Source organism: Erinaceus europaeus, chromosome 13, assembly GCF_950295315.1.
Source record: "Erinaceus europaeus chromosome 13, mEriEur2.1, whole genome shotgun sequence".
In the NCBI taxonomy this organism is placed as follows: domain Eukaryota; kingdom Metazoa; phylum Chordata; class Mammalia; order Eulipotyphla; family Erinaceidae; genus Erinaceus; species Erinaceus europaeus.
The window spans coordinates 69,240,903-69,377,628 of NC_080174.1; the positions used below are offsets into that span (position 1 = coordinate 69,240,903).

Consider the following 136,726-nt stretch of genomic DNA (forward strand, 5'->3'; position numbering starts at 1 on the left):
ATGATTGACCAAGTAGAGTATAGGATTTGCATGATTAAAATTGAAGGTTCAATCCCTAGCACTCCATATGCCAAAGTATTTCTCTGGCTTCTCTTTCATAAAACAAACAAACAAACAAACAAACAGCCTCTGGGAAAATAGCTCAACTGGTAGAACATCAGACTTATGTACCTGAGGTTCCTGGTTTGATCCTTGGCACTAATATACCAGAGCATTCTTGAACTTTTCTTTTTTCAACCTCTTCTCTCTGTTTCATGTGAAACACTCTCTCATATGTAATAAATCACATAAGTATTTTTTCCATTTATGGCAGTGTTGGGGATTGAACCTGGAACATTTGAAGCCTCAGGCATGAAAGTCTTTTTGCATAACCATGATGCTATCTTCTCAGCCCAATAAGATGAGTATTTCAGAAATAAATAAAAGTTTTCTTTGCTTAATATTCAAAGTAAATAAATGCTTTACAATTTATTATTTTATTTTATTTATTTATTTTTTTATGAGAGCACTGCTCAGCTCTGGCTTATGGTGGTATGGGGGATTGAACCTAGGACTTTGGAGCCTCAGGCACAAAAGTCTCTTTGTATAACCAATATGCTATCTACCCCTGTCCTCAATTTCTTTATTTTAGAAAATATAAATTTCTTTTAAATTGTATTTATTTATTATTTTAACTTGATAAGAGAGAAATTGAAAGGGAAGGGGAGGCAGAGTAGGAAAGAGAGAGAGAGACATGCAGCACTGCCTCACCACTTGTGAAGCTTTCCCTACTGCAGGTGGGCACCCTAGAGGCTTGAACCTGGGTTGTTGTGCATGGCAACCTGTGTGCTCAGCTACTTGCATCACTGCCTGCTGACCAGAGAAAATATAGTATTCTGAAACTATATGTCTTAGTTTTAACTGAAGTATTTAGTGTTTTTTTTAACATTTATTTATTTATTTATTCCCTTTTTGTTGCCCTTGTTGTTTTATTGTTGTAGTTATTATTGATGTCATTGTTGTTGGATAGGACAGAGAGAAATGAAGAGAGGAGGGGGAAGACAAAAAGGGGAGAGAAAGACAGACACCTACAGACCTGCTTCACCACCTGTGAAGCTACTCCCCTGCAGGTAGAGAGCCGGGGGCTCAAACTGGGATCCTTAGTCTGGTCCTTGTACTTTGTGTCACATGCACTTAACCCGCTGTGCTACCACCAACTCCCGTATTTAGTGTTTTTAAGACAGACACAGAGAGGAAGAGAGGGAGAGACTGAGAAAGACCATAGCACTGAAGCTTCCTTCATGTGATGGGAACCAGGCTTGAACATGGGTCACACAGGCAAAGCAGCACGCTACACAAGTGAACCATTTTGCTAGTCCTAAAATGCTTATCTTAATTTTTTAAACAATTTTATTTCTTTGTTATTGGATAGGGACATCCAGGAATCAAGAGGGGAGATGGAGTGGGAAAGAGACAGAGAGACACCTATAGCCCTGCTTCACCACTCATGAAACTTTCTCTCTGTAGGTGAGGACCAGGAGCTTGAATCTGCATCCTTGCATACTGCAATGTGAGTGCTTAACCAGGAGTGCCACCACCTGGCCCTGCTTATTTTAATTTAAACATTTGTTGGAATGAAAAAGAGCACATTTTCTTTTTTAAAATTTAATTTTTATTTATTTTCCCTTTTGTTGCCCTTGTTTTTTTATTGTTGTTGTAGTTATTGTTGTCATCGTTGTTAGATAGGACACAAAGAAATGGAGAGAGGAGGGGAAGACAGAAAGGGGGAGAGAAAGATAGACACTTGCAGACCTGTTTCACTTCTTGTGAAGGGACTCCCCTGCAGGTGGGGAGCTGGGGGCTTGAACCGCTATCCTTACGCCGGTCCTTGCGCTTCGCGCCACATGTGCTTAACCCACTGCGCTACCGCCCAACCCCCCCCCTTTTTTTTTTAACCAGAGCACTGCTTAGCTCTAGCTTATGTTGGTGTGAGGGATTGAACCTGGGACTTCAGAGCCTCAGTCATGAGAGTTTCTTTGCATGACCATTATGCTATCTCCCTCCTAGCACAGCTGTTTACACAATATTTGTTTTGTTTTGTTTTTTTCCCCCTCCAGGGTTATTGCTGGGCTCGGTGCCTGCACCATGAATCCACCGCTCCTGGAGGCCATTTTTTTTCCCCCTTTTGTTGCCCTTGTTGTAGCTTCGTTGTGGTTATTATTATTGCCCTTGTTGACGCAATTCGTTGTTGGATAGGACAGAGAGAAATGGAGAGAGGAGGGGAAGACAGAGAAGGGGAGAGAAAGATAGACACCTGCAGACCTGCTTCACCACCTGTGAAGCGACTCCCCTGCAGGTGGGGAGCCGGGGGCTCGAACCGGGATCCTTACGCCGGTCCCTGCGCTTTGCGCCACATGCGCTTAACCCACTGCGCCACCGCCCGACCCCCTACACAATATTTTTATCACCCTGGAGATAGTGACTTAGAAGTAAAGGAAATCATCCCTTCCATCCTACTTAAGGTGGGGGCCTCGGAGAGTAAAAAGAAATAGGAGTTTTCATTTGGGTTTCAGGATCCTCCACTATTACAGCAGGACATAAGGATGCTTGTCTTGGGGAGTCGGAAGGTAGCAAAGGTGGTGCAAAGCGCAAGGACCATCGTAAGGATCTTGGTTCGAGACCCAGCTCCCCACCTGCAAGGGAGTCGCTTCACTGGCGGTGAAGCAGGTCTGCAGGTGTCTATCTCTCTCTCTCCCTCTCTCTATCTTCCCCTCCTCTCTTCATTTCTCTCTGTCATGTCCTAACAACAACGACATCAATAACAACAACAATAATAACTACTATATAATAATAAGAATAATAACTACTATATAAAACAACAAGGGCAACAAACGGGAGTATTTATTTATTTTTTTAAAAAGATGCTTGTCTCCTGGAGGTTCCAACTGCTTGATTTTGGTTATTGGTTGGAGGGGTAGGCAGCTTGCCCTAGCTCAAAGATAAGAGTGAAGTAGCAGAATAGTCCAGAATCCAGTTGAAAATGAAAGGTGCAACTACTGTTAGATTCAGCACCACGGACAGAAATAAGGCAGACGCCCGACTGTGAGCTGACGGTTCAGCACCCTGGTCAGGGCCCCTTCCCCTTTCAGCAACCCTTTTCTCTTGATCACCCTCTTCACTAATCCAGGGCAGGATTTGACTCTACCCTTGGTTGACTGGCCCCCAGCATTTAAATCATGATTTAGTTTCTTTCTAAATTCTTTTTTTAAACGAGTTTTAAAAACATCTATTTATTTATTTTCCCCTTTATTGCCCTTGTTGTTTTTCATTGTTGTTGTAATTATTGTTGTTGTCGTTGTTAGATAAGACAGAGAGAAATGGAGAGAGGAGGGGAAGACAGAAAGGGGGAGAGAAAGATAGACACCTGCCTGTGAGGCGACTCCCCTGCAGGTGGGAAGCTGGGGGCTCGAACCAGGATCTTTATGCCGGTGGTCCTTGTGCTTTGCGCCACATGCGCTTAACCCGCTGCGCTCCCTCTAAATTCTTCTATCACTTCACTGAAGTGTCCTATTCAGCAGTCTCTTGGAAGAGTGGAGTCTGCCTTCAAGGAACTCTTATTAAGATCTGACTCATTTACAAATATCTGCATACACTGAGCCTTTTTTTTTTCATTCTAGTTTTATTGTAAATGAATTGTTCAGAGGATAGAAGAACTCAATCACACGGGAGTCGGGTGGTAGCGCAGCAGGTTAAGCGCACGTGGCGCAAGGACCTGCTTAAGGATTCTGGTTCAAGCCCCAGGCTCCCCATCTGCAGAGGAGTCCCTTCACAGGTGGTGACGCAGGTCTGCAGGTGTCTGTCTTTCCCCCCCTCTGTTTTCCTCTCCTCTCTCCATTTCTCTCTGTCCTACCTAACAACGACGACATCAATAACAACAATAATAACAATAAAAATTAAAAACAACAAGGGCAACAAAATGGAAACTAAATAAAAATAAAAAAAATAAAAAATAGAAGAAGAAGAAGAAGAAGAAGAAGAAGTAGAAGAACTCACTCCTTTTCCTCTTCCTTTCCCTCTCCTTGGATTTCAGTCTGGCAATTTCCCCAAGGTGCTGGAAGTATTGTTTGGTGTGAGTGGGAGAGAACCAGACTCCCTACTATTAGGGTTTTGTTGGGGAATCCTATGTGGTTTTCCTCAAATAATTCCTCCCACATTTTTTACTCCTAAAACATCCTTGCAAAGCTAATAGGGAGTATTCATTATGTTTTAGCACAGAGGGTCAAAACCTCTGCACTCAAGACCACAAGGGGATGTGGACTTGGTTTTGAAAAGAAAAATGAAGGGTGGTGGGGTGAGGGCTCATTTTGAAATGAAAGGCGTCCTGGGTCTCTAAGCAGCTTCTAAAAATACCATCTCCTTGCACTGGGGGAGAAGGAGGGGGGAAATCGGAACGTGAGGAGAATGAAGATGGGAAGGAGGTGGGGTGTGTGTGTATGAGAGAGTCTCAGGTAGATCTGGTTTCAGGGGTTCTGCCTGCAACCAATGACTGTCCAGACACCACACCTTCAGCTTCCTCAGCAGGCTTCAGTTTCCTGGTGTGTCTGAGCCCCAGCCTCTCCAGATGACCTTTATATCTGCTGGCAAAGGAACCCAGTTCCTCCCAGCCACATCTCTCTCTCTCTTTTTTAAATTTCTTTATTGGGGGATTAATGTTTTACAATAGAAAGTAAATACAATAGTCTGTACATACACAACACTAGCCACATCTCTTACTGTCCAGCAAATATGTCTGTGCATTGGCAATGTGCATGTACACATCACACACACACATACACCGAGAGAGAGGGAGAGAAAACACATGAAAGCAGTTTATAGATGGCTAGTGCTCCACGATGCCAGGTATTTTGATTACACTTGGTACTTAAGGAGAAATGTGGCGGAGACAGGGCAGTTAACCCAGTGGCACTCAGCTCAGAGCATGGCCCTCAGCAAGTGCTGGTGTAGCGGTGAGAAACATATGAATACAAAACGTGCAGACTTTCAGGCCACACAGATCATGAGAACCAAGACATTTATTCTCAGGCCTTCTTCAGCATCTATCCCCTCCAAAGGAAGAGGGACTGAATCCCCCAAGAAAAAGAGCTTTGAAAAGCCACAGGGAGGGTGGATAGTTCACCACTCAAGTTCCATCCAGACGATGGCGCTCAAGAGCCGCCTCCTTCGTCCTGGAGGACCCCAGCCCTTCCCACCAACAACGCCTTAAACCCTCGGCTCGCACATAAATGACCTTCACTAGACAGAGGTCATGTTCCTCGTCCCCTTGCAGCGTCTTCTGCGGTGTGTGCTCTGTCTCGCTCACAGATACCTAGGTGTCCCCATCACGGCTCGCTTCACGGATCCCCAGGGGAGGGCAGAGCGGGATGATCAAAGTGGGGAACTCCGGGCTCTGAACTAAGGAAGGAAGGGGTAGTTGTGGAGAGTGCCGACTGTGTCCCGGAAGCTGGAGCAAGAATCCGAGGAGCCGACGGTTCTTGCGAAATCTACCACTGCTCCATCATGCCGCCCACACGGTTCTCCAGCCTCCAAAGAGCTGCTGGGGTGGGTGTAGAGTTAGGGGTGGGCGTAGGGAGCGGGTAGGGAGGCACAACTCTGTCTCTTACTTTGCTCTTTTCCCGAGATGCAGCCGGGGTCGGGCTAGGCCCCTTCCTCCTGAAGGTGTGTGTGTGTGTGTGTGTGTGTGTGTGTGTGTGTGTGTGTGTGTAGGGGGCGGGGAGAGAAGGGAGCGGGACGGAGCCATGAGACACCAGGCGCTGCAGCAAGCAGAAGAAAAAGACAACGGGGCAAGAAGAAGGAGCCAAGCCAGACGCCGGGGTACAGAGGAGCATCCCCACCCCCAGATCTGGGTCTGGATATCAGATTTCAAGAACCTCTGCAAGCTGGGAGCAGGGAGCTTTCTGGAAGGCTCAGAGGCTGCAAGTGTAGCTGCCTCTCTGCTCTGTAGGCCACGCCCACATTGTCCACTTATCAGCACTAACAGCGGGAGGTGCAGCGCTGGGGGTTGGCCACTCTCGCTCCTGCAGCTCCCCAGGAGTTCCGCCAGCATTCAGCTCTGCCCCACCCCCACAATTTGGAGCTTGGCGGGACCCCTTTCCTTCCCCCCTCCAGTTAGCGGATCCACCCCTGGCTTATGAAGCTCCACCCCCTGCTGGCGGGGATTGGTGGACCTTCCTTAGAGGTGCCTAGTGATTGGTCCCCATGGATGATGGTAACCGGCGAGGTCCCGCCCCCAGCCGGTGCTGGGGTCTGGGGGCACTGCTCAGCGGTGCTGGGGCTGGCGCGGCTTAAGCCGCCGCTGTACTGACAGCTCGGTCTGCGGACCATGGAGACCGGCGCTGGCCCGCATCCTCTGCGCCTGTTGGTCTGCTTGACGCCGCTCTGTCTCGCATTGCTTTTGGGACCCGGGAGGCCCGGGACCGCTGAGGAAGGTAAGGAGACTGGTGGTTGTTCTTGGAGCCTGGGATGCCAAAAGATTCCAAGCTTGCTGGGAGGAGGTGAGATAGGGGACTGGGGGGTCAGGGATGCAGTCGAGAGACAGGGGTCTTTATTGGGGTTTAAAGCAAGCGGGAAACACAGACAGAAAAGACAGAGCAAAAGGTGGCGAAGCAATGCAGAAGAGAGGCATTGGGGAGCTAGAGGGCTGGAGACCTGGGAGGCTGGGAAAGAAAAAGACCAGGAGCGTTGGAAGCAAGAGGAGGAGGAGGAGGATTAGGGGCCGGTGAGATGGACAGGCTGAGCGATTGGAGCTGGGAGGTGTGGGGGTGGGGAAATGAAGAGAGCAAAGGAGACCTGGAGATGCGGAGGTGAGCTCGAAGGCGTGGGGGTGGACGGAATGGAAACCGCACAGGAGCGCTAGGGGGTAAGGGACCCCTGTGCGCGGAGGGGATGGAGCGCTGGATGCGGGTGGGCTGGATCTGGGAACTGTCCGACGTGTTGGTGAGCTGTCCGCAGTGCTGAATCCGGAGCATAGACTAAACAGGCGCGGTTGGCGTAGCCTAGCTGGGCTAAGTCTGCTTGTGTTACCAGAGTCTGCATCTTGTCTCTGATTCTGGATTTGGGGGGAGCTGTACGCTCAGTTGAATCCAGACGCGTCATATGCAGGTGCAGAATCCTGAGGAGCTGGAATCTGAGGGGTTGATTGCTAGGTTGGTCTGCATGCTGGATCTCTTAGGCTTTCCAATATGTAATTCTCATGTGCTGTCACTTATAAGGAAATCAGGATGCTGTCGGAGGTCCTTTCCCACTGTTGCTGATGCCTCTACAGCCAACGCTCTTAGAGGCCCTCATCATAGAACCCCACCCCCTTGCTTATGCTCCAGATGGGTAATCATCCAAGATTTCAGGACAGCCAGGGGTCCTGTCTCTGCTAGTGCTGTGCTGTCCAAGCCAGTGATTTTCTTGGGACAGATACTGGGAGCTAAATTCAGAATGCTGGTCTGATGCCTCTTAAGGGAAGAAAATGACTACATCGTTTTGATGTAGGTGGGGTCATGGGCATATGCCGTGTGTGTGTGTGTGTGTGTGTGTGTGTGTGTGTGTGTGTGTGTGTGTAGCTCTGATATACTTCAAAGGAAGTGGAGGTGACAGCTCCCCAAATGGGAGATGGCTGAGGAGATGAGAGATTTTTAATTTTCCTGCTGGTAAGGTCTCCCTACTTTGTTTTCCCATGAATAATCAGATGGTTTCCTCCATCCTTGGTGATCCAATACTAAGAATAATTGCTGAGTCTGAATGTATTTGGGGTTGTATATAGGAATTTTCTGATATACTCACTTTCTCTTTCATCTTGACACCTAGTTATAATTTAGGAAGCTTGAGAAATCTAGAGTTTCACTGACACTCTCTTATTTTTGAGTCAGTCTTAAGACTTCCTATGGACACTGTGGCAGGTTAAATAAAAACTCCTCAAATATGTCCATGCCCAAAATTTCAGAGCCTGTGTTATCTTAAATAACAAAACGCTTTGCCTGCATTATATATTTAATTTAATTCATTAATTTTACCAGAGCACTGCTCAGCTCTGACTTATGATGGTGCAGGGTATTGAACATGGGAATTTGAAGCCTCAGGCATTGAAGTCTTTTTACATAACTATTATGCTACCCTTTGCCTGTATGATTAAGGATCTTGAAATGGAGATTTTTATCCTGGATTGTTTTGATGTAATCAGTGTAATTGTAATGATTCATATAAGAGGAATGAGAGGAGTCAAAACTAGAGGAAAAGGTAATGCAGTGACAGAAGCAGAGATTATGATGCAATATGAAGATGGAGGAGGAGGCCACAAGCCAAGGAATCTAGGTGGTCATTACAGATTAAAGAAGGTAAGGAGATGGACCTTGAAAAAATCATGTTGAGTGAAATAAGTCAGAAACAGAAGGATGAATATGGGATGATCTCACTCTCAGGCAGAAGTTGAAAAACAAGATCAGAAAAGAAAACACAAGTAGAACCTGAAATGAAATGGAATTGGAATATTGCACCAAAGTAAAAGACGCTGGGGTGGGTGGGTGGGGAGAATACAGGTCCATGAAGGATGATAAATGACATAGTGGGGGTTGTATTGTTAAATGGGAAACTGGGGAATGTTATGCATGTACAAACTATTGTATTTACTGTTGAATGTAAAACATTAATTCCCCAATAAAGAAATAAATAAAAAAGAAGGTAAGGAGATTAATTCTGTCAGATTCTCCAGAAGAAACCAGCTCTGCCAACACCTTGCTTTTAGGCCAATGAAATGGACTTCCAACTTATTATTATTCTTTTTTGTTTTCTAAAAGATATTTATTTGTTTATGAGGGAGATAGGAAGAGGAGGAGAAGGAAGGGAAAGATAAAGAACCAGATCATTACTCTGGTACATGTGCTGTCAGGGATTGAATTTGAGACCTCATGCTCAAGATGTTTAATTAGCCAGTGCTTAATCCACTGTACCACCTCGGGGGCCACTTATTATCCTTCTTAAAAATAGAGACAGAAAAGGCAGAAAGACTGTGAAAGAGGCCACAGCATCAAAACTTACTTCAATATAGTGGGGACCAGGCTCAAATCTGGGTAGAGCACATGGCAAAGCAGCAAGTGAGCTAGTTTGTCAGCCCAGATTCTCAAATTCTGACCTCCATAACTTTGAGAAAATGAATGTCTGTAGTTTTAAGCCATAAACTGTGGTAACTTTCAACAGCAGTCATATAAAACTAGCACCAACTACTTCCCTAATTGTAAGGGCTACCTCTGTCTGGAAGTACCTGAGTTACTCACACCCCTCCAGGGGATGTAGGGAGTGGGGGAAACTTGTCTGTGTACTTTGTCTCACTCAAATTCACAATGAATCCACCAGTGAGTTTCCACCCTCCTGAACTTCTGGTTCAGGGTCTCTCCATTGACATATGTGTCTTCCCCTCCCCTAGTCATCCTCCTGGATTCCAAAGCCTCCCAGGCTGAGCTGGGCTGGACTTCTCTACCAAGCAATGGGGTAAGTGTAAAAAATTTCCCCTTCCCTTTCCTCAGGGATTCTCTAGTGGCCCAAGACTCATCTCTTTTTAGCTCCTCATGGTTACATCAGATCAGAATGCTTCTGAGAGCATGTGGTCCCCAGCAGCCTTGGATTCAAGCCAGAGTGCCCTGTTAGAAAATACTGAGTCTTAGCAGAAGCTGTGGTCCTGGAGGGGGTGCAGTGGCTAAGGCACTAGACTCTCAAGCATGAGGTCCTGAGTTCGATCCCTGGCAGCACATGTACCAGAGTGATGTCTGGTTCTTTCTCTCTCTCCTATCTTTCTCATTAATAAATAAATAAAATCTTTTAAAAAAAAGAAAAGAAAATACTGAGTCTTAAGTAAGACAGTTAAAAATGATAAAATGAGAGAATTGGCTGTGTCTAACAACAGTAATGTGTCATCTGGATGGTGCCAATGCTGGACAGTGCCTTCCAAAGGGTAGATTCTCTAAACAGTGCTGCTGATTGAAAAATTGACAGAACAAGCAAGACTTGAGATCCTAAAAGAGGCCTGGAAACTTGTGATGGGGGTAGAAAGTGCAGAATGCAGTGGTGTGAGAAACAAAAGGGCACTGAAGGGACATCCAGGGGTCTCCAGGCAGCATGCTTACCTCGCCACCACTCTCTCTCTGGAGCCTCAGTTTCCCATTTATAAAATTAAGACCTAGATTCAATTGACTTCAATATTTTTCTTTTTTAAAATATCTATTTATTTTCCCTTTTGTTGCCCTTTTTTTTGTTTTTGTAGTTATTATTGTTGTTGTTGTTGATGTTGTCGTTGTTAGATAGGACAGAGAGAAATGGAGAGAGGAGGGGAAAACAGAGAGGGAGAGAGAAAGATAAACACCTGCAGACCTGTTTCACTGCTTGCAAAGCGACCCCCCCTGCAGGTGAGGAGCTGGGGGCTCGAATTGGGATCCTTACACCAGTCCTTGCGCTTAGCGCCATGAGCGCTTAACCCACTGTGCTACTGCCTGACTCCCTGACTTCAATGTTTTTCCAAGTCTTCCTCTTAAAAATCTCAGGGGTATGCATGGTGTGAGAGAGGGTGAGAAGAGAAGTTGAAATGATGAAGAAGGAGGTATTCGTTAATTTATTTAGTTAGTCATTTATTTTAATTGTCACCAGTTATTGTTGGTTTTTGGAACCTGTACAATGAATCCACAGCTCCTGGTAGCCCTCCCCCTTCCTTTCTTTCTCTTTCTCTCCATTTTCTCTCTCTCTTTCTTCCTTTCTCCCTTCCTTCCTTCCTTCTTTCTTTTCTCCCTTCCTCCCTCCCTCCCTCCCTTCCTTCCTTACCTTCATATAAGATAGGGAAAAATTGAGAAGGGTGGGGGAGATAGAAAGGGAAAGAGAAAAAGAGACACCTGCAGCACTGCTTTATCGCTTGTGAAGCTTCCCCTGCAGGTGGGGAGCCAGAGTTTGAACCTGGGCCCTTTCACATGGTAACATGCACTCTCCTGGATGCACCAATGCCCAGTCCTCGGAAGAAGGCTTTTACAGTGAATTACTGTGGTGACTCAACTTCCTGGGGGTGACTTGACTCTGAGATGCCAGTATCTTTGTCCTCTCCCTCTCCTCTCCACAGTGGGAGGAGATTAGTGGCGTGGACGAACATGACCGACCCATCCGCACATACCAGGTATGCAATGTGCTGGAGCCCAACCAGGACAACTGGCTGCAGACTGGCTGGATCAGCCGTGGCCGCGGGCAACGCATCTTCGTGGAGCTGCAGTTCACGCTTCGAGACTGCAGCAGCATCCCCGGTGCCTCGGGAACCTGCAAGGAAACGTTCAACGTCTACTACCTGGAAACCGAGGTCGACCTGGGTCATGGACGTCTCGGTCCCGGCAGTCGGCCACGCAAGATCGACACAATCGCAGCAGACGAGAGCTTCACCCAGGGCGACCTGGGCGAGCGCAAGATGAAACTGAACACAGAGGTGCGGGAGATCGGCCCACTGAGCCGCAGGGGTTTCCACCTGGCCTTCCAGGACGTGGGCGCCTGCGTGGCACTGGTCTCCGTGCGAGTCTACTACAAGCAGTGCCGAGCCACAGTGCGGGGCCTGGCGGTGTTCCCAGCCACGGCTGCCGAGAGCGCCTTCTCCACGCTGGTGGAGGTGACTGGCACGTGCGTGGAACACTCAGAAGGGGAGCCAGGCAGTCCCCCACGCATGCACTGTGGGGCCGACGGCGAGTGGCTGGTGCCCTTGGGCCGCTGCAGCTGCAGCGCAGGATTCCAAGAACGTGGTGACACGTGTGAAGGTACAAAGTGAACGGGGAGGTGGGGAGTGGGAGGCAGCTCATTGGGTGAAGAGAGAGAAAGAAAAACCCAGAGAAGAGAGGCAGGAAGAAGAGTGAAGAAGTCGAGGGTTGTGAAGCCTGGATTCTTGACCATTTGTGGAGCACTTCCAATTGATTGACATCTTTAGGAGTCAAATTTGACTCCATATAAAGGGCTTATAATTAAGGAACTATGTTTTTTTTTTTTTTTTTTTTTACCACCAGGGTTATTGCTGGGGCTCTGTGCCTGCACTACGAACTACGAATCCACTGCTCCTGGAGGCCATTTTTCCATTTTGTTGCTCTTGTTGTTGTTATTGTTGCCATTGCTGGTGGTGTTGTTGGATAGGACAGAGAGAAATCGAGAGAGGAGGGGAAGACAGAGAAGGAGAGAGAAAGACACCTGCAGATCTGCTTCACTGCCTGTGAAGTAACCCCCCTGCAGATGGGCACAAGGGGATCTAACTGAGATCATTATGCTGGTCCTTGTGCTTTGCACCATGTGTGCTTAACCTGTTGGGCTAGTGCCCGCCCCTTTTGTTTGTTTTTCAAATGCTGGTGCTGGGGAATGAACCCAGGGCCTTGAACATGGGTGATACTACTGAGCTGTGTTCAGGTCCAATCTTTTTTTTTCATTTTTCATTTGTGATTAATAGTGGGTTACAATATTTTAACAGGCCCAATCCTTATTCTGTGTTTTTAGAGAGAGAGAAAGTGATGAAAGCCCTGCTCCACAATCTATGAGGAAATGTTAGTGCTACCCTTGGTGCAGTACTGAGGACCAAATCCACAGCCTCACCCACAGGATGGTCCGTGCTTTACCCATTAAGTCACTTCCCAGGCCCCTCAGAAAGCACTATGATAGGCACCTCAGTCAGGGCTTCTTATTTACTTTTAATTTTTTTATATTTATTTATTTTCCCTTTTGTTGCCCTTGTTTTATTGTTGTTATAGTTATTGTTGTTGTTATTGATGTTGTTGTTGGATAGGACAGAGAGAAATGGAGAGAGGAGGGGAAGACAGAGAGGGGGAGAGAAAGACAGACACCTACAGACCTGCTTCACCGCTTGTGAAGCGACTCCTCTGCAGGTGAGGAGCCGGGGGCTCAAACCGGGATCTTTCAGCTGGTCCTTGAGCTTCGCACCACGTGCACTTAACCCACTGCGATACCGCCCAACTCCCGGCTTCTTATTTTTTAATATTTATTTATTTATTGGGTAGAGACAGCCAGAAATTGAGAGGGAAGGGGAGGTAGAGAGTGAGAGAGACAGAGAGACACCTGCAGCTCTACTCCACCACTCGTGAAGATTCCCATCTGCAAGTAGGGACCAGGGGCTTGAACCTGGGACCTTGCGCACTGTACTATGTGCACTTAACCAGGTGTGCCACTGCTTGGCCCAGGGCTTCTTATTTATTCACTGCAATAAAGTAAGTCATCATTATCCCTGTTTTTGCTGATGAGGAGACAGGCCCAGAAAGGTTAATTCTTTGTTTGGAAAGTTAAGAAATGGGGAGGTAGGTTTGTTCAAATCTCCCCAGTTCTTTTTACTGCTTTGTGCTGGTTTCTTTATGCATGAAAAGAAACGCTACATAGCAGCCCCACTCTGTCAGCTATGGACAAGTGGGATTGGCTACATTATAGGGAGTGAGCTCCCTATCAATGATAATTTGCAAGTCAGAGGCTGGCAGGGGCATTCTTGAGCTTATGAAGAATCTTTGGAAGTTGCAATAGAGGAATGCTATGATCCCTGAATTTTCTGATCTTAATTTACAGTGTTCCCTGAGAAAGACCATGTTGGGGGTCCTGAGGTTTGTGGGAGTACCACATACAGACCTCTCTGTCTATTACATATCTGTGGCTCTGAGAATAAGAAGATATAGATATGGATTAGGAGGTGGCCCACCCACTAGAGCACACACTTTACATGCACAACAATCCAGTTTCGAACCCCCAGTACCCCATGGTGCATTGTGCACAGGGAAGTTTCAGAAATGGCAGAACCCTACTGTGACGTCTCTTCTTTGTCTGTCTCTGTTCTCGCTCTTTTAAAATGTTTATTTTATTTATTTATTTATCTTTTTATTTATTTATTTATTTATTTATTTATTTTTTACCAGAGGATAGCTCAGATCTGACTTATGGTGGTTTGAGGGATTGAACCTGGGACCTCAGAGCCTCAGGTATTAATTTGTTTGCATAACTATTATGCTATCTTCCCCAACCCTCTGGTCTTCTTTATTTGAGATTATAAAGCAGGGGTGGGGGTGGGAGGGAAGACTCACCAGGGGCAGTAGAATCATGCCGGTCTGAAGCCCCAGCTGGAAAAAAAAAAAAAAAAGACTGGTTGGATGTGTGCTTTTAGTGTAGAAAGACAAAGCAGTGTCCTTTTCTGAGCGCTAGGGAAATAGAAGCAGATCAAAAGGGGACTCGAAAGGTTCACAGTCTAGGAGATAATTAAAAAGAAAAATAGACGGAAGATTTAAAAAATATTAGAAAATGAAAACCAACCAGTGTAGCATTCAGCTGTGGCTTGTGATGCTGCTAAGAACTGAATCTGGAACCTCAGGCAGGCAAATCCTGCGCTCTAACGTGCTGAGCTAACTGTGTCTGGAGATGCTAAACTGTAAACATAACTACAGGGCGATACACAGTATAATGGAAGAATTCCTGTAGCAATAGGAAGATAGAGGGGGAATTGATTAAACTTATTTTCATTTCTTTGTTCAGTCATCCATTCATTATGAACTGAGTATTCATCTGTTCATCACATGCATAAAGATGAATGTCACTATCTCCTCATTGGAGAGCTTGTCGTTTAGGAAAGGACTTGGAAGCATGAGCCTTTTTGAACCCTCTGGGTAAGCTTTCCATTTTCTAATATTTTTTCATCTTTAATTTATTAAAAAAAAAAAAAAAGAGCAGGGGCCAGGCTATAGTGCAGTGGGTTAAGCGCATATGGCATGAAGCACAAAGACCGGTGTAAGGGTCCTAGCCTAGTTCAAGCCCCCGGCCCCCCACTTGCAGGGAGGTTGCTTCACAAGCAGTGAATCAGGTCTGCAGGTGTCTATCTGTCTCTCTCCCTCTCTTTCTTCCCCTCCTCTCTCGATTTCTCTCTGTCCTATCCAACAACAACAAGGACAACAAAAATGGGAAAAATGGCCTCTAGGAGCAGTGGATTCGTAGTGCAGACACCAAGAACTAGTGATAACCCTGGAGGCAAGAAAAAAAAAGAACAAGAACAGAGAGACAGAAGGAGGAGAGATGTCACAGCAGGGCTCCATTTTTAAAATTTTATTTGATTGTTTTGCCACTAGGGTCATTGCTGGGGTTCAGTCATAGCACTACAATTCCACCATTCCTGGAAGTCATTTTTCCTCTTTTTAGTTTTTCTTTCTATTGGGTTTTCAGGTAAGTCATGGCTCATTTTTGCATAGAAAAATACATCTTTTTTGACAAGCTAATATTTTATTTTTTTAAAGAAACAGTTGTATTTAAAATGTTTTATTATATTTATTTATTAGATACAGACAGCCAGAAATCAAGAGGGTAGGGAGAGAAAGAGAAGACAACTGCAGCCCAGCTTCATCACTGCAAAGATTTCCCCCTGCAGGTGGGGACCGGGGGCTCGAATCCAGGTCCTTGTGCATTGTAACATGTGCATTCAATTAGGTGTACCTGGCCCCACTTAATACTTTATTTGATAGAACAGAGAGAAATTGATAGGAGAGGAGGAGATAGAGAGGGAGAAAGATACCTACAGACCTGCTTCACTACTTGTGAAGCCTTGTCCTCCCACCCCACAGGTGGAAAGTGAGGGCTTGACCCCATCATTGCACATTTTAATGTGTGCACTCAACTGGCTGTGCCACAGCTCACCCCTCAATGGGTTGTTTTAATCTCAGCAGCTCCAGTGTCTGTGTTATATAGCGAGCATATCATGGGTGTCCAATGATAATATGTTGCATGGTTACCACAGGGTAACTTCAGCAGAGCTAAGGAAGCCTGGAAAAGGGAGCACCCAAGACTAAGAGTGAAGAGAGATGGCAAGAAGTTCTTTCTAGGGCCAGGTGATAACGCACTGGGCTAAGCATATATAGTACAAAGCACACGGACCTGTGCAAGGATCCCGGTTCGAACCTCCCATCCCCACCTGCAGGAGGTGAAGTGGTGAAGCAGGTTTGCAGGTGTCTTATCTTTCTCTCTACACTCCCCTCTCAATTTCTCTCTGTCCTATAAAAAATTTTTAAAAAATGGCCACAGGAGTAGTGGATTCATAGTGCAGGCACTGAGCCTCAGCAATAACCTTGGAGGCAAAAAAAAAAAAAAAAGATGTTCTTTCTTCCAGGCATCCAAGAGCATTCTGAGTTAGGAGACTGTGTGCAGAAGAATAGGGCCAAGAGAAGACATAGCAGGGCTGAGGCAAGGCAGGTCAGCCTGACTACAGCAGAAGCATTATTAGGGTGTGTGTGGGGGGCAATAGGGCTGAAGAGAGGCAGAGGCAAACATCTACACACTGGGGTGAAGAGCCTAGACTTGGGGACACACCTGGTTGAATGCATGTTACAGTGCACAAGGACCAGGGTTTGAGCTTACAGTCCCACCTGCTGCGGGAAAGCTTTGCAAGTGGTGAAGCAGGGCTGCAGGTGTCTCTCCCCTCTCCATCTCCCTCTCAGCTGTCTCTATCCAATAAATAAAGACAAACAAAAAACAAATAAACAATAATGAAATAAAAAAAGAGCCTAGACTTGTGCATTAGGCCAAAGGGGAGGCTTTGAAGTAGGAAACTGACATGATCAGATTCATATTTTCAAGAGATTATTTGAGCTACAATTACAAGGAATCATCTGGAGAAGTGTTAGAGGCTAGAAAAAGAGGGGGGGATAAAAGTATAGCATCCTTGGGAGTGTGGATCAACCTGTCAATGCCCATGTTCAGTGGGGAAGCAATTATAGAAGCCAGACCTTCCACCTTCTGCATCCCACAATGCCCTTGGGTCCATACTCCCAGAGGGATAGAGAATAGGAAAGCTATCAGGGGAGGGGCTGGGATACGGAGATCTGGTGGTGGGAACTATGTGGAGTTGTATCCCTCTTATCCTATGGTTTTGTTAATGTCTCCTTTTTTTAAAAATAAATAAATAAATAAAAAGTATAGCAGTCTTTTTTTTTTTTTTTTTTTTACCAGAGCACTGTTCAGCTCTGGCTTATGGTGGTGCGGGGGGATTGAAACTGGGACTTTGGAGTCTCAGGCATGAGAGTCTCTTTGCATAACCATTATGCTATCTACCCCTTGCCTAAAAGTGTAGCATTCTAGGAGGAAGAGCACAAGGTTTGAACTAAGGCAATAGCAGAGGTCACTGAAAGATGAGAATGGATTTGTGATAGTGAGGCTGTGTCTGCGGCATTCAGTGGCCATGTGACAGAAGAGAAAGGAGTGCTTTTTGACTTGTATGATTCTGTGGGAATGAATGGACACAGGGTCATACTATGGGTATAGAGAACATAGGACAGGGGCCAGATGGTGGCACACCTGGTTAAGTCCACACACTACAGCGTGCAAGGACCCAGGTTCAAGCCCCACTTTCAGGGGGAAAGCTTCACAAGTGGTGAAGCAGGGCTGCAGTTATCTCTCTGTCTCTTTCTATCTCTCTAGCTCCCCCTCCCCTCTCAATTTCTCTCTGTCTCTATCCAATAATAAATAAGTACAAAGATTTAAAAATATCTAAAGAGGGAGAGAGAACACAGGACATGGTTCTGTGGTGTGTTCTAGTGGCAGTAGCTAGAAAGTGGATCTGAAATTCAACAACAGAAAGCTAGATGCCAGTTTGGGATAGACCAGGGAGACTGTGTGGGGTGAGAAACAAGAGGGCCAATGATGAAATTTCACAGATCAGAAATGGCTATGCGGGTGGTGGGCAGAAGAAATGGATTCCACAAACAGACTGAGAAAGAATGACTTGGGAATTGGTACAGTCACTAGAACAATAGACATCATAGCATGAATCCCAAGTTCAATCCCTATCTTCTCATGTGCCAGAGTGATTCTCTGGTCTCTCATTAATAACTAAATATTAAAAAAAATTAAAAGATTTGGGGCCAGGCAATGGTGCACCTAGTTGAGCACACGTTACCATGCACAAGGACCTGAGTTTGAGCCCCCACCTGCTGGGGGGGGGCACTTAATAAGCAGTGAAGCATATCTGCAAGTCTCTCTTTCCCTTCCTGTCTTTCTTTTATTGTTTTAAAGATATGAGGAGAGAGAGAAAGAACCAGACATCACTCTGGTACATGTGTTGCCAAGGATTAAATTTGGGACCTCATGCTTGAGAGTCCAGTGCTTTATCTACTGTGCCACCTCCCAGACCACTCTCTCTCTTTGAAAAAAAAAAATTGGGAGTCGGGCGGTAGCGCAGCGGGCTAAGTGCAGGTGGCGCAAAGCACAAGGACCGGCATGAGGATCCCTGTTCGAACCCCGGCTCCCCACCTGCAGGGGAGTCGCTTCACAGGCGGTGAAGCAGGTCTGCAGGTGTCTATCTTTCTCTCCTCCTCTCTGTCTTCCCCTCCTCTCTCCATTTCTCTCTGTCCTATCCAACAACAATGACATCAATAACAACAACAAGGGCAACAAAAGGGAATAAATAAATAAAATAAATATTAAAAAATTATTTTCTCTTTTGTTGCCCTTGTTTTAGTTGTTGTTGATGTTGTTGCCATTGGGTAGGACAGAAAGAAATAGAGAGAGAAGGGGAAGACAGAGAGGGGGAGAGAATGATAGACACCTGCAGACCTACTTCACTACCTGTGAATTGACTTTCCTGCAGGTGGGGAGCCAGGGGCTTGAACCAGGATTCTTACACAGGTCCTTGCACTTTGCTTAACCCAATGCGCTACCGCCTGACTCCCCCACTTCCATCTCTCCTTCTCTTAATTTCTCTCTGTCCTAGCCAATAAAAAAAATAGGAAAAAAAAAAGAGAAGAAATGACCACTAGGAGTGGCAGATTCATAGAGTGCCAGCACTGAGCCCCAGTGACAACCCTAGTGGCAATAAAAAATAAAAGATCAACTTAAAAGATTTATTAAGGAAGTCGTGCGGTAGTGCAGTGGGTTAAACTCAGGTGGCTCAAAGTGCAAGGACCAGCATAAGGATCCCGGTTTGAGACCCCGGCTCCCCACCTGTAGAGGAGTCATTTCACAAGGGGTGAAGCAGGTCTGCAGGTGTCTCTCTTTCTCTCCCCCTCTCTGTCTTCCCCTCCTCTCTCTATTTCTCTCTGTCCTACCCAATGACAATGTCTTCCCCTCCTCTCTCCATTTCTCTCTATCCTATCCAATAACAATGACATTAATAACAACAATAATAACTACAATAATAAAACAATAAGGGCAACAAAAGAGAATAAATAAATAAAACAAAAGATTTATTAAAAGGCAGACAGACTGGGAGTTAAGTGCAGGTGGCGCAAAGCACAAGGACTGGCTTAAGGATCCCGGTTCGAGCCCCCAGCTCCCCACCTGCAGGGGTGTCGCTTCACAAACAGTGAAACAGGTCTGTAGGTGTCTGTCTTTCTCTCCCCCTCTCTGTCTTCCCCTCCTCTCTCCATTTCTCTCTGTCCTATCCAACAACTATGATATCAATAACAACAACAATAATAATTACAACAATAAAACAAGGGCAACAAAAGGGAATAAATAAATAAAAATTTTTTTAAAAAGGCAGACATACTGAGAGGGTATGGTCAGAAGTTGGAGATCCATGGCCTAGGAAGGGGCCCAGAAGCTAGAGCAATGGACTTGGCAAACACAAGGTCCTTAGTTTGATCCCCAGCATCATATATTCCAGAGTGATGCTCATGTGCTCAGATAAATAAATAAATAGATAAATAAATATTTTAAAAGGAAGCTGGAGGAGGGCCAGGTGGGGGTACACCTGGTTGAGTGAATAAGCGGTGAAGCAAGCTGAAGTGCTCTGTCTCTTTCCCCTCTATTTCTAGTTCCCTCTCAGTTTCTGTCTTATCAAATTAAAAAAAATTTTTTTTTCAAAGAAGCTGGAGATCCAGCAGAGTGCAATCACATGGCAGTTAGGGAGAGATGGATGTGTTTGGGAGGAAACAGTGAGTAGTCAAGTAAGGGGGTGATTGGGAAATGTCTGAGTGGTTGCGCTAGTGATAATTGTCTCAGTTGAATGATAGAAAGAGACCAGGTTTTGGGAGGCTGTGGGGTGAGGATAAAGAGTTAGAATCAGGGGACAGACACCTCTCTATATAGCTGGATTTTAAAAGGTGTGTGTGTGTGTGTGTGTGTGTGTGTGTGTGTGTGATGGTTTCTTGAGGAGAATGCTGGATTGAGGGAGGATTTTTTAAACATAATTTATTTATTTATTCATGAGAAAGATAGGAGGAGAGAAAGAACCAGTTATCACTCTGGTACATGTGCTGCCAGGGATTGAACTCAGGATTTCATGGTTGAGAATCCAATGCTTTATTCATTGTGCCACCTCCTACACCAAGATTCTTGTTTTATTTTTTTTTCTATTTAAAAATTTTTTATTGAGGGGATTAATGGTTTACAGTCAACAGTAAATATAATTGTTGGCATATGTGAAAAATACCTTAATTTTCTGCATACTTATCTAACCCCCCACATAGGTCCTCTTCTACCATCGTGCTCCAGAGCCTGAATCCCCACTCCATCCCCAGTCCTTTACTTTGGTGTGATACACTACAAAGGAGGATTTTATTATTATTATTCCCTTTTGTTGCCCTTGTTTTATTGTTGTAGTTATTGATGTCATCATTGTTGGACAGGACAGAGAGAAATGGAGAGAGGAGGGGAAGACAGAGAGGAGGAAATTTAGACACCTGCAGACCTGCTTCACCCCTTGTGAAGCGACTCCCTGCAGTTGGGGAGCCGGGGCTCGAACTGGGACCCTTAAGCCAGTCCTAGCGCTTTGCGCCATGTGCGCTTAACCCGCTGTGCCACCGGCCGACTCACGAGGTTTTTTTTATTACTTGCTGGGCTAGCTTCGTGGGTGGGAGACAGACGACCAGGAACTCATGGCTGAGTGGAATCGCAATGCAATGTGTTTATCCATCAGAAAAGAATCTGCCTTTATATCTTCCCAGGCGGAAGCAGCCGGCTGGAAAAGGAAGTGGGTAGGAGAGTGGGTGGAGAGGAGGAAAAGAGTATGAATTCCATCTAACCAATGGGGATTAAACCAATGCCCTGCAGGCAGGGCGTGTCTCAGGCATAACAGTGATTATGTAAATAGACCACAACATCAAGCAATGCAGCAGACATGGCATAATGACCAACAATAACTGGTGTGGGTTAGAGCTGCTGATGCTTCTGATAAAAAGCAGGTCACGCTTGAGGTTTTTTTTTTTTTTTTTCTTTTTGCCTCCTTATTTTTTCCTTATCACTGGGTCTGGGTGCCTGCCCTATGAATCCACTGCTCCTGGAGGCCATTTTTTCCTTTTTATTGCCCTTCCTTGTTTATTGGTGTTGTTGTTACCATTATTGTTGTCATTGTTTTGGATAGGACAGAGAGAAATGGAGAGAGGAGGGGAAGACAGAGGGGGAGAGAAAGAGACACCTGCAGACCTGCTTCACTGCCTGTGAAGCGACTTCCCTGCAGGTGGGGATCCAGGGGCCTGAACTGGGATCCTTGTGGTCCTTGTGCATTGCGCCACGTGCACTTAACCCACTGTGCTACCGCCCTGCCCCCCATGCATGAGTGTTATTGTTTAATACTCTACAGACAGTGTGTGCCTGAATGTCTGTACCCTAAATGGACTCATTGTACTGCTCCCCTCTCTTGTTCTGTCACGGAAAGAGCTAGTTGAGAAAGCTGTGTGGAATCAGGAAATGAGGAACAGTCTGGGAGGGGGTGAAGAGGTGGCATCCAGTGTGGAGGACGAGGAGGTAGTCTTCAGGAGAAGGTGGCTGGTTCCCTCCACTAGGCCTGTAAAGAGGGAGAGGGGAGATAAGCATGGAAAAGAGGTGCTTGAGGTTCACTGGCTGGGTGTTAAGGGCACTGTGTCAATTATGATTGATAACCTGTGAGGAAAGACAGAAGGCAACTATGCCTGTGGCCATATGCTAGGACCACTTTATACCTACATATTCAGAGGCTAGAATGGCACCTGGCTCATAATTATGCTTAAAAGTACTGGGTGACTGAGGTTAGAGGGAGGAGGAGGGATACACAATCTGGGGCTGAGATAGGAAAAGACTCAGGGACCCAGTCTCACTTTTAATTAAGGTTGACAACAGACAATACTGACATCAGCTTTGCCTTGGGGAGTAGGGAGCTAGGCAGGACGATGAGGGAAGCTTCATATAGGAAGTATTGCTTTGAACTAGGCTTCAGCAAAGCACAGGTGTTTGCTGGTACTGAAAGGGTGCATGGCAGCACAGGACAAGCTCAGAGGTGCAATGAGGTGGGGCAGAGACAGTGAGGGAACTGATTTTTTATTTTATTCATTCATTACTTTGTTTGCCTTTCTTTTTTTAAATATTTATTTATTTATTCCCTTTTGTCACCCTTGTTGTTTTATTGTAATTATTATTGTTGTTATTGATGTCGTCGTTGCTGGATAGGATAGTGAGAAATGGAGAGAGAAGGGGAAGACAGAGAGAAAGACAGACACCTGCAGACCTACTTCACCACCTGTGAAGCGACTCCCCTGCAGGTGGGGAGCTGGGGGCTCGAACCAGGATCCTTAAAGCTTTGCGCTTTAACCCGCTGTGCAAACGCCCAATTTCCTTTTTTTTTTTTTTTTTTTTGACCAAAGCACTGTTCAGCTCTGGCTTATGGTGGTGCAGGGGGTTGAACCTGGAGATTTAGAGCCTCAGTCAAGAGAGTTTTTTTGCATAACCATTATGCTATCTACCCTTGCCCTTTGTTTGTTTATTTGATAGAGACAGAAATTGAGAGACAAAGGGAAGATAGGGAAGGATAGAGAGAGAGAGAGATCTGCAACACTGCTTCACTGCTTGCAAAGCTTTCCCTGATGCAAGTGGGGGTTGGGGGTTGAACCCAGGTCCTTGTGCATTGTACCATGTGCACTCAACCAGGTGTGCCACCATTCGGCCTCTATCTATTTACTTGTTTATTTATTTATATATGTGTTACTGGATAGAGACAGACAGAAACTGAGAGGGGAGGAGGAAATAGGAGAGGGAAAGAGAAAGAGACACCTGCAGATGTTTCACCACTTGTAAAACTTTCTCCCTGCAGCTGGGGAACCAAGGACTTGAACCTGTGTCTTCTTGCACTGTAATGGGTGTGCTCACCCAGGTGTGCCACTGCCCGCCCCTATTTACTTATTTAATTTATTGTTTTGCCTCCAGGGTTATCGCTGGAGCTTGGTGCCTGCTCTGTGAACTCACTGCTTCTGGATGCTGTTTCCCCATTTTATTGCCTTTGTTGTTATTATTGTTGTTATTGCTCTTGTTGTTGTTGGATAGGACAGAGAGAAATTGAGAGAGGAGGGAAAGACAGAGAAAGGAAGAGACCTGCAGACCTGCTTCACTGCCTGTGAACTGCCCCCCCCCCAGGTGGGGAGCCAAGGGCTCGAACCTGGATCCTTGAGCCAGTCCTTGCACTTCACACCTGTGCACTCAACATGCTATGCTCCTCCCCCGCCATTTGTTTTTAAACCAGAGAACTACTCAACTTTGGCCCATGGTGGTACTTGGAATTGAACCTGGAACCTCTCTGGACTCAGGGATGAAAGTCTGGCTGTGCTACCATTGTGCCATCAACCAGGCCCAGGAGCTGATGTTGTTACTGTTGTTGATTTAGACAGAGACAGAGAGGCAGAGACGGCGAAAGAGCACAGCATGAAGTTGCCTTCAATGAGTTGGGCTCAGGGCTTGAAGCTGGGTGGTACATATCAAAAAGTAGTGAGTTATTTCACCAGCCTAATTTGTTTGTTTTTACTTTTGGGAAGGGAAGCCAAGTGGTCAGATTTGTATTTGAAAAGATTTGTATTTGTATTTGATTTGTATTTTGTATTTGAAAGTTAAGGTCTCGGAACAGGTGGTGGTACACCTAGTTGACTACAAGTTACCATACAGAAAGGCTCAGGTTCAAGCCCCTGGTCCCACCTGCAGGAGGAAGCTTCACGAGCAGTGATTAAGCAGTGCTACAGGTGTCTCTCTCTCTCTCCATCTCTATCTTCCCCTTTGTTCTTGATTTCTGTCTCTATCCAAAATAAATAAATGAATAAATAAATAAATAAATTTTTTAAACAATTAAGGCCTTGCAAGTGAGCCCTGAGGCTAACTACAGAGCCATTTTCAAAAGATGGAAGTGGAGGGGCTCTCCCTTCTTGTCTCTTTGTTTAGTGATCCTGATTCTGGTGCCTTCATGCTCCCTGCCAGGCACTACTGAAAGACTTGGAGTTTCTCTTGGTGGTCTGTAATAGACTTGTCCTGGAGACCTCTGTAGACATTCTCTCTAAGGCTCCACAAGGCACAGTGAAGCCTTGTGATGGGGTGATGTGGGGGGATTACAGACATGGAATGAAAGAAAGTACCTCCTGACTACCAGTGTTGTGCATTAGACAACCTTGGTCATCTCCTTATTATGTGCTCCTCATAGTGAAATACATGAGCAAAGTGGCTGGGCACTGGGACACCTGAGTGAGTGCACCTTTCACAGGTTATCATGTGAAAGGACTCAGGTTCTAGCCCCCCCCACCCCCGTTCCCACCTACAGTGGGGAAGCTTCAGAAGAGGTGAAGCAGGGCTACAGGAGTCTCTCTTTACCGCAAAGTCCCCCTCCTATCTCAATTTCTCTCTGTCCTATCAAAAAAAAAAAAAAAAAAGGCTGCAGGAAGGGGTGTTTTCATAGTGCTGACATCCAGCTCCAGCAATAAGCCTAGTGGCAAATAAAAAAATAAATAAATAAATAAGCAAGGCTGTGGTGACTATTAAGCAAACTGCTGGGGGGCTTGAGTGGGAGTTGAACTAGAAGATTTCTGAAAATCTGCTGGTGACCTTGAGGGAGAAGGGGTGGGGTCAGTAGCTAGGAGCCACTTCCTGAGTCAGTTCCTCAACACAAACCTCTCTTAAACAGAATCTCCAAATGGAGATATCAAGGCTGTGTAATAAGACCACCTATCTCTGGGGCAGGAGGCCCCCTTCCCCCAACACACACCAATAATCTGCAGCATTACTTCTCTCCTTTAAACAGGGCACTCCTACTATTATTTCACAATGGTGGGCAGGCTGTGGTGGTTATTCTCACTTGATGGTGGTTTCCTGAAACCAGAGTTACCACCAATGACAGAGCTCACACTGGAAGGCAGGTTTCTAAGTTCAGCCTATTGCTGTTGCTCACCAGAGGCCAACACTGTGAATCTTTTGCTCTGTTCTTTTTAAAAAATATTTTACTTTTTAAAACTGCCACTGGAGTTTTGGAGCTCTGCCTGTATAATGAATTCACTGTTCCTGGCAGTCTTCTTTACTATTTTTAATTTTTTTTTTTTGTCTCCAGGGTTATTGCTGGGGCTCGGTGCCTGCACTATGAATCCACTGCTCCTGGAGGCCATTTTTTTCCTCTTGTTATTTTATCGTTGTTGTGGTTATTATTGTTGTTGTTGTTGCTGAATAGAAAAGAGAAAAACTGAGAGAGGAGGGGAAGACAGAGAGGGGGAGAGAAAGATAGACACCTGCAGACCTGCTTCACCGCCTGTAAAGTGATTCCTCTGCAGGAGTGAGAGGTGTGGGGGGGCACGCAGGGGGCTGCAGCACAGAACAAGGTGAGAACCTGCTAGGCTCTGGGATGAGGACTGGCAGCCACTGTTTCCCTCATTTGCCCAGCTGGTGTGAACATTTTTTCAAAGTGGGTGTTTAGGGGTTTCACTTCAGGCCTGTGATGGAGGAGCTGTAATTACTACCATTATCTTGTAAATGGTGTTTGTACTGGAGTTTACATGTTTTATTTCAGTTTCTTCTCTCTCTTTTTTTTCAGGAATTTTAAACCTTATTCAGGAAATTTGAGAACACCCACATGTTGGAGTATACATGGGCCGTAAGAAACAGAGAAATAGAGGGAGAGAGAGAGAGAGTGAGCCATTTATTCACATGTTGGCAGGCCCACTGCCTCAGCAGAGGGAGAGAGAGAATTTTCTTCTCCAACATCCTTTTTTTTTTTTTTTTTGGTATTGATACTGTGAAAGGCTCTGAGAAGCCACCACCATACTTAAAGCCACACACTTGTGGACTTAGTTGCTGCAAACCCAAGGTCTTTTTTTTTCCAGGGTTATCCTTGGGGCTTAGGCTCAGTGCCTGCACTATGAATCCACTGTTCCTGGAGGCCATTTTCCCCATTTTTTCTTTCTCTTGTTATTGTTGGATAGAACAGGGGGAAATCGAGAGAGCTGGAGAAGAGACAGGGAGAGAAAGATAGACACTTGCAGACTTGCTTCACTGCTTGTGAGGTGAACCACCTGCAGGTGGGGAGCTGGGGGCTTGAACTGGGATCCTTATGCAGGCCCTTGAGCTTTGCGCCACCTGCGCTTAACCCACTGCGCTACTGCCCCCCCCCCCAAGTTGTTTAGATATTATAACTTTGTGCTCTCAACAACTCCGGTATTATTAGAGAGGCAAAAGCATGAAGTGTCAAGAGGACACTTTCCATACCCCTGTTCTCTCTCTCTTCTCTCTGACTCCACTTGCAAACTGGAACAAGCATCCCAGTGGAAGATATATGTATATATATATATATATATATATATATATATATATATTTGGATAGAGACAGAGAGAAATTGAGAGGAGAGGAAGAGGTAGAGAAGGATAGAGACAGAGAGATGCTTGCAGTCCTGCTTCACCACTTCTGAAGCTTTCCCCCTGCAGATGGGGACCAAGGAGCTTGAACCTGGGTCCTTGTGCCCTGTAGTGTGTATGCCTAACCAGGTGCACCACCACCTGGCCCCCAGGACAGTGGAGGATTTTGGTGGTGGTGGTGAAAGAATGAACCTTGACAATGTGCATGAATGTTCCCTTAGTGTAACTGGAAGTCTGTGTCTGTCCCTTGTGTCCCTGAGACAACACTGGGAGGAACTTCTTCTGTCCTCACTTCCAAGATTGGAAAGTTTGTCTAATTGTCTTTCTTTCATTTCCTCCCTCCCCTCTCCTTCCTTCCTCACCATTACTGAACTTTCACTACTCAGGGATGACTTTTCCAGAGATAGAGTGACAGAGAGAGATAGTTAGATTATAGCATTTAAACTTCCTTCAATGCAGTGAGTGCAGGGCTAAGCCTGAGTCAGGCACGTGGCAAAGCAGTGCCTTATCCAAGTGAAGTTTGATTTCCAGAGGGGAGAAGGTAGTATGATAGGCTCTGAAACTAGGCTACTTGGGTTGGAATCCTACAATTTACTAGCTTTGAAGTCTCAGTAAATTATGTAGCCTCTCTGAACTTTAGTTTATTTGTTTGTTTGTTTTTTTACCAGAGCACTACTCAGCTCTGGCTTATGGTGGTACAGGGAATTGAACCTGGGACCTTGGAGCCACAGGCATGAAAATCTTTTCGCATAACCATGAAGAGATCTACCCAGCACAGTTTCCTCATTTTTGAAAGGATGACCAAGTACATACTTTATTGGTTGTTGCAAGGATTAAATGAATTCCCAAAAGTAAATTACTCCACTGAGCACTTACAGTAAAGGGGCAGGGAGCTGCCAGCCACCCCACAGGGTTGTGTTGGAGTCGCTGAGACCCTGGGCCCATTCCTGCTGGGGAGGATCAGCCATCCTCACCGGAGCAGGGTGGCGTGTGGGGAGACGGTTTCCAGCCTCCTCACAGGGCTCTTCCTTGCAGCCTGCCCCCCAGGGTTTTACAAGGTGTCTTCCCGGAGGCCCCTCTGCTCGCCCTGCCCCGAGCACAGCCGTGCCCTGGAGAACGCCTCCACCTTCTGCGTGTGCCAGGACAGCTACGCACGCTCGCCCAGCGACCCGCCCTCGGCCTCCTGCACCCGTGAGTCCCCCGCTGGGGCTGGTGGGTGGGCGCGGTGGAGGGGTGGTGAGAGGTGCCCTTCCTCATACCCGGGAATGCGAGTGCATTCATGGGGGGAAGAGGTTGCGTGTGCTGAAACCAGGTGTGGGGGGGGGGGGCAGGGGAGGACGGCGGGCTGGGAACTGGGGTGGAGGGCGGAGGCCTTGGGTTGGAAGAACCTGGGTCATACAGTCCAGACGGAGGGAGGGAATGAGGCGGGGCTCCTGGACGGCCGGACGGTTGGGGGGCGCCCTGGCCCTCACCCGCAGCCAGGAGGGGGACACCAGCCCCCTGAGGCAAGTCTTCTGGGGGTGCACCCCACGCCTGACTCACCGCGCCCCGCCACCGCGGCCACGGTGAGCTCCTCGCTCCCCACCCAGCCACCCTGGGGCGCGTCCCGTCCCTCCCCGGCCCCGCGCCCCTGATCGCCGCCCTGTGCCGCCCCAGGTCCGCCGTCGGCGCCGCGGGACCTGCAGTACAGCCTGAGCCGCTCGCCGCTGGCCCTGCGGCTGCGCTGGCTGCCCCCGGCCGACTCGGGCGGCCGCTCGGACGTCACCTACTCGCTGCTGTGCCTGCGCTGCGGCCGCGAGGGTCCGGCGGGCGCCTGCGAGCCTTGCGGGCCGCGAGTGGCCTTCGTGCCGCGCCAGGCGGGGCTGCGGGAACGCGCGGCCACGCTGCTGCACCTGCGGCCCGGGGCGCGCTACACCGTGCGCGTTGCGGCGCTTAACGGGGTCTCGGGCCCGGCGGCCGCCGCGGGAGCCACCTACGCGCAGGTCACCGTCTCCACCGGGCCCGGGGGTAAGGCCGCCCAGCGCGCCGGGGACCACGCACCCACCCCAGACACGCGACAGCTCGGGCAGGCGCGGTCTCCTAACACGCAGCGTCTCTCCCGATGCGGGGACCGCGAGCGCCCCGGACCCCACTGACTCCCCCCTTCCCCGGGGTGGGGTGGGGTGGGGTCCGCCGGGAGGGATTTGCGGGAGCCGGTGGGCGCTCCAACTTTTCCTAACCTCGCAGGAAGTCTACAGGCGCCTTGCCTCGAGCAAGGGAAGGGGAAAGTCCCTTAGTAGAATCAAAAGGGGTGGGAAGTCCCTTAGTAGAATCAAACTCCCTCCCCTCCTTTCTCTATGTCAGAAAGAGCATCCTGATGTGTGTTCCTCCTATCCTTTAGGCCCCCCACACACACTTTATACTCTTTAATTTTTAAATTTTTATTATCTTCATTTATTTATTAGATAGAGACAGCCAGAAATTGAGAGGAGGAGGGGAGATAGAGAGGGAGACAGAGAGACACCTGCAGATCTGCTTCACCACTCGCAAAGCTTTCCCCCTGCAGGTGGGGACCGGGGGCTTGAACCGGGTCATTGTGCACTGTAACATGTACACTCAACCAGGTGCGCCACCATCCAACTTAAAAAAATTTTTTAAAAAAGATTTTACTTATTTATTAATGAGAAAGATATGAGGAGTGAGAGAAAGAACCAGGCATCACTCTGGTACATGTGCTGCCGGGATTGAACTAGAGGCCTCATGCTTGAAAGTCCAGTGCTTTATCCACTGCGCCACTTCCCGGACCACTATTTTTTTCTTTTTAATATTTTTATTTGTTATTAATAGTTTGTTACAAGATTGCAAGATTACAGTGTAGAGTTCCACACCACAACCTTCACCAAAGTTCTGTATCCCCAACTTCCAGCCTCACAAGATAACCACCATAGTTCTCACAAGTTTTATACTTTCTTTTAGCTTTTTAAAACTATATATTCTGTTTGTTTTATTTTTATATTTATTTATTTTCCCTTTTGTTACCCTTGTTTTTTATTGTTATAGTTATTATTGTTGTTGCTATTGATGTCGTCGTGGTTATATAGGACAGAGAGAAATGGAGAGAGGAGGGGAAGACAGAGGGGGAGAGAAAAATAGACACCTGCAGACCTGCTTCACAGCCTGTGAAGCGACGCCCCTGCAAATGGGGAGCCGGGGGCTTGAACCGGGATCCTTACACCTGTCTTTGCTTTGCGCCACGTGTGCTTAACCCACTGTGCTACTGCCCGACTCCCCACACACTATAATTTTTAAAAATCTATTGATGAAGTTAATTTCACCAATATCTTCTCTGTTCATTGAGTGTAGCTGGATCAGAGTAGTTTTGATCTGCACACCTACCCCTTTTTGGATTTTTTTTTTTTTTTTTTGAGTGTCTGGACTAGAAATTCTGATAGCTCCAGTATCTCTCTTAAGAATCTGCCTAAGCCTTAGGTTATTATACATCTGTTTTCTGATTCTCAAATCTTGTCACTTTCTTATCATTTTAAGCTCTTAATCCATTTCCTCTACCTTTTGGAGAAATTTCGCAATTTGTCTACTTTTTCTGGAACAACAGTTCTGTTTTTTGTTGTCTGTTATGACTCAGGATTTCTATTACATTTCCACATTCTTTAAGTTCAGTATAGAGAAAGGAAAAAGCACACATAATCCTATTACCTAGAGATTAAAAATCACCTGTTAATATCTTGGAGTATATCCTTTCACTTTTCTACACTATAGACATATCTGGAATGAGCTACTTTAAAGTTCCTTTTATATAATACATGTAATACAAATTTTATCTGAAATTTCATATTACTAATCCTGTTTTGGGCAGAGGGGAGATAGCATGATTGATAAAGATGGATTTAAAAACCAAAAATACTAAACTTACACTGACTGAGTGCTGCTTGGTGTTTGGCCCTGTGCAATGTGATTTGCTATGCTAATATATTTAAATAGAATGATAATCATCTTTCAAAGGATAAGTCTGAGGTCTGAGAGGTCAATTGAATTGTCCAAAGTCACCCAGGGAGTAAAATGAGGCCTGTGTTTGAACTCAGGTCTGTCTGCCACCAAAGACAGTCATGTGCTTTTAACCTCTTGACTTTATAATGCTTTCACTTTTTACTGAACTTGAAAAAAAAATCAGGGATATATGTTAATGTTGTAAAATCCTTCTTAAGCACCTTTCAGGATGACTGTATATTTCTTTCTCTTTTAATCTATTGGCATGATGCATTCTTTTAGTGGATTTTTCTTTTTTTTATATTTATTTTATTTATTTTTTCCCTTTTGTTGCCCTTGTTGTATTTATTATTGTTGTTGTCGTTGTTGGATAGGACAGAGAGAAATGGAGAGAGGGAGGGGAAGACAGAGAGGAGGAGAAAAACATAGACACCTGTAGACCTGCTTCACCGCCTGTGAAGCGACTCCCCTGCAGGTGGGGAGCCGGGGTTCGAACCGGGATCCTTATGCCGGTCTTTGTGCTTTGCGCCACCTGCACTTAGCCCGCTGTGCTACAGCCCGACTCCCTTTTAGTGGATTTTTCTATGTGAACTTTGTTTGCATTCCTAGATTATACCTTAATGGATATGCGTTTATTACTACTATAGTAGATTTATGAATTAAATTGCTTATATATATTTTTATCTACATTTTAATTAATTAATTTTTTATTTTAGTGCCAGAGTTATGCTGGGATTTGGTGCTGGCACTATGAATTTGCCACTCCAGGCAGCCATTTTTTTCTTTCTATTTTATTTGATAAGATAGAGAGAAATTGGAGGGCAGGAGAGAGAAAGACACATGCAGACTTGCTTCACTTCTTTTTTTTTTGCTTAACCTCTTATGAAGCATCACACTCACCTGCAGGTGGGGAGTGGGGGCTTGAACCAGGGTCCTTGCACATGTGATGTGTGTACTCAACTGGGTGTGCCACTGCTCATCCCACCTACATTTTAATTAATTAATTAATTATTTAAAATTTGCTTTTCCCTCCTTTTGTTGACCTTGTTGTTTTATTGTTATTGTAGTTATCATTGTTGTTATTGATATCATCGTTGTTGGATAGGACAGAGAAATGGAGAGAGGAGGGGAAGACAGAGGGGGAGAGAAAGACACCTGCAGACCTGCTTCACCACTTGTGAAGTGACTCCCCTGCAGGTGGGGAGCTAGGGGCTCAAACCAGGATTCTTTTTTTTTTTTTTTTTTTATTTAAGAAAGGATTAATTAACAAAACCATAGGGTAGGAGGGGTACAACTCCACACAATTCCCACCGCCCAATCTCCATATCCCACCCCCTCCCCTGATAGCTTTCCTATTCTCTATCCCTCTGGGAGCATGGACCCAGGGTCATTGAGGGTTGCAGAAGGTGGAAGGTCTGGCTTCTGTAATTGCTTCCCCGCTGAACATGGGCGTTGACTTCAAACCAGGATTCTTAAGTAGGTCCTTGCGCTTCGCACCACATGTGCTTAACCCGCTGCGCTACCACCCGACCCCCCAATTAATTAATTTTTAAATATTTATTTATTAATGAGAAAGCTAGGAGAGAGAGAAAAAGAACCAGACATCACTCTGGTGTATGTGCTGCTGGGGATTGAACTCAGGACCTCATGTTTGAGAGACCAGTGCTTTCTTTTAATATAAGTATTTGCCTTTATTAATGTTTTGTATTTTATCATATGGCTTCAAGTTATTGTCTTCTGTTCTTTTTATAATTTTTAAAAATGGTTTTATTTGTTACTGATAGAGATGAGAGTAATTGAGAGAAGAGGGGGAGATAGACACCTGTAGCCCTGCTTCATCACTCATGAAGCTTCCCCCTACAGGTAGGGACCAGGGGCTTGAACCCAGGTCCTTGCGCACTGTAATGTGAGCACTTAACCAGCTGCGCCACCACCTGGCCCCCTTGTTTTATAATTTTTAATTATTTTTATTTATTTATTTATTGGATAGAGACAGCCAGAAATTGAGACGGTAGAGGAAATAGAGAGGAAGAGAGACACCTGCAGCTCTTCTTCACTGCTTACAAAACTTTCCCCCTGCAGGTGGGGACTGGGGGCTCGAACCCGGGTCTTTGTGCATTGTAACATGTGCATTCAACCAGGTGTGCCATCACCTGACCCCGAGACCAATGCTGTATCCACTACACCACTTTCTGGACTGCCCATTTACTTTTTTTTTTTTTGCCCATCTATATTTTTAAAAGAGATTAATTTAGCAGCTTTGGAAGTAGTTCAGTGGGTAAAGCATTGGACTATCAAGCATGAGATTCTGCTTTTGATCCCCAGCATCACATATGCCAAAGCAGTCCTCTGGTTCTTTCATAAATCCTTAAAAGGGGAGGTGTACACCAGCACTGCTTGTGAAGCTGTCCTCTGCAGATGGGGGGTTGGGACCTTGAACCTGGGTTCTCACAGATGAAAAAATGTGCACTCTCCAGGGTGAGTAATTCACATGCCATAAAATCAACTCTTTCCTGCATCAGAGTTTCCTCATGGGTGCCAGGGCTCAAACCTGGGCCACATGGCAAAGTGTGCCCTCTATATAATGAACTATCTTCTAGTCCATTGCCATTGTTTTTTTTGGTTTTTTTTTTTGCCTCCAGGGTTATTGCTGGGGCTGGTGCCTGCACTAGGAATCCACTGCTCCTGGAAATCATTTCCCCCCATTATTGTTGCCATTGTTGTTATTGTTATTATTGCTATTGTTCGTGTTGTTGGATAGAGAGAAATCAAGAGAGGAGGTGAAAACAGAGGGAGATAGCAGCACAATTTGTAATAGCCAAAACATGGAAGCAACCCAGGTGTCCAACAACAGATGAGTGGCTGAGCAAGTTGTGGTATATATACACAATGGAATACTACTCAGCTGTAAAAAATGGTGACTTCACCGTTTTCAGCCGATCTTGGATGAACCTTGAAAAAATCATGTTGAGTGAAATAAGTCAGAAACAGAAGGATGAATATGGGATGATCTCACTGTCAGCCAGAAGTTGAAAAACAAGATCAGAAAAAAAAAACAAAAAAAACAAGTAGAACCTGAAATGGAATTGGCGTATCGCACCAAAGTAAAAGACTCTGGGGTGGGTGGGTGGAGAGAATACAGGTCCATGAAGGATGACAGAGGACCTAGTGGGGGTTGTATTGTTATATGGGAAACTGGGGAATGTTATGCATGTACAAACTATTGTATTTACTGTTGAATGTAAAACATTAATTCCCCAATAAAGAAATTAAAATAAATAAATAAATAAACCCCCCAAAAAGAAAACAGAGGGCAGAGAAAGATGGACACCTGCTTCACCGCTTGTGAAGTGACACTCCCCCCCTGCAAGGTGGGGAGCCCATCCTTGTTCTTCGTGCCATGTGTGTTTAATCCACTATGCTACTGGCCAGCAGCTCACCATTCCTTTTTGAAATTTTTTAAAAAATTTATTTTCCCTTTTGTTGCCCCTTTTTCCCCTATTGTTGTTGTAGTTATTGTTGTTGTTATTAATGTCATCGCTGTTGGATAGGACAGAGAGAAATGGAGAGAGGAGGGGAAGACAGAGAGGGGGAGAGAAAGATAGACACCTGCAGACCTGCCTTACCGCCTGTGAAGTGACTCCCCTGCAGGTGGGGAGCCAGGGGCTCCAATAGGGATCCTTATGCCGGTCCTTGCGCTTCACACCACACCTTATGCTTAACTGGCTGCACTACCACCCAACTCCCGCCATCCCTTTTTCTGGCTGGCTAATCATGTTTCATTGTATAAATAGACCACAGTTTTACTTACCCAGTTGTCAGTTTATGGACACTGGGCTGTTTCTACTTTTTGGCTGTTATGACTATATTACTGTGAACTTTTGTGTGAACATGTATTTTTTTAAGTTTACTTGGATACATATCTAGAAGCAGAATTGCTGTCACATGGAGTTCTGGGTAGATGTGCCCACTCTAGATTCATATGTCAATGACCTGTGAACCTTCCATTAATGTGACTGCATTTGGAGATAGGGACTTTAAGGTTAATAAAATTAGTATCTTTTTTTTTTTTTTTTTTTTTTACCAGAGCACTCATCAGCTCTGGCTTATGGTAATGCAGGGGATTGAACCTGGGACTGTGAAGCCTCAGACATGACAATCTGTTTGCATAACCCAGTAAAATTAGTATCTATGAAGCCATATAAGTAGAGTCCTAACACCATAGGACTGATGTCCATATAAGAAGAGAAAGAGATACTGGAAAAGCTTGCTTCCTTCTTTTGCATATACACAGAAGAAAGGCCAGATGAAGGTATAGCAAGAAGAAAGTTGTCTCTGTATGTGAGGAAGAAAGCCCTCACCAAAGTGTGCAGTGAATCCGTAAGCATTTTAATCTGGGATTTCTGGTTTCTAGAATTTTGAGAAAATATTTTGTTGTTGTTGTTGAACTCTCTCCCCAACCCTCAGGTCTATTCTAGGCATATCTTGGAGCTGTCGCAGGTTCTGCTCCATGCCACCACAAATGAGGAATAGTGCCATAAAGCAAGTGACATGAATTTTTGGGTTTCTCAGTGCATCAGAAACTTGCTTATACGTACTATACACTATCAAGTGTGTAGTAGCATGAGGTCTCCACAAATAATGTACAGACTTTAAGTGTGACACCAAGACTTGAAGTGAACACATGCGGCTGGAAAAATGGCACGAGTAGTGTGTTAACAGAGTTGCCATCAACCTCCACTTTGTCAAAAGGGCAATCACTGCAAAGCACAAGAAAGCATAGCACAAGGTGTGCCTGCAGTATCTCACTATTGCAGTCTGAGCTGACTGATCCATATGGTAACTACTTATCTTTGAGGAACTGCTTATCTTATTGAGGCATTGCCAAATGTTTTTCCAAACAGCTGCTCCATTTTACATTCCTGCACACTGCTGTACAACAATGTACAGCCGGTCCTCAAATAATATCATTTTGCTTCAGTGAAGGTTTGATTTATTGAGAGAGAGTGCGAGCAGGCACAGGAGACACTCCCACACAGGTATATGCAATGCTGAGGATTGAGTCAGGCTCTGTTAATGCTATTTTACCTGCTGAGTCACTACCCCATCTCATGGCTCTTTTATTTTTTTCATTATGAGAAAAAAATGTGTGCTGATGTTGAACAAAATGTTTCAAGGACCTTCTTTGGTTACTACTTGTTTCATTTAAAGATGCAATTTCTGGGGGTCAGGCGGTAGCGCATTGTGTTAAGCACACATAGTGCGAAGCTCAAGGATCCAGGTATGAGCCCTCGGCTCCCCACCTCTGGGATGAAGGTGGCCCTTCACAAGCAGTGAAGCAGGTCTGTAGATATTTATCTTTCTCTCCCTCCCCCTCTCTGTCTTTCCCTTCGCTCTCAATTTCTCTGTCTTATCCAACAAAAGCAATGGGAAAAAATGGCCTCCAGGAGCAGTGGATTGGTAGTGAAGACACCAAGCCCCAGTGATAACCCTGGAGGAAAAAAAAAAAGTAATTTCCAAGATCCTATCCCCAACCCCCAATATTGAGGACTTACTGCACAAATGGTCCAGTTTCTCCACATATTCACCAACACTTGTTATTGTTTATCTTGTTGATGATAGCCAGACTACTAGTGGATAAGGGAGGATTGTTACCTCAATGTGAATGTTTTTTTTTTTTTAGAAAGTCTCCCTCACAGAGGGAGACACATTTCTTTTTTTTTCTTTTTTTATTTTTTTTAAATTTATTTTCCCATTGTTGCCCTTGTTTTTTTTTTTTTTGTTTTGTTTTTGTTTTTTGTTTTTGCTATCTTCTCTCTCCATCTCTCTCCCTCTCCCCACCTCCTAGTACTGCTGAGCTATGGTTTAGTTTGAATCTAGGATATCAGAGACTCAAGTCTCTGCATAGCCATTATGCTGTCTTCCCACCCTACTGTCTTCTCATTTTCTCTGTTTAATCCTCACCTGGTTTTTTTTTTTAATAATTTATTTCTTTATTGGGGAATTAATGCTTTACATTCAACAGTAAATACAATAGTTTGTACATGCATAACATTCCCCAGATTCCCACTTAACAACACAACCCCCACTATGTCATTTATCATGCTTCATGGACCTGTATTCTCCCCACCCACCCACCCACCCCAGAGTCTTTTACTTTGGTGTAATACTCCAATTCCATTTCAGGTTCGACTTGTGTTTTCTTTCCTAATCTTGTTTTTCAACTTCAGCCTGAGAGTGAGATCATCCCATATTCAACCTTCTGTTTCTGACTTATTTCACTCAACATGATTTTTTCAAGGTCCATCCAAGATCGGCTGAAAACGGTGAAGTCACCATTTTTTACAGCTGAGTAGTATTCCATTGTGTATATAGACCACAACTTGCTCAGCCACTCATCTGTTGTTGGACACCTGGGTTGCTTCCAGATTTTGGCTATTACAAGTTGTGCTGCCAAGGACATATGTGTACACAGATCTTTTTGGATGGATGTGTTGGGTTCCTTAGGATATATCCCCAGGAGGGGAATTGCAGGGTCATAGGGTAGGTCCATTTCTAGCCTTCTGAGAGTTCTCCAGACTGTTCTCCACAGAGGTTGGACCCATTTACATTCCCACCAGCAGTGCAGGAGGGTTCCTTTGACCCCACATCCTCTCCAGCATTTGCTGCTGTTACTTTTTCTGATGTATGACATTCTCACAGGAGTGAAGTGATATCTCATTGTTGTCTTGATTTGCATTTCTCTGACAATCAGAGACTTGGAGAATTTTTTCATGTGTTTCTCGGCCTTTTGGATCTCTTCTGTGGTGAATATTCTGTCCAAGTCCTCCCCCCATTTTTGGATGGGGTTATTTGTTGTCTTGTTGTTGAGTCTGGCAAGCTCTTTATATATGTTGGTTATTAAACTCTTATCTGATGTATGGCATGTAAAGATGTTCTCCCATTCTGTGAGGGGTCTCTTGGTTTGGGTAGTGGTTTCTTTTGCTGTGAAGAAGCTTTTTAATTTGATGTAGTCCCATAGGTTTATACTTGCCTTAGTCTTCCTTGTAATTTGATTCATTTCATTGAAAATGTCTTTAAAATTTATGCGGAAAAGAGTTCTGCCAATATTTTCCTCTAAGTATTTGATAGTTTGTGGTCTAACATCCAAGTCCTTGATCCACTTGGAATTTACTTTTGTATTTGGTGAAATACAGTGATTCAGTTTCATTCTTCTGCATGTTTCAACCCATTGTTTCCAACACCATTTGTTGAAGAGACTCTGCTTTCCCCATGTAATAGTCTGGGCCCCTTTGTCAAAGATTAGATGTCCATAGTTGTGGGGCCTCATTTCTGGGCTCTCAATTCTATTCCACTGGTCAGTGTGTCTTTTCATGTTCCAGTACCAAGCAGTTTTGATGACAATGGCCCTATAATACAGTTTGAGATCTGGGAGTGTGATGCCTCCGGTTCTGTTCTTTTTTCTCAAGATTGTTTTGGCAATTCTAGGTCTTTTCTGGTTCCAGATAAACATTTGTATCATTTTTTCTATTCTCCTAAAAAATGTGCTTGGGATCTTGATGGGGATAGCATTAAATTTGTAGATGGCTCTGGGTAATATATTCATTTTGATTATGTTAATTCTTCCAACCCATGAACATGGAATATCTTTCCACTTCTTTGTGTCTTTTTCAATTTCTTTGAGTAGTGACTCATAATTTTCAGTATACAAGTCTTTCACTTCTTTGGTTAGGTTTACTCCTAGATATTTTATTGTTTTTGTTGCTATAGAAAAAAGAACTGATTTCTGGATTTCAATTTCTTCTAACTTAGTGTTTGCATAGAGGAATGCCACTGACTTTTGAATGTTAATTTTGTAGCCTGACATCTTACTGAATTGCCTGATGATTTCCAAAAGTTTCTTGCTGGATTCCTTAGGTTTTTCCATGTATACTATCATGTCATCTGCAAATAAGGAGAGTTTGACTTCTTCTCTTCCAATCTGTATGCCTTTAATTCCTTGCTCCTGCCTGATTGCTATGGCAAGAACTTCCAACACTATGTTGAATAGTAATGGTGATAGTGGGCAGCCCTGTCTAGTACCTGATCTGAGGGGAAATGCTTCCAGTTTTTCACCATTGAGTATGATGTTGGCTGTAGGTTTGCTATATATAGACTCCACTATCTTCAGGAATTTTCCATCTATTCCCATTTTTTGTAGTGTTTTGATCATAAAGGGATGTTGTATTTTGTCAAAGGCTTTCTCTGCATCTATTGATATGACCATGTGGTCTTTGGTCTTGCTTTTGTTGATGTGGTGAATCACATTGATTGATTTACGTATATTAAACCAACCTTGCATGCCTGGGATAAACCCCACTTGGTCATGATGGACAATCTTTTTGATATACTGCTGTATCCGGTTGGCTAGAATTTTGTTCAATATTTTCGCATCTATGTTCATCAGAGATATTGGTCTGTAGTTTTCTGTTTTGGTTGTGTCCCTGTCTGCTTTTGGTATCAGGGTGATGTTGGCTTCATAGAAGCTGGCAGGGAGTATTCCAGTGTCTTCAATCTTCTGGAAGACTTTTAAAAGTAGAGGTATTAGTTCTTCTTTGAAAGTTTTGTAGAATTCATTTGTAAAACCATCTGGTCCAGGACTTTTATTTTTGGGAAGATTTTTGATAACTGTTTCAATTTCATTAGCTGTGATGGGCCTGTTCATGTTATCCACTTCCTCTTTACTTAGTTTTGGAAGTTGGTAGGTATCTAGGAAATCATTCATTTCTTCCAGGTTCTCTAGCTTGGTGGCATATAGTTGTTCATAGAAGCCTCGCATGATATGTTGAATTTCTGCAGTGTCTGTTGTGATATCTCCTCTTTCATTTACTATCCGATTTATTTGGGTCTTCTCCCTTTTTTGTTTTGTGAGTCTGGCTAAAGGTTTGTCGATTTTGTTTACTCTTCCGAAGAACCAACATTTACTTTCATTGATCTTTTGTATGGTTTTCCTATTCTCAATGTTATTTATTTCTGCCCTAACTTTAGTGATTTCTGTCCTTCTGGTTGCTTTAGCATTCCTTTGTTGTTCTTCTTCTAGGTCTTTAAGATGTGCAATCAGGCTGTTTATTTGTGCCTTTTCTTGTTTCCTAATGTGTGCTTATATAGCTATGAACTTCCCTCTTAGGACTGCTTTAGCTGTGTCCCAAATATTTTGATAGCTTGTGTCTTCATTTTCATTGAACTCTTGAAACATTTTGATTTCTTCCTTGATTTCCTCTTTGACCCAGAGATTGTTAAGAAGTGTACTGTTGAGCTTCCACATTTTGGGACTGTTACTAATCTTTTGTTGATTGTTAAGTGTTAGTTTAATTCCACTGTGGTCTGAGAAGATGCTTGGGATGATTTCAGTGCTCTTGAATTGGCTGATGCTGTCTTTGTGGCCTAACATATGGTCTATCCTTGAGAATGATCCATGTGGATTTGAGTAAAATGTGTATTCTAGTTTCTTGGGATGAATGACTCTGAAAATGTCCAATAGTTCTAGTTTATCTATCTCTTCATTTAGCTCCCTTATGTCTTTACTGATTTTCTTCCTGGATGATCTGTCAAGTTGAGATAGTGGGGTGTTGAAGTCCCCTACTATGATTGTGTTACTGTTAATATATTGCTGTAGCTCTTTCAGTAGAAGTTTGTTGTATTTAGATGGCTTCTCATTGGGTGCATAGATATTAATAATTGTTAAGTCCTCTTGATTGACTGATCCTCTGAGCATTAAGTAGTGTCCATTCCTATCTTTTTTAATCTTATCTATTTTAAAGTCTATCATGTCAGATATGAGAATAGCTGTTCCTTCCCTTTTTTGTGGGCCATTGGCTTGTATGATAGTTTTCCATCCTTTCAGTTTAAGTCTGTGTTTGTCTTGTTGAGTTAGGTGAGTTTCCTGTAGACAATATATTGTTGGGTTGTGTTTTCTGATCCATCTTCCTACTCTGTGTCTTTTAATAGGTGAATTCAGGCCATTGACATTTATTGATATCAAAGATTGAAGATATTTTAACGCCATTCTTGAAGAGTTTTAGAGTGTTTTGATATATGTCCTATTTGTGGTGGTCTCGTTGTTTATAGGAGACCTTTCAGAACTTCTTTCAGGGCAGGCTTGGTGATGGTTGCTTCCTTCAACTGTTGCTTGTCTGAGAAGGTTTTGATGCTTCCATCTAGTCTGAATGACAGTCTAGCAGGATATAGTATTCTTGGCTGAAAGCCTTTCTCATTGAGTACTCGATAGATATCTTGCCATTCTCTTCTGGCCTGTAGTGTTTGTATGGAGAAGTCTGTTGCTAATCTTATGGGTTTTCCTTTGTAGGTGACTCTTTGTTTTTCTCTTGCAGCCTTGAGGATCCTTTCTTTATCCTTATTCCTTTCCAATCTAAGTATGACATGTCTTGGTGTCTTTAGGTCTGGGTTAATTCTGTTTGGGACCCTCTGGGCTTCTTGAATCTTTATGTCTTTGGTGTTGTCTAGACTAGAGAAATTTTCAGCTATTATGGCCTGGAGAATGCTTTCTTCCTCTCCTTCTCTTTCTTCCTCTGGTAAGCCAATAATGCGTATATTGTTTCTTTTGAAGTCATCCCATAGGACTCTGTTGTTGTTTTCAGCATCTCTTAATCTCTTTTTGAGATCTCTTACTTCTTTTTTAGTTGTCTCTAATTCATCCTCAATCTTGCCAATTCTGTCTTCAGCCTCATAGATTCTATTCTCTCTGCCTTCTACTGCTTTCTGGAGTTCATCTATTTTGTTGCCCTGCTCTGATACTGTTTTAGCTTGTTCAGCTAGTTGCCTTCTTAGCTCAGCGATTTCAGCTTTCAGCTCTCTAATAACCATGAGATAATTAGAATTTTCTTCCATATTCTCATTTGTTGTTCCTGCAGTTCTGATTACAATTTTTCAAATTCTTTACTCACTCCTGTTATTATTTCCTTAGCTAATGTTTGGATGTTGAACTCGTTGTTTTGTGCTTCACCCTCTGTAGGACTTTTAGCTATACTCTTGTCCTGGTTCGAGTCTCCAATATTTTTTCTTGTTGTTTTAACCATTTTATATATTATTTTATGAGTTCCCTTTATCAGTACTTTTCAAATTATTGATCACTATTGCCTGGATTGACTTGTGTCTAAGTAAGTCTGCCCTTGTTTTTTTATTGTTGTTGTAGTTACTATTGTTGCTATTGATGTCATCGTTGTTGGATAGGACAGAGAGAAATGGAAGACAGAGATGGGGTGAGAAAGATAGACACCTGCAGACCTGCTTCACCACCTGTGAAGTGACTCTCCTGCAGGTGGGGAGCCAGGGGCTCGGACCGGGACCCTTCCGCCCATCCTTGTGCTACGTGCCACATGTGCTTAACCCACTGTGCTACCGCCTGATTCCTGACACATTTCTTCTAAAGATTTTATTTATTTATTTATTTATTTATTTATTTATTTATTTATTAGAGAGGGATAGGAAAGAGAGAGGCAGAGAGACACCTGCAGCACTGTTTCATGACTTGTGAAGCTTTCCCCCTGCAGGTGGAGAACAGTGGCTTGAACCCTGGCCCTTGCACACTGTAATGTGTGCGCTCAACCAGATGTGTCAACACCCATCCCCTAAGATTTGTTTATTTAACACAAGAAGGAGAAAGGGAAGGAGAGAGAGAGAAGAGAGAGAGAGAGCACCAGACTATCATTCTAGTAGATGCAATGCTGAGTATCAACCTTGTGAGGTCATGCTTGAAAGTCCACTTTATCAATGGCACTACCTCCCAGGCCACAGTATTATTTTTTAAAAAAATATTTTTTTTATTTATTAGTGAGAAAGGTAGGAGGAGAGAAAGAACCAGACATCACTCTGGTACATGTGCTGCTGGGGATCAAACTCAGGACCTCATGCTTGCGAGTCCAATCCTTTATCCACTGCACCGTTGTTGTCCGCGGGCCACGGAGAAGAGAGAGAGGAGGGGTCCGGAGCGAAGAGGAAACACAAATCTTTATTTGCACGGGCACCTCAGAGTTGGGTGCTAGAGAAGCAGGTTGGGCCACGTGGAGGTAGCAAAAATGGCTGCCTCACGCAGTAACCTTTCCTGCGTCTGAACACTGGAATGAAGCACTGGCAAGAGAGCGAGGTGCGGAAGAAGAAGGGCTTTTATAGGAGTAGCTTTCACGAGAATGGGAAGGGGGAGGAGTAACCATAGCACTCCAGGATAGGATAATAACTCTTGCGAGAATGGGAGGGGGGAGGAGTAACCATAGCACTCCAGGATAGGATAATAACTCGAGAATGGGAGGGGGGAGGAGTAACCAAAGCACTCCAGATATCGCAGGGATATAGACAATGCCCTGAGGGCACAACATGGCTGAACAGGCACTCCGAGAATGTCCCAACTCTCGAGGCAACTAGCAGTAGCCTGAGGGGACAACATGGCAGATGTGACTGCATCAGCACAATTTCCCAGCACTGCACCACCTCCCAGACTACACAATGTTATTTTTATAGTGTAGTTCTCTCTCTTTCCCTCTCAGTGGTGCTCACATGTGCATGTGTACACTCACTTTCCTTTTGTTAACATCTCATATTGGTTTGCTGGGCAAGTCATGACTCACTTTTGCATAGAAAAACATAAACAAGTACAACATGATGTTTCTAACAACCCAATATTTAAGGGGGCCAGGAGATGGCTCACCTGGCAAAGTGCACACTTTACCATTTACGAGGACTTGATTTCAAGCCCCAAGTCACCAACCACATGGGAGTAGCCTGCAGTGGAGGAAGTGGCACTGTGATGTCTCCCCTTTCTCTCTTGTTAAATTAAAAAAAAATTACTTATTTTATTTTTGAGAGGAATGCAGAAAGAGACACAGAGAGAGAAACACCAGAGCACTGCTCAGCTCTGGCTGATGGTGGTGCAAGGGATTGAACCTGGGACTTTGGAGCCTCAGGCATGAGAGTCTGTTTGCATAACCATTATGTATCTTCCCTTCCCTTTTAAAATTATTATTACTTATTGGATAGAGACAGCCAGACATTGAAAGTGAAGGGGGTGATAGAGAAGGAGACAGACAGAGAGACAACTGCAGCACCTTTCATCACTCAGAGTTTCCCCCTACAGGTGGGGACCGGGGGCTTGAACCTGGGTCCTTGCACATGTGCACTCAACCAGGTGTGCTACCACCCAGCCCCCCTTTTTCCTCTCTGTTGCTCTGTCTCTCATGTTTTTCACACTTTACCTAAAAGAAACACACAAAACAAACAAACATAAAAACAAACAAAGAGGTCAGGTGGTAGTGCAGCAGGTTAAGTGCACGTGGCACGAAGCACAAGGACCTGAGTAAGGATCCTGGTTCGAGCCCCCGGCTCCCCACCTGCAGGGGAGTCACTTCACAAGCGGTGAAGCAGGTCTGCAGGTGACTATCTTTCTCTCCCCCTCTCTGTCTTTTCCTCCTCTCTCCATTTCTCTCTGTCCTATCCAACAATGATGACACCATCATCAACAACAACAACAATAATAACTACAACAACAATAAAACAAGGGCAACAAAAGGGAAAATAAATAATAAAAAATTTAAAACAAACAAACAAAAAACCAGCCTTCTGGGAGGCAGAATCAGGTAGGCACAGTCTACTAGTTGTTGATAAGGAAACAGTTTTCTATTTTTTTTGTAAATTAAAAAAAAATTAATTTATTTCCAAAGTTGCCATTGTTGTAGTTATTATTGTTGTTATTGATGTCGTTGTTGTTGGATAGGACAGAGAGAAATGGAGAGAGGAGGGGAAGACAGAGAGGGGGAGAGAAAGATAGACACCTGCAGACCTGCTTCACCGCCTGTGAAGCGAGTCCCCTGCAGGTGGGGAGCCAGGGGGCTGTCCTATAGCCGGTCCTTGTGCTTCACACCACATGTACTTAACCTGCTGTGCTACCGCCCAACTCCCTTTTTTGTATATTTTATTTTATTTATTTATTTTTAAAAGATTTTATATATTTATGAAAAAGGTAAGAGGAGAAAGAACCAGACATCACTCTGGCACATGTGCTGCCGGGAATTGAACTCGAGACCTCATGCTTGAGAGTCCAAAGCTTTACCACTGCGCCACCTCCTGGACCACAAGTTTTATTTTTTTAAAGTTTTTTAAATCATTATTTGTAACATTTCTCAGTTTTTTTTTTTTTTTTTTTATTTTACTTATTGTATAGAGACAGCCAGAAATTGAGAGGGAAGGGGTTAACAAGGAGAGATACAGAGAGACATCTGTCACCCTGCTTCACCACTCATGAAGCTTTCCCCTTACAGGTGGGGACCAGGGGCTCGAACCCAAATCCCTGTGCTTTGTAACATTTGTGCTCAACCAGGTGTGTTACCACCCGACCTATTTTTCTTCTATTTGTTATAATGAATTTTCTTTGAATTGTTTTAATTTTGCTAGTGTACTTTTATCTGATTTCATTTTTCTTCTCTACTTCCTTTCTCTTTTAAAATTTATTTACATTTTAATTTTTTTTTTTCCTCCAGGGTTATTGCTGGGCTTGGTGCCTGCACCATGAATCCACCGCTCCTGGAGGCCATTTTTTCCCCCTTTTTGTTGCCCTTGTTGTAGCTTTGTTGTGGTTATTATCATTGCCCTTGTTGAGGCAGTTCGTTGTTGGATAGGACAGAGAGAAATGGAGAGAGGAGGGGAAGACAGAGAAGGGGAGAGAAAGACAGACACCTGCAGACCTGCTTCACCGCCTGTGAAGTGACTCCCCTGCAGGTGGGGAGCCGGGGGCTCGAACCGGGATCCTTACGCCGGTTCCTGCGCTTTGCGCCACATGCGCTTAACCCACTGCGCCACCGCCCGACCCCCCTTATTTACATTTTAATTAATTAATTAATTAAAATTACCAGAGCATTTCTTAGCTCTGGCTTTTGTTGGTGTAGGGGATTGAACCTGGCACTTTGGAGCCTTAGGCATGAGAGTCTCTGCATAACCATTATGCTATCTACCCCTGCACCTTGTTTTCTCTTTATAGCCTTCTATATTCATTTTGTGGAGGCCATATATTCTTTAAATTTTTTAAAATTTCTTTACTGGGGAACTTTTTAATTTTCTTAATTTTTTAAATTTAGTTATTATTAGATAGAGACAGAGAAATTGAGAGGGAAGGGGTAGATAGAAAGAGAGAGAGAGAGACACCTGCAGCCCTGCTTCACCACTCGTGAAGCTTTCCCCCTGCAGGTAGGGACCAGGGGCTTGAACCTGGGTCCTTGTGCACTGTGGTGTGAGTGCTTAACCAGGCGTGCCACCGACTGCCCCCCCTTTTAAATTTTTTATAATTTTCTTTTTTTTATTTTTAAAGGTTTATTTATTGAGACACACAGAGAGAGAGAGAGAGAGGGAGATTGAGAGAGTGAGAGAGAGAGAGAGACCGAGCACCAGGCATCACTTTGGCACAACTGATGCTAGGGATTGAACTCAATACCTCATGCTTAAAAAAACCAAAGTTTCATCTATTGTGCTGCTTCCCAGGTCACTGGAGACCAAGTCTTCTTTCATCTTTTTAAAGATGAAAGTCTCCTTATTGTTCCTCTATCACACAAAATCACACTTAAAGCCTTGCTCCTCCTCAGTTCAGCAAAGTAGTCCTGCTTGCTCATTCGGAAATATTTCTTCATTGCCCAATTTCTTGTTTTAAAAAATAACTGGGGGAGTCGGGCAGTAGTGTAGTGGGTTAAGCACAGGTGGTGCAAAGCACAAGGACAGGCATAAGGATCCCGGTTCGAGCCACCTGCAGGGGAGTTGCTTCACAGGTGGTGAAGCAGGTCTGCAGGTGTCTGTCTTTCTCTCCCCCTCTCTGTCTTCCCCTCCTCTCTCCATTTCTTTCTGCCCTATCCAACAACGAAGGCAACAATTATAACTGCAATAATAAAACAACAAGCGCAACAAAAGATAATAAATAAATAAATAAATATTTAAAAAATGTATATAAGAAAAAAAATAACCAAGAAGTGTGAATTGTCCTTTGGCTTGGTTAGGATACTGTCAGTAACAAGTAACAACAAATCTCAATGTCGCCGAGATTTTAAATGACTCCGCAGCTCACTCTAGAGTAGTGGAGTTAGAGTTGGCTAAATCAACAGCTCAGTGTTGCCCTGAAGGACCCAGGTCCCTTCTGTCTTTCCATTCTGTCATTCTTATCACATAGATTGCCTTCCTGATGGTACATGTTGGCTACAGCTGCTCCAAACATCACATTCTTACCAACCAGACTAGAAAAAGAACTGTTTCTTCCTTATAGAAACCTTTTTAACAGCAGTAAACCCTTCCCAGAATTCTCTTTTCTTTTGCTGATTTCTCCTTTTTCTGGCCAGAACAGAATTACAAGCCCAACCCTATACTAGTCTTTGGCAAAGGGAAAGAGTGCCCAAAAATGTCTTAGAATAAGTCATCTGACGGGAGAAAGTAGACTTTGAATAAAAAAAAAAAGGGGGGGGTTGGGCTCAGCCAGCAGGTCAGGGGGGTGCAGCGATTAAATAGATTTCTAATGGTGTCTGCTCTGCTTTTGATCCCACGTGAGTGCAGGCTATATCTTATCATAAATGTGATAAGATAACACAGATCTTATCACAAATGTATATTGGGAGAACAGGTGCTTGGGGTTCAGTTTTTAGCTCCATACTCAGCATTTGCCAGACTTTCATTTAACTCTGTGGGGCTGAAATGGAGCTTTTTCCCATTCTATATTCTGACCATCAGATGGTCAGAATTATATTTTAACTATATTCAGCAAATATAATTTAAAAAAATGAAAGACATCCCTAGACCCTTCCTGTCTCCGCCCATCATCTCTGTAAGGGAAGGTGCCATCTCCTGGAATGCATCTTTACTCCTCTTCCTTTTGTGTCCACATCTTTTCCAGAAGCTGTCAACCTCCATGTGGGTTTAGGCTGAGAGGCACTTCCTGGGGACAGGAAAGAACACGTTTCCTCAAAAAGCAGCTGTGCCATAGAGTGAAGGCTGTGCATTGTCCACTTGACAAAGACCTTGCTTTTTTGTTAGAGTCAGACAGTGGGAAGAAGGATAAAGGAGCTTTCAACTTATTTTTAGGATGGGAGGCCATGTCTCTCAGTGGGCAGCATAGCCTGGAGGGGGTTCCTCTACAATGGCACTGTTCACTCTAGGTCCACCAGGCTTTATCCTTGGTGGGAATATGCCACTCCCTTCCCCTGCTCTGTTCTGCCAGTTAGCTGTCCAGACTAGTTTAAGGTGATGCTATGGGCTTTCAACTCTTTCTGTGCTTTGATGTTTTAATTTAAATTTAAGAGAGATTGGGAATGGGGGCTACTAGATGGATAGTATTGAATGTATACTTGTTAAAGAGTGAGCAATAGAAAGCTTGTCTCTACTACCTTGGTCCTTCTCCACTTCCTTTCCATTCACTAAAGTCTCCTGAACCTCTACATTGTTAAAGCATGTGCTACCAGGGATTGAACTCAAGACCTCATTCTTGAGATCCCAGTGCCTTAGCCACTGTGCCACCTCCCGGACCACCACTATCTGTTTTTTATTTAAAAAATTTTTTTCCCTCCAGGGTTATTGCTGGGGCTCAGTGCCTGCACCATGAATTCACTGCTCCTGGAGACTATTTTGTTTCCCTTTTGTTGCCTTGGTTGTTTTATCGTTGTGTTTATTATTATTGATGTCATTGTTGGTGGATAAGACAGAGAGGGGGAGAAAAAAATAGACACCTGCAGACCTGTTTCAAGGCTTGTGAAGCGACCCCCCACCCTGCAGGTGGAGAGCCGGGGGCTCAAACTGGGATTCTTATGTTGGTCCTTGCGCTTTGCGCCAGGTGCGCTTAACCCATAGCGCTACCGCCCGACCCCCTAAATTTTTTTAAATTATAATTTATTTATTGGATAGACAAAGCCAGAAATCAAGGGGAAGGGGGTGATAGAAAGGGAGCGAGAGGGCAAAGGTAGATAGCACAATGGTTATGCAAACAGACTGTCATGCCTGAGACTTCAAAGTCCCAGGTTCAGTCCCCTGCGCCACCATAAGCCAGAGTTGATTGGTGCTCTGCTAAAAGAGAGAGAGAGAGAGATAAAGACACCTGCAGTACTACTTCACCACTTGCAAAGCTTCCCCCCTGCAGGTGGATGATTTGGGGTACATATAATAAAATTATTAAAGGTTAGCATTGTATGTGGTGAGAAAAGTTAAGTTCTACTCTCTTTGAAACTTTCAAGCAAATAATAAAATATTGTTAACTATATTCACTGTGTTGTGAATTAGAACCTAGAATATATTCATCTTAGAACTGAAAGTTTGTCCCTTTTACCAATCTCTCTGTTTCTTCAACCTCACCCCCCCCCCAACTCTTGGTAACCACTCTATTCTGGGTTCAGCTTCTTAAAAATTCTTAAGCAGATTTACTTGTTCTGGGGCCAGGAGGTGACAAAACCAGTTGATCACACACCAGGGGTTTAGCCCCTGGTCTGCACCTGCAGGGGGAAAAGCTTCATGAGTGGTGAAGCAGTGCTGCAGGTGTCTCTCTGTCTCTCTCCATATCTACTCTGTCCTCTTCTCTCTCATGTTTTCTGTCTCTGTCCAAACTTAAAAAATAAAAAAGACTTACTTTGTTTTCAAGAGATAGAGAAGAAAGCACTGCTCAGCTCTGGCAAATGGCTGCCAGGGATAGAGCCTGGAGTCGCGGGTTGCTCTCCTGCTCTCCTGCACTAGAACTCTTCTGCTGACCTATCTCACCAGCATGTGGTTATTTCCTTCACTTCCTTAATGGGACTTAGATTATTAATATATAGATATATGATTCATTGTTGCTTGTTGATTTGTTATCTGCAATTTTGCTGTATGCAATTAACAATTTTTGGTGAGAGTTTTAGGACTTCCTACACATAAGGTCATGTCATCTGTACACAGAGGTAATTTTACATCTTTCTGAATTCTAGTCTAACTGCACTGGCTAGGACCACGTGTAGGTAGCTATTACATGGAAGCCATGAGCATGCACATTCTTGTCTTGTTTCCAGTCTTAGAAGGACCACTTTCAATCGTTCACGAGATGTTAGCAGTGGTCTTTTCACATATAGCCCTCTTGAGGTTCAAGTGGTTTCCTTCTCTTCCTAGTATGTTGGGTGGTTCACCCCCTGACTAGCCCAGTAGTTAAGTAGACCGGTCTTCTTGCCTCCTAGGCTCTCTAACTTTCCAAATCACAGAAGCGTAGCAAGGGAAAGAGGGCTGCCGAAGTGTAAAAAGTGGGCGAGCAGCGTGCGACGCGCAGCTTTCCGCGCTAGGAGTCACTGAAGTAGAGAGGTGTGGGGTGAGAGGGTCAGAGTGCACCCCTCAGCAGCCTCTAGTCCTGAGCCCAACCCAGCTGACCCCGCCCCCAGGCGGCCCTCCCCCCGCCCATCTCCTCCGGCTCCGCCCCTCCAGCCCTTAGTCTGCCCCAATGTGGAAGCTGAAAGGAGAACCCTGAGAATACCCGCCTCCCTTCTTTTCAGCACCCTGGGAGGATGAGATCCGCAGGGACCGAGTGGAGCCCCAGAGTGTGTCGTTGTCGTGGCGGGAGCCTATCCCTGCAGGAGCCCCAGGCACCAATGGCACAGAGTATGAGATCCGATACTATGAGAAGGTGAGTGAGTATATAGAGGGGTGGTTTGGGAGGCATGTGGGGCGGGTAGCCTGACCCCCACCTCAGCGCCCTGCTTCCTCGGCACACCTTCCCAGCCAAAGTCCTTGTCCCCCTCAAGGTCCTCCCTGTCCCCTCCACACCTATGGCTTTCCCTGTTCTTCCTTTCCTCCAAGCTTCTGTTTGATTCACCAGTCATAATCTCCATTTTTCACCACTTGGACCCAGTGTTTATAGTTAGTGAAGAACTTTCCTTCTGGAGTTTGATCTGGATTTTGTGTGTCAGGATTGTATACAGTTTGCAGAACCTTTTTAAAAAAAAAGATTTATTTATTGATTTCCTGATTGGTGTCAAAAGAGACAACAGACCAAGGCACCACTTGGGTATATATATGTGATGCCAGGGATCAAACCTGGCACCTCACCCTCTGTATGGCAGAACACTTTTCAAGAAAGCAATGCTGAGTTATCTATTGTTTCAGATTTCACACAAATCCATGTATGACCATGGGAGAGCAAAGCTAGGTCAGGTTATGGTCTGCTGGGTGTGCAGATCAGTGTTAACAACTGGACTTCTAGGATAATGACTGTACAAATCAAAGCTGTGTGTGTGTGTGTGTGTGTGTGTGTGTGTGTGAATTTCTTCATCTCTCTCTCTCTTTTTTTTTTCTTTTTCTTTTTACTAGAGCACTGCTCAGCTTTGGCTTATGGTGGTGCAGGGGATTGAACCTGGGACTTTGGAGCCTCAGGCATGAGTCTGTTTGCATAACCATTATGCTATCTACCCTTGCCCCTCCATCTCTCTTTTTTTAATTATATTTATTTATTAGCTAGAGACAGTCAGAAATTGAGAGGGAAGGGGAAGATAGAGAGGAAGAGAGACAGATACCTGTAGTTCTGCTTCACCACTTGCAAAACTTTCCCCCTGCTGGTGGGGACTGGGGGCTCAAACCTGGGTCCTTGTGCATTGTAACATGTGCACTCAACCAGGTGTGCCACCACCCAGCCCCTCTCTTCATCTCTCTCTCTGTCTCTGTCTCTCTCTCTCTCTCAATGTGCAACATGTCAGTTATAAGTTACAATCCCAAATATGATGTGTTCTTTATTGTAAACTCCATATAACCAAATGCTTTTCACAGGAGAATTTTGCTAATTTTTGCTGATGTTGCCATTCTGTGGTTGCAGTTCAACCAAGGTTTTACAAGTGGAGTCAAAGTCCTGTCTATCTCTTTTTCCCATAAATTCGTGACCTAAAAACTCACATGGGGTGGTCTGGGAGATGGTGCAGTGAATAAAGCGTTGGACTCTCAAGCAGGAGGTCCCTAGTATGACTTCCAGCAGCACATGTACCAGAGTGATGTCTGGTTCTTTATCTCACTCCTCCTATCTTTCTCATAAATAAATAAAATCCTTAAAAAAAATTCATATGGGAACCAGAGAGTCATGCACCTACTTGAGTGCATATGCTACAGTGAGCAAGGACCTGGGCTCAAGTTCTAATCCCCACTTGCAGGGTGTGAGGGGAAGCTTCACAAGTGGTGAAGCAGCATGCAGGTGTCTCTCTCTCTCTCTCCCTCTTTATTACCCATTCCCTTTCAATTTCTGTCAGTATTCAATAAATAAATAAAATATTAAAAAAAAAACTCATATGTAGCAGTCTGGGAGTTGGTGCAGTGGATAAAGCATTAGGCTTTCAAGTATGGGATCACAAGTTGAATCTCTGACACTGCATATACCAGAGTGATGCTCTAGTCCCCCCCCCATCTCCTCTAGCTCAGTAACAAATAAGTAAATAAATATTTTTATTTTAAAAAACTTTTTAATATTTATTTATTTGCCACCAGGGTTATTGGTGGGGCTCAGTGCCTGCACCAGGATTCTACTGCTCCTGGAGGCCATTTTTTTCCCATTTTTTGTTGCCCTTGTTGTTGTTATTGTTGCCATTGATGTGGTTGTTGTTGGGTAGGACAGAGAGAAAAGGAGAGAGGAGGGGGAAGACAGAGAGGAGGAGAGAAAGACACCTGCAGATCTGCTTCACCGATTGTGAGGTGACCCCCCCTGCACGTGGGGAGCCGGGGGCTTGAACCGGGATCTTTACGCCGGTCCTTGGGCTTCACACCATGTGCACTTAACCTGCTGCACTACCGCCCGACTCCTATCTTTATTTTATTTACTGGATAGAGACAGCCAGCAATCAAAAGGGAAGGGGTGATAGAGAGGGAGAGACAGAGACTGCAACACTGCTTCACCACTTGCAAAGCATTCCCCCTGCAGGTGGGGACTGGGGGCTCGAATCTGGGTCCTTTGTGCACTGTAACATGTGCGCTCAACCAGGTGTGCCACCACCTGGCCCCAGTAAATAAATCTTTCTAAAATAAACTGATCTGTAAACCTGAAAAATAGGTCACTTGAATAGTGCACTGTATTGCTATGTGTGAGGCCAAGGTTCTAGTCTGGTCCCTACCACTATACCAGAGGAAGCATTAGTGCTGTGGTTTCTTTTCCTCACTCTCGCTGCCTCTCTGTCTCTGACTCACTATCTGAAAAAGTCAGCCTGGAACAGTGAAATCCTGGTGATGATATAATGAAAACATATCTGCTAAACTGTTTTTCATCTTGGCACAAATTGTATTCATTAAAGTGAAACCTTGCTTTCAGCTTCAGCTCTGTGTACATCAGAACTTCACTCACTCCTCAGTGACTCCAGGGACTTCTTTGCTGAATTAGATGATAGTGTCTTAATAGTAGAAGTCTACTGAGAGCTGTGAGCTGGGGGAGGAGGAAGAGTGGGAAGAGTGGCTCCCAAGTCAAGCTGGGTATGTAATCTGGGCACCACTGGCTGAGGCGGAGAGCCTTTGAGGAGGAGAGCAGTGTTGGGGCAAGATGGTGAACTTGATTTTGCTCATGCAGCATTGCAAGTGGACTTGCAGGTCTAAAACTCAAGAGAGAGAGGCTAGGACTGGAGAAGGAAAAAGAGTTGGGGCTAGTTCACATAGAAATGGCAATTGAAGCCAGGAGAATGGAAGCAGTGACCTAGGAGGGGAAGGTGAGAGAGAGTGATCAGGACAGAGTCCTGATGTTTAGGAGACATCAGTGAAGGATGCTGGCAAGGAGCAGGGAGGCATACTCTGGTTGCTCAGAAAGGGCTCAGTGACTGTTGGTGGTCAGAGCATAGGCAGCCCTAAAACTGAGCTGGATAAGTACATTTAGGCCCTCAGGGACTACCAGTGCTCTAGAACTAGTTACCCTTGAAAAGAAACCAGAACAAAAGGGACTATATTTAAATCTCTTGGAATTCGATGCTATTGTTAGAGGGCCAGGAGATAGCTTAAAGGTTATGTTGCAGGTATCTGCATAGTGCAGCAGGTTAAACGCACATGGCACGAAGTGCGAGGATGGGGTAAGGATCCCAGTTTGAGCCCTGGCTCCCTACTTGCAGGAGAGTTGCTTCACAGGTGGTGAATTAGGTCTGCAGGTTTCTCTCTTTCTCTCCCCTTCTCTGTCTTCCCTTCCTCTCTCCATTTCTCTCTTTCCTGTCCAACAATGACAACATCAACAACAACAATAACAACTACAACAATAATAAAAAACAACAAGGGCAACAAAAGGGAAAATAAATAATAATAATTAAAAAAAGGTTATGCTGAAGACTCTCATGCCTGTGGCTCTGAAGTCTCAGGCTCAAGCCCAGGCACCACCTTACACCAGTGTTGAACAGTGTTCTGGTATGGAAAAAAAAAGAAGAAAGAAAGAGAAAAAAAGAAGATAAAAGAAGAAAAAGAAAAGAGAAATAAAGAAAAGAAAGCGTTGGTAGAGCCTGGTGCTCCTCATCTGTACAGAAGAGCTCACTCATAGCTCATCACAGAGCAGGGAGGGGGCACACTATTCCTGCTTCCTGCCACTCCATGCCCTGCCCCATCTCATAGGCCCTGCAGTCGTTGCCTCCTCCCTTTCAGTGTGTTACTCAAGCATCTGGAAGGGAGATTCTGATTGGCTTAGCTTGGTCAGAGTCTGCCGCACTCCTAACTCCCATAACCAATGGACTGAGGTCACAGGACATAGGGCATCCTTATGGGAGATGGCCTTTGGGGCTTGTGGATGTAGAAGGGGCTGAGTGATCAGGGAGGATAAGCAGAGATAAAGTAATGAGAGCATCTCTGGTTTTTTCCTTTATCTAATGTGTTGGGGACAGTATGGTGTCAAGCAAAAAGCACTGGACCTGAAGGCACTTAGAAGCCTCCTCCAAGACCCTCCCCTAGAGAAGGAGGTAGAATCGCTGCTCTTAGGATTGTAGGAAGCAGGCCCCTCGCTCAGCTCAGCTGTAGCTGTTTCTGTTCTCACTCACCAGCTGGGGCCTCGAGCAAGTCTCTGTGAGCTGGATTACTTATCTGTGAGACAAGACAAACCAAGAAAGATAACATTGCCTGTCCTCATGCCTAACAGGACAGTTGTGAAAATCAGACAACAGGGAAAAAGAGAAGCTTGCAAGCTGATAAGGTCCAAGCAGATGTCTCAGTTCATTTTCTTCCTCTTTCTCTGGGGCATCAGGTTCACCTTATCTCCTGGCCTGCCAGGCCCTGATGTCCATCATCCCGTCAAGGAGGAACTAATACCTTCTCTAAGGTCTCTCTTGCCAGAGATATCTCGGAGGACTTGCATGCCTGAGTCCCTAGTTTGGATCCCCAGCACTATATATGCCAGAGCTGAGCATGTCTCAGATCTTTTTCTCTCTTATAAAAAAAGAATTCAAACAACCGTATTAAGAAAAGAAGAAAAAGACTAGATTGCCTGCCTGTTTAAAAAAAAAAAAAAAGTTGAGCTGGGAAGACTAAAGCAAACAAACAAACAAACAAACAAACTGGGAAGATGGCTCAGCAGCAGAGCCCAGGGTTTCCTAAGCTGAGGTCCCAGGCTCACCCCCCCCCACCCGCACACAGGCCAGAGCTGAGCAGTCCACACTGACCTCTCTCTACTGATCTATCTCTGCTCTCTCATAAAAGTGAATGAATCGGGAGTCGGGCGGTAGCGCAGTAGGTTAAGCGCATGTGGTGCAACGTACAAGGACTGACTTAAGGATCCCGGTTCGAGTCCCTGGCTCCCCACCTGCAGGGGAGTCGCTTCACAGGCGGTGAAGCCGGTCTGCAGGTGTCTATCTTTCTCTCCCCCAATCTGTCTTCCCCTCCTCTCTCCATTTCTCTGTCCTATCTAACAACGACAACATCAATAACTACAACAATAATAAAACAAAGGCAACAAAAGGAAAAACAAATAAATAAACATTTTAAAAAAGTGAATGAATCTTTTAAAAAGTGCCAGAAAGAGAAGGATGAATATAGGATGATCCCATGCATAGACAGAAGCTTAAAAAGGAAACTTTATTGGGTGTGTGTGTGGGGGGAGATAGCATATGATTATACAAGAAGACTAATGTTTGAGGCTCCAAGGTCCCATGTTCAATCTCCCACACCATTAGTCAGAGCTGAGCAGTGCCAAGGTTTTTTTTTTTTTAGAAGTTTATCAAGGGCTGGGTAGGGGTGCGCATCTGGTAAAGTGCATGTTACCGAGCACAGGGACTCCAGTTGACGCCACCAGTCCCCATTTGCAGAGGTGAAGCAGTGCTGCAGGTGCCCCTGTCTCACTTTCTCTGTCACTCCCTTCTCTCTCAATTTCTGGCTGTCTCTAACCAATAAATTAAAAAAATTTTTTTTTAAATCAGATTCTTCGACCCAGCACATGTCCATCGAAGGTGTTCCTTTCCCACTTGCCTGCTTCTTTTCCCCTGTCAGTCTCTCCTTTCCCCTTCCTCAGGGTCAGAGCGAGCAGACTTACTCCACAGTGAAGACAGGGGCACCTGCAGTCACCGTCACCAATCTGAAGCCAGCCACCCGCTATGTCTTTCACATCCGAGCAGCTTCCCCAGGGCCCTCCTGGGAGACACAGAGCTTCAACCCCAGCATCGAGGTGCAGACTCCAGGGGAGGGTAAGCACTGCTTACAGGTAGGGAGGGGCTTCTTGGACAGAGAGACCCAGCATGGGGCTGGGGCAGTGGAACCAGACAGGGGATTATCTGTACAATTAAGGGAACCTATGAAACAGTTTAATTACAACCCAGTTAATTAATGAGCTTGGAATGACTGTTCACTGACATGAATTAGATTGAGCCTCTGTCCTGAATGTGCTCACAGGGGAGGAGTCTGGGAGCAACTGTTTATTTATTTATTATCTTTATTTTTTTATTGGGTAGACAGCCAGAAATCAAGAGGGAAGGGTTGATAGCGAAAGAGACAGAGAGGCACTTGCAGTCCTGCTTCACCACTCATGAAGCATTCCCTCTGCAGGTGGGGACAGGGGTGGGGAGGAAGGCTTGAAACCGGGTCCTTGTGCATTGTAACATATGCGATCAACCAGGTGCACCACCACCCGCCCCCTGGGAGCAACTGTTAGTACCCTCTGGCTTGGCTCCCCTTCCGGCCTCTCAGGGCCTGTGCCTTGTTTCCTGGCAACACTCAGTTCCTCACTGTAGATTCCTACTGTCTTGATGGGGAGAGTTAAATCCTATGGTCACTTCTTGCTCTGACCCTTAAATTCTATTCCATTCTGTGTCTTACTCTACCATGATATGAACCCTGTGCCCACTAGGCCGTAATGTGTGAAACACACTTCCCCAGAGGTTGGGGGGACTCAGCGGGAGCCTCACTGCAGCAATAAACAAAGCCAAATGAGAAATGTACAGTTTGAGTGGGTGTGTTGTGTAGCATGTGAATAATTTCTCGTTAAAGCTACTATTGGAACAAACCAGAATCCTGAATGTTAGCTGTATGAACCTAAAACAGCTTCGACCTCTCCACAGTATTGTGCTGCCACCCCGCCCTTCACTTTCCTCTGCTGGTTCCTCTTCTCCCCACCATCCCAGCATTCGCTTTCATGCTGCGTGTGGAGCCTTTAGCTCTCTCTTTTGTTGTTTCGCCTGCTGCTAACCCAGCCCTCCGGATCTAACCTCTATCTACCCCAAGCAGCTCATGAAAGTATTTTCCTGGACAAAGGCAGCTCCCCCTAAGAGGCATTCTGGCACCAGCTGTCAAGATAATAATTCTTTCCAACCTACTACATGAGTCTAATCCAAGATAGGAAGAGCTCTGAGCCCAAAGGGAGGTGAAGATAAAATGTTGAGGGAGTTTGAGTTCTGGGAAGGAAGACAGCACTTCTTGCTTGAATGCCCATCTGAGCCAGACTTCGGCCAGGTGCTGGCAAGAGGAGATTAGACCTCTGTCTTGAAGGCTGGGGGCACCTCTGAAAGTGTAGAGATGGGCAAGGAAGGCATTTTGGATAGAAGAACCCATCTAAACAAAGGCTTATAGATTTGATTGGAGGAGTTAGTATGTGGGGGAAGGGAGGCTCCAACACCTGGGTGGTTAGCTATAAGGGCTGCTGTTTTCCATTCATTTGGTGTTTCTCAGTTAGCAGAAACTGCCCAGCTCCCTAGTCTCCATGGCCATGACTCTTACTGGTGACTGAGTCTCCAAGTCTGCAGAGCACTTTCCCCAATGATCTATGATCTCCGAAGCAGGATCATGCTTCACCACAGTGTTACCTGTTGCCAAGTAACAGATTTCAGACAAAACTTTGTGTCTGAAAATGACTCGCATCATCTCTGTGGGTCAGGAATATGGGTCCTTATGGATCCATATTATGGAGCCACTGGACTCAGGGTCTCTTGCAGGGCTTCAGTCAAAATGTCTTCCATGCTATGGTCATCCTTTTAAAAAAATTTTTTTTAAATATTTATTTATTTATTCCCTTTTGTTGCCCTTGATGTTTTATTGTTGTAGTGCTTATTGTTATTGTTACTGATGTTGTTGTTGGATAGGATGGAGAGAGGAGGGGAAGACAGAGAGTGGGAGAGAAGGATGTCTAATTTCAAACAGTTTTTGGACCTCTAGCCTTTCTGCTTCTGGCTAGATCCTTGATCCTGTTCTTCTTCTCTCTTTCTCCTTCTCCAACTCCATCTCCCCTCTTCTTAATTTCTCTCTGTCCTATCAAGTAAAGGAAAAAGAAAAAAAGCTGCCAGGAGCTGTGGCTTCATTATGCAGGACACAGAGCCCCAGTGATAATCTTGGTGGAAAAAAATAGAAAAATAAAAGAAATAGAGATACCTAGGACGCTGCTTCACCCCTTGTGAAACTTCCTCCTACAGGTGGGGCCCAGGGACTTGAACCTGGGTCCTTGAGCACTGTAATGTGTGTGCTATACTGGGTGTGCCATTTCCCAGCCCCCACTTCTTCATTCTTAATTATTTTAAATACTTTTTTTAAAAAATCACCTTTATTTATTTATTCCCTTTTGTTACCCTTGTTGTTTCATTGTTGTAGTTATTATTAATGTTGTTGTTGTTGGATAGGGAAGAGAGAAATGGAGAGGGGAGGGGAAGACAGAGGGGGGAGAAAAAGATAGACACCTGCAGACCTGCTTCACCGTCTGTGAAGCGACTCCCCTGCAGGTAGGGAGCCGGGGGCTCAAACCAGGATCCTTACTCCGGTCCCACCTGTGTTTAACCCACTGCACTACCACCTGACTCCCCACCTTTATTTTTTTAAAAAAGATTTTATTAATTTATGAGAAAGATAGGAGAAGAGAAAGAACCAGACATCAATCACTCTTATACATGTGCTGCCAGGGATTGAACCTGGGACCTCATGCTTGAGAGTCCAATGCTTTATCCACTGCACCACTTCCTAGACCACTATTTTAAATGTGTGTTTTTTTAAATTTTTATATTTATTTACTTAAGTTCCCTTTTGTTGCCTTTCTTTCTTTTTTATTGTTGTTGTAGTTATTGTTATTGATGTCGTCGTTGTTAGATAGGACAGAGAGAAATGGAGAGAGATGGGGAAGACGGGGAGAGAAAGATAGACACCTGCAGACCTGCTTCACCGCCTGTGAAGTGACTCCCCTGCAGGTGGGGAGCCAGGGACTCGAACTGGAATCCTTCCGCTGGTCCTTGCACTTCACGCCACCTGCGCTCAACCCGCTGTGCTACTGCCTGACTCTATTTTAAATGCTTTTTAAAAATTATTATTAGTGGGAGTTGGGCGGTAGCGCAGCAGGTTAAGGGCATGTGGTGCAAAGTGCAAGGACCGGCTTAAGAATCCCAGTTAGAGCCCCAGGCTCCCCACCTACAGCGGAGTCGCTTCACAGGCGGTGAAGCAGGTCTGCAGGTGACTATCTTTCTCTCCCCTTCTCTGTCTTCCCCTCCTCTCTCCATTTCTCTCTGTCCTATCCAACAATGACGACATCAATAACAACAATAATTACTACAATAAAACAAGGGAACAAAAGGGAATAAATAAATAAATATTTTAAAAATTATTATTAGTGACTTGCAACGTTCTAAGACTTCAGGGATATAAAGGCTGGTGAAATAGCTCACTTGGATAGTGCACCGCTTTCCTGTATGTATGACCCAGGTTCAAGCCTGGCTCTCACTGCATTGAAGGAAGCTTTGGTACTATGGTCTCTTTCACTCTCTCTATCTCTTTGTCTCTCTCTGTCTGTCTGCCTACCTACCTACCTATCTATCTATCCAAAAAAGTCATCCTAGAGTGGTGAAGAGATGGTGACAAAAAAAAAAAAAATTCAGGGATATAATTTCACACCTATTTATGTGTGCAGTCCACTACATCCACCTTCCAAGTTCCTGTATACCCATTCATTTGATAACTACCCTAGTTAAAAAAGAGATGGGGGTAGATAGCATAATCATTATGCAAAGAGACTTGCGTGCCTGAGGCTCCAAAGTCCCAGGTTCAGTCCCCCACACCACCATAAACCAGAGCTGAGCAGTGCTCTGGTAAAAAAAAAAAAAAAAAAAAAGAACGGGGTCGGGCGGTGGCACAGTGGCGCAAAGCGCAGGGACCGGCGTACGGATCCCGGTTCGAGCCCCCGGCTCCCCACCTGCAGGGGAGTCACTTCACAGGCAGTGAAGCAGGTCTGCAGGTGTCTATCTTTCTCTCCCCTTCTCTGTCTTCCCCTCCTCTCTCCATTTCTCTTTGTCCTATCCAACAACGAATTGCGTCAACAAGGGCAATAATAATAACCATAACGAAGCTACAACAAGGGCAACAAAAGGGGGAAAAAAAAATGGCCTCCAGGAGCGGTGGATTCATGGTGCAGGCACCGAGCCCAGCAATAACCCTGGAGGAGGAAAAGAAAAAAAAAAAGAAAGAAAAAGAAAAAAGAAAGAAAGAAAGAAAAGAAAAAAGAAAAAGACAAAAAGACAAGAAAGATTTATTTATTTAAATGAGAGCAAGAGAAAGAGAGCCAGTGCATCACCCATGTTTGTATGTTTGTAAGATCAATGCTGTAGCAGTTGTGCCACCTTGCACTAACCACCATAGTTCTAGCAAAGTCTAAGAGACAGCGTGGTGACTATTTTTTTTTAGTTCTATTTTCTTTTATGGATTATTGAATAGAGACAGAGAGAAATTGAGAGGGGGGGGAGCAAGTAGAGAGGGAAACAGATAGAGAGCCGCCTACAGCACTGCTTCCCCTCTTGTGAAACTTCCTCCTGCAGGTGGGGACTGGGGGTTTGAACCTGGGTCCTTACACACTATAATGTGTGTGCTTAACCAGATGTGTCACCACCTGGTCCCTTGGAAATCCGTTATGTAAACCTCTGTGCTATTTCCCCAGCCTCTCTCCATTCTTAATAGTTTCTCCACACTTTCTCTCTCAAACACCTCTCTTCCAGTCCTACTCACAGCTCAACACTCATCCTCATTTCTTTCCCCTTGGCTAAAGGCCCTCCTAGCACTGATCCCTGGGTTCCAGTTCCCCCCATGCTCCTAGCCCAGGGGTCTAGGCTCTCTAATTTGTCTTCTCCCCCTTTATCCTCCCACCCTCCAGCTTTATGCCTTGCCTCTCCACCTCCGTAAGTCTGTTTACCAGCTGCAAGGGACAGTTTCCTATTTTCCAGATGTAAGCGTGCACATCAAAGCATCATCAACAGCCTTTCAGTCTTGTAGAAGATGCCCTTTTTTTTTTTTTAGAGATATGAGTTGTTTGTTTGTTTATTTATTTGTTTTTACTAGAGCACTGCTCAGCTCTAGTTTATGGTGGTGCAGGGTATTGGACCTGGGACTTCAGAGCTATAAGCATGAGAGTCTCTTTGCATAACCATTATGCTATCTACCCCCACCCAAAGATGCCTCTTTTATGACGCTTCCTCATTGGCTCTGGGGAGAAACTGTGCCTCTTTCTAGTCCTGATAATTTCCCTTTGGCTTTTCCCAAACCACAGTTAAGATTTCTTTTTAAATATTTACTTATTTGTTTATTCCCTTTTGTTGCCCTTGTTGTTTTATTGTTGTAGTTATTATTGCTGTCATTGTTGAATAGGGCAGAGAGAAATGGAGAGAGGAGGGGAAGACAAAGAGAGACACCTGCAGACCTGCTTCACTGCTTCTGAAGCGACTCCCCTGCAGGTGGGGAGCCAGAGGCTCGAACTGGGATCCTTACACTAGTCCTCTGCCATCCTTAACCTTGTGGTTTTCCTCCCAGCTACCTCAGGTTCCAGGGACCAGAGTCCAGCAGTTGTCGTCACCGTGGTGACCATCTCAGCCCTCCTGGTCCTGGGCTCTGTGATGAGTGTGCTGGCCATCTGGAGGAGGTAGGTGGCTGGTCCCAGTCTGGCTAACCCCTGATGGCTCATGTCCCTGAGCACATTGGCACGTGCTCACAGGCATCTGGGCTTGGACCTGCATTTATTTGAACACGTGCAGACCTGCATGTGCCAGCACCCTGCCCTGTAGATGGAACTGGGCTCCTGTGGTGCCGGCCCCTCCCCCATGCTGCTTCTGCTGCAGCCAGCACAGCTGCTGGGGGATGAAGGGGATTTAGCTCCTTAACTCATTAAATGTCAGAAGGCATCACTGAGGACAGAATCCAGCTCCAGCTGCTCCAGTGTGATTAGGATTCTCTAGAGGCGCTAAGAAGCCCCCCAGCCCTTGCCCCTAAGGGATCTTGAGACCCTTGAACACAGGCAAAGAGAAGAAAGGCAGAAATTGTGGATGTGTGTGGGAAGGGGGAGGTTGGGAGAACTCAGAAGCTGAAAGTCTCCTGTCCCCAATCCTTAGCAAAAGGAAGCTTGCAGGAGAGTAGGCAGAGAAAGGGGCCAGGAGAGGGGAGGGTGTGGAGTTTGAGCCTAGCTCTGGGCAGATCACTCCCCTTGACACACAGCAGAAGCCTTATAGCATGTGTCCCCTTGTCCCCAAGTCACACTCTGCTATATGCAGAGGCACCCTACGTCAGTGGGTACCAGGCTAGGACTGAGGCCAGTGGGCTGAGAGGCTGGAAAGTCTGTATAAGGCCCAAAGTGGGAGAAGCAGAGGAGAGAAATGGGTGGTTGGGGAACCACATGCCAGAACAGTTCAGTCTCCTGGAACTGCCTCTGGGCTGGAGAGACTGAGCATTCATTTGGTGCTGTTTGGTTGGCCTTGAATGAGCCACTGCAAGTGGCTGGGGAGGAGGGGTCTTTGTCCTGCAGGTCTGAGAACCAGCCCAGACTGGCTCAGGTGAGACAGGGAGGCAGGAAAGAATAGCTGTTCCTTCCTCGTGGGGCTGAACGGTTTAATGTTGAGCCTGCTGGAAAGGCTAGGATAGATAGGAGCCAAGAGCATCTTGTCCTGGCTGTGAGCTTGGGGCTCAGGGAGGCAGAGATGGCAAGTGGGGAGAAGTGAGCAAAGAGCACCTCTCCAGGCAGACTCTGCAGGACAAGAGTGGCTGCCCAGGCGTGCAGGGAGACAGATGGGTCAGGCAGGCCGAGCAAGCCAGGGTGAGATTCAGCACCTGTTCAAAATCAGACCACGCGGGGCAGGGAAGTAGTGTGATGGTTATGCAGAGAGGTTCTCATGAAGCCCCAAAGTTACCACGTTCAGTCTCCTGCACCACCAGAAGCCAGAGCTGAACAGTGCTTTGGTAAAACAAAACGAAACGAAGCAAAACAAACAAAACAAACATTAACTGGGGCAGGTGGTGGCATACCCAGATGAATGTACATGGTATAGTATGCAAGGATTGGGTTCAAGCCCCCAGTCCGCACCTGCAGGGGAAATAGTGCTTTGTTGAAACCGCTGCAGATGTCTCTCTGCTGAGGGGTGCAGAGGCCGGCTCTTCTATTGTGCATGGCCCAGCGTTGCAGACTGGACTGACCCATAGCTGTTCCTTGCTCAGTGCATCTCTGCATTCCCTGCTCTGTGCAGTGGGCTCACCTCCAATTTCCCTCCCCAGTTCATCCCGTACCTCCCCACTTCTCACTAGAGGGTCATGGCCAGTAGAAGCTTCTCATAGTCTCTCTCTGTAATCTATTTATTTATGTATTATTGGATAGAGACAGAGAGAAATTGAGAAGGGAAAGGGAGAGACAGAGAAACAGAGATGCCTGCACCCCTACTTCATCACTTGTGAAGCTATGTCCCTGAAGGTGGGGACCAGAGGCTTGAATGTAGGTCCTTGCACACTGTAATTTGTACACTTAACCTGGTGTGCCACTGCATGCTCTCCCCTTTAAATATTTATTTATTTTAATTTTATTTATTTATTTGTCATTTTTTTCTTTTTGCTTTTTGTTGCCCTTGTTTATCATTGTCGTTATTATTATTGTTGTTATTGCTGTCATTGTTGCTGGATAGGACAGAGAGAAATGGAGAGAGGAGGGGAAGACAGAGGGGAGAGAGAAAGACAGACACCTACAGACCTGCTTCACTGCCGGTGAAATGACTCCCCTGCAGTGGGGAGCCAGGGGCTCGAACTGGGGTCCTGATGCCAGTCCGTACGCTTTCCGCCATGTGTGCTTAACCTGCTGCACCACTGCCTGGCTCCCCATTTATTTATTTACTTATTTAAATACTTATTTATTCTCTTTTGTTGCCCTTGTTATTTTTTATTGTCGTAGTTAATTGTTGTTGTTGATGATGTCATTGTTGTTGGACAGGACAGAGAGAAATGGAGGGAGGAGGGAAGACAGAGGGGGGAGAGAAAGACAGACACCTGCAGACCTGCTTCACCGCCTGTGAAGCGACTCCCCTGCAGGTGGGGAGCCGGGGGCTCGAACTGGGATCCTTCCGCCTATCCTTGTGCTTTGCACCACCTGCGCTTAACCCACTGTGCTACCACCTGCCTCCCCCATTTATTTTTATTATTTTTTTATTAATTTTATTTTTGAGAGAGATGCAGAGAGAGAGACACACACACACAGAAACACCAGAGCACTGCTCAGCTCTGGCTTATGATGGTGCGAGGGATTGAACCTGGGACTTAGGAGCCTCAGGCATGAAAGTCTGTTTGCATAACCATTATGCTGTCACCCCCACCTGTCCATTTATTTTTTTAACCAGGGCACTGCTCAGCTCTGGTTTATGGTAGTGTGAGGGACTGAACCTAGGACTTTTGGAGTCTCAGGTATGAGAGTCTCTTTCCATAACCATTATGCTATCTACCCGCACCCTTATTTATTTCAAACCAGAGCAGCTCTTTTCTGGCTTATGTAGTACCAGGGATTAAACCTAGGACACTGAAGTCTTAGACATGGAAGTGTTTTGTATCACCACTATGCTATCTCTCTGGCCCCCTTCCCCACTGATAGCCACTGTAGTTCTCACAGAATATTAGAGGCAGTTTGGCTACTCTTATTTTTATTTTATTATTATTTTTTATTTTAGATAGCAAGAGACAGAGAGAGAAAGAGCATCACAACAGCATCTGCCATGCATAATACTCAAACTCAGGTCCTTTGACATGGTAAAGTGTGCACCTTACTGGGTGAGCTATCAACTAGGCTCCTTACAAAGCCACTTTTGGTGGCTTCAGGCCTGTTAGGCCCATTTGCTGTGTCCCCCACATGCACTGCCCTTCTTTGCTTGGAGGTGTGTGTGTGTGTTGACTCTTAAGTGTTTGTGTTGCAGCTTAGACCTGGGTACTGTCACCTAAATTATCACCTGTAGGCAGCAGGCCAGCTTGGACTCAGTCAACTGTGTGGATTTGGTGCCTTTGTAGTTGCAACAATATCCACTACATCTCAAAGTGAAACAGTGGTGAGAGTTAGCCAGGTCTGAGGCTAGGATTATGCATGTGCTGTGCTGAGGAATTTTCATACCAGCAGGGCAAGAAGGCCCCACCCATGGGGCACAGACCTGGTCCTTCTGTTTTACTTTTTAAATCTAGTTTTAATTTCTTTTTTATTATCTTTATTTGTTTATTGGTTAGAGACAGCCAGAAATTGAGAGGGAAGGAGGAGACAGAGAGGGAGAGAGACTGAGAGACACCTGCAACCCTGCTACACCACTCATGAAGCTTTCCCCCTGCAGGTGGGGACCAAAGGCTCAAACCTGGGTCCTTGAGCACTGTATGTAACAAGTGCGCTCAGTCAGGTGCATCACCACCCGGCCCTAGTATTATTATTATTTTTCCTTCTTATTTTACCAGAGCACTGCACAACTTCCGCTTATGGTAGGGTTGGTGGTGGGGGAGGCGACTGAACCTGTGACTTCAGAACCTCAGGCACTAGAGTCTTTTGCATAGCCATATATCCTCCATGCCCCTCTGAAGGGGCAATAAGGCGCGGCTTTGGGTGCTGGTGAGATGGGGAGCTGGGGAAGCCTGGCTCAAAGAATGACTCTGCACCTCCAGGCCCTGCAGCTATGGCAAAGGTGGTCGGGATGCCCATGATGAGGAGGAGCTGTATTTCCACTGTGAGTTGTTTGGAGCTGGCGCTGGGTAGAGTGGAGCAGGGTTGGTGCCATCCTGCTTCATTCCTCAACCTTCTTGCCTAGTCCTTCCCCACCCCCCAATTCCCAGCCCTCACCCTCTCTCCCCACACCTCATGGAGACAACTTTCTTCAGCCCATCTCCTTGCCTATCTGCATTTCCAGTCAAAGTCCCCACACGCCGCACGTTCTTGGATCCTCAGAGCTGTGGGGATCCGCTGCAGGCAGTTCATCTGTTCGCCAAGGAGCTGGATGCGAAAAGCCTTACGTTAGAGAAGAGCCTGGGAGCAGGCAAGCTGGGCGTCCTGGGATCCGGGTTACCCCTCTCCGCCTTAGCTCCACCCACCCTAGAAGCCCCGCCCCGTTTTGTAAGCCGCCTTCCTGGAGCTTGGACCATCCTAGAAGCCCTGCCTCCGTCCTGTGCAGCCCAGCCTCCTTCCACCTACCATCTTCCAGGGAAGGGGCTCGCACAGTTTGTGACCCTGCCTTCTTTCCCTCACCCCATCCTGTCCCTTTCACAGCTGACCTCTGCAGACCGCCTCTAACAGCACTTTAGTCCCAGTTCTTCATGAGTCAGTGGGGAGGGGTCTTTGCAAGCCTATCACTGACAGACTGACTGACTAGCTACCGTGGTGGCCAGAATCAGGTCCTCTTTCTGCTCTGAGCCTTGGTTTCTACTCGATAAAGTGTCCACGATAGCTAGCTGTCTCTGCCTGGGCAGTGGGAGAGTTTACAGCATGCTCAGCAAAGGACTGCCTCCTAGTGGGTGCTTGCTCCCTGTGGCTAACATCTGGCCAGCTTCTTTTCGTCCTGTGCACAAAACATTTGTGCGTGGAGAAGGTGGGAGCTTTCCTCAGGAGCCTCATTTCTCCTGCCGCTGATGCCATACCCACAGTACAGAGGCTCCAGACGGCAGGGCAGCACAATAGATGGCATGCTGGGTTCTAACCCTTGGTGCACTGGCCTCAGTACAGTGTCTTCCCGTTTTTGAGGTCTTGAACCCTCTTGCTGAGACAGGCAGGGAAGGATTCCTGTTTCCTGTGGGGGGGGGGGGGGCGGGGACTGAAGCCAAAAGAGGGAACAATGTTATGGTGTGACCAGCCACATCACGCTGCTAATATTCAGTTTGCCAAGATTTTGAGTTCTTTCCCCAAAAATCTTTGGAGTCTTGCACACATGCAGTTTTGCTGCCCAGGCCAGCTTTCAGATGGAGAGAAAAGCAGCTTCAAAAAATGGGAGATACCACAGCACTGAAGCTTCCTCTGGGAATGTGGCCTCCCTGTGTGGTATATGGGGGCTTAAACCTGGGCCCTGGACATGATGAGGCAGATACCCTACCTGGTGAACTATCTCACCAGCCCCACCAAGATTCGAACTCAGGAGTGCTGAATCCTAGGCCAGAAGTGGCCTCAGATTCAGCATTTGCCCCCTCTCTCCATCTCTCTCTCTCTCTCTCTCACCTTTGGGGTTATCACTGGGACTTGGTGCCTGCACTATGAATCCATTGCTCCTGGGGCCATTAAATTTTTTTTTTTTTTTTTTTTTGGATAGGACAGAGAGAAGTTGAGAGGGGAGGGGAAGATAGAGAGGGGGGAGAAAGACACCTGCAGACCTGCTTTACTGGCTTTACTGCTTATGAAGCGACCCTCCTGCAAGTGGGGAACCAGAATCCTTGTGCGGATCCTTGAGCTTTGTACTATGTGTGCTTAACATGGTGATCCACCGTCTGGCCTCCCAGTTGCTTTCTTCTTGGCTCCCCCTGTCTGGGTTGGTTTAGAGGGGTGGTGTGTTTGAGTGGTGGTGTGTCTGAGCTGCTGTTTCCCTACAGGCCGCTTTGGGCAGCTGTGCTGTGGTTGCCTACAGCTCCCAGGCCGCCAGGAACTCTCGGTGGCTGTGCTCACACTAAGGGATGGCTCCTCTGATGCACAGAGGCTCAGCTTCCTGGCAGAGGCCCTCACATTGGGCCAGTTCGACCACAGCCACATCGTGAGACTGGAGGGTGTGGTCACCCGAGGTAGGACTCAGTGCCCCCCAGGTGAGAGGTGGATGCCCACAAGTGAGAGGGAGCCCCCAAACTGAACCACATGGACACAAGGCCTCAACTTCCTTTTTAAAATATTTGTTTATTTATTTATTTATTTGTTTGTTTGTTTTTGCCACCAGGGTTATCACTGAGGTTCCCTGCCTGCATGACAATCCCAGTGGCTTTCTTTCTTCCTTTCTTTATTTCTTCCTTTCTCTCTTTTTTCTTTCTTTCTCTCTTCCTTCCTTTCTGTCTTTTTTGTAAGATAGGACAGAGAGAAATTCAGAAGAGAAGGAGACATGGAGATGGGGGGAGAGAGAGAGACGCCTGTAGACCTGCTTTACCACTTGCGAAACTTCCCCCTGCAGGTGGGGAATGGGGGCTCAAACCTGGGTCCTTGTGCATAGTAATGTGTTCACTTAACTGAGTATGCCACCACCTGGCCCCAGGCCCCAGCCTTCTACCATTGATTCAGGGCCCGTCTGGCCTGAGAGAGCCTGCTAACCTGCGGCACTCTGGTGGGAGTGGTGTTTTGGGGGACCTCAGGTGATCCATCTCAGCCAGCTTGTTGCAGCTCCAAGGTTGGCCTCTGCCCTTCTACAGATGCCACCTCTTTAGCTTTTCAGTAAAGGTGGCAGGATGGGGGGGACTTGACCTGGGTTCTGGCCAACTTGGCCCGGGCTGGGAGCCAGATGGGTGATACATGAGGGAGGTAGGCCGCTTAGCGTTTGTGTTCCCCATCCCCGGGCACAGGAAGCACCTTGATGATTGTCACCGAGTACATGAGCCACGGGGCCCTGGACAGCTTCCTCAGGGTGAGTGGCTGGGGTCCCTGGGAGACTAATGACCATGTGGTTGCCTGCCCCTAATTTTCTTTTTGGTGGAAGTTGGGGTTGGCCTCACTCTCTGAAAAGTGATACTCACTGGCCTACCAGTCAGAGGTCAGACTGAAGCCCCAGTTGACTTCCTCAGCCCATGTCACAGTACCAAAAGCTTGAGTGTGCAGTTGGCACACTCTATCTCCTCTCCCACAGCGGCACGAGGGACAACTGGTGGCCGGACAGCTGATGGGGCTGCTGCCTGGGCTGGCATCGGCCATGAAGTACCTGTCAGAGATAGGCTATGTCCACCGGGGCCTGGCAGCCCGCCGAGTGCTGGTCAGCAGTGATCTCATCTGCAAGATCTCCGGCTTTGGGCGGGGTCCCCGGGACCGAGCTGAGGCTGTCTACACCACCATGGTGAGGAGTCCCTTGGGCCAGGCAAGCTGTCTGCTTTGCTGACTCCTATCAGACTGCACTGGAGTCCCATCACCCCACTTCTGATTCCTTCTCTGCTGTGTCAGCATCACCTGCTTCCCTGGGCCCCGTCTCCCAGTTGGTCCTAAGCAAATGCCAGTGTGGATATCACCCTGTGGTCAGCTGGCATGCCAGCCCCTGGGTGTGCAGCTGAGATGACGTGGGTGGGGATGGACTTGGGGTCCTTTGGGGGAGGAACCCTGGGTGTGACTGAGCCCCTGCTGATCCTCAGAGTGGCCGGAGCCCAGCACTGTGGGCCGCCCCCGAGATGCTCCAGTTTGGTCACTTCAGCTCTGCCAGCGACGTGTGGAGCTTTGGTGTCGTCATGTGGGAGGTGATGGCCTTTGGGGAGCGGCCCTACTGGGACATGTCTGGCCAAGACGTGAGTGACCTGTGACTCCAGCTCCCTGCCTGCTGATCCTCTTGCCCTCTGACCTCAGAGCCCAACTCCCTGACTCTGACCTCCTACCCCCAGGCCCATCTTTTGTTTTTCCTCCATTTAAAAAAAAATTGTGATTAATAGTAGGTTACAAGATTGTAAGAGTGCAGTGTACAGCTCCATACCACACCCACCACCAAAGCTCTGCATCCCACCCGCCCACCTCCCAGAGATCACCACCACAGTTCTCACAAGTCTTAGAAACAGTTTGCTTGCTTCTGTGTTGTTGTTTTTCAAGTTCATGTGTATCAGATCTCTAGATTCCACACGAGTGATGCCATCCAGTAGTTGTTTTTTGTTTCATAGCTACTTATTTCGCAAAGCACAACTGCCTCTAATTCCCAGGCTCCTCTTTGATGTTTACTTGTTTCTCATTTGTCACGGTGTGTACTTGTTATGAGGACCGAAGTTTTTTTTTTTTTTTTTAACTTCTTTATTGGGGAATTAATGTTTTACATTTGACAGTAAATACAATAGTTTGTACATGCATAACATTTCTCAGTTTTCATATAACAATACAAACCCCACTAGGTCCTCTGTCATCCTTTTTGGACCTGTATTCTCCCCCCCACACACACACCCACCCCAGAGTTTTTTACTTTGGTGCAACATACCAATTCCAGTTCAGGTTCTACTTATATTTTCTCTTCTGATCTTGTTTTTCTTTCTTTCTTTTTTAAAATATTTATTTACTTATTCCCTTTTGTTGTCCTTGTTGTTTTATTGTTGTAGTTATTATTGTTGTTGCTATAGATGTCATTTGTTGTTGGATAGGACAGAGAGAAATGGAGAGAGGAGGTGAAGACAGAGAGGGGGAGAGAAAGATAGACACCTGCAGACCTGCTTCACCACCTGTGAAGCGACTCCCCTGCAGGTGGGGAGCCGGGGGCTTGAACTGGGATCCTTTTGCCGGTCCTTGTACTTTGTTACTTTGTGCCACGTGCGCTTAACCTGCTGTGCTACCGCCCGACTTTCCTAATCTTGTTTTTCAGCTTCTGCCTGAGAGTGAGATCATCCCATGAGAACTGAAGTTTTTTTTTTTTTTTTTTTTTTTTAGAAAGAGACATAAAAGCAGACAGAGTAAAAGAGACCACATCTCCTAAGTTTCCTTCAGTACAGTGGGGGCTGGGTTTGAACCTGGGTCGCACACATGACAAAGCAGCACACTATCCAAGTGAGCCATTTTGCTGCCCCCCTAAATCTTTTTGTCTGCTACCCCCAACCCCATGGCCCAGGTGATTAAGGCTGTGGAAGATGGCTTTCGGCTGCCACCCCCCAGGAACTGCCCTCCCCTTCTGCACCGACTGATGCTTGACTGCTGGCAGAAGGATCCAGGTGAGCGGCCCAGGTTCTCCCAGATCTACAGCATCCTGAGCAAGATGGTGCAGGATCCAGAGCCCCCGAAGTGTGCCACAGCCACCTGTCCCAGGTACAGTTCTACCCACCACTCACCATACCAGACACAGCCAACTTCTCACCTGTCCAAGAGTGACCTCCCCCCATATCCCCACTAAAACTGCTCCACCTGCCCTGCTCTATTTGGTCAGGTGTGACGACTCAAGCAGTTGCCCCAGACAGATTTAATATCCCCACCTGTCCGAAGCACATGCAACTTTTTGTCCTTTTTAATCACTTCTCCTGGTTCTAGATTTTGCCTGAGGTACCCCCAATAGGAATAAATACATGTGGTAGTAGTTTGGTCAGAACCATAGTTCTTATAAAATGTGTGAAATGTGGGGCTGGGCAGTAGTGCACCAGGTTAAGCACACATAGTACGAAGCACAAGGACTGGTGCAAAGATACTGGTTTGAGCCCCAGGCATCCCACCTGCAGGGGGGGTCGTTTAGCAAACAGTGCAGCAGGTCTGCAGGTGTCATTCTTTCTCTCTTTCTCTGTCTTCCCCTCCTCTCTCAATTTCTCCCTGTCCTATCCAACAACAACAATAAGAGCAACAACAACGGTGGAAAAAAAAAAAAAAAGATGTCCACCAGGAGCAGTGGATTCATGGTGCAGGCACTGAGCCCCAGCGATAACTCTGAAGGCAAAAAAAAAAAAAGTGTGAAATTCATACTAAGTGTTCCATATAGGATCATCTCCCAAACTGTCTTCGTTATGTCCTGCCCCCAGACTATTCCAGATATATTTCAGGTATATATTTATACGTGTGTGTGTGTGTGTGCACTCACCAGTGATTGAACCCAGGGTCTCCCAATATGTTAGAACTCACTTTCTTACTGAGTCACATCCCTAGCCCTCCCTAGTACCTTTAGCTGACTCAGGTATACCTCACTTGCCACAGGCCCAAGTTGAAGTTCTCACCTGCTCTGAGAATGCCTAGCGCCCCAGGGCTAGGTTACCCTCCCCCTTTTCTCTGCTTTGTAACTGGTCCTCTTCAGAAAGTGACCAGCTCGGGGCAGCAGATTCCCATTGTCACTTGACCACTGCTCCTTGATGCCCAGGCCTCCCACTCCCCTGGCGGACCGTGCCTTCTCCACTTTTCCTTCTTTTGGCTCTGTGGGTGCGTGGCTGGAGGCCCTGGACCTGGGCCGCTACAAGGACAGCTTCTCAGCAGCTGGCTTCAGGAGCCTGGAGGCCGTGGCCGCCATGACTGCCCAGTAAGTCTGAGTGACCCGTGGGCCCTGCTCTTGCCTGGTGGGAGGCCCCATGTTGCTGTCTAGGCAGCTGAGGGAGCAAAGATGGGGTTGAGCCTGCTAGTTCTGAACAGCTCTTCTTCACAGAGACTTGATAAGCCTGGGCATCTCGTCAGCTGAGCACCAGGAGGCGCTCCTCAGCGGGATCAGCACCCTGCGGACTCAAGTGCTCCAGCTGCAGGGCCAGGGAGTCCAGGTGTGACAGCCACACACTCCCATGCCAGGCCCTGCCAAGGACCCTGGCAAACTGCGCCCCTCCAGTGCGCTCTTCCTCCACATGGGGCCAGAGCTTCCCTCCATTTCACTGCCTACACCTCCCATTTTTCCTAGTCTCAATGCCTTGGCTGAACCAGTGCCCTCAGAAAAGGATTTCGATTCCTGAGGAGGGTCCCCGAGATCCTAGTGGAAGGAAATACAGGGTCCAAGAGACAGGTGGGGTTAGTGGGGAGGAAAGATGCAGCAATGAGTCACCGGGCTCTTGGCCTTCTGTCTTCCATGTACACTGGAGTCTGCCAGTGGATGCCCTATTCTCCTACAGACTTACTGGCCAGTGGACAGCACAGGTGACTGATGGTTCCCATTATCCTTGGTGGTAACCTGAGCTGCCTGGCACCCCTCCTGCTGGCCTCCAGAGGGCTCTGTTCTTGGGCTGGGTGCTGGATCAGAGGCCCAGGAAGCAAAGGTGGTGCTGAGCTGAGGGGCTGGACCCCAAGGGCACTAGACTCAGGAGTTAACTTCTGCTTCCCTTGCCCTGGGCTGACAGTTGGAGTTGAGGGTGAGGGTCCCAGCTGGGCCACTCAAGGTCCTGGTGCTCCCTTAAGGCCCCAGGAGACCTTCCCTTCACATTCCTCCTACGCGCTCACTGCCTGCCACAGCTGGTAAGAGCTCACTGGAAACCAGTAAGCTGGTAAGAGCAAAATGGGAGGTGTTTTCTCTGGGAAGATGCAAGGGCTTTGCTGTGCAGCCTTGGAGTGTGATGAAGAGTGGCCTGCCCCTCACTGTACAGAGAGGGAAACCCAAGACCCAGTGAGGAGTGGCATTAAAACCCTGGTTGCCCAGCTCCCAGTCCAGGCATGAGGTTGGCCATGGGGAGAGAAGCTGGTCCTTCCCTGTGACACCAACACACTTCTCTGAAGGAGCTCAGGGAGTACTCAAGAGGCACCCTCTCCTGCAAGCTTTGCCAGCTTCTCCTGGCATGCCTCCTTCCCCTGCCAGTGCAGTGCCCTGAGCTGATGCTAGAATTCCTTCTCCAGAAGGGATTCCCAGAAGTGGTTATTCCAAGGTCTGGACATTTTTTTCAGGACAGCAGACAGGCTGCTGGCTCTGGAGAGAAGGCCACTGGGGCTAGGTTTGTCCATGTCATCCCTAGCAATAGGCCTCAACTAGGTTTGGCTGTGTGTGTGTGTGTGGGGGGTGCAGGAAAACTGTAGCGGTGGAGTAAAGGAGTGAGTGACATCCAGAGCTGGCCTTTGGAGGGCTTAGACAGGCGGGGAAGGGGAGCTCAGGCACCAAGGAGCACCACAAGGGTGCCTCCCAACACTGCCTAGGAGACCCCTGGGGTCTGTGGACTAGGGGTGGGGTTCAGGGTGCAGGTGAACACTGTTATGTTATGACTGTGTCAAGAGGGGTGACAGGTGACTGGAAGAGCTTCCTGGCTTAAAGGCTTTAGGAGAAAGCCTTGAAAGTGGGGAGGGTTCTCTTTCTGGGCTAGCTTGGAAAGAAGTGGGGGCTAGAAGATTCGGCCCATCTTTGGGGAGCCCCCTGAGTGGGAATGGTGCCTCACAGCAGTGCCTTGGCTTCACCCTGCCGGCAGTCACTTTCCTCTCCTTCATGTCCCCTCACCTCCTAGTCCCACCCACCCCCCATATTTCCTGAGTACCTGCCCCAATTCTTTGACTCTGGAGTGTTGGGGAGACTGCTTCCACCTTTGATTAGCCTGGGAGGTCTCTTGCTGGATGCCCTCCAGCCCCATCCCTCTGCCTGTGAGGACCAGTGTCCAGTGCCCACCTTGGGTGGAGGGAGCCCCATCTCCAGCAACACCAGTGTTATTCTGCAGGTCACGGCCCCTCCCTTCTCCCCCAGCTGCTTTGCAGAGGAGCCCTGGCTGTGTCGGCAGGACTTCGGAGTCCAGGGTAGATCTCCCCTTCCCTGAGGAGTGAGGTCCCAGAATTCTGATGGGTCTCAGGCCTCAGCCCTGCACAGGGATACCGGGTTGCTGCAGGCTGGTGGCTCCCCGGGAGCCCTCTACAGATCTATTTTTATATGGAACCTGTTCACTGGACGGGAGGTGGGGGGGGGAGCTCTGACCTCCCAGCACCCTGGTCTGAGCCAATCCAGGGAGGGGGTTGGGGAAAGTGGTTCCTTTGCCTAATTCTGGAGATGTTTTTGTATTTCTTGAGTTCTGTATGCAGGACAAAGAAATAAAAACTTGTCTGTGAGACGGTGCCTCTTTTGGTGACAGTTACTTAACCACGAAGGAGGACAGAGATCTCTATGTACATGTGATTCACATGGCCTGTGACATATTACCTTAACCTAGCAAGGGACATATTTAGGAAACAGATGACAGTGTGATCAGGGCCACTACAGGAATGAACACTGGGTGGCCTAGGAGTATAGAGAAGCCCAGAGACCCCAGAGGTGGCACGGTGGATAAAGTATTGGACTCTCAAGCTTGAGAAGCCTGATGCGCAGTCCTGAAAGCAGTAAGTTGCAACTGGAGAAATGGCTCAGTCGCTAGAGCATTGGACTTGTGTGTCTGAGGCTCCCGGTTCCTTCACCAGCACCACATGTACAAGAGTCTGCTCTGGCTCCTTTTTCTTCTCTGTCTCATGTGAAACTATCTCATATGTAAGCAGTCAAATAAATAAATAAGCCAGCAAGCAGAGGCTGGGTGGTTGTGCACACCGTTGAGCTCAACATTGTCATGCACAAGGGCCTGGGTTCAAGCTCCTGGTCCCCACTTGTGGGGGGAAGCTTCATAAGTGGTGGAGATGTGCTGCAGGTGTCTCTATTTCTCCCTCGCTCCTCTCAATTTCTTCCTGTCATATCAAATATATATAATGGTGGGAGTTGGGCAGTAGTGCAGTGGGTTAAGCGCACGTGGCACAAAGCGCAAGGACCGGCATGAGGATCCCGGTTTGAGCCCCCGGCTCCCCACCTGCAGGGGAGTCACTTCACAAGCGGTGAAGCATGTCTGCAGGTGTCTATCTTTCTCTCCCCCTCTCTGTCTTCCCCTCCTTTCTCCATTTCTCTCTGTCCTATCCAACAATGATGACATCAATAACAACAACAACAACAAAAAGAACAATATATATAGTGGTAAATGAAGGAGGGCTTCCCCGAGTATGCGTCACTTGGATGGAGGTGCCATTACTTCAGACAGAACATATGGGGAGGGGAGCAGGTTGGGGTGTGGTCTGAGGGGAGAGCAGGAAATGAGTGTTGGACCTGCACTGTGGTCTTCGGAAAGTGCAGGCACAGATGTCAAGGAGACAGGTATGATCTGGTCTGAGACTTGGCACAGGTGTGGGCTAGAGGAAGAGCTCTGATGCTCATCGACTGGAGAGAAGGAGGTCACGTGGCCAGCCACGTGCAGGAAACAGGCGCCCTGGGGAATCTGTATGAAGAGGAGCAGGAGCCAGAATCCATGAGGACCAGTGATGAGAGCAGCCAGGGAACAGCTGTGCCATCGTAGCCAAAGGAGTGAGTTTCAGTGTTCAGTACAGAGAAGCCAAGAGAGCTGGATGCAGCTGTCAGTGGGGGTGTGGCCTGTGACTGCTTCCTAGGGCTCTGTGACAGCACTGCTATGGGGGACTTGCAGCAGGGGGCAGTTGAGGGCTTCCATTACCTCCTGGCAGAGTTGAGGAATTTGGGAAGGAGCTGCTCCAGGTCTCTCTCCTTGGCTTGTAGATGGCCACCTGCTCCATGCCCCTTCACACTGTCTTCTCTCTATGTGTGGCTCTGTCCAGGTGTCCCTGTTTTAGGATCAGTCACATAGGACTGGTTCACATGGGCCTGCCCCTATTCTAATGACCTCATTTGAAAAAGAAAAAAAAGATTAATATTATTTATTACATATGAGAGTTTCATGAGAGAGAGAGAGAGAGAAGCTAGAGCACCAGTGCCAGGGATGGAACCAGGACAGGAACTTCAGGCATTCAAGGCCTGAACCAGCTGAGTTATTCCACTAGTCACTCTAATGACCTCATTTTGATGACCTCTTTAAAGACTGTCTCCTAGGAGAGATAGCCTAATGGTTATGCAGAAAAACTTTCATGCTTGTGGCACCAAATGTCTCACGTTCAATCCCCAGCACCACCAGAAGCAGGAATTCAGGAGAGCTCTGGCAAAAGCAGCAAACACACACAACACAAAACCCTATCTCCTAATATAGTCACATTCTATACTGGGCGTTAGGACTTTATTATATGAATTTCGGGACACAAGTCAGCCTGTATCAGTGACTTTATCATGGGTGGCGATAGCCAGATGAAAGCACCAAGGAGCAGATTCTGGAAATCTATTTTTTTGCCTCCAGGGTTCTCGCTGGGCCTTGGTGCCTACACTACAAATCCAGATGTTCCTGTTTTAGGGACATAGTTTCAGTTCTTTTGGATAGAACAGAGAGAAATTTAGAAGGGAGGGGAAAATAGAGAGGGATAAAGACACCTGCAGATATGCTTCACCACTTGTGAAGCGATCCCCTTCAGCAGGTGGGGAGCTGGGGGCTTGAACCAGGATCCTTCTGCGGGTCCTTGCGCTTCATACTATGTGTGCCTAACCTGGTGCACTACTGTGTGACTCAATTCTGGAAATCTTTTTTAAGGATGCTGCAAAGATAGAGGAGAGATATAAAGATGGGGTGGGGGCTTTGGGCTGAGCACTTAGGTGTACACACACACACACACACACACACACACACACACACACACACACACCATGAAAGCCCTTGCTTTTCTTGGTCAGCTTATGATCTCCCTGGCTGGGCTGCTCATGTTCATAGCCTAGAGATGGTGCCTTATTTATCTGCTTAGTCCAGGCCTTGGGAAGCGCTGAGCTCAGGGGACTGAATGGCTGGGGGACAATAAGCTGTAGCCCTTCCCTCCCCTCCTTAGAACTATTTGGGTTCTAATTGGCTGGGACAGATGGAGATCAAGATACTAGCCTCTTTGATAAGGCTGACTGGAGAATGTTGCTTAACACATTTTTTTGAATCTTAAAATGACATTGAATGTAAGATGTACTGCTAAGAAACATCACAGCCAATTAAACTGCGTCATGCCATATGGTAGAAACATGCATCCAATTTCAAAGATGTTAAAGTGTGTAAAATGTTCATTTTCCATAAATGAGATGTGGTGCGTTTCCCTGAATTAGACCCACCCAGCTCCAAGCTGAGTTGACAACCACAGCCTCCACCCCAAGCTCCACAGCTCCCCACCCCCATCTCAGCTGCTCTGCCCCATGGGGGCAGGGTGCAGACCAGGGTACACCCTCTTTGGGCAGACCTTTCCCTAGATGTCAAAAGACACTGACTCTAGATTTATTCTGTCTCTTCCCCTAGTTCCATGAGCTAAATTAAGCCCCTTATCCCCTGTGGGGAGGAGTGGTGAGAAGCTAACCCCTCCTGTTAACACTTCACTGGGGTTCTAGCACACAGAGTGCACTCACTAACTCAGCAATGTGTGAGCACCAGGTAGATATAGTGTGTAGCCGGAAAGTGAAATGAACTCTGGGCAGCAAGGCTGCTCTGGTTTGTCTGCTTTCTTGGTGAACACATACTGGGTACCTCGCCAGTGGCAGCAGACTTTGCTGCCTAGTTTGGAGTCAGCTAAGCAAAAAGTGCTGAAGGCAGGGTATTGGGATCCACTGTAACTGTTATGGGAGTCTGGTGTTGGGTTTCTGCCTGACCTAGTGCCCGGGGAGGTCTATAAAATAACCCTGCTGGTCTCCTTAGGACAGTCTTTCTTGTGGTCTGGGAGGTGGCACAGTGGATAAAGCACTGGACTCTCAAGCATGAGGTTCTGAGTTCACTCCCCAGCTGAGTGATGTCTGGTTCTTTCTTTCCCTCCACTCCTATCTTTCTCATTAATAAATAAAATCTTTTTTTTTTTAAAGAGGTAGTCCATCCCTGATTTAGTAGCTGGGCTCCCTCAGACTTGGAGGTCACAGAGAGAAGTCAGAAACTCTCCTGGCTCATGGACATCAGGATACCTACCAGCCTCTTGTAAGCAGATTATAGCTGTCACAAGCCTTGTCCCAAGTAGTATATATATTGACCAAGACTGTGCATGTGTAAGTTCAAGAAGAAAATAGAACAATCAAGTGAAACTTGCTTGCTCGGGAGGTGGCTCCTCAGAGCATATGCCTTGCAGGAGTGAGGCTGTGGGTTCAATCCCTGCTAGACCAACATAAAGCTTTGTTTTTATTTGATAGGACAGAGAGAGATTGCGGGAGGCTGGGGGGCAGTAATAGAGAGAGACACCTGCAGCACTGCTTTATTGCTTCGATGCTTCTCCCTGCAAGGTGGGACCAGGGGCTTCGGCATGGTAATATGTGCACTCAGTTGGCTGCACCACCTCCCGGCCCTGACAAACACGAATGGAGCAGCATAAATGGCCAAGGAGTGCTCTAGTTTCTCTTATTTAAAAAAAAAAAAAAGTGGTCCGGGAGGTGGCACAGTGGATAAAGCACTGTACTCTCAAGCATGACGTCCTGAGTTCAATCCCCGGTGGCACATATACCAGAGTGGTGTCTGGTTGCTTCTCTCTCTCCTCCTATCTTTCTCATTAATAAATAAATATTTATTAAAAAGTAGGGAGTTGGGTGGTAGCACAGCAGGTTAAGTGCAGGTGGCGCCAAGTGTAAGGACTGGCATAAGGATCCTGGTTCAAGCCCCCAACTCCCCACCTGCAGGGGAGTCGCTTCACAAGCAGTGAAGCAGGTCTGCAGGTATCTGTCTTTCTCTCCTCCTCTGTTTTCCCCTCCTCTCTCCATTTCTCTCTGTCCTATCCAACAACAATGAAAACAATAATAACTACAACAATAAAACAACAAGGGCAACAAAAGGGAATAAATAGAAAATATAAAAAAAGAAAAAAACACATCTGTATTTTTTCTTCATTGCAGCTATTTTTTACCTCTTTCTCCTCCTCAAAAAAAACTTAAGGAAAAAAAACCCCATATTTTTTTTCTTCATTGCAACTATTTTCTACCCCCCAAAAAAAGTTAAAAAACACATCCGTATTTTTTTCTTCATTGCAACTATTTTCTACCCCCTCAAAAAAAGTTAAGAAAAAAAAAACACATCTGTATTTTTTTTTCTTCTTTGCAACTACTTTCTACCTCTTTCCAATTTCCCAATTAGGCTCCATCTCATCCCTTTCTTCCCTTTGCACCATATGTGCTTTTTCTTTTCTTTTCCTTCCCCTTCTTCTTTTTTTTTTTTTTTAAAGATTTTATTTATTCATGAGAATAAGTAAAAGAACCAGACATCACTCTGGTACATGTGCCGCCAGGGATCGAACTCAGGACCTCATGCTTGAGAATCCAATGCTTTAGTCACTGTGCCACCTCCCGGACCACTCTCTTCTTCTCCTTTCCTTCTCCTCCTCCTCCTTCGACCACCAGGGTCATCACTGGGGCTCAATGCCAACACTATGAATCCACTGCTCTTGGAGGCCATTTTTCCCATTTTATTGGATAGGACAAAGAACAGTTGAGAGGGGAGGGGGTGACAGGGAAAGAGAGAGAGCACTTGAGAAGTGCCCCCCGCTGCAGGTGGGGAACCAGGAGCTAAAACCTGGATCCTTGCACTGGTCCTTGCACTATGTGCCCTTAACTGGGTGCACCACTGCTTGGCCTCGTGTTTTTTCTTTAAAGATTTAATTTTTGCCATCAGAGCTATGGCTGGCTCAGTGCTTGCACAGTGATGCCAAAGCTTCACACTTTCTTTACTTCTTTTTGACAGAGGGTAAGACAGGGTGTGGGGGAGAGCCAGCAGGGAGAGACACCTATGGCACTGCTCCACCACTCATGAGTCTTCCTTCAGCAGTCAGGGTCTTCACACATGAGTGGATATGCCAACATGACCTGTGCATCCTATCTGAAGAAAAGTATCCTTGGAGAGTGTCATCTGTCTCCATCTTGATGGCTCTTGGCATACTGTGACAACACAGTATGAGCTTGTGGGGAGCTAGGCTCTTCCTGGTATCTTGGTGTCAAGGCTGTTATGTCCTCTGCAGTATCTATCCCTCGAGGATGGAAAAATGCCAACCACATAGATTCTAATGTGCGCTAAGGGAAAGATGGCAAAGTGCAGAAAGCAAGCTGTACACTTAAGAGCTGGTATGGAAGGAGTGCGGAGAGGGGGTTTAATAGGTAGAGTGGTCCAGGTGGGGATGGTAGGGGCTGGGGAAACAGCTAATCCTAGTGAAGAGGCACCTTAGCCACAGCAGATTGGATTCCAGACTTCCATTAAGAGGGGAATCAGTGTAGGCTCCAGTTCCATTGAACTCTCATGGTATCCCCACTCCTTCCACCACTGAAGCCAAATGGGACTATTGCTTTTAACATTTTGAGCACATGTATTTCAGCTGGATTTTAGATCTGGACCCACAACCGTCACTGTGTAAAGTTAGCAAAGGGAAAGTCACTTATCAGAGCCTGTGCACACGTACGTTGAGATGCACTTTGCTTTCCAGTGGGGGTAAGCCCTGTCCTGACATGTGGGTGGAGGGGATAGGATTCCTTTGCATTAAAAGATGCTAATGCTGGGATCAACTAGGAATACCAAAGGAGACCACCCGGACCGAAACAAGACAGGACTAGAATGACCACAGAAACCCAGTAAATCACCCGTGAGTACAAACACGCGTGGCTGGTGACAGAGAGGAGAGAGGGGCCTAAGGAGAGATTAAGTGACTGCTAACAGTTCGACAGTTTGTCAGTGGAGACACCACCTCCAGTCTGCTCCACCAACAAGGGGACAGCTGAAGGGAGGAAAGGACTCCCCAGAGACTCACCAAGTACAACTCTGAGTCCCCATTGCTACTACCCTCAGAATCTGGAACAGCAACAGGGAGGGACACCAGGGCACAGAGATCTAACCGGGAAACTCAGGAGAAGACCTATACCTCGGTGGCATAGCTGAAGGGCTGTGAAAGTCTCTTTGCATAACCACTGGATTACCTCTGCCACACCCTGCTTTATCTCTTGGTCAGGAGTCATTGATTAAGCCAAGAAGCCTATTGATAGTTTAAAAGCCCTCAGGCTACCATAGCCTACAGGGGGAAAAAAAAAGGCTTTTACACCACTGAACTCCAACTCAGGGATTGAAAAACCTCTTAACTTATATAAAATGGTTAAAACAACAAGAAAAAATAATGGAGACTCGAACCAGGACAAGAGTCCAGCTAAAAGTCCTCCAGAGGGCAAAGCACAAAACAACGAGTTCAACATCCAAACATTAGCTAAGGAAATAATAACAGGAGTGAGTAAAGAATTTGAAAAAATTGTAATCAGAACTGCAGGAACAACAAATGAGAATATGGAAGAAAATTCTAATTATCTCATGGTTATTAGAGAGCTGAAAGCTGAAATCGCTGAGCTAAGAAGGCAACTAGCTGAACAAGCTAAAACAGTATCAGAGCAGGGCAACAAAATAGATGAACTCCAGAAAGCAGTAGAGGGCAGAGAGAATAGAATCAATGAGGCTGAAGACAGAATTAGCAAGATTGAGGATGAATTAGAGACAACTAAAAAAGAAGTAAGAGATCTCAAAAAGAGATTAAGAGAAGCTGAAAACAACAACAGAGTCCTATGGGATGACTTCAAAAGAAACAATATACGCATTATTGGCTTACCAGAGGAAGAAAGAGAAGGAGAGGAAGAAAGCATTCTCCAGGCCATAATAGCTGAAAATTTCTCTAGTCTAGACAACACCAAAGACATAAAGATTCAAGAAGCCCAGAGGGTCCCAAACAGAATTAACCCAGACCTAAAGACACCAAGACATGTCATACTTAGATTGGAAAGGAATAAGGATAAAGAAAGGATCCTCAAGGCTGCAAGAGAAAAACAAAGAGTCACCTACAAAGGAAAACCCATAAGATTAGCAGCAGACTTCTCCATACAAACACTACAGGCCAGAAGAGAATGGCAAGATATCTTATCGAGTGCTCAATGAGAAAGGCTTTCAGCCAAGAATACTATATCCTGCTAGACTGTCATTCAGACTAGATGGAAGCATCAAAACCTTCTCAGACAAGCAACAGTTGAAGGAAGCAACCATCACCAAGCCTGCCTTGAAAGAAGTTCTGAAAGGTTTCCTATAAACAACCAGACCACCACAAATAGAACATATATCAAAACACTCTAAAACTCTACAAGAATGGCGTTAAAATATCTTCAATCTTTGATATCAATAAATGTCAATGGCCTGAATTCACCTATTAAAAGACACAGAGTAGGAAGATGGATCAGAAAACACAACCCAACAATATGTTGTCTACAGGAAACTCACCTAACGCAACAAGACAAACACAGACTTAAAGTGAAAGGATGGAAAACTATCATTCAAGCCAATGGCCCACAAAAAAGGGCAGGAACAGCTATTCTCATATCTGACATGATAGACTTTAAAATACATAAGATTAAAAAAGATAGGAATGGACACTACTTAATGCTCAGAGGATCAGTCAATCAAGAGGACTTAACAATTATTAATATCTATGCACCCAATGAGAAGCCATCTAAATACATCAAACTTCTACTGAAAGAGCTACAGCAATATATTAACAGTAACACAATCATAGTAGGGGACTTCAACACCCCACTATCTCAACTTGACAGATCATCCAGGAAGAAAATCAGTAAAGACATAAGGGAGCTAAATGAAGAGATAGATAACCTAGAACTATTGGACATTTTCAGAGTCATTCAGAGCAAGTTGTGGTATATATACACAATGGAATACTACTCAGCTGTAAAAAATGGTGACTTCACCGTTTTCAGCCGATCTTGGATGGACCTTGAAAAAATCATGTTGAGTGAAATAAGTCAGAAACAGAAGGATGAATATGGGATGATCTCACTCTCAGGCCGAAGTTGAAAAACAAGATTAGAAAAGAAAACACAAGTCGAACATGAAATGGAATTGGAGTATTACACCAAAGTAAAAGACTCTGGGGTGGGTGGGTGGGTGGGGATAATACAGGTCCATGAAAAATGATGAATGAAATAGTGGGGGTTTTATTGCTAAATGGGAATCTGGGGAATGTTATGCATGTAAAAAAAAAAAAAAGATGCTAATGCTGTGCACAAAACAGTGCTGAGGTGATGCCCTATCACACACCCAAGAACTAGCTTTTCATAGGAATAGTTTAACCTGATGCTTCTTAAGGCTGTGCATTTGGGATTCTTCCATAGGTACCCCAAATAGGGCTTTTTGGAATTAATAGGGATCCTGTAGGCCAAAGAATGAGCCCATGTTTATTGAAATTCTAGGGTTCCTTGAGAGTACTTTAGGGATCCCGAGGGAGGGGAGTTTTAGGCCACTTCCTTTTTTTTTTTTTTTTTCCAATCCAGAACAGCATTGCTATCATTTACTTTATTTTTATGAGAGCACTGGTCAGCTCGAGTTTATGGTAGTGTGAGGGATTGAACCTGGGACTCTGGAACCTCAGGCATGACAGTCTCCTTGCATAACCCTTATACTATCTCCCCCACCCCATTTACTTTATACACAAGGCAGAGGACACAAAATGAGCTACCCACAGGAATGACGGAGGTAACATGGAGAGAAAAAATAATCAAGCAGGGATAGCTTTGAATGGATTTTTAAAAAAAAAAAATCATTTATATTGGGGAAGTTAATGGTATACAGTGCAGTTGTTGACACGTGTACAATGGAAAGAGGACTCTTTTTTTTGTTTGTTTTGTTTTGAGGGTTATTGTCGGGGCTCGGTGCCGACACTACAAATCCACTGCTCCTGGATGGCTATTTTTCCCCTTTTGTTGCCCTTGCTATGGTTGTTATTGTTGTTATAGCTGTTGTTGTTACTGGATAGGACAGAGAAATCAAGAAAGGAGGGGGAGACAGAGGGAAAAGAAAGATAGACACCTGCAGACCTGCTTCACCGCTTGCTAAGTGATCCCCCTGCAGGTGGGGAGCAGGGAGCTCAAACCGGGATCTTTACGCAGGTCCTTGTGCTTTGCGATATGTGCACTTAACCCGCCGCGCTACTGCCCAGCCCCCTGGAAAGAGGATTCTAAGGGGTATAAGGACCTAATAGAGCTGCTGTTCTGCATCACTTGACTGTAACTCATACTGCTAGAACTGACCTTTTTGGAGGTCAGCAATTTTTTTTTTTTTTTAATGAACCGTGCCAGTGCCTCCCTCCCCATTATAAGTTTTAGCAATTTATAGAAACAAAACCCAATGAAGTATGTCTGTGGGACCTTTTTGGTTTCTGGGCTGGCAGTACGATTTACATTCTTAGCACTATGACTAGGTCAGCTCATGCTTTCAATGCTGGGGTGGGGGTCATTACCACCCAAGCGAACCCAGGGATTTTACCTCCATCATGTGACTAGCACTAGGCATCTGCTACACACTACACTTGACCTACAGTGGGGTGCAGCTAGGCAGTGATGCAGATGGACTGAAGCACGGTGAGGGTGGCTCTGGGTGCAGTTTGCTGGATCTAATGTCTCCTTGATGCCAGGCTCTTCTCAGTGCACCCGTTGACAGAGGAAAAGACAGAAACCTCTGGTCTGGTGACCTGAGTACTTGAAATCACAAGTAAGCTTTATTCCAAATGTTGCCACTGACCCAAGAGTCCTTCTTCCTGAACTGTCAGGACCAGATGGTCTGGCTAAGTGGTGGTCCCAGGTAGTTTTCTTTCAACAATGGGAAACTGCTTGTGAGTTTGGGCTACTTAGTATGTCTTGGATCTTGGAGTGGCTACCCTCATACTAGAAAAATTCTGTTGTAAAGTCTGGGCATCTTCTGATGCAGAAGCTTTCAAAGACCTCTAAGCAGAATCCAAAACTGTCTCTAGACCAGGCCAGCACAGCTAGAAGGTGACAGACGGAATGTCAGGTTAGGGGCAATGAAAACTCACAATTTATTGAAAACAGGTAACTTTTAGTAATTCTTATTAGACCAAATCAGCTTACAGATATAATTTCTCCAGCACAATATGTACAAAAGTTGCAGGAAAGAGAGAATAAAACAATTTTCTCGAGCAGGGCCACGTTTTTAGAATGGTCATGAGCCACAATAATACAAAGTACAACAAAAATATGTGAGAAAACTGTGCCCTCAGACTGGAGGTGGGGGGCCTCTCTGTTCCCATATTTTTGGACCCCATCTCATGATTTTGGGGGGCAGAGAGGCTAATTAGAGCACAGGGATCTAGGTGCTAATGCCAAACATCTTGTTCACACCCAGGGCAGAGGTTAAATGCATGGAATGTGGCCCCCAGACAAGTTACATCTGTCCCTCTGATGAAGGAAGCCCAGAGGAGTGAAGTGCTCTCTGCAAAGTCTGTTTGACTTGCAGGGATCATTGGACCATGGAGAGCTTGGAGGGTTCCTCAGCAGTCAGTCACTCAAAAAAACACTAGACTAAGCTAAGCCCTGTAAGTCCCTCATCCAAATTCCCACTAAGGAGAGAGAGGTAGAGGAGTAAGTAAAACATGGAAATTACTGTTATACCAATTTTTGGTCTTTGGTAAACAGGAATAAATACAATATGCTGTTGAACAAGTCAGTTTGAAAAAAACTATTTAGGAATAGCAGGCATAAGATTCCAAAGCCCCACAGACAGAGGGGATAGAGATGTATTCGCTGTGGTCATTGCTGTGACATGTCCTGTTCGGCTGTCCAGGCCCCGTTTGTACAGTTCCTCCCAGCTTTCTACACCTGCCCTCTTATGGTCCAGAGCTCTTGTTTCCCTGAGCTGAAATCTCCCAGCCCCAAGTATATATACAGCGGAAATGCTAGATGCAGAGGGTTCTGATGAGGGTGAGTAGGCAGTCTTCCCAAGAACACAAGATTCTTTCATGCCACCTCCACTGGAGTTAGGGCAGGGCCAAAAGGATGCTGAGTTATAGAAGGCAGGAGGCGGCAGCTCTGAGAAGGGGGGAGAATTCAGCAGGGAAAAGGACAGAAGTCTTAACTGCATGGACACAGCAGGCAGAGTCTGCATCACCTGGATGGGGAGGCACAAATGCAAAGCTTTATGTAACTGCTGGAGAACACTGTGTGTCTTCCCCCTTCCTGAATTCTCCAAGAGGAACACCAGCCCCTGCTCTGGAACTTCACACTCAAATAAACAATAAGCATGAAGGAAAGAGGTCTCTTCAGGGCTCAAGAAGTAGCCATTGAAGGTCCATCTTGTTGAGTTTGGCTTCTTGCAGTAGCAACCTTATTTGTGAGTTCGTATGCTGCTGCAGATTTGTGCAAGACGGCTCTAAAGGAAGAGACAGGGCATTTAGAGATGAGGGCACTGGGCAGGCCTGCCAATTTAACACTTCCACTTTCTATTTATATGACAGACTAATTTCCCATTCCAAACTTTCATTCTGCACCCAGACAAAGTTGTCGAAACCACTTCTCAAACGAAAAGGTGGAGATGTAACTTGGGGGAGAGTAGTGCTCCAAGTTTAGCTCCATGATAGATGTCACTGGATTCTGGTGGCTATGCATCTGTCTCATTACTGGGTCTGCATTTAGTACAACACGTCTTGGGAAAGTCGTTCTATTCATGTCCCCTTCAGACAGCTCCCTGAAAGGGTTAGCCTTTGGCAGTCAAGTGAACACTAAGTGCTCCTACCCACCACCTTAGACCATGCTGACTGGATGAGCGCGATCCATCTTACCAAACCTCAATCAATTCAATACATACTCTTGAGAATGTGAGCAAAAACAAGAAGCCAGCCAGGGAGTGCAGGGCATCAGAGCAATCTGGTTAGGTGTTGGGCATGTGGCTCCCCACACTAAACACAAACCGATTTTAAAGGGTTTCTTGAAGGTGTAAGAGAAATGGGAAAATCAGCCCTCAAAATGCAGACATTAAAGGAGTTGGCATGCCAGAGTGGAACTCCACATACTCCTGCCACTGCCGCTGCCACTACTCCAAGGGCCTGCTGGTCAGGGATTTCTGACTCTGTGAGATTCCTTGTGACAAGGCCTCCCTCATTCTCTACCTACTATAACAAACTGTCAGTTCCTGGCTGTTAGTTGTGTCCTAACACACAGCACCAGCTACTTGAATGAGGAAGTTTTGCTTCCACTGTGGATCTTCTTTGGAAGGCTTCTGGGATGGACAGAATTTATTATCAGTTTACAGGCCTAACTGCTACTAGTTACGTCACAATATAGTCAAAATTTGTTGTAGGAAAAAAGGCAGTACCACTATTAAGTAGAAAGCGGTAGCCTAGACACAGAAAACAGTCCAAATATAAATAGACCAAGAAAAGCTATTGAGGGCATCCTGTGTGGTGAGGAACACTTACGGAGAGCTTCTTAATATTTCCCAAAGCCTCTGGGTCCAGCTGTGCAATATCAACCCTCTGCAAGTCACTGGCCAGCAAGCGCATGCTCTATGTGAAAGGGAGCCCAGGTTAGAACCAGAATCTTCACCAGGACAGGAACCTTCACCCAGCTGCTCAGAGTGCCCCAGGGTAGGGTTCCCTAAATACCCTGCACTCAGTGGTGGGGCTTGGGGAGGGGAAGTGTCAAGATAAGTATGAGGGTCAACAGGACACAATGACATCAGTGCGTATCACGGGGCCAGTGGTTGGATCACCCAGGTACAAGGACATGCACACTAGCTGAGAAATGCCCTACAGGCAACTTCTGAGAGGCTGTTTCATTCCCTCACTGACGCTGAGGTTAACAACTTGCTCTGCCTGCTTCAGAACCGCTCAAAGCTATACAAAATGGAATGACCCACGTTCTCTTTTTCAGACTGAGCACAGACTCGGGTAGTGCCTGCCCTCCTCTGCATATCCTTCAACAGAGCGTCACTACTAAACTGCTTCTCAAGAGCAGGAGCCATGTTCCTACAGGACGGGTGGGCAAGTGTTAGTGGATGAACAGGGGAAACCCAGAGCTGGGCATGGATCTTCCCAGCCTGGGTCTCTAACGTGGCAGAGAAAACCAGGCTCTGTCATGTGGAAATGTGGAGATCAGTACTGATGCAAAGGATCTCAGGGAGAGAAATGGATGGTGGGCTGTGGGCACACTGCTTTAGTAAGAGCAGCACATTGTGGCCTGGCTTCCCTCTGAATACTTTACCTCTCCGCCTCCCACTGGCACAGTGAGGAAAACCTCTTTGTTGTCTGCGAGAGGACTGCCGTTCACTGAGACGTTGTAAATTCGCTCTCTGGCTGCTGGAGTACGTAGGCCTGGGGTCTTGAAGACCCTACAAAGTGGGAAAATCTCTGTAAAGATGGCTTGGCAGATTGAATGACACCAGGTGCTGTGAGCCCTTCCAACTCCCATCTGGCCTCAAGCTGCAGTTTTCAAATCACACATTTCTAAGAAGGCAAGTTCTAAATTTAGGATGATTTTTTTTAAAGGCAGTAATGACTAAACACAGCTGGAGAAAGGGGGCTGTAATTACCAAACATACATCTAGTGAAAGTCAAGTCTTAAAAAAAAAAAAAAAGATTTTTATTTATGTATTTTTATGGAAGAGAAAGAGGATGGGAGAGAGCGGAACACTGCTCAGCTCTGGCATATGGTGGTGTGGGGATTGAACTTGGGACTTTTGGGGCCTCAGGTATACAGGTTCTGTGCTCTAATACTGAATTACCACCCCAGCTTAAAGTAATTTATTTACTTTTTAATTGCCACCGGGGTTATCGCTGGGCCTCAGTGCCAGCAATACAAATCCACTGCTCCCAGCAGCCACTTTTTTGTTTTCTATTTTTTTAAATTTATTTTTGTATATTTATTTATTCCCTTTTGTTGCCCTTGTTGTTTTATTGTTGTAGTTATTATTGTTGTTATTGATGTCGTCGTTGTTGGATAGGACAGAGAAGTAGAGAGAGGAAGGGAAGACAGAGGGGGAGAGAAAGACAGATACCTGCAGACCTGCTTCACTGCCTGTGAAGCGACTCCCCTGCAGGTGGGGAGCCGGGGGCTGGAACCGGGATCTTTACATCAGTTCTTGTGCTTTGCACCATGTGAACTTAACCCGCTGCGCTACTGCCCAACTCCCTTTTTTTCTATTTTTATTAGAGAGGACAGATAGAAATTGAGAGGGTAGTGGGAGACATAGAGACCTCTGCAGAACTGCTTTACCACTTGTGAAGCATCTCCCCTGAAGGTGGGGAGTTGGGGATGGGGTCTCAAACTCCAGTCCTTGCACATGTGCGCCTTTAGCCAGGTGCACCTCCACCCAAATCCCTAAAACCATGTCTTCTCCATATAAACTTTAGGTTCCAAGTTCTGTATGGCTATAATCCATCCATCCACAAAGTCAGAAGAGGGTGGCCAAATGCTTCCATCAAGAGGAATTTCCCAGCTGGGGAGATAATAGTGGTCGAGCATAGAACTTGCATTCATGAGGTCTCAGGTTTGATCTCAGCATCACCTATGAGTGGTACGCTGGTCTCTACTCCATTGCATCAGATGAAAAAAAGTCACTGAGTTACTGCAAGCATGAACCTGCCCTCAGGGAGGCAGATGCTGGAAAGTTCAGATAGTCATCCTTCTCTAAACATTTCCAAGCCAAATCTTCTCAGAGGGATCTTCTCAAAAACCCTTCTTATCTGGCCAATGTTAAATGTTGGGCTCCACCCAAAAATCAAACAGTTGCTTACCTAATTACTCACCTAGAGTCAAACCTGGGTGTCAGGCCTGGAGTTGGTTTCACTAAAGACAATTCCAGCCGTCCAATAGCTGGGGTCACAGTGTTAGAATGGCTTGATCTATAGGTAAGAAATAGCTATTAGATGTGCCAATTCTCAGTTCCAGTGATAGCAGTAGCAGCAGTGGTAAGATAGGTAACCAAGTCAGGGAGAGCACTGACTACATCAGCTATTGTTCTCAGCACCTTCTACATGTACATTAATTCATGTCATAACAACCCCATGAAAACACAATTGTTCTCCTCAGTACAGACACAGAACTTCAAGTATAATGAGTCCAAGATGACACAAAGTGGTTTGAATGGAGTCAGAACTCTAAAGTAGTCAGCCTCCAGAATCTGGAATTCTCACACAAGCTAAGAAGAAGTAAACCGTTTTCAAACGACCTATAGGACCCTCGGCTAGGCTTCATGTCCTCTTCCTAGGCAGTCACCACTGACTGGTAAGATGTAAGAGTACTTTGTTTCTGGACACACTCCAGTGGATACTTCCTTGGTTTTTTGAGATGTAGCCCCATCTCCAAATGGTTATTTAGGATCAAGCCCACATGATTCCGAGAAGTTCCAGGAGGAACATTTCAAGAAGCTAACTATGTGACAGTCACTTTGTGACTTACTCTAGAGTAGCTCTGCACATCGACTTAGGCAGTGAAACAAAATATGAAGTTTTGGATATATCCTAAGGAACCCAACACATCCATCCAAAAAGATCTGTGTACACATATGTTATTGGCAGCACAACTTGTAATAGCCAAAACCTGGAAGCAACCCAGGTGTCCAACAACAGATGAGTGGCTGAGCAAGTTGTGGTATATATACACAATGGAATACTACTCAGCTGTAAAAAATGGAGACTTCACCGTTTTCAGCCGATCTTGGATGGACCTTGAAAAATTCATGTTATATGAAATAAGTCAGAAACAGAAGGATGAATATGGGATGATCTCACTCTCAGGCAGAAGTTGAAAAACAAGATCAGAAACGAAAACACAAGTAGAACCTGAAATGTAATAGGCATATCGCACCAAAGTAAAAGACTCTGGGGTGGGAGTGGGTGGCTGGGGAGAATACAGGTCCATAAAGAATGATAAATGACATAGTGGGGGTTGTATTGTTAAATGGGAAACTGGGGAATGTTATGTATGTACGAACTATTGTATTTACTGTTGAATATAAAACATTAATTCCCCAATAAAGAAATAAAAAAATATGAAGTTTTACTTATGTATCTCACTCTGTATTAAAAAAATGTGGGAGGATAAGATGGAGAATATGGGGAGTCGTGCTGTAGTGCAGCGGGCTAAGCGCAGGTGGCGCAAAGCACAAGGACCGGCATAAGGATCCCAGTTCGAACCCTGGCTCCCCACCTGCAGGGGAGTCACTTCACAGGTGGTGAAGCAGGTCTGCAGGTGTCTATTTTTCTCTCCTCCTCTCTGTCTTCCCCTCCTCTCTCCATTTCTCTCTGTCCTATCCAACAACGACAACAACAATAATAACTACAACAATAAAACAACAAGGGCAACAAAAAGGGAATAAATATAAAAAAAAAATTAAAAAAAAAAAAGATGGAGAATATGGGTGTAAGAACTGGAGAAGGTTTTGGGTCAAACATTTCTGAAGACCCATCTAGCTTGGATAATACTCAAGACTTGAATGACTTAAAGGTCTGTTTGGACTTGAGCTACAATTCTTTCCAGTGCCTAGTTCTGCCATGATGTATGTGGTTCTCCAACAAAACCAGAAATGCAGATCTTATGCTGGGAAATTCAGTTACCTTTTACTCCTGCGTGTTGCTTGCATGTACTGGGTTTTCTTCTTAGATGGAGGACACCTTTTGACCTAAAATCACAAGTGAAACTGAGTTTACAAAAAGATTAATAAAAGGGGATGATAAAAAGCAAAAATATCAGAAAGGGAGACCAGTTCTGAAGAAGAAAACCAATACGAAGTTTAACGTCTATCTTACAGATTCCAGTGCCCTAGATAATTCAGAACATAATCAACCAGCTAAGGACTTACACTGGATGGGTCTTCAAAAACAGAAGGTTTTGGCTAAGATTAAATCCCCTTAATGGCATCCTGATTTACCCCTACTCCCACCCTTCACTTCACTAGGAGCTGTTCTGAAAACCACTAAGGGCATCTAGTCACTTAACCTAAAGAACCCTCAGTAGTCTTTGTCCTTGAGTCCATGGAGAGATACATGACAAGGATAACTCTGAAATGTCAGAAAACTTTATTCTCCCCTTTGTCTCTCCAAGATCCATCATCTTCCTGGTGTCTCTGTAATCTGCTTCCCCTCTGGCATACTTCTCAGCCCACTTCTCCATGCTCTATCGCCTTGTCGAATCACACATTGGGATAACTTCCCTAAGATCTGACCATCAGTGCCTCCCAGTCTCTTAATTCTTCCCAAACTCCAGTCTAAGGCTAGGTGTCTTGGGAAAGCATCAAATATTCAAGCTATCAAAACAACAGGCACATTCATTGTTATCCTTCACTCTAACCCAGGCCACTCTTCCTCCTGTGTCTCTGTGTACTGGATGGTAACTGTCTAAGCCAAAAGCCACTTAAGAAGTCATCTATGGTCCCTCCTTTCCTTGACCAGTCTTGTCTATTCTTCCTTCGAAAGCTTATCTCAAAAACCATCCCTTATCTTTTTTTTCCTTGTCTCCGGTCTGGAGACCTGATAGGATGCCTGCAGTGCCACAAGTGTGACCCAGGTTGGAGCTCTAGCACCACATGGGAGGTGCTATGGAATGGAAGAAGCTTTGGTGTCTCTATCTTTCTCCATCTGAAGGAAGAAAAAAAATTTGCAAAACATGGCTCAGAGGTGTGAAATCACATGCAACTCCACTGTAAGGATTCCAGTCTCCAGTCCCCCACCAACCATTTATCCTGAATACAGTTTTTTTTTTTTGAATACTTATCTGATTACCTTGCTTATCAATGCTATGTGAAGAAATCCAGGCTTGCAGGCTTGACACAGACGGGCATTCATTATCTGACCCTTACTCTCAGCACATCACCCTCGGACTTTATATCCCAGTTATATCCAACTGCTCTGATTTCTTGATGCACTTTCATACACCCTCCTGCAATTCCTTTCCCTTTCTTCTCCAGCTAATAAAACCTCATCATCTTTAAAGTTTTATCTGAGTCCTAACGTTGTGGGTAAGACTGACTCTCCCTTCTATGTGCTACAAGGGGAGCAAACTACTCATATACCCTTGAATGGAAGAGCGGTGAGGGAGGGAGGAAGGTCACGCCCCCTAGCCAGTCAGATCAGCCGAATCAACTCTAGCGCTCACTGGAGTGACAGCTGTAGCCAGATTACCCTCACATGCTCTATACACTGTATACAGGCATCTACTATCACTTTTGTCACTAGCCATCTACCTGGGCTCTCTTCTGTGAAACTGTGAGCCCTGGAGGCAACAACACTGTACGTATGTATTTTGTTGTCTTCTGTCAGGTCTCAGTCCCACAGAAAGTTACCTACTTTTTTTTTTTTTTTTTTTCCCAGTGGGGTCAGGGCTTAATGCATTTGCAGTTTCACTGCTCTGGGCCACTTCTTCATTCAGAAGGAGATAGACAGACAGGGAAAGAGAAGCACCACAGCTTCTTCTGATGCCACAGCTTTAACATGTAATGCACGGACTTGAACCGTAGCCATGTGAGTGGAAAGATATCTCTGCAGACCTGACTCACTCATTTTTTTTGGTCACTGCCAGGCTTTCAACGCAATGGGTTAACTATATACGCACATATGAGAGAGAGCTCCAGATACCACAGTACTAAAGCTTCCCCTTGTGCTAGAGGACTTCACGTGATGCAGGGAGCTGGAATCTGGGTAGAACACATGGCACAGAAGGTCCCCTTCCAGGTGAACGAACTTGCTGGCTGGTCCTCTACTTACTCTCAAAGCTTGGCGACTCTTTTTATTTTCTTCTTCTTCTTCTTCTACTATCATTTCCTCCACCTGTATTGCCTTTCGTGCTATAAGAGAGTTTGAACAGCTCACTTCTCTTGGAAATAAACTTTCATGCATTCACATTTCTCAAAGTAAATAAAATGTATGTTAAGCTTTAAGCTGGAACTAAGAAGAAATAGACCCAGTATGAAGATGATGCCTTTTTTAAAAAAGAGGGTTGAGACAAAGCAAACTAATGAGTGGTCAGGAAACCCCACACCTACCTTGTAAGGGCAGCCCAGCATTGGGACAGGAATGCAGTCAGGAGTTAAATTTTTACAGATCTATCCATCTTCCGGGCTTCTCTATCTCTCTGCAGTTTGCTTTTCAAATTCCTTTCTATTCATCTATGAGTAGTCACTTTATAGGGTTATTAAGAGATCTGAACTGGGGGCCTGGCAGTGGCACACCTAGTTAAGCACATGCATTACAGTGTGCAAGGACCTGGGTTCAAGCCCCTGGTCCCCACCTGCAGGGGAAAGCTTCACAAGTGGTGAAGCTGGCCTGCATATGTCTCTCTGTCTCTATCATATATATATAAAAGAGACCTGAACTATGTGCTCCACGAGAATAGACTCTTTGGGGTGGATGAAACAGCTCAGTTGGATACTGTGCTGCTTTGCCATGTGCACTACCCACAGTCAAGTCTGGCCTAGTTCCCACCATATTGAAGGAGGCTTTGGTGCTGTGGTCTCTTTCACCCTCTCTTTCTGTCTCTATCTAAAAAAACTAACAAAATTTGTTCTTTATTCCTGTATCCCCAAACTCTAGAATTGTGCATGTAAATATTCATTAAATATCTGTAGCATGAATGGAAAGTCCTCTGGAATACTGGGTACATGTTATAATAATAAGCATTATTATTTGTTTTAATAAAACATTATTATTAGAGCTGGGGAAGTAGCATAATGGCTATGCAAAAAGACTTTCATGCCTGAGGCTGAGGTCCCAGATTCAATCCCCTAGCACCACCATAAGCCAGAGCTAAGCAGCGCTCTATCCTTGTTCTGTTTCCTGCTCTCTCATTAAAATAAGTTTTTTTTTTTTTTTTTTAAACCAGGGGTGGGGGTCACGCAGCGCAATGGGTTAAGTACACGTGGCACGTAGCACGTAGCATAAGAACTGGCATAAAGATCCCAGTTCCAGCCAACAGCTCCCTACCTACAGGGGGGTCGCTTCACAAAGGGTGAAAACAGTACTGCAGGTGTCTTTTCTCTCCTCCTCACTGTCTTCCCCTCCTCTCTTGATTTCTGTCCTATCCAACAACAACAGCAATAACAACAACGATAAACAACAAGGGCAACAAAGGGGAGAAAAAAAAAAAAAAAGCCTCCAGGAGCAGTGGATTCCTAGGGCAGGCACCGAGCCTGTGATAACCTTGGAGGGATTAAAAAAAAAAAAAAATCAGCAGCCAGGCAGTGGCACACCTAGTTAAGCACACACACTACAGTACACAAGGACCTGGGTTCAAGCTCCTGGTGCCCACCTGCAGGGGGAAAGCTTTATGAGTGGTGAAATAGAGCTGCAGGTGTCTGTCTGTCTCTCTTCCTTCTCTATCTCCCTCTCCCCTCTCAATTTCTCTGTCTCTATCCAATAATAAATAAATTTAGGGTGGGAGTTAGCTAGCATAATGATTACACAAATAGACTCTCATGCCTGAGGCTCCAAAGTCCCAGTCAATCTCCTGTACCACCATCAGCCAGAGCTGAGTAGTGCTCTGGTAAGGAAAAAAAAAAAAATCATAGCTATTTAGTAATGGAGCTTAGTGTCGCATTGCTAAAACATGTATAGTCAGTAGCTAGAAGATACTGAGCAGGGTTTCTAAGGAAAAAAAAAATCATGCATGTAATTGTCAGACTAAACAACTTTTATGCTTTTTCCACCCCTGCATATTACATAAGATCAGTATGCATATTAAGGTTGTTTTTTTTTGGTAATACAGTCAAGGTCCAGTGATTTAAAGGACACCACAATTTTTACTATTGGTTAAGAATGACTCTGATGTGTTCAGTTCTCAGAAATGAAATCAGAAAACCCATCCTTCTTCAAGTAAACAAAACTAGTAGAGCTCAGAAGAGAAACTGCTATCACCTGAACATGTAGAAATGACTCAGTATCTCAGCAGACCGTGTGTGTGTGTGTGTGCGCACGCGTCTCTAAGGAGTTTTAGGAATACTCAGGTTCTATTACATCGTAACCTCAGGGAGGCAAAGCCAGAGTAGATACCAAGAAGGTAAAGGATCTCATCATGTTTCATGCTATAACAGAATTCTAGTCAGGACAAGAGATGAACTGTGTTTCTCACCCAACTTGGGGAAGAGGTACCTCTGTGCACAGGCAGCCTCCAAATTCAGGTCAAGCCAGGCCTATTCTCACCAGAGCTGCATACACTGAGCATAATGACAGTGACATTTAGTTCATAACAGAGTTCATCCTGGCTATGTTCACTGATTACCTGGCTTTCTAAAATCTTTTTTAAAATATTTATTTTATATTTGCTGCTCTTGTTTTATTTTTGTAGTTATTGTTGTTGTTGTTGGATAGGACAGAGAGAAATGGAGAGATGGGGAAGACAGAGGGGGGAGAGAAAGACAGACACCTGCAGACCTGCTTCACTGCCTGTGAAGTGACTCCCCTGCAGGTGGGGAGTCGGGGGGCTTGAACTGGGGTCTTTGTGCTGGTCCTTGAGCTTTGTGCCTAAAATTCTTTTTAGAAGACAGTGTTTGTCAGTCTATAGGAACAAGTTTACTGAGTGTAGTATTATGAAATGAAATGCTGACAAGTTCCCTCTCAATCTTCCTGATCATATCAGCGAAAGTCTCAGCTGGCATGACCACATCTTAGAACACCTCTAAACCCTGGGGAAACAAGCAGGTAACAATATTTGGCTTCCAGTCACACTGACATGCCCCATCCCCACCCCCCCAGTCACACTGACATGCCCCATCCCCACCCCCCCAGTTCAAATATCAGTCTTGAGGGTTTGGTTAGTATCAATCCTACATGCAATTAACTGAATATAGCAGCCACAATTAAGATTGAGGCCCAAGATGTTACAGAGTTGAGGATCAGCTAACCCTCCCTGCTGAGCAGCCAGCTCAGGGTTAAGATTTCTCAGTTCGGGAGTCGGGCGGTAACGTGCAGGTTAAGCACAGGTGGTGCAAAGTGCAAGGACCGGCGTGAGAATCCCGGTTCGAGCCCCCAGCTCCCCACCTGCAGGGGGGTCGCTTTACAGGCGGTGAAGCAGGTCTGCAGGTGTCTATCTTTCTCTCCCCATCTCTGTCTTCCTCTCCTCTCTCCATTTCTCTCTGTCCTACCCAACAATGATGATGACAATAATAACTACAACAATAAAACAACAAGGGCAACAAAAGGGAATAAAGAAAAATTAAAAAAAAAAATTCCTCAGTTCATCAAGTAGTTTAAAAAAGCACTCACTTCTGGCAGACTTCAGAGGTGTCTGAATAGCTTCTGCTGTTAGTTTGTTTATTTCTGTAATATCCAGGTCAGCCTGTGACAAACATAGTCGGACACAATCCATCAAATATCCGAACCAACATTTTAAGATTCCAAACATTATTACACATTACAGTGAATGCCCATAAACCCATTATACAACCCAACGCTTAAAAACACTGCCAATAATTTGCTTCTAGTAATGTTTTGCTTCCTGTGCTATATTATATGCCTCCCAATGTATACGGGCTTAATACGTTTTTGCTTTTGACCACTATGTGTCATTGTATTGTGTCTTCAATATTTTATAATATACCACTGTGAGGCTATGTTCCCATGGATTTGTCCAAGCTCTTACCAAGTTTTCACTATTAGAAACCCAGCTACTCTGAATTTCCTTAATTTCCTTAGCAAGACATTACAAATTCCTATTGATATGTATTTGCTACAAAATTTGGTACTAAGTCAGATTTCTCTCTTTTTTTTTTTAAGTCTAAGGTTCTCAAGGTTTCTGGTTTGCTCTTGGTCCTTTAAAAAGGCTTCTTCTTGCAGACACCTATCATAGGGAGAAGTTGTACCTGTGTGTCAACAACTGCACTGTAAACTACTAGCCTCCCAATAAGATGATTAAAAACAAAAAGGCTACTTCCATTTACCATTCTAATTAAATTTGTCCCCAGTGGTAACTGTCTATATGTATGATAGTAACTGAGTAAATATGATCTGTAGTCCTTTCCTTGTAGGACATGAGCAACTGTAAGTAAGAACAGTTGTTTCAGGCCAGGGATGGCAGATTTCATCTATGGATTGGTAGGGACTACCTGAATTGCTCAGGATCCTGGTTTAGCAAGAAATTGATTAGTGATGTCCGATAGACTGGAAAGTGGTAGTCAATATGGCTATATCTCTAGAAATAACCAACATACTGTGAAGGTGGCATTGGTAGGCTACTGATCACCTAATGTCCAAGAGAATCAATATAGCAGGTTGATAGGCTTAAAAAGGTCTGTTTACTTGGTTGATCTGTAGCTGGCAGAGGAAAACCTGGATTTTGGAGTTCTCACCATTCCCTGGTAAGAAGGGAACGTGCCTAAGCTTCATACAAGCAATATGATTTATGCTGAACTTGCTTTCCTTCTAGAAGTCTAGAATGCGCAAGGTAGACAATGTCTACGTGATCAATTTCTAGTCAGTGTTCTGGGCAATGGTAAATAAGAGTGCACATCTGTTAAATTCAATGTGGCCTGGGTGAATACAACTGGCAGAAGAATTTTGGAAGCTTGATTCTGGTTTCTTCTAGACTTAATCTCATTTACACTTTCCTCTGACTGATTTTGCTGTATTTATTTTTTTTCAACTTTGTTTATTTGATAGAGACAGAGAGAAACTGAGGAGGGAGGGGAGATAGAAAGAGACAGAGAGACCCCTGCAGCCCTGCTTCACCACTTGTGAAGCTTCCCCCAAGCAGATGGGGACCAGGGGTTTGAACCTGGCTGGGTCCTTGCACTTGCCAGGTGCGCCACTGCCTGGGCCCTGTATTTATTCTTTAATGAGTCGTGGTCAAGAGTAAGACTATGTGTTGAGCGCCAGGAATCTTCCTACTAAATGACCACTCCTGGAGGTGGTCTTGGGAGTACCTTCTTATACCTTGTAATAAAAACTTTCGTGCCAAAGTATCATCCCATCTCTACAATTAACAATCATACCAGCTAAGGCTTTAGTTCTCAGAGTACATCAAAATCTTCGATTTGCAGTTTTGTCAAAAAAGGGGAAGACAGTCTAGTAGTTTATGCAAAAGACTTTCATGCCTGAGGCTCCAGGTGCCAGGTTCAGTCCCCGGTACCACCATAAGCCAAAGTTGAGTAGTGCCCAGAGAGAGAGACAGAGAGAAAGAGAGAGGAAAAAGTAGAGGGGGAGGTGGAGGTGAAGATGATGATGATTATCTATTAGCTAGTAGGTATAAGCCATCCAAGAAGTAAATCTTTTTAAACATTAGATCTAGATAGATGAAGGGGAACCACATTACTAAGAAAGAGCAAGAACTGAGGGTATTTTACTAGCTCTTGACTTTCTCTCCATTCCTAGACTATAATATTCATACCCTAACTCTAATTTCTTATTTCCTAATAACTGGCTGGGGGGAAACAACTATTTAGTACTACTATGTATCTTTCACAGGCAGAATCCTTTAAATCCTTAGATTTCAAATGATTCTGCTTAACACACAGATGCAGATTTTTGGATTCATCTTATAAACTGATGAGGGCTATAATAAACAGTTTCTTCAGGGGGCCAGGCAGTGACGCACCAGGTTAAGCACATATAGTATGAAGCACAAGGACCCATGCAAGGATCCTGGTTTGAGCCCCTGGATCCTTACCTGCAGGGGAGGTCGCTTCACAAGTGGTGAAGCAGGTCTGCAGGTGTCTCCCTGTCTCTCTCTTTCTCTATCTCCCTCCTCTCTCAATTTCTCTCCATCCTACCCTAATAAAATGGAAAAAATGGAGCAGTGGATTTGTAGAGTCAGCACCAAACCCCAGTGATAACCCTGGAGGCAAACAAACAAACACAAACAAAATATTTCTCCAGAAAGATACATAAATGCATGTCGTATACACAGTGTTTGTATGTGATTTTATTTATTTATTTTATGGAATTGGGCCTTTCACAAGCATTTCATTGTTTCCAGGTTGATTTTTCTTTTCTTTTTTTCTGATTTATTAATTAATTAAGGGAAAAGAGAGAGAGAGAGAGAGAGAGAGAGATTGAACATGAACCAAAGCATCATTCTGGAACATGCAATGCCAGGGATCAAACTTTAGACTTCATGCTTGTAAGTTCAATGCATTATCCACTGCACCAACTTGCAGGCCACTCCCAGGTCAACTTTTTCATTCGAATGTAAGGATAACAGAAAATAATACCAGATCTTCCCCCGGTGCTGTGTTGTTCCCACGTGGTGCTGGAGCTAGAACCTAGATGGCAAGGCATGTGTCCTGCCTGGTGAGCTATCACAACAGTCTCTCTCATGTGCCATTTTAGTGTGCCTACTCTCACCGTGAAGTCCTTATGGGCTAGCACTCAACACTGTCCAACAGAATTTTCTGCAGTAGTAGAAATATTCTATTTCTGAGCAATTAACATGCACGCACTGGTCATCTGAGGCTAGTGAACATCTGAAATGTGGCCAGGGTCTGAAGTTGTGAAAATGTCAATTTTACTAATTAATTTTTATTTTGAGAGTCCAGCACTTCATCCACTGAGCCATTCCTCCAGCCACATTTTTATTTTGAAAGAGACAGGATGGAGTACCACTCTACCATTTTATGGTGTGTGTGTGTGTGTGTGTGTGTGTGTGTTAAGATTAACTCACAAGACTTGTCTATATTTTAGAGTGATGTTCTGTTTGTGTTTGCCTTTCTTGTGTTTAGTATGTAGTGCCAGGGGTTGGACTCAGGGTCTCACATACATATAAAGTATGTATTCTCCACTGAGCCAGTCCCTCAGTCCTGACTTTACTAGCTTTAATTAATTTAAATAGCTACATAAGGCTGGTGGCTACTGTAAAAGTTAGTACAGATCTATTTTTCCCCCTCCCAAATCAGGGTTATTGCTGGGGCTTGATACCTATATAATGAATCCTCTGCTCCCTGTGGTCATTCTCCAGCCCCCTTTCTTTCTTTGATAAGAGACAAATAGGGAAGAGGGGCACAGAGAGAGATACATGCAGTGCTGCTCTACCCCCTCACTCTTCCCGCACCCAATACCCCGCACAGGTGGGGACTGGGAGTTTGAACCTGGGTCCTCATACATAGAATGTGTATGCTCTACCAGGTGCACCACAATCCGACCCCCAGATGTAATTTCTTTCTTTCTTTTGTAATTTGATTTTCCCCCTTTTGTTGCCCTTGTTGTTTTATTGTTGTTGTAGTTATTATTGTTGTTGTCGTCATTGTTGGATAGCACAGAGAAATGGAGAGAGGAGGGGAAGACAGAGAGGGGGAGAGAAAGATAGACACCTGCAGACCTGCTTCACTGCTTGCGAAGCGACGCCCCTGCAGTTGGGGAGCCAGAGATCGAACCAGGATCCTTACAGGAGTCTTTGAGCTTTGTGCCATGTGCGCTTAACACATTCCACTACCTGCGCTTAACCCACTGCACTACCACCCGACCCCCATAGTTTCTTTATTTCAGCCTCCATGTCTTACTGCCTTCATGTCCTGGTACTGATACTCAAAAGTACCAACGAGAGATTGAGAAGGTGAGATGGTGTCGGGAATCTTGAAAGGTTCATGCAATAGCAACTGCTTCTTGAGTATGAAATAATAAAGTAGACTTTAATGCCTGAGGTTTGGAAATCCCAGGTTTGATCTCTGGCACATCCAAAAGCCAGAGCTAGGCAGTGCTCTTGAAAAAACAAACAAACAAAGGTAGAGTGAGAGTTTATTTGCTGTCTTAACAGGTCAGAGTGAGCCAGCAACTGAAAGGAACTTGGCTTGAGATTTTCTACTTTCCCTGAAAAAGGCAGGGCAAAGGGTACTTGATTTTGGTGCCTACCAAAATAGAATTGCCCTCCTCTGGTAGGGTTCAAAACTATTTGGGCTTTATGTACTCTGCATCTGACAACTACAGTAATTCCAGTTAACACAAATAGGTAATATTCCCTGTGGAACCTCTTCCTCAGAAAGTACCTACTGGTTGGATTTTGTTATTAGACTAAACTTAAAAAAAAAAAAAAAACTTACCAAAAATAGGATAAAAAATAAGACTGGTCACTTACTGTTGCTGCCTCTTCCAGGGCCTGTTTGTTTCCTCCAAAGGCTTTAAAAAAGAACATTGTTTAGTTATTACCAGGCTTTAATGGTAAATTTAATGTTTTCCCTAGCATGACCAGTTATTTTAAACTAGAGGGGTCAAGTCCTTGATTCAACATTCAAGAACTTTTCAAGTCTAGTGTAGCCTTTCTCAAGCTTGACTCATCTCCATCACTATCCTGTCTGTGTTCCAGCAAACTACAGTTCCTGTATCATCCCAAATGTGCTACAGTCGCATATGGCTCAGTGCCCCATAACTATTGTTTCCCTTGCCTAAAAGACTCCTTTGTACCTGTACAATTTCAAAAGCCAGCTGAAACTCAAAAATCTTAAGATTTCCTTATTGAAGCAGCTTTCTGCAGTGTTGAGTTAGATGCTGACTCTCCTCATACACAGCAACTGTTCAAAGATGTCTCGAGTATTCATCTAACCTTGAACTGAATTCCTTGAGGTCAGAGAGAATCACAGTTACTGGCAAAAAAATATAATACATAGTAGGCATGTAGTAAATGTGTGTTGAATAAAGAAATAAAAAATAAGATTCAGGTGTAGAATAGTGAGGGCCTTAACAGCTATATGTAGTATACCTGTTAAGAACTTCAGCTTTGGGAGTCGGGCGGTAGCGCAGGGGGTTAAGTGCACGTGGCAAAAAGTGCAAGGAGTGGCATAAGGATCCTGGTTTGAGCCCCCGGCTCCCCACCTGCAGGGGGGTCGCTTCACAGGTGGTGAAGCAGCTCTGCAGGTGTCTATCTTTCTCTCTCCCTCTGTCTTCCCCTCTTCTCTCCATTTCTCTCTGTCCTATTCAACAAACGATATCAATAACAACAACGATAATAACTACAGTAGCAATGAAATGACAACAAGGGCAACAAAAGGGAAAGTAAATATATATATAAAAAAAGAACTTCAGCTTTAGAACTAGAAAATCTAGGTTCAGGGAGTCGGGCGGTAGCGCAGCAGGTTAAGCGCACGTGGCGCCAAGTGCAAGGACCAGCATAAGGATCCGGGTTTGAGCCCTTGGCGCCGCACCTGCAGGGGAGTCGCTTCACAGGCGGTGAAGCAGGTCTGCAGGTGTCTATCTTTCTCTCCCCCTCTGTCTTCCCCTTCTCTCTCCATTTTTTCCTGTCCTATCCAACAACAAATACATCAACAACAACATAATAACTACAACAATAAAACAAGGGCAAAAAAAGGGAAATAAATATATGTTAAAAAGAAAATCTAGGTTCAGACAGACTCTGCTATAACTAGTCTATAACTAGTAACTAATCTCTCTTTGCCTTGTTCTTGTCAGCTTAAAAATAGAAACACTTGGCAGTCAGGTGGTAGCAAGGCAGGTTAAGCACACATGGCGCCAAGCCAAGGACCGGTGTAAGGATCCCAGTTTGAGCCCCGGCTCCCTACCTGCAGGGGTGTCGCTTCACAAGCAGGTCTATCTTTCTTTCCCCACCCTCTCCATTTCTCAGTCTTATCCAACAACGACAGCAATAATAATAATAACAACAACAATGATAAGCAAGGACAACAAAAGGAAAAAAGTGGCCTCCAGGAGCAGTGGATTTGTAGTGCACTGAGCTCCAGTGATAACCGTGGAGGCAAAAAAAAAACAACAACAAAAAAACCAAAAAACCAGAAACACTAATTAGTCAATACATATAAGACAACTGATACAATGCCTGTTTGATATAGGAAGCACTGTATTAGTGTGCATATGACCACTATTCTGTCTCCTTTTTAGTTGTTATAATTTTTATTACATAACCATGTACAATTTTAAAAAGTAATTCTTCTCTAAAAACTTGAGGAATAATGTTTTGTTTTATTCATCAGTACATCCTCAGCACCTAGCATTGTGACTGACATATCCAATAAATATTTGCAGTTGTGTGCAAACCACTGACTTAGCAATAAAAGGGAAAGTCAAAAGCATCACCAAAAGCCTGCATGAACAGAACATGCATATGAGCAGAACATGCATTTCTATTCTATTCAGGCTATATCCTGGTTAATTAATTACTAAGAAGGACAATTGAAAAAGTAAGAGTAAGGGGCTGGGTGGTGGCACAACTGATTAAGCACACATGCTATCATGTGCAAGTACCTGGCTTGGAGCCCCTGCTCCCCACCTGCAGGGGTGAAGCAAGTGCTCAGGTATCTCTCTCTCTCCCACTTCCCTCTTAACTTCTATGTCCTATCAAATAAAGAAGAGAAAAAAAGGAAAAATGGCTGCCAGGAGCAGTAGATTTGTTATGCAAACACCAAGTCCCAGCAATAACCTGGTAGGGGAGAAAAAAGGAACAATTAAGTGTAGTCGAGCAGAAAGGACAGACAGTCTTGAGCACTTGCTTAACAAGAGGGTGGGGGCAACAATGGGGTCTTCCTCCAATCAGAAAAAAAATCCTCGCACTTCACAGTCTGACGTACCACTTTTAAAATGGCAACTTCCTTGAGTGGCTTGGGGTTATCCTTCTATGTGAGCTTTAGCAGCTTACTAAATTATTCATTCACTTATTTGTAAGTGGATAAAACATTAAAAAAAAAAAAAAAGAAAAACACTTGGTGACACATTTCAGTGACCATAAATACCCTGTATTGCACTGTGTGCATACCCATTCTACTATAAGGATAACATTGGGTAGTGAGACAAGTTCCGCTGGCCCACAGAGTTCGAATAATTTATGTTTTGGAGAAAGATAATTTCTAACTTAAGAGAAAGTGTCTGATCATACCCAGGGCAGATGGGATAAGTTTTATAGAGAAAAATAAAGGCGAAAATTGGAACAGGGAAGGCGGGGGTGGGGTGTGGGGGGAGATAGCAAAAGGCTTTCATGCCCAGGCTCCAAAGTGTCAGGTTCAATCCCCTGCAGCACCATTATTAAATCAAAAACGAGCAATGGGAAGGAAGGCAGGAAGGAAGGAAGGGAGGGAGGGAGGAAGGGAGGAAGGAAAAAGGGAGAGAGAGATAAACAGAAAAGAAGGAAGGGAAGAGGGGCCGGGTGGTGGCGCACCTGGTTGAGCGCAGGTAGTACAATGCGCAAGGACGCGGGTTCGAGTCCCCGGTCCCCACCTGCAGGGGAAAGCTTTGCGCGCACGGTGAAGCAGGGCTGCAGGTGTCTCTCTCCCTCACTATCACCCCCTTCCCTCTTGATTTCTGGCTGTCCTTATCCAATGAATAAAGACTTAAAAAAAAAAAAAAAGACGAAGGGAGGGAAGATACAAGAAAGTTGAAACCAAGAGTGAGGGAGTGGTGGTGGAAGCCGGAGGGCTGTGATCACCAGCAAGGTGACGGCTGTCATGGCAACCAGAGGAGGGGCCGGGAGGGGCGACTCTTACCGAAGTAGTCGAGCCAGTTCATCTCGCGCAGCACCTTGGGGAGCCGCAGGTTCTCGATGTTGTAGTGGTTATCCATCTCCTTGAGGAGGTTCTGCCTGTCCGACTGAATCTGCTTGGACCGTATCTGCACTGCGGGAGGAGAGGAGCCGGGTCACTCGCCAGGTGACTGGACAACCGGGTCCCTGGACAACGGGGTCCCGGCCGCACGGCACCCCGCTGCCGCCCCAGAGAGCCGCGACCACCCCGCCCGCCCCTTACCTTCCCGGTCAAAGTCCTTCAGAAACGAGTTGAGCTTCCGACTCCGTAGCGAGTTGGTCTTGGACACCCGACTGCTGCCCTTCCTAGTCGGAGCCATGGCGCTGGGGTGGAGCCTGTGGGAAGCGGGGAGGGCCGAGCCCCGAGCTCAGCGGCCGGAGAAAGACTGGGACCGGGAGGGGGAGACAGGGCGGATGGGCATCCCGGGACTGGGTGGGGGTACCTGCCCCTTCGGAGCTGGGCTCTACCTGAGGGTCCCCCAACACGGGCCCGACAACGACAGTCTTCGGTGCTCCAACCGAGAAAAGCAGTTCTGAGCAGAGATCACGGGTGCTACGGCCGCCACCAAATTCAAACTGCCACAGCGGACGAATGAGAAGTCGCCTTCTTAGGAAAGTTCCCACAACAACCAATCACAGAGCACTTCCGCCATTAGGCTGCCAGGTTCCACGTAGGACTACAACACTCAGAAGGCATTGCGGCGTGACGACATACACCGGCGACTGTGCCGCTGCCTCGGAGCCCTGCGCGAAGAGATCGCGGGAACAAGGTGGTCCCCTGGGCTGGCCATCTCGTTGGGATTGTCTTGGCCTTGAGGGCTCAGGCAGGTGTAAGGAACGGGAATGGCGGTCTGGAAAAGAGGCGACATGAGTTAGGCTCCGAAAGCATAGGCTGGCATGGGAAAGATTGGGCTTCAGCCTCGGAATCTTCCTTCCGGGACGAGCCTTGGTAGCCTGGGAAACAAGCTCCCTGCCTGCGGGGACCTAGCTGAAGGTAAGACCACGCCTCGCCGGGAGCGCCTGGCGGGACGAATAAGCATCTCAACCCGAGCAAATCCTGGGTCAGCCGGATCGGAAGCAACTCCCTCCCTTAACTTGGTACAACATTTACCCACTTGGGACCGTAATACTGTTTGTTTACTTCCTGGTGTTTTTATTTGATTTTATTTTTTTAGTATTTTATTTATTTGGATAGATACAGAAATCGAAAGGGGAGTAGAGATTTAAGAGGAGGGATGTCGCCAGCGAGACACCTGCAGCGCTGCTTTACTGTTTGCAAAGCTTTCTCCTTGCAGGTGGGGATACTTTCTGCTTTTGTCTTCCGACAGATGACTCAAGAACCATCATTGCTTGCAGTCCAGGAGGCCCTGAAGAAATGCTTCCCAGTGGTGAAGGAGCAGCAGGGCTTCTGGCAGAGCACTCTGAATGACTGCCAACCTCTCCTGACTTCCCTCCGCAACCTGGCAGAGCAGCTGCAGGCAACGCAGAATCTGCGATTTGAGGAAGTGCCTGCTCTTCGGGCCTTCCCAGACTTAAAGGAGCGACTGAAGCGGAAACAGCTGTCAGCTGGTGACACTATCTTGGACAAGCTGTTGGAGAGACTGTAAGAGGTCCAATTCAGTGGTGGAAAGATTTTAAACCTAGGGGTTTGATAAAGGCTAGGATCAATCAGAAGGGTGTTTTACTGACTTGTTGAGAGCATGGAATTTGAAAGTGTCTAAACCTTACCTCTTTTCCATCTGTTGTACTGAGATGGGTCTCATTCAAAAAGTCTTTTTCTGCTATTTCCCTTGTCAAGCTAGGCATGGCAGTGGTAAACTTACAAGTTCCAAGGGTGGAACAGAAAAGCAATGGAGAATACATATTACTTTCTCTAACATTTCTATTTTATTTTTATTAGAGACAGAGAGAAGTTAAGAGGGAGAGGGAAGGGGAGAGACACCTGCAGACCTGCTTCACCACTAATGAAGCTTCCCATGCTGCAGGTGGGGACCAAGGGCTTGAACCCAGCTCCTTGAGCACTGTAATGTGTGCGCTCAACCAGGTACACCACCACCCAGCCCCTGTATTAGTTTTTCTCTATAGTTTTCTTTGGTAAAAAGCAATGGGAATCTATACTGTAAAGCTAGTGGATTAAAAAAAATTATTTATTCCCTTTTGTTGCCATTGTTTTATTGTTGTAGTTATTATTGATGTCATCATTGTTGGCTAGGGCAGAGAGAAATGGAGAGAGAAAGGGAAGACAGAGAGGGAGAGAAAGATAAACACTTGCAGACCTACTTCACCGCTTGTGAAGCGACTCCCCAGCAGGTGGGGAGTGGGGGGCTCGAACCGGGATCCTTACAGGCTAGTAGATTTGTATTTAAAGCTTACAATGCATTTCCCCCCTTTTATTGCCCTTGTTGTTGTAGCCTTGTTGTGATTATTATTGTTGTTGTTGATGTCGCTCATTGTTGGATAGGACAGAGAGAAATGGAGAGAGGAGGGGAAGACAGAAAGGGGGAGAGAAAGATAGACACCTGCAGACACGCTTCACTACTTGTGAAGTGACTCCCCTGCAGGTGGGGAGCCGGGGGCTCAAATTGGGATCCTTACGCGGGTCCTTGCGCTTTGCCCTACTTGGACTTAAACCCGCTGTGCTACCGCCCAGCCCCCGCTGGTAGATTTTTAAAATAAATTATTTCACAATATCTTCCATACTTCTGTCACTTAACATCACTTTATCCTATTTTTCAGATGAGGAAGTTGAGGTTGGAGCAGATTGCCTATGACTAGTAAACAGTAAAGCTGGCATTCTTACTTACATATGGCTGATGCCAGGACCACTACTTTGTTCTGCTGGTTACTCTGCTTTTAAAAGTAGCACATTTTTAGTTCTTATTATGCCTGCTGGTGCCCATTGTTAGAGCCTTTCTTTCTGAGAATGCAGAAAACACAGGACACCTTCTCTTAACCAGAATAAAAGGAGGGTCTAGTGCATAGAGCCATAGATTATTAGAAAGCAGTCAAGGATAATAACCTTCCTATTCCTGTGCCAAAGATGTGTTTATACTTTTATTAAGCACCTATATGCAAAGCACAAGATGCTGGGAATATAGCATTGGGATAGCCATAGTTTCCTTCCTTCCTTCCTTCTTTCTTTTCTTTCTTTTTTTTTTTTTTTAAAGACTTTATTTATTAGAAAGCTAGGAGGAGAGAGAGAAAGAACCAGACATCACTCTCGTACATGTGCTGCTGGGGATTGAACTCAGAACCTCATGCTTGAGAGTCCAATGCTTTCTCCACTGTGCCACCTCCCAGACTACCACAGTTTTTTAGTTGAGTTAAAAATTGCTCAAGGGAGCCGGGTGGTAGCGCAGCAGGTTAAGTGCACATGGTGCAAAGTGCATGGACCAGCGTAAGGATCCTGGTTCGAGCCCCTGGCTCCCCATCTGGGGGGGGGGGTGTCACTTCACAGGTGGTGAAGCAGGTCTGCAGGTGTCTGTCTTTCTCTCCCCCTTTCTGTCTTCCCCTCCTCTCTGTTTCTCTCTGTCCTATCCAGTAACAAGGACAGCAACAACAACAACAACGATAAACAACAAGGGCAACAAAAGGGAAAAAATAGTCTCCAGGAGCAGTGGATTCGTAGTGCAGGCACCGAGTCCCAGCAATAACCCTGGAGACAAAAAAAAAAATTGCTCAAATTGGGGCCAGGTGGTGGCGTACCTGGTTAAGCACACACATTATAGTATACAAGGACCCAGGTTCAAGCCCTGGGTCCCCACCTGCAGGGGGAAAGCTTCATGAGTGGTGAATCAGGGCTTCAGGGGTCTCTTCTGCTTCTCTCCCCCTCACTATCTCTCCTCAATTTCTCTCTTGTTTCAATCGATAACATTTTTGTGTGTAGGTATTAGGTTGTTATTTTACGTCCCATCTTTTAATTCTCAGCCATAATAAAAAATTTTTAAAAGGCACAACTAGGCCAGGGAATGCTTTGCTCATTGGGAAATTGCAGCCTTCATCTTGGTGACTGAATGCCTTTAAGTTACCAATAAAATATGATAATAATATTTATAAGCTAGCTAGCCACCACCCTAAGCATTTTGTGTGTGTCATTGCATTTAATCTTCACAATAACACTTTAAAAAAAAGTTAACATTTATTTATTTATTTTCTCTTTTGTTGCCCTTGGGTTTAAAAAAATTTTTTTTTTAATTTAAGGGTTTGTTTTTTTTTTAATTGTTGTAGTTGTTGTTACTGATGTCATTCTTGTTGGATAGGACAGAGAGAAATGGAGAGAGGAGGGGAAGACGGGGGAGAGAAAGATAGACACCTGCAGACCTGCTTCACCTGCAGATGGGGAGCTGGGGGCTGAACCAAGATCCTTATGCTGGTCCTTGCACTTTGTGCCATGTGCGCTTAACCTGCTGCGCTACCACCTGACCCCCCACAATAACACTTTTCACTTAAATGTTAAAAAGGTATTTATTGTTCTTTACACCAGTCTTGATGTTCTAGGTATTAGGATATATCATGAACAAAATGTGTGTGTGTGTGTGTGTGTGTGTGTGTGTGTGTGTATATATATATATATTTTTAATTTATTTATTTTCTCTTTTGTTGCCCTTTTTTATTGTTGCTGTAGTTATTGTTGTTGTTATTGTCGTTGCTGGATAGGACAGAGAGAAATGGAGAGAGGAGGGGAAGACAGAGGGGGAGAGAAAGACAGGCACCTGCAGACCTGCTTCACCGCCTGTGAAGCGACTTCCCTGCAGGTGGGGAGCTGGGGACTCGAACCGGGATCCTAATGCCGGTCCTTGTGCTTTGCGCCACCTGAGCTTAACCCGCTGTGCTACTGTCCGACTCCCATATATTTTTTTAACAGAGAGAGGAAGAAAGATCACAGCTCTGAAGCTTCCTTCAGTGTAGTGGTAACTGGACTCAAACCTGGGTTATGGTCATGCACATGTCAAAGCAGCACACCATCCAAGCTCACTTGGATATTTTGCCAGCCCCAGACTGTTTTTATACATACTTGAGAATATGTAACTTGCAGGGACTGGGCAGTGGTGTATCTGGTTAAGCACATACATGTACAAGATCACATGGTTCAAGCCCCTGGTCCCCTTCTGTGTGTGTGTGGGGGGGGAGAACTTTATGAATAGTGGAGTATTGCTGCAGATGTCTCTCTTTCAATTTCCCTTTATGTTTTTCCTTTCCTTCTCAGTTTGTCTCCCCTATCAAATAAAAGATTCACTAAAAAAAACCATGTTAGTATTTGTGCATTCAGAGCTTCAATTGTAGCCACTCCCAAATTTCCTAGGATGTGCTAGGTAGCATATGTATAGTGGTGGTTTGTTGCTTATTTCTTTAATATATGAGGTGGTTTGTTGCTTACTCCTTTTTATATATGTGGCATGCAACTATGGAACATGTGTTCTTCTTGTATAGTCTTGTGGCAGCCCCAGAAAGGTCCTTGGCTTTTATTTTCTTTCACAACTGGGATTATTGCAACTTTAAGAGCCTTGTGAACTCTTCAGTTTTTCCATTTTTTTTAATTTTAATTTTTATTGTATTAATTATAAAAAGAGAGAAAGTGAAAGGAAGGAAAGAGCCAGAGCATTACTCTGGCACATACAGCACCCGGAACTGAATTTAGGATCTCGTGCTGTGAGTCCCACAGTCTAGCCCCTATGCCACGTGCTGGCCTGCGGTGTTTCCACCTTTAAATTTATTTAATTTCTTGAGCCCACCCCCTTCCTCCAGGCCTGTCACTAAACTCTTTAAACCAGTGACTCTCATTCAGAGTATTTATTATCACAGCTTAGGGAAAGTGGGAGTGTAGTTTGCTTCTGTCATCTAGTGGGGAGAAACCAGAGATGGTACGAAAAATCTTTTTATTTATTTATTTATCTCCCCCCCTTTTGTTGTTGTTATTGCTATCATCGTTATTGTTATCATTGTTTGGATAGGACAGAGAAATTGAGAGAGGAGAGGAAGACAGAGGGGGAGAGAAAGATAGACACCTGCAGACCTGCTTCACTGCCTGAGAAGCAACCCCCCTACCCCCACAGGTGCGGATCCAGAGGCTCAAACCTGAATCTTTACTCGGGTCCTTGCACTTTGTGCCACCTGCGCTTAACCCACTGTGCCACCGCCCCACTCCTGGTACTAAAATTCTTATAGTGCACAGGGAAACCCTCTACCACAGGGAATTCAGTTCAGAAATCCTGCCTTAGGCCTAATACCTGATGTCACTAATATCAGACTATTTCTTCCAGAGCTGACCTCCTCAAGGTGCGTGACACAGTCAGCAGCCAAGTGGAGCAAGTTCTTCAGATCTACAAGCAGCATGCAGACACAATTGGCATTGATGCTGTCTTGCAGGCATCAGCTGTGAGCCCCTCTGTAGCTGACATGCTGGAATGGTTGCAAGATATTGAGAGACATTATCGACATTCATATCCTTTGCTCACAAATATCGTATTATTCAAAGATGTTCTAGGAGGTCTTTGCAATTTCATCTTCCACAAGGTTACAACACTGAATAGTTTGCATCAATTTTCTTTGGCCCTTTATCTTCGCTTCTTCCTGCCTTCCTTTATACAGTCATCCCACTAAATCATTTTACCGAGTAACTACTGTCTGCTAGGCCTTGTTCTGTATATTAGGAGAAAGGCATTTAAAAAAAGAAAAATTTCAGGCTGGGGTTGAATACACGTTACAGTGCTCAAGGACCCAGGTTCAAGCCCCTGGTCCCTACCTACAGGGGGAAAGCTTTGCAAGTGGTGAAGCAGTGCTGCAGGTGTCTCTGTCTCCCATCCAAGTACTAACCAGGCTTGCTTAGCTTCCAAGATCAGATGAGATCGGGCATGTTCAGGGTGGTATGGCTGTAGACAGGTGTCTCTCTTTCTGTATCCCTCTCTATCTCCTCTACCCTCTTGGTTTCTGGCTGTCTCTACCCAATAAATAAAGATAATTTAAAAATTGGGGGCAGGGGAGATAGCATAATGACTATGTAAAAAGACTTTCATGCCTGAGGCTCTAAAGTTCCAGGTTCAATATCCCACACCACCATAAGCCAGAGGTGAACAGTGCTCTTGTATCTTTCTGTATCTCTCATTAAAATCATAATTTAGTGCCCCCACACCTATGGACATCTCATCTTTGACAAAGGGGCTCAGACTATTAAATGGGCAAAGCAGAGTCTCTTCAACCAATGGTGTTGGAATAAATGGGTTGAAACATGCAGAAGAATGAAACTGAACCACTGCATTTCACCAAATACAAAAGTAAATTCCAAGTGGATCAAGAACTTGGATGTTAGACCACAAACTATCAGATACTTAGAAGAAAATATTGGCAGAACTCTTTTCCGCATAAATTTTAAAGATATCTTCAATGAAACGAATCCAATTACAAAGAAGACTAAGGCAAGTATAAACCTATGGGACTACATCAAATTAAAAACCTTCTTCACGGGGGTCAGGCGGTGGCGCAGTGGGTTAAGCGCATGTGGCGCAAAGCGCAGGAACCGGCGTAAGGATCCCGGTTTGAGCCCCCGGCTCCCCACCTGCAGGGGAGTCGCTTCACAGGCGGTGAAGCAGGTCTGCAGGTGTCTATCTTTCTCTCCCCTTCTCTGTCTTCCCCTCCTCTCTCCATTTCTCTCTGTCCTATCCAACAACGAATTGCATCAACAAGGGCAATAATAATAACCACAACGAAGCTACAACAAGGGCAACAAAAGGGGGGAAAAAAATGGCCTCCAGGAGCGGTGGATTCATGGTGCAGGCACCGAGCCCAGCAATAACCCTGGAGGAGGAAAAAAAAAAAAAAAAAGCTTCTTCACAGCAAAAGAAACCACTACCCAAACCAAGAGACCCCCTCACAGAATGGGAGTATTTACATGCCATACATCAGACAAGAGTTTAATAACCAACATATATAAAGAGCTTTCCAAACTCAACAACAAGACAACAAATAACCCCATCCAAAAATGGGGGGAGGACATGGACAGAATATTCACCACAGAAGAGATCCAAAAGGCTGAGAAACACATGAAAAAATGCTCTAAGTCTCTGATTGTCAGAGAAATGCAAATAAAGACAACAATGAGATACCACTTCACTCCTGTGACACTGTCATACATCAGAAAAGGTAACAGCAGCAAATGCTGGAGAGGGTGTGGGGTCAGAGGAACCCTCCTACACTGCTGGTGGGAATGTCAATTGGTCCAACCTCTGTGGAGAACAGTCTGGAGAACTCTCAGAAGGCTAGAAATGGACCTACCCTGTGATCCTGCAATTCCTCTCCTGGGGATATATCCTAAGGAACCCAACATATCCATCCAAAAAGATCTGTGTACACATATGTTCTTGGCAGCACAATTTGTAATAGCCAAAACCTGGAAGCAGCGCAGGTGTCCAACAACAGATGAGTGGCTGAGCAAGTTGTGGTCTATATACACAATGGAATACTACTCAGCTGTAAAAAATGGTGACTTCACCGTTTTCAGCTGATCTTGGATGGGCCTTGAAAAAATCATGTTGAGTGAAATAAGTCAGAAACAGAAGGATGAATATGGGATGATCTTACTCTCAGGCCAAAGTTGAAAAACAAGATCAGAAAAGAAAACAGAAGTAGAACCTGAAATGGAATTGGCATATTGCACCAAAGTAAAAGACTCTGGGGTGGGTGGGTGGGGAGAATACAGGTCCAAGAAGGATTCAGAGGACCTAGTGGGGGTTGTATTGTTATATGGGAATCTGGGGAATGTTATGCATGTACAAACTATTGTACTTACTGTTGAATGTAAAACATTAATTTCCCAATTAAAAAAAATAATAATTTAGTGAGAGCAAGATAAGGGGGCTGGGTGGTGGTACATCTGGTTAAGTGCATATATTACTAAACATAAGGACCTGAGTTTGAGCCCCTGCTGGGCTCTGCTTCATGAACAGTGAGGCAGGTCTACAGCTGTCTACCTTTCCCTCTCTGTCTCCCTATCCTTTCAATTTCTCCCCGCCCTATCTAATAAAAATTAGGGGTGGGGGGAATGGCCACTGAGGGCAGTGGCCTTGTAGTTCAGGCAGTGAAACTCAGCAATAATGCTGGTGACAATAAAAAAAAGAGAGACCCAGAGAGAGAGAGAGAAATTAGAGCACTGCTCAACTCTATCTTATGTTGGTGCAGGGGATTGGACCTGGGACCTCAGAGCCTCAGGCATGAAAGTCTTGCGTAAGCATTATGCAGTCTCCTCCCTACCTATATCATAAATCGGTTAGATAAAAAATGCTCTCAACACAGCCGCCACCACCACACACACACACACACAAAATGTGGTTATTATGTGAAAGGGAGGTTTTAACCTTATTGTGGCAGCCGTTTTGTATGAATGTGTCAATCGGTCACATTGTACATATTAAACTTCTACAGTGCTATAAGTCAATTACACCTCAGTAAAACTGGAAAAATAAATAAGAGTGAGTGAAAAAGTGGATTTGTAGCATAGGCAAGTACATAGAAAGTATAAAGCTAAGGGGGCTGGGTGGTAGCACAGCAGATTAAGTACACATGGGTGGAAGAAAATATAAAGCTCACTGAACCTTGAAAGGCCTCTCTCTCTTTTCTTCAACATATTTCACTTTCTTTTTTTTATTTTATTTATTTATTCCCTTTTGTTGCCCTTGTTGTTTTATTGTTGTAGTTATTATTGTTGTTGTCGTTGTTGGATAGGACAGAGAGAAATGGAGAGAGGATGGGAAGACAGGAGGAGAGAAAGATAGACACCTGCAGACCTGCTTCACCACCTGCGAAGCGACTCCCCTGCAGGTGGGGAGCCGGGGTTCAAACCTGGATCCTTATGCCGGTCCTTGTGCTTTGCGCCACCTGTGCTTAACCCGCTGCACTACAGCCCGACTCCCCTTCACTTTCTTTTTGAGTAGTCCTTAACTGCCAGGAAGGTACCTGAAGAGAAAATACCTTCTGTCCTCGATCCATTGGGGAGACTTGGCATCCATCCAAGCTTTGCCCAGAGCCTGGGACAGAGTTTTAGAAGATGAACACCAAGACCGGGTACAAGGTACTGAGCTTTGTTTAGTCCTTCATATCTCCTCTCCTCCTCTGGAAGAATTATAGAAGTGCCCGTGGTCCAGGAGGTGGCACAAATGGATAAAGCATTGGACTCTCAAACATGAGGTCCTAAGTTCAATCATAGGCAGCACATGTACCAGAGTGATGTCTGGTTCTTTCTTTTCTCTCTCTCTCTCTCTCTCTCTCTCTCTCTCTCTTCCTATTCCTCTCATTGATAACTAAAATATTTTTTTTTAAAAAAAGAATTACAGAAGTGCCCTCACAAAAATTCATCTTTGATAAATCTGATGTTTCGTCCCCTCTGAAGAGGTGGTATCTTACGTTTTTTTCTCTTTTCCAATTCTAGATACCCTGTTGAGTGTTTCCTTCTTCCTGGAAGAATAAGGATGCTGTGTTTCTCTGGAGAGTAGGGGGCCACAGCTGAAGACTGACATTGCTCTGTACTCTGATATTTCTAAAGAAATGTCAGTATTGCAACCTAGCAGCTCTTGTGAAGATTGGTGCTAGATGTTTCTGTTCCTGGGGCTTCTCCATGCCAGGGTATGGCTCAGGGTTTGTGGGCAACCCTGTGCCTTTTCCTGAGGCTGAAGGGAATGGGGCAGAGGCAGAGGGAATGCAGGAAGCGCAGTGCTGAAAAGCACCAGGGGCAGAAGCAATAGCCACAAAAGTTGTAGGGGAGGAGTGGACAGGTAGAGAGCCACCACTCCTCAGTATTGACCAGAGCACTGGCCTGGGTGATACCAGGTCCTGCTTTTACGTCTTTGCGCCAGTACTGACTCCCTGGTAAAGGAGAAATCGGTTTTGACAATTTAAAGAAAAAGGGTTGTGTTGATGGAAAGCATAGTGAGTGACTGATGTGCTCCAATTGCAGTAGCTCCTCAAGAGAATTTCAGTTTCCAGATTCTACCACCAGGGGGAGGCGGTGTGGCATGAATTGTTCTGAAAGCTTTGTCTTTGAAGCTGTTCCTAGTGCTCTTAATTCCGCAGAATAACTGAGGCTAGTGGGATGCTGGGCAAAAAACTGCCACATTTCTCTGATCTTGGAGTAGCTACATGGGGAGTGGAGAACAGCAGCCTAGTGTGAGACGATATATCAGTGTTGCATTTCTGAGACTCAGTGCCATCATATGTAAATGGTGGTGGTACTTCTAAATTGTTGTGCTTCCTAGGCTATTGTGAAAATACTGGCCATGTATGTAAAAGGGCTTAATAAAGAGTGTATTTTTGAAAATGAAAATAACTTTACTTTTTTTTTTCTTATTACAATTGTATATGCTTTTAAACTGTTAGGAAAATTGTAGGAAAAAATTTTCAATGTGTAAAAGTTTCATTCAGAGATATTTTGGTATGTACCTTTTCAGTGTCCACAGTCACAAATTTTTTGTACAGGTATCTATTTTTGTCTTTAAAAATTAATGTATATTAATGTGACATTAATATACATTAATATGTAATGTATGTTTACCATTACATGTTCCTACTTGTAAATACAGACCATAGTCATACACTCATATTCCATACCATTTTGTCGTATGTATTATATCTTAAAAATTTACATGCACTTTTTGAAAGAATTTTTAAATTTGTTACTTATTGGATAGAGAGAAATTGAGAGGGAAGGGTGTGATAGAGAAGGAGGGAGAGGACGGGGGAGATAGCATAATGGTTCTGCAAAAAAGACTCTCATGCCCAAGGCTGTGAAGTCCCATGTTCAGTCCCCTGTCCCTTAAGCCAGAGCTGAGCAGTGCTGTGGTGAGAAAAGAGAGAGAGAGGAGGGAGAGAGCCCTGCAGTGCTGTTGTACTGCTTGTGAAGTTTCCCTCTGCAGGTGGGGGCGGGGAGGCTGGCACCCAAGTAATTGCTTTTTGCAACGTGTGCTCAGCTGGCTGCACCACCTCCCAGCCCTGTGCATGAATTTTCCCAAATCTTTGCTTTTCTATCTATAAAGTTAGTACAGGGCTGTGAACAAATTCATGTGTTCCAGAAAGTGAAAATGTACTTTGTCTACCTACTAGACTATCTACTAATAATGTGATGTATAGTCTTTCAGGCTTCACAAAAGACCTTTCATATCATATATATGACAATTAAAAATAAAACATAGGGTGGGGTAGATAGCATAATGGCTATGCAAAGAGACTGTCATGCCTGAGGCTCCAAAGTCCCAGGTTCAGTCCCCCGCACCACCATATACCAGAGCTGAGGAGTGCTGTGGTAAAAAAATATATAACTTCGATACTTAAAAAAATTTACATTTTGATTCTATACATTGACTATGGGGCCCTAGATACTGCATTTCTGACAAGGCCCCAGGTAACCTGACACTGTCAGTCTTAAGAACTAGATGGAGTTGAAGAGATTTAGATTGTAATATAATATACTAATGAAAGTGTACCTGGGATACAGACAGTTCTGTGGGAACCCCAGAGCTGATGGCTACTTGTGGGAATAATTGGCGGTCACAGGATTTCTGTGCTAGGTCATGGGACTGACTTGAACTAGATTATTGTGCAGAGTATTCCACACATGGGATATTCTTCTGTTCTTCTCCCTTTTCTTTTTTTAAATATATTTTTATTTATTTATTTTTCTGCCTCCAGCGTTATTGCTGGGGCTCGGTGCCTGCACTACAAATCACTGCTCGTGGAGGCCATTTTTCCTATTTTGTTGCCCTTGTTACGCTTTTTTTTGTTTTTTTTTAATAAAAAGGAAACAGTGACAAAACCACAGGATAAGAGGGGTACAAATCTTTGACAAAGGGGCTCAGACTATTAAATGGGCAAAGCAGAGTCTCTTCAACCAATGGTGTTGGAATAAATGGGTTGAAACATGCAGAAGAATGAAACTGAACCACTGCATTTCACCAAATACAAAAGTAAATTCCAAGTGGATCAAGAACTTGGATGTTAGACCACAAACTATCAGATACTTAGAAGAAAATATTGGCAGAACTCTTTTCCGCATAAATTTTAAAGACATCTTCAATGAAACGAATCCAATTACAAAGAAGACTAAGGCAAGTATAAACCTATGGGACTACATCAAATTAAAAAGCTTCTTCACAGCAAAAGAAACCACTACCTAAACCAAGAGACCCCTCACAGAATGGGAGATATTTACATGCCATACATCAGACAAGAGTTTAATAACCAACATATATAAAGAGCTTGCCAAATTCAACAACAAGACAACAAATAACCCCATCCAAAAATGGGGGGAGGACATGGATAGAATATTCACCACAGAAGAGATCCAAAAGGCCGAGAAACACATGAAAAAATGCTCTAAGTCTCTGATTGTCAGAGAAATGCAAATAAAGACAACAATGAGATACCACTTCACTCCTGTGACACTGGCATACATCAGAAAAGGTAACAGCAGCAAATGCTGGAGAGGGTGTGGGGTCAGAGGAACCCTCCTACACTGCTGGTGGGAATGTCAATTGGTCCAACCTCTGTGGAGAACAGTCTGGAGAACTCTCAAAAGGCTAGAAATGGACCTACCCTGTGATCCTGCAATTCCTCTCCTGGGGATATATCCTAAGGAACCCAACATATCCATCCAAAAAGATCTGTGTACACATATGTTCTTGGTAGCACAATCTGTAATAGCCAAAACCTGGAAGCAACGCAGGTGTCCAACAACAGATGAGTGGCTGAGCAAGTTGTGGTATATATACACAATGGAATACTACTCAGCTGTAAAAAATGGTGACTTCACCGTTTTCAGCCGATCTTGGATGGGCCTTGAAAAAATCATGTTGAGTGAAATAAGTCAGAAACAGAAGGATGAATATGGGATGATCTTACTCTCAGGCTGAAGTTGAAATACAAGATCAGAAAAGAAAACAGAAGTAGAACCTGAAATGGAATTGGCGTATTGCACCAAAGTAAAAGACTCTGGGGTGGGTGGGTGGGGAGAATACAGGTCCAAGAAGGATTCAGAGGACCTAGTGGGGGTTGTATTGCTTTATGGGAAACTGGGGAATGTTATGCATGTACAAACTATTGTACTTACTGTTGAATGTAAAACATTAATTCCCCAATAAAAAAAAAAGGGGTACAACTCCACACAATTCCCACCACCAGAACTCCATATCCCACCCCCTCCCTTGATAGCTTTCCTATTCTTTAACCCTCTGGGAGTATGGACCCAAGGTCATTGTGGGATGCAGAAGGTGGAAGGTCTGGGCTTCTGTAATTGCTTCCTTGCTGAACGTGGGTGTTGACAGGTCGATCTATACTCCCAGCCTGTCTTTCTCTTGTTGTTGCACTTTTTGTAGTTGTTACTGTTATTGTTGTGATAGCTGTTGTTGGATAGGACAGAGAAATCAAGAGAGAACGGGAAGACAGAAAAGAGGAGAGAAAGATAGACACCTGCAGACCTGCTTTACCTTTTGTGAAATGACCCCCTGCAGGTGGGGAGCTAGGGACTCAAACTGGGATTCTTATACTGGCCCTTGTGCTTGGCACCATGTGCGCTTAACCCGCTGCGCCACCGCCCGGCCCCCCCATGGGATAGTCTAAGCGAAGACAGTGTTTGAGAAAGGGTGGACACTAGTGACCCTGGAGGCAGAGCACCACATTCACGTGCATGAGATCTAACATGCTCTAAGTTCAGTTTCAGTTCCTGGTATCAAATGCCAGAGTGGTACACTTTTTTTTTTAATCTCTTGCCACATAAATAAATAGACAAATAAATAAATAAATGTAGTAAGTAGCAAACATCTATACCGAAAAGTGAGCCCTAATATCATCTATAAATTTTGGTTAATGATAAATGATGTAAATAAAGAATGAAAGCTAACGCTTTGCTTTTTCAGCTACAACTGGTGAATACCAACACTTCAGTGTAGAGTTAACATCCGAAGATGGGTGGGAAAGTAACAGGAACTGGGTCCGTAGTTCTTCTTCTAGCGTTTGCCCTTCTTCCATGGCCAGTCAACAGCGTCAGGTTGAAAGCTGTCAGGAGCTGCTTGTTGCCGGCTTTGAAAGTGACTGGGATCCATGTGGATTCAGTCGGCTAGGAAGGATCGTCAGTTTCCCCAATGAATGGGGACTCACGGGATGCACCACGAGAAGGTCGATCCAATGTATTCCGGGTCCGTAGTAAAGAATCCTGAATGTCTCAGGAATATGTATTTGAGCTGGGGAATTGCTCACCCAGGAGAGCACAACCATACCAAGCTTGAGGACTCAGTTTTGAGCCCTGGTGCCACATGGGGGTACCAATGATGACACTAGGGGAAGCTCTACAAATGGTGAAATAGTGTCTTTCTTTCCCTCTCCTGCTCTATATGAAATTTAAAAAATGAACAAACCAAAAAAGAAAGTTAGTGCCTCTGACCAAGACCAGGGCAGACCACATATCTTAACAAAGCTGGAGCTCAGATAGACTAACAGTAAGGTCCTGGGGAGACAGCATAGTAGTTATGCAAAAGATTTTCATACCTGAGGCTCTGAGGTCCCAGGTTTATTCCCCAGCACCGGCGTAAACAAGAGTTGGGCAGTGCTCTGATCATATATATATATATATATATATATATATATATATATATATATATTATTTATTCCTTTTTGTTGCCATTGCTGTTTTACTGTTGTTATAGTTGTTGTCATCGTCATTGTTGGATAGGATAGAGAGAATGGAAGACAGAGAAGGGAGAGAAAGATAGACACCTGCAGACCTGCTTTACCGCTTGTGAAGCAACTCCCCTGCAGGTGGGGAGTCAGGGGCTCGAACTGAGGTCCTTGGGCTTTGCGCCACCTGTAGTTAACCCGCTGCGCTACCACCTGACTCCCTTGTGTGTCTTCTATCTCTCTCATTAATAGTAACAACAAAGTAGTAATAATAAAAGCAATATATATATATATTAAACTTCTGTGTTCTGGACTGGGTAGTGGCACACCTGGTTGAGTGCACATGTTACATTGCACAAAGACCTGGGTTCAAGCCCTCAATCCCCACTTACAGGGTGAAAACTTTGCAAGTGGTGAAGCAGGGCTGCAGGTGTCTTTGTCTTTCTCCCTCTCTAGCTCCCTTTCCCTCTAAACATATGGCTGTCTCTATACAATAAATAAATAAAGGTTAAAAAAAAATAAACTAACAGTAAGGAAAAACAACGCAGAGTCCGAGTGGTAACGGGCCAAAGATCTGCTGTCACGGCCCCAGTGTTCCAGGCCACTGTCCTGACACTGCCCTGGCTGATCCCCATGAAGGCTCTGCCACCTGCTACCTCCGTGCGCCACTGCCCTGGTCTGCTGTAGCCAGTCCCATCAGACTGTTGGCCGTGGTCTTCATAAAGAGTCAATGAGGTGACCCAGAGGGGGTGCAGTGCTCTGGTTTGTGTTCTCTCTCACCTCTCCTTTCTCTCCTGCCCTCTCTCCCTCTCTCTCTTCCTTATAAATCTTAAGCACATATTGGGAAGACAAAGTAAATCACCTACAATGAAGGACCAAGACTTGCAAGCATGAAACTCTGAGTTCAGGGAGTCGGGTGGTAGCGCAGCAGGTTAAGCGCAGGTGGCGCAAAGTGCAAGGACCGGTATAAGGATCCCAGTTCGAGCCCCCGGCTCCCCACCTGCAGGAAAATCACTTCACAGGCAGTGAAGCAGGTCTGCAGGTGTCTTTCTTTCTCTCCCCTCTCTTCCCCTCCTCTCTCCATTTCTGTTTTCTCTGTCCTATCCAACTACAATAACTACAACAATAAAATGACAAGATCAATAAAAGGGAATAAATAAATATTAAAATAATTCTGAGTTCAGTCCCTGACACAACATATGTCAGTGTTATTCTGGTTTTCTCATTTATACACTAATCTGTTGCTCATATGGTTCAGTAGTACAGTTACAGTGCACAAGGAGCTAGGTTCAAGCCCCTAGTCCTCACCTACAGGGGGGAACCTTCATGAGCAGTGAAACAGTATTGCAGGTGTCTCTGTCTCTTGCCCTCTCTATCTCTCCCATCCTCAAGTTCTCTCTGCCTCTATCCTAAATTAATAAAAAATAAATAAGCATTAAAAAAGTATTTTTAGGGGTTGGGTGGCGGTGTACCTGATTGATTGCACATGTTACAATGCTCAAGGACCCAGGTTCGAGCCCCTGGTCCCCACCTGCAGGGGGAAAGCTTTGCAGGTGGTGAAGCAGGGCTGCAGGTGTCTCTGTCTCTTTCCATCTCTGTCTCCCCCTTCCTCTTGACTTCTGGCTAGAAAGGACTGTTAGGATGTCTGCATTTTGAATGGGAACAAAAACCTCCCCCTGAGGATACTTTATATTCTCCTGAGTTATCAATTAGGTTTGAAAAGGTGGTGAGATAGAGGGAGATGAAGAGCTGTTCAAAGAAGTAGCAGCGAGAAAGATTCATTAGCACCAAGCCAGACCTACAAGAAATGCTAAAGAGATGTATATAAAAATGAAAATGTAGGGAGTCGGGCAGTAGCGCAGTGGGTTAAGCCCATGTGGTGCAAAGCACAAGGACCCGCGTAAGGATCCTGGTTTGAACCCCAGGTTCCCCACTTGCAGGGGAGTCGCTTCACAAGCTGTGAAGCAGGTCTGCAGGTGTCTTCCTCTCTGTCTTCCCCTCCTCTCTCCATTTCTCTCTGTCCTAGCTAACAATGATGACATCAGTAACAACAACAATAATAACTGTAGCAATAAAAAAAAAATGTAGAAGGACCTCACCCATAGGAGGTGGAGAGACAAAACAAGGGCAGCAAACCAAGGCCAATGAAAACTGTGCACCTGCACTGCAGAACTAAGGAGGGTCTGGGGTGTGTGTGGAGAGGAAGGAGGTCCTGTGGACTTTGAGGGGGCTTAATGTAAAGTGTAAACCAAGATTACTTCAAAAACTGTTGTCTGTGATAATAAAAATATTAAGAAATGAAAACTCAGCCAGGAGCAGTGATATCATGCATATGTCTGAGGTCCCAACACCACAAAGAAAGAAAAAAGTGTTTTACTCTGTTAATGGAAGTTGCCTGTTTGTATGTGTAATTAAGGGCTTTTTAAAAAATTCTCTCAATGAAACAGTCATTATAAATGGATTTTATGTATATTTATGATGCTTAGTACTGTGTATTATTCAAATATAATTGCTTTAATATTTCTCTTAGCTTTTCATTTACTGTTAAGTGCTGCCATGTTTTGTCTTTATTTAAACATTTTACTGAGGCCAGGCGGTGGCACACCTGGTTGAGTGCACACACTATAATGTGCAAGGTCGCAGGTTCAAGCCCCTGGTCCCCACCTGCAGGGGGAGAGCTTCATGAGTGGTGAAGCAGGGCTGCAGGTGTCTCTCTGTCTCTCTCCCTCTTTGTCTCCCTCTCCCGTCTGAATTTCTCTATCCAATAAATAAAAAATAAACAGAATATATTTGAAAACATTTTACTTGTTTATTCATTCATTCATTTATTATTTTTATTGTCATTTTATTTTTTTAAATATTTTTATTATTGTATATATATAGAGAGAGAGAAATTGAGAAAGGGGGGCAGATAGGGAGAGAGACAGACACCTGCAGCACTGCTTTACCACTCGTGAAGCTTTCCCCCTGCGGGTGGGGACCAGGGGCTTGAACCTGGGTCCTTGTGCACTGTAGTGTGTGCACTTAACAAGGTGAGCCACCGCCTGGCCCCCATTCATTTATTTTTATTGCCATCAGGGTTATTGCTGGGGTTCAGCAAGCACTACAAATCCACCACTCCCAGCAGTCATTTACCACCCTCTCTTCCTTTTCCCTCCCCCTTTCTACTTTATTCAGTAAGACAGAGAAATTGAGAGAGGAGGAGATAGAGAGGGAAAGAGAGAGACACCTGCAGACCTGCTTCACTGCTTGTGAAACATCCTGTCTGCACGTGGGGAGCAGGGGCTCAAACCTGAGTTGGTTTATTTATTCAGTGATGTAATCTCATTGTACAAGATTCAGCTCAGCCTGTTAATAGCCAAAGGATCTTGGCTAAGTCATCTTCACTCTCTGCCTTAATTTCCTCATCTGTATAAAGGAAGTGGTGATAGGGAGTTGTGGTAGCACAGCGGGTTAAACACACGTGGTGTGGAGCGCAAGGACCGGCATAAGGACGACATCAATAACAACAATAATAACTACAGCAACAATAAAAAAACAAGGGCAAAAAAAGGGAAAATAGGGGCCCCAGGTGGTAGATTTGGTACATTTTGGTACATTTGTAAACACTTAAAGGAGTGAAATTCACTTGAGATTCACTAGTTACCTAGTAGATTTGCGTTTCTACATTAAGATCTTTTACATCCTCTTTTACATCAACTTGGTTAAGCATGCACATTACAGTGTGCAAGGATCCAGGTTCAAGCCCCTGGTCCCCACCTGCAGGGGGAGAGCTTCACGAGTGGTGAAGCAGGGCTGCAGGGATCTCTCTGTCTCTCTCCCTATCTTCCCCTCTCAATTTCTCTGTCTCTTATACAATAGTAAGTAAATAAATAAACATTAAAAAGAGGGAAAATAAATAAATATTTTAAAAAAGGAAGTGGTGATATATGTCCTTAAGTGAGAGGAGGTAAGTGAGGACTTTTGGTACATTTGTAAACACTTAAAGGAGTGAAATTCACTTGAGATTCACTAGTTACCTAGTAGATTTGCGTTTCTACATTAAGATCTTTTACATCCTCTTTAATCCCTGACAAACAGTGAAACAAGTGTGCCTACCTCCATCGGTATGTGAGAAAACATGCAGAGGAATAATGACTTTTTTCCCCCCTTTTTCATTAGAGATTCAACTATGTTTTACAAAATTATAAGATTTTAATGGTGTAGGGTATAATTTCACACCCACACATGATGTGTATAAGTCACCACACCTTCACCAAATTCTGCATCCTCCACCTCCATAGCCACCATTGTTCTCATATAGTCCAAGAGACAGTTTCCTCCTTCCTTCTTTCCTTTTTTTTTTTCAAGGTTACTTACTTTAGTCATCTATATTCCACACCAGAGTGAGACCGTCTGATAGTTCTCCTTCAGCTCTTTAGCATAGTCACTTCAGTTCCATCCATTTTGTTTCAAATGATGCTACCTCATCTTCTTTATTGCAGAGTAATATTTCACTGAATGTGTACACCGTAACTTGTTTTTAAAGTATTTTATTTTTACTGAGAAATACAAAGAGAAAGATACAGAGACCAGAGCACTGCTCAGTTCTGGTATAAATTATGATCGTGCTGGGGATTGATCCTGGGACTCCAAATCCTCAGGTAGGAAAGTCTTCTGTTAGAACCATTATGCTGTCTCCTCTGCCCATACCCCATCTATTGTTGGACATTTAGGTTGTTTTCATATTTCGGCTATTGAAAATAGTGCAGCTAGGAACGAAGGGGTGCATATGTCATTTTCAAATGAGTGCTCCCATGTCCTTTGGATAAATGCCTAATACAATTTTGTTAGATTGTAAGGAATTTCCATTTTTATTTGTTTAAGGATTCTCCATACTGCTTTCCACAAGAGCTGCATCAGTTTGTATTCCCACAACAGTATGTCAGGGTTCCTTTTTCTCCATGTCAGTTCCAGCTCTTGTCTCCCGTTTTGTGGGACAGTGAGTTTTCTCATGTCCACAATGAGTCAGTGTTGGCACGAGAACTTTATTGGTGTTGGTGAAAGGGGGCTTCCCCGCCCATCACTATTTCCTCTCTGCCACAGAAGGCAAAAGCATCCCTACTGCCTGCTCAGCTGTGACAACAGTTGGGTTTCCTGAGTACCCAGCCCTTTGGGGCAGATTCCTTCAGAAGTGAGGGCAGCACTGTCCCTATCTGGTTTGGCAGTTATTGCATGAGACATCCCAGGCTGTGCAAGGCAGCTGCATACTTGCCAGTTACCCTCCTTACTGTCCCCACAGCCAAGAGGGCTGTTTGCCAGAATCTAACACTTTGGCCCTTATGTCAGGGCTGAGGGGAAGCCAGTTATCAAGGAATTACAGGGGGCACCCTTTTTCCCCATCATTCCTGGAAGGCTCCTTGGTTTCTACATAGTACAAAGGGAATTCATTCTTTCTAAAAACTGTACCTAGTATAGCATATTAGGATCCCAGCCCCAAAGATACTGGTCAACTTTGTGGGATGGGGGTAGGAATCTGCATTCTTAGTAAGTATGCCTCATTGTGTTGCAAGGTCATCCCTTAACAAATAGCTTTAGTCTTTCGTCTTATTTATTCTTTTGGATAGAGACAGAAAGAAATTGAGGGTGAAGGGGAAGATAAAGAGGAAGAGAGAAAGATATGTGCAGCACTGCTTCACCACTTGTGAAACTACCCCCCTACAAGTAGGGGTCAGGGGCTTCAGCCCATGTCTTTGCACATAGCAACATCTGCACACAACCAGCTATACACCACCCAACCCCACCTTACCCTTTAAATTTGTTTTTCTTGTTTCTTTTTTCTCACCACCAGGGTTATTGCTGGGACTCAGTTCCTGTAAGATAAAGCCACTCCTGGTGGGCATCTTTCCCTTCTCTCTCTTCATTTCATTTCTTTTATTTCATTTATTTTTGATAGGACAGAAAGAAATTGAGTAGGGAGGGGGAGTTAGAGAAGGAGAGAAAGAGAAACAACTGTCATCTGGGAGGCAGCGCAATGGCTAAGGCACTAGACTCTCAAGCATGAGGTCCTGAGATCGATCCCCAGCAGCACATGTACTAGATTGATGTCTGGTTCTTTCTCTCTCTCCTCTTATCTTTCTAATAAATAAATAGAGACAACTTACAGTACTGCTTCACCACTTGTGAACTACCTCCCTGACTCTGTGGGTAGGGATCAGAGGTTAGCTCTGGGGTCCTTGTGCATGGCAACATGTGCACTCAACTGCCCAGTGCCCTCTCCCTACCCACCCCCCAGAGGTAGAGAGAGTGTGTGTGAAAGAGATCACAGCACCAAAACTTCCTTCAGTACAGTGGGGGCTGGGCTTGAACCTAGGTTGTGCATGTGGTAAGGCAGTGCACTATCCAAGCGAGCTGTTTCTCCAACCTTAGTCTTAATCAAGTCAGGTGATAGCTCAGCCAGTAGTTGGCACTCTTCACCATGTGTGAGGACCCAGGTTTGAGTTCCCAGCACCACATGGGGGCACCACACTCAGAGAAAGCTTTGTGAATGGTGGGGCGATGCTATGGTGTCTCTGCCTTCCTCTCTGTTTCTAAGATTAAGAAGAAAAAAATGGGAGTGGTGGAACTGTGCAAGTGGAAAACCCTGGTAGGAAAAAAGAAAAGAAATAACCTTAGTCTTGAATAAAATTAACATTGGGAGAATGAGATCTGGGTAGCCACAAAGACTGTCCTCTCAGGCAGGTGTAGATAGTATAATGGTATAAAGTAGATAGTATAAAGAGACTCTCTGCCTGAGGCTTTAAAGTGCAAGGTTCAATCCCCTGCAGCACCAAAAAGCCAGAGCTGATCAGTGCTCTGGTAAAAAAAAAAAAAAAAAAAAAAAAAAGACTGTCTTCTCAGGAGAATCTAGCTTTTTAAAAATTTATTATTTAATTAGTGACAATAATTTACAGAGTTATAACAGGAATATAATTCCACACTATTCCCACCACCAGAGTCCTCTGTCCTTATCATCCCCTCCACTGGAAACTGCAGTAGTTCTCCTAAGGTCACAGATAGGGGGTAGCTTTATATCTCTCACTATCTCTCTATTTTTCCCCTTTCTTTTTCTTTCTCTCTCTCTCTTTCTCTCTTTCTTTCTTTCTTTCTTTTTTACCAGAGCATTGCCCAGCTCTGGCTTATGATGTTATGGGGGATTGAACCTGGGACTTTGGAGCCTAAGGCATGAGAGTCTCTTTGTATAACCATTATGCTATCTACCCCTGCTTCCCTTTTTTTCTACAATCCTGCCTTCACTTCCTTTCTCAGTCACCCCTACACCTATTACTACTTCTGAGTGTACTTCCTTTTTTTCTTAGATAAGAGAAAAAGTGCCTGGCTTCCTCTGGTGTTTTCCAGATTTGCCTCCTTTCAGTGATGGTATAGAAATAAGATTCCTGCTGACAAATGCTTTGGGTCTTGGTAGAATTGGGGTTCAGAGCCCTTTGGTTATCATCCCCTATTACCTACCCCTCTGGAACTATGGACCAAAATTCTTTCTGGGAGTGCAGAAGATGGGAGTTCTGGCTTCTGTAATTTCTTCTCTGCTGGAGATAGGCATTGGCAGGTCAACCCATACCCCTAGCCTGTAAGAAACTCACTCTTACACCTTCCTTATCTGTACCTCTTGTGCTCTTTATGTTGCCTCCTAGCGCTTACTTGTTCTCAATTCCAGCGGGCACCTCAGCATTGTTCCCTCAACCCTTCCATGCTGTTTGAAGCTGGGTAGTAACAACAGATATTTGACAGCTTATATATACTAATGCCCATACCCATTCATTCAGAGGCCTCCTTGTGCGCTCACCACAGAATGAATTACTGGTGATACAGACACAAAAAAGGACACAGTTCAGTGGACCGGGCAGATCTGTACAGCTGTGATGAGAAGTACTAGCCTTAGAGAATGTGCTGGGGGTGCAATGGAGGAAGAGCAACTGGGTCTTTCGGTGGAAGGAAAGAAAGGTGGGATAAAAGAGTAAATCCCCAGCAACTTAATTTCAGCAAGAATCTTCCAGAATGTTCCTTCTGGCCTCTAAGAGAGTCAGGCACCGGGGGAGGCCTGGTCCGTGAGCAAGGAGCACCTCTCGGTGCAAGAGCTCTTCTCTTCCCTGTTCAGATGGGTGCAGTAGTTCTTAGTTTGCACAGAGAGCCCAGACTAATAAATCTCCTGCTCGAGTGCAATCCCCACCGTGCGTTTATAGGCAGCAGCTGACTTTTATCAGCTAGTTTGTTCTTTCATATAAGCGGAGTTTTATGAGGGTCTCCTGAGCTGGCTCATAACGTGATGAAACGTCTGCAGAACTCGACCATAAATCCCCGGCACCTGCCAAGCAGAGGATGCTGTTTTCCAGGCACATTTTGTCCAGCTGGCAGCTCTGTCCCCTTGCCCAGTTCGCATTTTTGCACTTGTCTCTTTAAACTTGGATTTGTTTTTCTGCTCTGTTGCGGCCTCTTTAAAGGCAACTGAGAAATGAGGGGTAGGAAAAAGGAACTAGAAAGTCATGTCTGTGCTAAAAATTGCCCTTGGCTTATGTTGCTTTGAAAGCTGGTTTTGATCCCGCTGCTGAAACAGAGACATCAGGTTTCCCAGCCACACGAACCCCAGGGCAGGGGGTTGGGGTGAGGGTGGAGGGGGGACACTGAAGGACAGTGCCAGCCGAGACCGTTATTAATACTTTGATTCTTTTTCTGGGCCATCACCCTTTGTATTTGCCAAAGGCCCCTCTCCCTGATTGCCAGTCCCATAAAATAAAGGAATGGCTCCAAAGGCCTTTTCTCCAGATGGGCTCCAAGCATGACATCTTTTTCCAGCTTTTCAAGCACCCCCAATGCAGAGGAACTTTAAATGCCCTCCCTCCAAGTAACGCCCAGATTCTCTGAGGATGCTGGTTGGCTGAAGTGGAAGGTTTATTTGGGAAAGCCTCAGTGAAGCTGGCTGTCAGTCTAGTTCCAGATGGGACCTCAGAAATAGTTACCTGCATGCATCCAGGTTCTCTTTGTTTGGGGGCAGGAGACCCCCAGGCTTGAAGTAGCCCCCATGGCTGCCCCTCCTAGGGCCTTATTCATTGCTCACTTTCCTCAGACTCCACCAAGATGGCTTCATGGCTGTGTGAGCTGTACTTCCCAGGGCCGCCAGTTTGGCCAAGTGCTCTGTTCTCATCATTTCAAAAGAAAAACTCTTTAAGAGATATATTTTTGGGGTCAGGTGGTGACAAACTCCCTTGAGAGCAAATGTTACTATGTGCAAGGACCCAGATTCAAGGACCCAGTTCCCACCTACAAGGAGGAAGCACCATGAATAATGAAGCAGTGCTACAGGTATCTCTTTCTCTCTCCCTCTCTCTCTCCCTCTCTCTGCTTCTCAATTTCTTTCTGCCCTATCAAATATAAGACAAAAATTGAATGAAAAAAAGATTCATTTATTTATTAACATGAGTGAGGTGGAAGGAGAGAGGGAACCATAGACCACTCTGGCACATGCTCACAGGTCCAGCACTCGAACCACTGCACCACTTCCTGGTCTGCTACAAGTCCCTCCCCATTCTCCCTCCAGGAGTCAGGATCTTGTGAGTCCACTGCTCCTGGGCAGCTTTTTCGTTCAGAGAGACATCATAGCACCAGAGTTCCTCCAATGATCTCTCTCTCTGTACCTCTCAAATTTTTAAAATTATTTTTGAACAAGAAGCTGGGTTTTGATTTGGTACCAGGCTCTGTAAATTAGACCTGTTTCACCCCATTTCCCTTTCACCCTACTGCAAGTAAGGCATGTGGAGAGATTTCTCTTCTTCCAAGTCTGGACCTGAGACTCTGCAGAGTAGGCTCCTGGTCCATCAGTGAAGGATGTGGCCTTGACCTACTCCCAAAGGCTTCTGTTACTCAGACTTCTGTTCACAGCCAGTGGCTTCCACGTGACAGTATCTCTAGAGGTCCTGACGAGGTGTCTGCCAACCCCAAGTTATTGTGTGTCATCACCAGCTCCTGGTCTCTTATCATTTTCCAGAAAAGATTTATTTTTCTTTTTTTTTCTTTTGAAATTTTTTATATTTACTTATTTATTTTCCCTTTTGTTGCCCTTGTTGTTTTTTATTGTTCTTGTACTTATTATTGTTGCTATTGATGTTGTCGTTGTTGGATAGGACAGAGAGAAATGGAGAGAGGAGGGGTAGACAGAGAGGGGGAGAGAAAGATAGACACCTGCAGACCTGTTTCACCGCCTGTGAAGCGACTCCCCTTCAGGTGGCGAACTGGGGACTCGAACTGGGATCCTTAAGCTGGTCCTCGCGCTTCGTGCCATGTGCACTTAACCCACTGAGCTACCGCCCGACTCTCTCCAGAAAAGATTTCTAGCTAGTGTTCTCTTCCAGGAGGAAGTTGCTTGCTTCCATGGAGCAGCTGGGGCCTCTGCTGGGGAAAAGAGCCCTAAACCCCCACCCCTAGCCCCCAAAGAAATACCATGGTCCCTACTATGGGAAAGGAGACCGCTTCATTTCTCCAGGCCCAACTCAGACCCTATCTACTCTGTGTTGTCTCTTGTTGGTCTCCTAATCAGAATAACTCCATGTCAACTCATATATCTTGTCTTTATGACTTCAGTTTTTGGATCTTTTCTTCAGTCCACACTGGTCCCCACATTTGGGACTTGAACTGAACTGCCGAAGTGCTGCAGGGCTCTTTGTGGTTGCCTGGCATGGAGAAGAGGGACTTGCCTTACCTGATGTAGTAGTGTAGGGGGAAGGGGTGGTAGCTCTGACTAGTGGATGGTGGCCAAGGTGTCCAGGAAAAATTGTAAACTTTGACACAATCCTGCTCTGCTGTCTAGGACTTTATCTACCCTGTAACACGAGGATCATTGACATGAAATGAGCTCATTCACTGAAAGCATAGAGGATAAGACCCAGTGCACTGTAAGTTTTTGACTAGTCTAGTGTAGGCGCTGGTGTCCATGTCCTCTGTCCCCTGGAGGACTGGAAGCTGAGGCTGTTGTCTCCTCTGTAGGGTGCCTGCTGGGCCGAGCATATGCCCCCTGCTGTCTGGGATGGATGATAAAAAAAGGAAACAGGACAGGGACTGGGTGGTGGCACACCTGGTTGAGTGCATATGTTACAATGCACAAGGGCCAGGGTTTGAGCCCCCAGTCTCCACATGCAGAGGGAAAGCTTTGCAAGTGGTGAAGCAGTGTTGCAGGTCTCTCTCTCTCTCTCTCTCTCTAAATAAATGGAATACCAAAAAAGAAAAAGAAAGAAAAGAAACAGGACTCAAGAGGATTCCTCCCCCCCCCCCACACACACACAGACACCCCCATAGCAAAGAGCCACAGGCTAGGCTGGGCAGAACATCCTCCTTTCCCCAGCCCCGCCTGGAATTAAGTACCCAGATCCACCCGACATTGCCACACTGGCGGAAATAGTGGTCACTACCCTAGCCAAACCTGAGAACTGTGGCGACAGCCCTGACTGGACTCGGCCACCACATCAAGGACACAGCTTCTCGGCTCCCCCTCCCACCTTAGGCTTCCCTGCCTCTGTTCTGCCCAGAGAAGCCAGGGCATAACCTCTCCTGGGGGCCAGGGGCCTCTGTGGCTACTGCTGTGTGGTAAAGAAGGTTCTGGACTTTTGCCACCTACCCTCATGGGAATTGAGCAAGTGATTTCATGTCACTCAACTCCAGCATCTTTTCTGAGGGGCAACAAAAAGTAAAGGGGGGCATAGACAAAAGTTTAGACTTCATGGAGCTGTTGCAAAAATCAAAGGATCTCATAAATATAAAAACTCAAAACTATATATATGTAATTTTCCTCTGAGAAAAACAGCAGGAGTGGTCCAGCGGTGGTGCACTGGATAAAGTATTGGATTCTCAACTTTGAGGTCCCAAGTTCCACCCCCGGCAGCACATGTGCCAGAGTGATGTCTGGTTCTTTCTCTCTCTCCTCCTATCATTCTCATCAATCAATAAATAAATTTAAAAAATTAAAAACAAACAGCAGGACATCTTGCATAGGAGGTCTTAGTTGGCAATAGGAGTGAAACATCAGGCTCAGGAGTTAGCTTACCTGGGAGCTCATGTTCCCTGCTGTGCGTAAGGTCCTGGGTTTGAGCCCTGGCACCACATGGGAACATCATGGATGGTTCTGTGGTGTCTCTCACCTATGTACCTGTCTCTTCTTCTGCCCAATCTTTCTCTTAAAAATAAAGAATAGAAAAGTGGTGGTCCAGGAGGTGGTGCGGTGGATGGGGCACTGGACTCTCAGGTACGAGGTCTCGAGTTCAGTCCCCCATGGCACATGTGCCAGAGTGATGTCTGGTTGTTTATCTCTCTCTTCCTATCTATCTCATTAATAAATAAAACATTTGGGGGTCGGGCGGTGGTGCCGTGGGTTAAGTGCATGTGGCGCAAAGAGCAGGGACCGGCGTTAGGACCCCGGTTCGAGCCCCCGGCTCCCCACCTGCAGGGGAGTCGCTTCACAGCCGGTGAAGCAGGTCTGCAGGTGTCTATCTTTCTCTCCCCCCTCTCTGTCTTCCCCTCCTCTCTCCGTTTCTCTCTGTCCTATCCAACAACGAACAACATCAACTATGGAAATAATAGTGACCACAACGAGGCTACAACAATAAGGGCGACAAAAAGGGAGAAAAATGGCCTCTAGGAGCGGTGGATTCATGGTGCAGGCACCGAGCCCAGCAATAACCCTGGAGGGGAAAAATAAATAAATAAATAAAACATTTAAAAAAAGAAGAAAAGGGGTGGGCAGTAGTGCAGCGGGTTAAGCACACATGGTGCAAGGTGCAAGGACCGGTGTAAGGATTCTGGTTCGAGGCCCCAGCTCTCCACCTGCACAGGGGGCTGCCTCTCAAGCGGTGAAGCACATATGCAGGTGTCTTTCTCTCTTCCCCTATCTTCCGCTCCTGCCTCCATTTTTCTCTGTCTTATCCAATAATAACCACAACAAAATGGGAAAAATGGCCTCCAGGAGCAGTGGATTTGTAGTGCTGGCACCAAGTTCCAGTGATAACCCTGGAGGCAAAACAGAAAAGAAGAAAGAAAAGAGAAAAGTGGACTGGGAGACTGCTCAGTGGTGTCACTCAGGCATGAGATCCTGGGTTCATTCCTCAGTGTCATATACAATAAAAGAACAATTAGCTATTGAGCAGATTCTCTGCTTCATGGTGATCTACAACCCTGTGATGTAGTAATGATTCACCCTATTTTATGGATAAGAAAGGTGATTTAAGGACCAGGGGATGGTGCCACCTGGAGTTTAGCCAGTTGAGCACACATTTCCATGCGTAAGGACCAAGGTTCAAGCCACTGCTCCTCACCTGCAGGGGGAAAGCCTTATGAGTGGTGAAGCAAGCACTACAAGTGTATGTCTGTCTATTCCCCCCCCCCTCTTTTCCCTCCAGGGTTATTGCTGGGCCTCGGTGCCTGCATTACGAATCCGCTACTCCTGGAAGCTATTTTTTCCCCTTTTGTTGCCCTTGTTGTTTATTGTTGTTATTATTTATTTCATTTTATTTATAAAAAGGAAACATTGACAAAACCGTAGGATAAGAAGGGTACAACTCCATACAATCCCCACCACCAGAACTCCGTATCCTATCCCCTCCCCTGATAGCTTTCCTATTCTTTACCCCTCTGGGAGTATGGACCCAAGGTCATTGTGGGATGCAGAAGGTGGAAGGTCTGGCTTCTGTAATTGCTTCCCCGCTGAACATGGGCATTGGCAGGTCGATCCATATTCCCAGCCTGCCTCTCCCTTTTCCTAGTGGGGCGGGGTCCTGGGGAATCGGAGCTCCAGGACACACTGGTGAGGTCATCTGTCCAAGGAATTCTGGCATCTGGAACCTAGTGGCTGAAAAGAGAGTTAACATACAAAGCCAAACAAATTGTTGACTAATCATGAACCTAAAGGCTGGAATAGTGCAGATGAGTTGGGGGGGGGGTCTCAATTTTGTAGATAGCTAGTAGGCATATTTTAGCTATATTCCAAAGGGCCTGTGGCTATACTAGGTTTTCTTTCTTTCTTTCTTTTTTTCCCCTGAGCCTGAAATCTGATATGCAGGTGGATCCAAGCCATTGTTTGGGGAGATAATGTCATGGCTAGAAAAAGGACCAGAGGGAGTTGGGCGGTAGCTCAGCAGGTTAAGCGCAAGTGGCGCAAAGCACAAGGACCTGCTTAAGGATCCTGGTTCAAGCCCCCCCCCCCCGGGCTCCCCACCTGCCAGTGAGTTGCTTCACAGGTGGTGAAGCAGGTCTGCAGGTGTCTGTCTTTCTCTCCACTTCTCTGTCTTCCCCTCCTCTCCCCATTTCTCTCTGTCCTATCCAACAACAACAACATCAATAACCACAACAATAATAACTACAACAATAAAACAAGGGCAACAAAAGAGAATAAATAAATATTAAAAAAAAATTTTAAAAAAGAAAAGAAAAAGGACCAGAAAGCTGGTCAGGGAAGAGAGTAGCTCCCAAATATGGGAAAGGTGTATAAATATTATTGACTGTAAACCCCACCAATTTAATGTGATCTGGGGCCCATATTCAGCTTAGGAGCCTATGTACTTTTGCATTCCTGTAGATATGAGCTCACATTCTGTGGTCATGAGTAGGAATGTTCCAAGCTGCCCCAATATCGACCCATCTTCCTCAGGTGTAGCAGAGAGTATGTTGTCCAGCCTCCCTTCAGAGGATGGAACACTCTCCACCATTGTTGATCCAAGTTGAGGGCAAGGTGCTATGGGGGTCCAAAGGTGTTGTTAAAATTCTCGGTGGCTCTTGCCGGCCGGGATAGCTTCATGGGCGGGTAACAGAGACGCGGAGACAATGGCTGGGCAGGGAAGCTGTATTTCTTTATTCAGGAACAACGATTCATAAACTAAGACAAACTAATCACCAAACAGAACTCTGCTGTTTCTTTGCAGCGGCACAAGCACTCCCTCTTACTCTGGAACTCAGGAACCCTCTCTTACTCTCGAACTCTGCAACTCTTCAACTCTCCAACTGTGGAACTCTCCAACTCTCGAACTCAGGAACTCTCGAACTCAGGAACCCTCTCCCGGGGTTCCTTGGGGCGGGGCCAAGCAGGCCCGCAAAATTAACTGGACTGATCCAATTCTCTTGGCGGGGGAGGGCTAGAACAAACCAATGTAAAGCATACGACACAAAGGGGT

The 136,726-nt window shown here is 45.4% G+C and overlaps 3 protein-coding genes across 3 annotated transcripts; 2 read left to right on the forward strand and 1 right to left on the reverse strand.

The window, feature by feature from the left end:
* Nucleotides 1–6,342: 6,342 nt before the first annotated feature.
* Nucleotides 6,343–74,836, forward strand: EPHA10 (EPH receptor A10). Its single transcript, XM_060206183.1, has 17 exons — nucleotides 6,343–6,464; nucleotides 9,446–9,510; nucleotides 11,120–11,795; nucleotides 27,646–27,801; nucleotides 28,267–28,617; nucleotides 50,106–50,236; nucleotides 56,042–56,213; nucleotides 61,789–61,897; nucleotides 65,914–65,975; nucleotides 66,156–66,281; nucleotides 67,819–68,004; nucleotides 68,767–68,828; nucleotides 69,048–69,251; nucleotides 69,541–69,690; nucleotides 70,983–71,176; nucleotides 72,207–72,362; nucleotides 72,486–74,836. The coding sequence occupies exons 1-17, from the start codon at nucleotides 6,359–6,361 to the stop codon at nucleotides 72,598–72,600; spliced, it is 3,021 nt and encodes a 1,006-aa protein (XP_060062166.1). The 5' UTR covers nucleotides 6,343–6,358; the 3' UTR covers nucleotides 72,601–74,836.
* Nucleotides 74,837–85,188: 10,352 nt separating this feature from the next.
* Nucleotides 85,189–106,494, reverse strand: CDCA8 (cell division cycle associated 8). The gene is made up of 11 exons (XM_007535306.3): nucleotides 106,365–106,494; nucleotides 106,120–106,232; nucleotides 105,862–105,990; nucleotides 102,495–102,535; nucleotides 97,697–97,769; nucleotides 94,205–94,284; nucleotides 92,060–92,124; nucleotides 90,251–90,346; nucleotides 88,707–88,833; nucleotides 87,923–88,009; nucleotides 85,189–86,877 (listed from the first exon to the last, which is right to left on the reverse strand). Exons 2-11 carry the CDS (start codon nucleotides 106,214–106,216, stop codon nucleotides 86,833–86,835), a joined length of 840 nt encoding a protein of 279 aa, XP_007535368.2. The 5' UTR covers nucleotides 106,217–106,232; nucleotides 106,365–106,494; the 3' UTR covers nucleotides 85,189–86,832.
* A 123-nt stretch (nucleotides 106,495–106,617) lies between these two features.
* Nucleotides 106,618–117,220, forward strand: AIRIM (AFG2 interacting ribosome maturation factor). Its single transcript, XM_016193532.2, has 5 exons — nucleotides 106,618–106,890; nucleotides 107,225–107,499; nucleotides 112,157–112,336; nucleotides 115,838–115,956; nucleotides 116,314–117,220. Exons 2-5 carry the CDS (start codon nucleotides 107,225–107,227, stop codon nucleotides 116,349–116,351), a joined length of 612 nt encoding a protein of 203 aa, XP_016049018.1. The 5' UTR covers nucleotides 106,618–106,890; the 3' UTR covers nucleotides 116,352–117,220.
* Nucleotides 117,221–136,726: the final 19,506 nt, after the last annotated feature.

Excerpts from the sequence above, each read along its gene's own strand:
- CDCA8 (XM_007535306.3), bottom strand. The coding sequence starts at position 106,216 with ATGGCTCCGACTAGGAAGGGCAGCAGTCGGGTGTCCAAGACCAACTCG. Across the intron at positions 102,536-105,861 it reads GAACTGGCTCGACTACTTCG|CCTTTGGAGGAAACAAACAG; the intron begins GTAAGAGTCGCC and ends TCTTTTTTAAAG. Across the intron at positions 94,285-97,696 it reads ACCTCTGAAGTCTGCCAGAA|CACGAAAGGCAATACAGGTG; the intron begins GTGAGTGCTTTT and ends ACTCTCTTATAG.
- EPHA10 (XM_060206183.1), top strand. The coding sequence starts at position 6,359 with ATGGAGACCGGCGCTGGCCCGCATCCTCTGCGCCTGTTGGTCTGCTTG. Across the intron at positions 68,005-68,766 it reads GGAGGGTGTGGTCACCCGAG|GAAGCACCTTGATGATTGTC; the intron begins GTAGGACTCAGT and ends CCCCGGGCACAG. Across the intron at positions 69,691-70,982 it reads GGGACATGTCTGGCCAAGAC|GTGATTAAGGCTGTGGAAGA; the intron begins GTGAGTGACCTG and ends CCCATGGCCCAG.
- AIRIM (XM_016193532.2), top strand. The coding sequence starts at position 107,225 with ATGACTCAAGAACCATCATTGCTTGCAGTCCAGGAGGCCCTGAAGAAA. Across the intron at positions 112,337-115,837 it reads GAGAGACATTATCGACATTC|GTACCTGAAGAGAAAATACC; the intron begins ATATCCTTTGCT and ends ACTGCCAGGAAG. Across the intron at positions 115,957-116,313 it reads ACACCAAGACCGGGTACAAG|ATACCCTGTTGAGTGTTTCC; the intron begins GTACTGAGCTTT and ends TTCCAATTCTAG.